The sequence below is a fragment of the Mytilus edulis genome, chromosome 13, assembly GCF_963676685.1.
Source record: "Mytilus edulis chromosome 13, xbMytEdul2.2, whole genome shotgun sequence".
Taxonomy (NCBI): domain Eukaryota; kingdom Metazoa; phylum Mollusca; class Bivalvia; order Mytilida; family Mytilidae; genus Mytilus; species Mytilus edulis.
Window position 1 is genome coordinate 10,069,067 of NC_092356.1, and position 119,709 is coordinate 10,188,775.

Here is a 119,709-nt window from a genome sequence, read left to right on the forward strand (position 1 = left end):
CATAAGTGGGGACCCACTGACTGACATAAGAGGGGACCCGCTCCAGTCACGCTTCAAATGACAATGATTCCTTATATAAGCAACCAATTTTTTTCCCAAAAAGGGGGGGGGGGCCGTGGGCCCTCTGCCCCCCCACCTAAATCCGCCTCTGATAAACAATATTTATTAGCACAAACACATTTACATAAATGGTTAATATGGCATACAAAATTAAGACAATAAACTGACAATAGTTAAATTGATTATAACTATATTGGGTGACAGTGGTATTCACAGCGAAGAAAAAGAAGACTATAAATATCAACAATATAAGAAAAGAATCAAATTAAACTAAATTCACAATGTCAAGACTTGTAGCTACTATTCTATTAACAGTATTTTGTATCAGTTTTGCTTGCCAACAAAAATACATAGAGACGTTTACTGTTTTACTGTTAACAAAAGTACGAATGAGTGACCAAACATGGAAATCGAAATAGGTCAGTTTATACAATCAAATCCCCAAAAAAGCATATAGAGTTTTAAATATTTAAAATATTGTGATAAAGCCGAACAAATTTCCTTCATAGACAAATTAGAAACAGTATGGGATTTCCTTATAACGATATGCATGTAACGGGAGTGGAAGTTTCCACTGGCTTCGTTTTCCCGTTGTCTACCCAAGTTCTGGGATATCGGACAAAGTACGTAAAACTACGTAAATATAAACAAGATGTTTATTTTAAAGACATATAAATGGTTGAACATAAGTTTACATGAATAAATATACGGTGGTGGCTAGTCTACTTGTATAAATAAAGGTTCCATCGCAAGCCAAAGTATGAGCGTCTGCTCATTTCAAATCCTTAGTGTAGACTGCCCAGAACCCGGTGAGTGACGTCATACTTATAGTTCCTATGGACAACGAGCCCGGCCGGGCACGTGCCAGAACAGGAAGTCCCGACAAGGATAATTTCATGGCCGGTCTCGGAAGAAAGAGTTACGGAACTATAAGTAATTCTAAAGTTAACCAACATCCCCAAATAAATAGAATATAGACAAGTAAACAAAGTGACCACCATTACACTCCCCCTCTCTTAAGACATAATGTGCCAACACATTAGTCCAAAGATCGGTGAGGTATACTTACCAAAATTTAGAATACAGACACATATAATTATCAACAACAATTAATTTACTGTTAATGTCAATAAATAATTTGAAAAATAGTTCAAGGTATTCAATTGTTTCATACCGACCAAGGTATATATTTATAATTGAATTAACAATTGATACTACATGTATATAAGTAGGTTTTTCAAAAAATTATTAAAATTTTTTAATTCAATTATAAAGTTCGAGCGGAGCATCCAGGCACACATCGTGTCCAAGGTTCCAGGTAGGTAAATAAGGTAAAATTGGTCTAGTAGAGTTTCCAAATCTGTAAAGTAGTCCAAGTAAGTGTTCCCCAACATTTATAATTCCATGTGGTTTAGTTACGTTAAACTTATCGTCATTAAGTACAATATAAAATCCAATATGTTTCCTCATTGTGGCCAGCTATCCACGCACTGAAACAATTTCAGTTTAATCTCCCATATTCTGTCAGACACTGGAATAAATTAAGAAGCACATTCTTCTTGTAAAATCCTGACTCACCAAGAGTCTTTAAAAGTCTATCATACACGAGCACTGCACCACTTGATCGGGTGCCCCAATATGTAATTTTATAGGTCACCGAAAGCATATAGCCCATGGTATTACTTTAACCATATAAAACACACATTTCTATACTGAAATCCATACAAACTGATTGTTTGTTTATTAAATATATTCAAAAATTAGAAAGTCATATAAAATAATTGGACTGCAATTATAAATCATTCCTTGTATTCCAGTAATCCCCAAACAATATCCTTAGCCATGTGGACAACATACCCATGGTGAACCAATTAAGGTTTACAATAAAAATGTATACGCAAAATATATACCTATTCTCGCGCATCTAGCACCTAAGGTATTTCCAAAATTGCCTCTGTATACACCACCGAAAGCAGCTTCCAACAACAACTAAAATAATGAGTGTACGTTCTTCTATTATCTTTATTCTAGTCACAACTCGTACCAGACAACCCTATTCCAGCTGTATGACAAAAATGTCATTTTAATCCAAATCCTCGCTATATCCACACTTTCTACATTTACCTAAGCCACATTGCTTAGCAACTGAAAAGATTCAGTATTATTTTCCTCAACTGACGTAACAATCCCACCAAACTGAAATAATTCAGTTTATTTCCAAAGGTCAACGTTAAAATAAATATCAAGATGATATTATATTATAAATATAACTGAGTACAAAAACTGTACTTTTAGTCCTTTTTACAATATCAAAATAAACCGGACAAATTTCCAGTATAATATCCATGATGGCACAATATAGCCTATGACTTACGGTACCACTTTTAAGTTTGAGTAGTTAATTCCCTCCTTTCCATGCAAGAAAGGTAAATAATTGTTATTACATCCACACTGACAAGACATAGATATGCAGACAATACTGCATGACAGAAATGCAAGTACAAAGTACAAAATGTACTTTTTAATCCAAAACAATTTGAACTATAATCAAAACAAATTATTTGATTTTCCAAATCCATTTATGACAATAAATATGAATACGAACCAATAAACAAAACTAACAAATTAAACAACTTTTTCATGGTTAGAACGACAATGAGTATTCCCCATTGGTACCTCCATACAAACATTCCTTAGATGGCAGGTGCTTTGACATCGAAAATATGACGTCATATTGTAAACATGGCGTAAACAATCGCCGACTTCCTGGAAATTGAAAAGCCATAATAAGCTTTCTACCACGATAAAATGCAGCTAAATATTTTATTTTGATGTGGTGTACACAAAAATGTTGTGTTTGTTTTCCTCTTATGCAAGACCAGCATATTTCCTCTGGAACGTGAACAAAATGTTCACCTTGTGCTCCAATTTGGAATTTAAAATCTGGATTTCTAATTTCATTTTCTGAAGGTAAGTCACCTTTAATTGTATTGTTGTAAAAAACGATATTACATGCAGTACTGGTCATTGTCGGACCGGCACAAACAGCGGAAATGACAAGCAGACGAACAATAAACTGTTCGATTTTGACTCCTAGGGATACAAAAATCCCTTTTATTCCGACCATATCGCCGAAATAATGTACAAACAAAATGTTTGTTTTAGTTATTGTCCTCTAATATCCCTCGGACGAGCCCCCAATGTAACGGGAGTGGAAGTTTCCACTGGCTTCGTTTTCCCGTTGTCTACCCAAGTTCTGGGATATCGGACAAAGTACGTAAAACTACGTAAATATAAACAAGATGTTTATTTTAAAGACATATAAATGGTTGAACATAAGTTTTATATTATAAATATAATTTAAAAACATGCACTCAACAATTAACAATTTAAAACTGGTAATAAATTAATGTTCATCAATAAAAGAAAATTCAATGTTATATCGATCTCTGCATACACAGTTCATCACTATCCAACGTTCTAAGTGTAATCGGTAAGTATATCAAATACAGTAATTATTGTCACATTTGAAATAAACAGTTCATCTTTAAAATAAAACCTGACTCACCAAGAGTCTTTAAAAGTCTATCATACACGAGCAAAATTTATGCAACTATTAATTTAACCTTAACAGTTAAAATTCCAATGTAACGGGAGTGAAAGTTGTGATGTTCGTAATTTCGTATATATATATATAAAACTATATAGTTTCCCGTCTTGTTTCCTGTTTCCCTGGTTCTGAGATATTATAGTCAGATAATAAGTAATTCCTTATATAAGTTCTGATGATTTATTAAGCTATTGATGTCCGTACACTTTAAATACAGTGGTCGACGTTCTTACCATCAATCTATTGTTTTCCCCCAGGGTTTTTCTAGCAGCCGTCAGTATGACGTATATATCCGGGCTATCTCGGGACTACGCGCAGCTGTTAGTGTACCCACAAAGGACCCGACCGGGCTCGGGACTAAAGAAAGTGTCCCGACCGGAAGTATAATATAATGTTAGAACGTCAACCACTACACTCCCCCCTTCTTAAGACCTAATGGGCAACAGCCAATGCACATTAGTTCCCAAGAAGGTACAAAATATAATTTAAAAACATGCACTCAACAATTAACAATTTAAAACTGGTAATAAATTAATGTTCATCAATAAAAGAAAATTCAATGTTATATCGATCTCTGCATACACAGTTCATCACTGTCCAACGTTCTAAGTGTAATCGGTAAGTATATCAAATACAGTAATTATTGTCACATTTGAAATAAACAGTTCATCTTTAAAATAAAACACATGGCACGAGTATGACGATTAACAGGATGCAGAATTCAATGTATCGTGATGGAAGTTACACAATGTTTGACGAAAAATAGATATGTAAATGGTTAATGTTCGAATTTCACAAGTTTAGAATTAGCAAAGCAGCATGGATATTGACAACTATGTTTCCATCTGGGCCGGGAATAAGTTTTCCCTCCATTTAACTTCCGACAGTTGTCTTTTGAGCTCCCTGTTTTCTGATTCCAGCTTTCTTCTCATTTCTTTCTCCTTCTGCAGGGACGGTCCTTCCTTCCGGAGTATTTCCAGCTTGCCCTTGGCTGCCTCCCTCTGTCTTCCTATCTTATCCATTAGATCGCACAAGGTGCGAATATGCTCCTGTATATCATCAATTGTCTCAGGTATAGGAGGAATATAAACTTCCTGTACATCCATGCCACAGGTCTGAGAAGAGTTGTCCATTGAAGCGGTTAGAGATTCAAAGATTGGTAGGTGGCTTTCCTTGGCAGGTCTATTACGATAATCCTCAATACTCACTCTGGTTTTGGTGGAGATAAGTGGAGCCGATGAAGGTTTAGGTGCAGATGTAGAAATATCATGAGAGGTGACTGGCAGACAGGATGGAATGTGTACGTTGAATTGGGTATCATCATCTAGGTCATAGGCTGATGTTAATACTTTGGAAATTACAATAGGAGATGGAACAACAGATGATGTCACATTGGCTTGAGATGCAGTGGCTAAAACCTTTGAAGTTACTGTGTTTACTGAAGCTGATACTGTGGTAGATGTGGTTGCAGTGGATATGTTAGGAGCAGTTACTGTGGTAGATGTGGTGGGTTTTGAAGAGTCTACACTCTTTTGCGTCCTTCCCTTAAATATGAAGAATCCAGGGTTGATGAAGTTCCTACTGTGCTCAATTATCTTTCTGGACTTTACTGTGATCTCCTCAAGCCTGGTATCATTCTTTTCTCCATGAATAAATTTAATATGAGATTTCATATCAGACCTTCTCCTCAGAACACTGCGGCAGTATTGAATAGGACATTCATATTTCTGCACAGATGATATGTGCCTCTCCTCCCAATGCCTAGAGTACTTTGTTTTTGTCAAAAATCTTCCCCCAAAGTCGCAATCTGCAATTGGACAACGCATGTCGGCTGAATAATAGAATTCTATAAATTTTTCATTATCGAAAATTTCATCCTCCGCCATTATATTCAGTGGTTCTTCTGTAGACATTATCAGCTGAAAGCAAACAAAATATAAAGCATTGTAATTATCTGTTACTCGCATTAAGATGTTTCATCCAGTACACTTAACAGCAATTATTTAAAGCAACAACATGCTTATAATAGTCCGTAAAAACCATCCCTAAGACCATTATATATAGTCTTGTCAGTACCCCACAAGTACGTGGCTACGGAACAACCTTGGTATCTCTAGGTTCAATGTTAGTAATATACACAACCGAAAGCGTGTTTGCCCATGGTTTCCAATAAAAAATAATGTAAATACATACATAACCATAATACCTATCCTAACGAGTGTACCTGAATTGCATCGCATAACGAGTTACAGCCTCTTTTTACATAAATATAATACATTGTCCAGTTGCAGATCTCACTAGGTCGATAAATGACTTCCTTAATGTTTATCAACTTAATAACCTCCCCCCTTTTTAAGCGTAAAACGCTATATAATCCTTAATACTTTTACTATGGAGAAAACAAAACTGGTGGCTTAATAAGCCTCCCGGTCCTACTAAATTTTGGAGAATTCATCTTCACCGTCTCAATTTCTTTTTGATAGCTGTGGTCATCTGCATCGTCGATGTTGTGATTAGAAAGTTCAATATCAACCGTAGATTCATTTAACTCCGTAATGTCCATTTCCTGAGCGTCGGTTTCATTTAATTCTGTCGGTAAAACGACCGGTTTTAAGTGGTCTACGTGGACAATTTTCCGTTTATTGTCGGCACACCGTTCGATTTCGTAAGTTATATCCGATATCTTGCGTATCACTTTATACGGTCCGATCCATCCGAGTCCCAGCTTTTGGTTAGCTTCTGGTGGGTACCATCGAAATACTAAACTGTCAACCTTGTAATCTCGACTTTTGAGTTTGGTGTCATAATACCGCTTTTGTCGACAAAAACTGCTTTGCAAATTTCCGTGTGCAAAGTCAAACGAACGCTGCATTGATTCTCGTATCCATTCGATGTATGTATTTGGACAATTCAGTTCGGGTGTGAAAATAGTGTTTCCGGTCATTACGTCGATTGGAAGTGAAATCTCCCTTCCTAGCATTAAGAGATTTGGACTGCATTTCGTGCTGTCATGCAGACATGCCCTATAAGCCATACACAAGTAAGGAAGATGATCATCCCAATCATCCTTGTTTTCCGAGACAAACATCGCTAGCATCATTGCCAAAGTGCGGTTGTAGCGTTCCACCATTCCGTCCGACTGAGGGTGGTATGGCGTCGTTCTTGATTTTTCTATATCGAGTAGCTTACACATTCTTGCGAAAAGGTGGGATTCAAATTCTGGTCCTTGGTCGGTATGAATCCGTGTCGGGGTACCGAAGCGACAAATAAATTCCGTGACTAGTTTGTCTGCGACTGTCTGGGCGGTGTGTTGTCGTAAGGCATACGCCTCGCTCCATTTGGAAAAGTAGTCCCCGATGACCATGATATACCGATTTCCGTCGTCCGTTATCGGTAACGGACCTAAAATGTCGATTGCTATGCACTCCATGGGTCCATACACAGTACAGTGCTGCATAGGCGATTTGCCCAGACCTGGACCAGGTTTCCTTTTCTGACACGACATGCAAGATTGGCACCATCGGGAGACGTCGTCGGTCATTCCTGGCCAGTAGAATCTGGCCTTTATCCTATTCAACGTTTTCTCGCGTCCTAAGTGCCCTGCTGTCCGGACGTTATGCAACTGGTGCATGATTTCGCGTCGCATTGTACGTGGTGTGACTAGTTGAGAATGTGGACCTGTATCCTCGTTTTCATAAATTCTGTAAAGTAGGCCATTGCTGACCTTAAGCGATTGCCATTGTCTCATTAACAATTTAAATTCCTGATTGGTACTTTTAATCTCTGGCTTTTGTGTGTGTGTTTCAAGCAATTGCTTTATCTGACGTATAGCGGCATCATTTTGCTGTTCTGTAGCAAGTTCATTCGAACTCCATTGTCCTAACCAATTGGAATTGGTCGCCCTTGTCTGTAGACAATTATCTCCTGGGTAGTCTGTTGATCGATCATTCAAGTCAGAATCCTGTGGCGCAACAGTTGTATTGGTCTTCGAAGTACCAGCATCCGATAGAGTAATGTGTGATCTGGTTATGGCGTTTATGTTAACTTCACATTCTGATCCGTTTTGACATTGTTCGCATTCATCGCGTTTACAACGGCGCCTAGGCCTTCGTGATAAGGCATCGGCATTCCCATGTAAAGTACCCTTCCGGTGTTCAATTTTGAAGTCGTACGTATCAAGCAAGGATAACCATCTCGCTACCATTCCTTCGGGTTCTTTGAAATTTTTCAACCACGTAAGACTAGAATGATCTGTGCGAAGCAAAAAGTGTCGACCCGATAAATAATAGCGGAACTGTTTAACGAAAGTTACCACAGCCAGGAGTTCTCGGTAAGTCGTACAGTATCCCCTTTGAGACCTAGAAAAGGTCTTACTTCCGTATGCAATTACTCTTTCCTCACCGTTTTGAACTTGAGAGAGAACGGCGCCCATACCGAAATTACTAGCGTCTGTATCAATTATGAATTTCTCTGTGCGCGTGGGAGAAGCAAGTACCTTTGTTGAAATCAAAGCATTTTTAAGCGTCATGAACGATTCCTGGCATTCATCAGCCCAAATGAATCTTTTATCTTTGTGCGTAAGTTGCGTAAGTGGGAACGCAATAGTCGAAAATTTGTCAATGAATTTCCTGTAATAGGAAGCTATTCCTAGGAAGCTACGTACATCGGAAACAGATTCCGGAACTGGCCAATTTTTAACCGAATTTATTTTCTCGGGATCGCACTTTATTCCGTCGGCCGACACCACGTGTCCCAAATATTTTACTTCGTCCTGGAAAAATTTACATTTTGACGGTTTCAGTTTAAGGTTTGCTTTGCGAAATCGGTCAAATACAAGTTTAAGATTGTCTATGGTGTCCTCAAACGTTTTCCCGAAGACAATAACATCGTCTATGTAGACAAGACACCGTTCCCATTGTAGTCCTGTCAAAGCTAACTCCATCAACCGCTCGAATGTTTTAGGACTATTGGCGAGCCCGAATGGCATTACCTTGAACTGGTACAAGCCCTTGTATGTGACAAACGCTGTTTTTGGCTTATCTTCTTCACGCATTTTTACCTGGAAAAATCCTTGTGCAAGGTCCAAAGTACAGAAAAATTTCGCTCCCGACAGAGAGTCTAGTGAATCGTCGATTCTCGGCAACGGGTAGCTATCTTTTAAACTCACTGAATTAAGGCGACGATAATCGACACAGAAGCGCGTCGTCGAGTCCGACTTCTTTACCAAAACTATCGGTGCCGAATACGGTGAATGACTGGGTTCGATAATGTCATTTTTCAACATTTTGTCTATTTCGGCCGCTGCTACCTCACGTTGGCTTATCGGTAGTCGTCGAGGTGGTACTTTTACAGGTCTGTCGGTTTCTGTACGAATAGAGTGTTCGACCAAGTCTGTCCTTCCTAATTTTCCGTCGGGTCCGACAAAAACGTCGGCATATTCAGATATAACTTTTCCTATGTCGGACCTTTGTGAAAATGTCAAATTGTCGGATACGTTCTCGACGAGTGCCTGTAAATGTTCTGGGATTTTAATCGACTTCTCCGTCGACGACGTCGGTCGATGGAAGTTGTCTTCCATTATCTCCTTGATTGGTTGTAATGAGGCGACCGTTAAATTTCTTTTTAGTATGACGGCATGAGGTGTCGGATTCAAAATCGAAAACACGACTTCCGTGTCGGATGTTTGAACGACGGACTTAGGTATTAACACGTGTTTTTCTCCCTGGAAACCATCGATAGGCTCCAAAATGCTGTGATAAATCCCGTGATAAATTCGTGGAAGTGATATTTTTAATGTGTCTGTATTCTAAATTTTGGTAAGTATACCTCACCGATCTTTGGACTAATGTGTTGGCACATTATGTCTTTATTACCACTGGCTTCGTTTTCCCGTTGTCTACCCAAGTTCTGGGATATTGGACAAAGTAAGTAAAAAAATAATGAATTTCCTGTAATAGGAAGCTATTCCTAGGAAGCTACGTACATCGGAAACAGATTCCGGAACTGGCCAATTTTTAACCGAATTTATTTTCTCGGGATCGCACTTTATTCCGTCGGCCGACACCACGTGTCCCAAATATTTTACTTCGTCCTGGCAAAAATTTACATTTTGACGGTTTCAGTTTAAGGTTTGCTTTTCCCGTTGTCTACCCAAGTTCTGGGATATTGGACAAAGTACGTAAAAAAATAATGAAACAATTTACTTCGAAATTTACTTCGAACACTTATGTTTAAATTTACAAATTTAAACTTTTGAACATTTAGTGAATGACAATTGAATACCTTGAACTATTTTTCTGCCCTTGTAAAGATGACCTTTTTCTTTTCGGCTTGTTTCTTTTTTGCCATTACGGCAGATTTTGCCTTCTTAGCTCGGACTTCTTCATTTCTTTTTCTTCTTTTAAGAAGAGTTTCAGGCACTTTGGGAGTCTTTTTGTCTGCCATGACTGCCAAATTGGAAAACTATATATTCTTGATTTTTCTATATCGAGTAGCTTACACATTCTTGCGAAAAGGTGGGATTCAAATTCTGGTCCTTGGTCGGTATGAATCCGTGTCGGGGTACCGAAGCGACAAATAAATTCCGTGACTAGTTTGTCTGCGACTGTCTGGGCGGTGTGTTGTCGTAAGGCATTCAATGTTAGTAATATACACAACCGAAAGCGTGTTTGCCCATGGTTTCCAATAAAAAAATAATGTAAATACATACATAACCATAATACGGATGGAATTAAATGTTGGGAAATACTTATTTATTTTGATGTGGTGTACACAAAAATGTTGTGTTTGTTTTCCTCTTATGCAAGACCAGCATATTTCCTCTGGAACGTGAACAAAATGTCAATATGTTTACAATATGACGTCATATTTTCGATGTCAAAGCACCTGCCATCTAAGGAATGTTTGTATGGAGGTACCAATGGGGAATACTCATTGTCGTTCTAACCATGAAAAAGTTGTTTAATTTGTTAGTTTTGTTTATTGGTTCGTATTCATATTTATTGTCAAAATAATATCGATTTCTGTTGTTTGTAAAGTATGACACGGATGCAGAAGCTTAAGAAAATAGTCAGTCATAGCATAAACAGGGATTACGAGAAGGAGATATAAGTTATTTTTTACTAAGCTAGGTTAACGCGCGCGCTTGACAGATTTGTTACTCTTATGGTAAGTTTTCACCAGTTTGTTACTTTGGTGTTATGAATTGTCGATCTTTGAATGGAAGTCCAAGTTAATTGCCTTCATCCCATCGGTTGATCCCCTTTTGAAAAACCTACTTATATACATGTAGTATCAATTGTTAATTTGCTCTCCTCCTGAACACACAAGACTTACTTGTCACTGGACATAAAACGTAAATTTCTATGTTCGAATCCAATGCGCGCTACACTTGTTTCCAGAATAAGATAATAGCATCAATAGTATAACTAATCAAAGGAGATACGTATTGTTGCCCCGAACACTTATGCAACTATTATGTTCTTCTTACGGGTTTAATAAGGACACTTAGCAAATATTATGTTCTTCTTACGGGTTTAATGACAAATTTTCATGTGATATTTTCAAGAACAAACTGTATGAAAAGCCAAATACGGAACGAGTGGATGATAAATACCACGCTCTATATGCATTTTAATACAGCTTGATTAATAATACTATAAACTGTCCAAATAAATCTAGGTCAAAGTTGTCATTTACTATCTGTATCATTTTAAAGTGATATCAACACTTATGAAATGTATACTTTATATTACTATTCCCATCCTAAACTTTTTATCGTCAACATATTTGTTGAGTTTGGTGAATTGATATTCTGTACACAAATGGATAGTATGTGTACACTCCATCTTGGGGACGTGTGATTGTAGTCAAATAAAACAGAGTCCAAATTTATTTTTTTTAAATTATGAAATAGTAGTAATTTCACACCAGATATATTATGGGTGTCTTGTCATTCAATAACACACATTTCACTGGGTCGATATCTCTTTTGGTGGACTATCAGACCCCGAGAGTATCATCAGCTCAGTAGTCAGTAATTCGTTTCTGACATTATAACAAACCGTTTTAAAATTGTCCGTTGTTTATTTTTGAATCTAATTAGAAACTAAAATTTCAACTCCCTCAGGCAAAGTTGATATTAGATAGATCTAGATTTGGCTATTTATACATCTTTGGCGTTCAAATATATTGAGCGTTCCTGATGAAGGTTAATCCAGAAAAGCGCTCAGAACCAGAAAATTTATGACTTGTTGTGTTCATTTTTGGCAGCACAGGGCCGATACCTCTGATGGTGGACACAACGGCAGTCCCTGAAGGTTACATCAGCTCAGTATTAAGCTACGATACTGTCATGCTTTATAAAAAACTTATTTTTTAAATTATCAGTCGTTAATAAATTTTAAAATTGTTCAGACACTAAGTTTTCAACTCCCTCAGGCAAAGTTAATTGACCTTAGATGTATTTGGTTATTTTCAGATCCCTTTTTAGTCACGTTTCTCTTTAACTGTTTCGGTTGGTATATGTCCTGGGCTTTAAAATGTTTGGCATTAAGCGTTCCTGATGAAGGTAAAACTAGCAAAGCGCGTCGAACACATGACATTTATAACGTGTTGTTTTAGTTTTTTCAGTGAGTGCTGGAATATAATCTCTTATTTATCAGTGAACTTGAAGTAAATGCTACTACCGAAACTAGAATGTCTTACTAATATTTCGATCTTTTCTATTTATATAAACATAGAGAGACGACCTCAACCAAGTATACTAACACTAGGTCGCTAGTTTTCTCGTTTGAATTGGTTCACATTTGTCATTAAATTTCGCGGACTTTTATAACTGACTATGTGGTACGGGCGTTGCTCTTTTTTGCAGGCAGTACGGTGACCTATAAATGTTAATTTCAGAGTCATTTGGTCTCTTGTGCAGAGTTGTCTCATTGGCAATCATACCACATATTCTTTTATATGACTGTACATTTATTGTTTTAGTAAACTTTTTAAATATAGTCAAAAATAGTTAAAATTAAACCAGTATTTCGATTTTTGTAGAAAATTTCCTGTTAAATAGTAAATAAATTGTTTTAGATTAAGGAATGACCTCACTCATGCATATCTCTGATTCTCTAATGATGGGGTTTGCTAATTGTTGGAGGACCTTCGGTGACCTACAGTTGTTAACTACTGTTCCATTCGGTCTCAGGCTCTGGTGGATAGTTGTCTCATTAGCAATTATATCACGTCTTGTTCTTTTTATCATCAGCGACAAACGATAATCACTGATTACAGGCTCTAGACTAAGGAAATGACAACAAACGATAATCATTGATTACAGGCTTTAGACTAAGGAAAGGACAACAAACGATAATCACTGATTACAGGCTCTAGACTAAGGAAAGGACAACAAACGATAATCACTGATTACAGGCTCTAGACTAAGGAAAGGACAACAAACGATAATCACTGATTACAGGCTCTATACTAAGGAAAGGACACACACATAATGTAGCCCATCCCTCATCTAACCTGTGACTATCACATCGGTAATGAAACATAACATAAGCTTGCATATTAAAAAAAGACTCGACTCATCATATCCGCACATAATTTATTAAAAATATTAGGAAGTATGGAACTGTTGGATCAATTTCGTTCAAACCTAGCCAGCATAATCTTTAAGGTATGTGAAATAGAATAAAGTGTCGTATTTTTATCCTTCAAAATGCTCAACAACAAAAATGTATAACAATACAAGATAACCAAAAATGATGCAATGACCAAAACAGTAGGATCCTTAAACAGTTAAAGGAGTTATTGTTTTCTTCTTCTTTTTTTTTTTTTTTTAGAAAATAACGTGTTTTATTAAACTGTTGCCGTTTTTAAGTTTCATCTTAAAATTATAATATATTGACTCAGATTTGAATTTTAATGTTATGGACATTTTTGCTATTTATAGTTTTGTTTCTCTCTATCTATTCATGCTATTATGGTTTCCACTTAAAATAAAAGAGCAAAAATCATATTTCAATGACTAAACTTCTATAAGGAGTTAATTGATGATCTCGGTCGTGTTGGTTTACTTGTAGATCTAATTGTCTCAAATGGTTTTGATTTATACATCCCATTTTTTACACGTATGCATTACTTTTCTTGAATGGCCAGGATCTCCATCTGATCATGAGCTTGTGAGCTTGTGATCGGCAGGTTCAACTTTTTTGTTTTCAAAAGAGACATATGGGCCCGCCAAACAGTAAGTGACCCGAAAGTCAATTAATCTTAGAAAGGTAGAAAAAACCTATTTCAATACATGTATATGCCATCAGTGTGTTAATGTCTGATATGTTTAGCCAGATTCTGTTAATAGTTATTTTTTCTTGTAGTAAAATTATCATGATTTGAAAAATCAAATTCCTGAACATTGATTGGAAAATTCCGAGATGTATTTTATATAGTTTTTTATCGATGAAAATATATACACTAACAAATCCAAATTATGGTTTGCTCGTCATTACACCACTGAAATTTTAACTTGACGATAACAAATTGAATCATCTTGAAAAGAACATAAATATTGCAAAAAAAAAAAAAAAAATACCATTCGTTGATATTCAATTTAAATACAATATCCTTGAAATGAAATTTTCAACCTATTTTTAGGGTATCAATCAGCTGTATTTCCTCTTTAAAAATCCTACGTTTATGTGTTTTGAACACCAATACTTATATAACTATTGGCAATGTATAAGGGGGGGTCTCAATGGGGGGAGGGAGGTTTTGATCCCGGATCCCGCTTACTGTTTTGTCAAATTCCCGTATACTGCTTACACTATGTACTTAAGCAATTCTCATTTTCTTGTCATTTACCGGGTCCCGCTAGACCTCATTTCCTGTTTTCCCGAGACAATAATTTGATTTTCACGTGTCACGCTTACAAAAAATCGGCAATCCCGCGTCACGCTTAGACCCCAATGAGACCCACTATAGGGTTGTGTTTTTAAAGAAAGGTCAACCAATATTAACCAGTATAAGTCGCTATTAATGTTGATGGTAACAAACATGCTTGAATAAAGTGGTCTAAAGATATCAAACAATTTTTACAGTTTATTTGGGCCTAAATTAAAATATTGTTTGTTAGCCCTTTTCCGACCCTATGTTTTGAAACAGGGTAGGTAGGTAGGTAAAATATTTTATTTTTTTCCCCAAAAAAATAACTTGGCTCGGTATATTATTTGTCATGGGTAGGCAGGTAGGTAAAATATTTTATTTTATAGATACAAAATCTGCATAATGTCATTTTTTTGTCCGTTTTGTTTTTGCAAATAAGTTTTCCGCTGGGACTATTAGTTTTTAAGAAAAAAAATATAACAGATAACTTTGCACTGGTAAGATAATGTCCGGGCAGACATATATTACTAGTAGAAAAAGTCCCTAGAGTGTTACAAATTTCGTGTGTGCCTTTTTTTCCAATAAAAATGCTATAAGACTTAAAACTCAATTGTCACGCTGAGTTGTCACGTATTTTGCATCACATTTATAAATGATCTGTATGGAAAACTTGGCGATTTTACTGCCAGATATTCTCCACTTTACACGGTTTTGTCACTTTTGGTTCATGTCAGATATAAATAATTTAGCGGCATCGTTAACATAATCATTCTGACATGCGGATCACAAAAGGCCATCCCTACATAGAATACAACGTCCGTTTACAAATTAGTTTATACACACGTTAATACTTTTGTATCAAACGAATTTTTTGTAAATGAACCCTGCTCTTTAAGTTTAAAGGTGCAGAGTAACGTATTTCATACTGATACTTCATATCATGATTTCAGAAAGCGTTCAACATCGATTTCAAACAAATGCTTTGAAACTTCAAATGCAAGTTTTCATGTCAAACGCTCAGGTGATACCAAACGGACTGGACCATATACGTAAAGATAAAACCCGAGGATTCCGGTAAACAAGTTTTGAGCGGGAAATACAAATATAAGATTTTTGGTAGGAACGAAAAAATAAAATAAAATAAAATCTTGCTGGTAAATACAAATAAAAGATTTTCAGGCGGAACGAATTGATAGGGTCGGTCGGTAAAGGGCAAACAAACAATATTTTAATTTAAGCCTTGTGCATATTTACATATCTATAGACAAGACAACTAATAAAAACTTTATTTCCTAATGCAAGATAGAATATATTTGTATAGGGGGTAAACACGATTACATCCTCGATGGTAAGGTTAATGACTACGGAAAACTACACTTTCAAACTAAGGCCGTGTTCACATTAAGTGAAAAAGTGTTGTGTTAGTGTAACTCACACATAAACTAAACATAATTACGTTCCCATTGATAAAACTCAATGTTTACATGTAGTTTAAATAATGTTTTGTCTACATGCAGTCGATAGTCGATGTAGGCCTTGTGTAGGTTAAGTGTACACAAAACAAGGCATTCAGAACTTTAATTTTCCCATGTATATTTAAAAAAGAAACGATTTTTATATAAAATTAATTCTTATAACACTTATTGATAAAGTTCTTTACAAAAATATTTGTTCAAACTTGATATATTTAATTGTTATAAAAACACTTTTACGTAGCCTTATTAACCCCTTATCAAGACTCATCCATCATCATTGCCGAACACATAATTCCTTTGAAAATGTCTTCCTGACTCGACTGGACGTATACTCTGACAGTATACTCTGGTGTGAACACGGCCTAAGTACACACCTAATTAATGTCAAATATTGTCAACTGTTGTACCCAATTATATAGATTGCCGGAATCAATACTATTTAAAAAGTTTTAAACGACTTTAAACATTTAAGCGACGCAACTTTTCCTTTTTCATTACATGTAAATAAGGTTCTTTTCTCTTTGTCATAGTACACTAAAGTCGGCCATTGTAGTCCATCCGATTCGGTCAGTAATGTCTTACTGTCTTTTCCGTCCGATTGTATTATTGCTAGATTATTTGATTTATAACCTACAACGTAGACGTTATTGTAGTTGTCTACTGCTACATCATAAGGATGTGCAATTACCTTACTTTTGAAATGCCATATTGCTTCTCCTTTCAAACTACAACAATGTACAATGTTCTTGCCGACATCTGTGTAAAACATCCTGTCCCTGTTAGTAGTGATATAAAAAACATCATTAGATTCCACTTTCAATTTTTCAAGTTGTGTTCCTGAAAGATCCAGGACTTGGATTGTAGAGTCTCCACTGGTTATGTAAAGTCTCCCTTCCTCTATTGATATTCAACAACAAATATTCTGTAACCTGATTTTCTTCTCAACGTTAAACGTATTGCTATTCGTAATTTCTAAGAATCCCATGTCCGTATATGCTACAACAATACGATAAGAGTCTATCACTGTGATACCAAACGGCCTTCCAGAGACTGGAATATCACGGATATGTTAACCTGTATCGCTGTACTCTATTAACTGATTTTTCCTTTGTCCAATTTGCAATCAATAAATGACCATTTGGCAGTATAACACAACCTGTAATATCTATTTTATTTTTTCTTTGAACTTGAAATGTTTTGATTAGCTGAAGTTTCACGTCGGCTATGAGTCTTGATGTCGGAACGTTGATCCCTATTTGTTCTTGATCGATTTTTTGGTCTTTGATATCTAACTTGGCGGAGCATTCCGATACCTTTATTTTCCCAAACTCTGGAACTTCTCCTGATAATTTTTCTATTAGGCTATGCATAGCTACATCTAGTGCATAGTCCTTGGTAGCACCAATTTCTCTCTTGATAGATTCCACCTCGCTTATAACCTGCTGATTAACCTGGCGCGTTCCCAGAAACACTTGTATGTCAGAAGAAAATTGTTTCATGTGTTGAGTTTGTTTCTTTATTTTGGTAAGCATTTCCCTTTTGGATTCTAGCTTTTGAAGAAAATTTGTATATTTAGATTTACAAGAAAGAGATGTTGTTCTGAGTTCAAACAACAAATTTTCCTGCATCTTATCGAGTTGGTTGTTTAATTTTGTTCTTGTTTCAAGTATCGTTGTTTTGATCGCTAATTCTTGTTTGTCAATGTCCTTTGCAGTTGATTCGCGATTCTTTATGAATTGTTTCACATTGCGCAAAGTTCCATCAATCGCTTCTTCCAGGTCTGATTGCATTGGATTGTCTAGCATCTGCTGAGTTAACGCTAATTAATATGACGTCAGAACATGCCTTGTGTTTTGATGGGACACAAACAATACAGAGGACTTGGTCGTGAGTTTTACAGAACCACTCCAGGTTTTCGCCATGCTGCTCACATACCTTGGAGATTACAATATTTTCAATCTTGCGATAATCTTCTATTGAAATCACTTGATGGTTTCTTGATATTTTGCTTTTTCTGTGAACTTTTTCGCAACCTTGACAAAATCCTTCTTCACAATTTGTACACCATCTTTTTGCGTCCCTCATGACGTCATCATATCAACACGGACCAACATTGGCTATTATACATTTCTCCTTCTTTGTGTATTGATTGGTATGAGATGTAGGAATCTTAAACAGTATCTACCTTTATTTAACTTATTTATGTACCAAACAATTGCTTGTAATTCGTGTATCTATAATGGTTTACTTTTTTAAATTGTTTTTTGGATGGAGAGTTGTCTCATTGGCACTCACACCACATCTGCCTTTGTCTATCTGAAAATGTATTATTATCTTTTTTCATATTCTACTGAAACCCGACCTCTTTTGCAGATGAAATTTCTGTATTTTCGAGTCATGCATGTCATATCATGTCATATCAGATGATTTAATTCATTTTTAATCAAACAGAATTAAAGAATCTATTTGTTTTATATAGTATCTAGATCATATTGTTTTTGTTTTTTGTGTTTGTGTTTGTTTTAAAATAATTTCATATGGTCAGTAGGGACATGGGGTACTTTGCTCGGTTGTTTCGGTGGTCATACATATACCGAGACTGAGAGGTGTTGCTAGCTATAAAACCAGGATTGAGTTACCTAGGGGCATTCGATAAGTGACAGTTCCTTGCTATCTAAGCTGAAAGATGCAACTAATATTCCACACAAGTGAAATGTCACGGATGATGAATCCCATTTCTTTTTCTTCCGTGAAAGGAATAACGATTTAAAAAGTAAAATCACAAACATACTGAACTCCGACGACAATTCAGAAAGAAAAATCCCTAATCAAATGGCAAAAATCAAACACATCAAACGAATGGATAACAACTGTCATATTCCTGATTTGGTACAGGCATTTTCGTATGTAGAAAATGGTGGACTTAACCTAGTTTACAGCTAGCGAAACCTCTCACTTGTATGACAGTCGCATTAAATTCCATTAAATTGACAATATGAACATTTTCATATGTACTTATTTATTAATAAAAAATCGAAATCAAATTTAAGGTAGGGCCAATTTGTCCGGATTTTTTTTCACAGAAGGGCCAATTTCAAAAAGTGCCAACAGAATAAAATTTAATATTTATAAAACAAAAAATAAAAAATGCTTTTTGATAAATATCTCGAATAACATATATTATGATATGTGTGATAAATAATTGATTTAACCCTAAAAAAGGATGAGAGTCCAATATGAGTATTTTATGGTGTTTTTAGGTGGGAAAACAGGGAATCCCCCAAGAAGGACATTTCAAAAAAAAAAAAAAAAAAGTTATGTTTTTCGTGACTGTGGCAATTTATACTACATTTCCCCTCAAAAATGAAATTGGTTTAGTGTGTCCTTATTATATAAAAAACAACTTTTTTTTAATGAAAACATTATAACATCTCTAAATTGTACCGATATAGCTCTTTATTAAGAACATTACGGTCAAGTATCGCGATGGCTCAATCAGTAGAGCATAGAACTACAATTGAAAGCTTGTTTTCAAGCTAGGGTTCGAATCTCGCTCAGACTTTTTGCTTTTTTTGTGTTTTTATAATAATTTTTTATGTTTCTATCATATTTTTTCTGATGTTTGCTTAATTCATAGAGTTATTCTGGTTCATTTTGACTATATAGTATAAATCATTTTATTAAAAAGAAATACTGTATCGCTTATTGTGTACATTCCTATGACTGTCCATACTCTTGACTTACTTTCTATTCATGTGTTTACATTGATAACATATATGCAAGGAACAACTGTCGTATGGTCTGGTTACCTCAGGGATCCATTTTACTACTGTGCATGGTCAGGTTACCTCAGGGAACCATTGTACTACTGTGCATTGTCAGGTTTCTTCGGGGAACCATTGCACTACTGTACATGGTCATGTTACCTCAGGGAACCACTGTACTACTGTGGATGGACAGGTTACCTCAGGGAACCACTGTACTACTGTGTATGGTCAGGTTACCTCAGGGAACCATTGTTCTTCTGTGCATGGGCAGGTTACCCCAGGGAACAATTGCACTACTGTGCCTGGTCAGATTACTTCAGGAACCACTGTACAACTGTGCATGGTAGGTTTCCTCAGGGAACTATTGTACTAATGTGCATGGTCAGGTTACCTCAGGGAACCACTGTACAACTGTGCATGGTCACGTTTCCCCAGGGAACCATTGTACTACTGTGCATGGTCAGGTTACCTCAGGGAACCATGGTACTACTGTGCATTGTCATGTTACCTCAGGTGACCATTGTACTACTGTGCATGGTCAGGTTTCCCAAGGGAATCATTGTACTACTGTACATGGTCAGGTTTCTGCAGGGAACCATTGTACTTCTGTGCATTGCAAGGTTACCTCAGGGAACCATTACACTACTGTGCATGGTCAGGTTACCTGAGGGAACCATTGTACTACTGTGCATTGTCAGGTTTCCTCAGGGAACCATTGCACTACTGTACATGGTCATGTTACCTCATGGAACCACTGTACTACTGTGCATGGCCAGGTTACCTCAGGGAACCATTGTAATACTGTGCATTGTCATGTTACCTCAGGAAACCATTGTACTACTGTGCATGGTCAGGTTTCCCCAGGGAACCTCTGTACTACTGTACATGGTCAGATTACTTCAGGGAACCATTGTACTTCTGTGCATGGTCAGGTTACCTCAGGGAACAATTGCACTACTGTGCCTGGTCAGATTACTTCAGGAACAATTGTACTACTGTGCATGGTAGGTTTCCTCAAGGAACTATTGTACTAATGTGCATGGTCAGGTTACCTCAGGGAACCACTGTACAACTGTGAATGGTCACGTTACCTCAGGGAACCATTGTACTCTTGTGCATGGTCAGGTTCCCTTAGGGAACCACTGTACAACTGTGCATGGTCAGGTTATTCATAAAGATAGACAAGAATGAGATTTACAGATAATTTAGTACACTGAATTTTTTTCTGAACTCATTTTTGTCTGTTTGTTTATAGGTTTATGGTGAATGGAAACATAAATATAGACTTTTTAAAATATCTTGCATCTTTTGGGGATATCTTTCCAGGAAAGTGGAAGGATATCATGTTTACTTGAAGTGGTGAGGTCTAGTAAAAATAGCAAACAGAAAGTAGAAAAAAATGAGTTGACTTCAGGATTGCGTAACGTTTTATTTTTCGTGGCAAGACCCCCTTTTTTCAATTAAATCACAATTTCACTTTGGTACATCCATGAAATGAACATGAATTTTTTTCTAAGATCAGCTGTTTTGCATGTGAGCCTATGGAGCAGTCAATAACAAGACTGCAACCTTATGTTAATTTGATTTGAATCGATTATATTTGTTGTTATTTTTGGGTTACCTGAGGTAATCCTGTTATGAAAGAATACTTCGTAGATACTTTGCTGGTATATGCATTTATGCTGTAATTACACAATTTCTTAATTTAAAATGTAGGACTTCATAGATTTGTATTGTTTATGCGATTATATGTAAACGTTACACGATTTCACTTGAGTTAAATGGGTTGTATTTGGTGTTATAATTGGGGTTACCTGAGGTAACCCTGTCATGAATGAATACTTCGTAGATACTTTGCTAGTCTTTACATTAATTGTAATAAACAAACTTATTTATTTTGAATGTAGGACTTCATTGAAGTTATATTGTTTATGGGGTATATATGTAAAGTTGATCTCAAATAACTTCAGTTAAGTGGGTTATATTTGCAATTATTTTTGGGGTTACCTCAGGTACCCTTGTTATGAAAGAATGCTTATTAGATAGTTTGCTAGTGTAAACATTTATGTTGTAATCAAACAATTTCTTTATTTTACATGTAGGACTTCACAGATGTAAATTGCTTACGCGATATTTAGAAAATGCGATCTGTCTTAACTCGATTTAAATGGATTATACCTGTAGCTATTTTATGGGTTACCTGAGGTAACCCTGTCATGACAGAATACTTAGTAGATACTTTGTTAGTATATGTATTTATGGTGTAAAAAAACAACTTCTTCATTTTCAATGTACGAATTCATTGAAGTTATATTGTTTATGTGATGTAAATGTAAAGGTGATTTGAATTAACTTGAGTTAAATTGGTTGTAATTGCTGTTATTGCTTGGGTTACCTCAGGTAACCCTGTTATGAAAAAAATATTAGTAGATACTATGCTTGTGTATACATTTGTATTTTAATCACACAATTTCTGAATTTAAAAATGTAGGACTTCATAGATTTGTATTTTTTATTTGATGTCATTGTTATGGTTACCCGAGGTTATCCTGTCATGTAAGATTACTTTGTAGATAGTTTTCCAGAATAGACATTTAAGTTGTAATAAACGATTTACTTTTTTTTTTATAAATTTGAACTTTATAGATGTGTATTGTTTATATGATATTTAGGAAAGGCAACTTAAGTTAACTTTATTTGAATTGGTTATATTTACTGTTAGTTTTGGGGTTACCTGAGGTAACCCTGTTATGAAAGAATACTTCGTAGATACTTTGCTGGTATATGCATTGATGTTGTAATTACACAATTTCTTAATTTAAAATGTAAAACTTCATAGATTTGTATTGTTTATGCGATGTATAGATATATGCTACCTGAGTAAACTTGAGTTAAAAGGGTTGTATTTGTTGTTATTATTAGGTTACCTGAGGTAAACCTGTCTCTCAGGTAACCCTGTAATGAATGAATTCTTTGTAGATACTTTGCTAATGTTTACATTAATTGTAATAAACAAACTTCTTTATTTCAAATGTAGGACTTCATGAAAGTTGTATTGCTTATGTGATGCACATGTAAAGGTGAACTCAGTTAACTTCAGTTAAGTGGGTTATATTTGTAATTATGTCTGGGGTTACCTCAGGTACCCATGTTATGAAGAATGCTTTTGAGATAGTTTGCTAGTGTAAACATTTATGTTGTAATCGGACAATTTCTTTATTTTAAATGCAGGACTTCATAGATGTGTATTGTTTATGTGATATTTCTGAAAGGCGACTAAAGTTAACATGATATGAAAGAATAATACTTATTTCTATTTCATGGGTTACTTGAGGTAACCCTGTCATGACAGAATATTTAGTAGATACTTTGCTAGTATATCCATTTATGGAGTAATAAACCAACTTCTTCTTTTTAAATGTAGGAATTCATTAAAGTTATATTCTTTATGTGATGTATATGTAAAGGTGATTTGAATTAACTTGAGTTAAATAGGTTGTATTGTTGTTATTGTATTGGTTACCTCAGGTAACCCTGCTATGAAAGAATTCGTAGTAGATACTTTGCTAGTGTATAGCTTTGTATTGTAACTCCACAATTTTTTTATTTGAAATGTAGGACTTCATAGATTTGTATTGTTTATGTGATGTATATATATTAAAAGGTGACCTCAGTGAACTTGAGTTAGATGGGTTATCTTTGTTGTTATTGTTATGGTTACGTGAGGTAACCCTGTAATGAATGAATCCTTCGTAGAAACTTTGCTAGTGTTTACATTAATTGTAATAAACAAACTTCTTTATTTTAACTGTAGGACTTCATGAAAGTTGTATTGTTTATGTGATGCACATGTAAAGGTGACCTCAGTTTACTTCAGTTAAGTGGGTTATATTTGTAATTATGTCTTGGGTTAGCTCAGGTACCCATGTTATGAAGAATGCTTTTGAGATAGTTTGCTAGTGTAAACATTAAAATTGTAATCGGACAATTTTTTTTATTTTAAATGTAGGACTTCATAGATCTGTATTGTTTATGCGATATTTCTGAAAGGCGACTTAAGTTTACTTGATATGAATGGATAATACTCGTTTCTATTACATGGGTTACCTGAGGTAACCTGTCATGGCAGAATATTTAGTAGATACTTTGCTAGTATATCCATTTATGGTGTAATAAATCAACTTCTCCATTTTTAATGTAGGAATTCATTAAAAAAAAATTTATATTGTTTATGTGATGTACATGTATATGTAAAGGTGATCTGAATTAACTTGAGTTAAATAGGTTGTTTTTGCTGTATTTGTTTTGGTTACCTCAGATAACCCTGCTATGAAAGAATTCTTAGTATATACCTTGTAAGTGTATACATTTATATTTTAATTACACAATTTCTTAATTTAAAAATGTAGGACTTCATAGATTTGTATGGTTTATGTGATGCATATATATTTAAAGGTGATACCTGAGTTTACTTGAGTTATATGGGTTGTATTTGTTGTTATTGTTATGGTTACCTGAGGTAACCCTGTAATGAATGAATTCTTTGTAGATACTTTGCTAATGTTTACATTAATTGTAATAAACAAACTTCTTTATTTTAAATGTAGGACTTCATGAAAGTTGTATTGCTTATGTGATGCACATGTAAAGGTGAACTCAGTTAACTTCAGTTAAGTGGGTTATATTTGTAATTATGTCTGGGGTTACCTCAGGTACCCATGTTATGAAGAATGCTTTTGAGATAGTTTGCTAGTGTAAACATTTATGTTGTAATCGGACAATTTCTTTATTTTAAATGCAGGACTTCATAGATGTGTATTGTTTATGTGATATTTCTGAAAGGCGACTAAAGTTAACATGATATGAAAGAATAATACTTATTTCTATTTCATGGGTAACTTGAGGTAACCCTGTCATGACAGAATATTTAGTAGATACTTTGCTAGTATATCCATTTATGGAGTAATAAACCAACTTCTTCTTTTTAAATGTAGGAATTCATTAAAGTTATATTCTTTATGTGATGTATATGTAAAGGTGATTTGAATTAACTTGAGTTAAATAGGTTGTATTGTTGTTATTGTATTGGTTACCTCAGGTAACCCTGCTATGAAAGAATTCTTAGTATATACCTTGTAAGTGTATACATTTATATTTTAATTACACAATTTCTTAATTTAAAAATGTAGGACTTCATAGATTTGTATGGTTTATGTGATGCATATATATTTAAAGGTGATACCTGAGTTTACTTGAGTTATATGGGTTGTATTTGTTGTTATTGTTATGGTTACCTGAGGTAACCCTGTAATGAATGAATTCTTTGTAGATACTTTGCTAATGTTTACATTAATTGTAATAAACAAACTTCTTTATTTCAAATGTAGGACTTCATGAAAGTTGTATTGTTTGTGTGATGTATATATATAAAGGTGACCTCAGTTAACTTGAGTTAGATGGGTTATCTTTGTTATTATTGTTATGGTTACCTGTGGTAACCCTGTTATGAATGAACCCTTCGTAGACACTTTGGTAGTGTTTACATTAATTGTAATAAACAATCTTCTTTATTTTAAATGTAGGACTTCATGAAAGTTGTATTGTTTATGTGATGCACATGTAAAGGTGAACTCAGTTAACTTCAGTTATGTGGGTTATATTTGTAATTATGTCTGGGGTTACCTCAGGTACCCATGTTATGAAGAATGCTTTTTAGATAGTTTGCTAATGTAAACATTTATGTTGTAATCAAACAATTTCTTTATTTTAAATATAGGACTTCATAGATGGGTATTGTTTATGTGATATATTGGAATAGCGACTTAAGTTAACTTGATATGAATGGATAATACTTGTTTCAATTTAATGAGTTACCTGAGGTAACATTGCATGACAGAATATTTAGTAGATACTTTGCTAGTATATGCATTTATGGTGAAATAAACCAACCTCTTAATTTTTAATGTAGGAATTCTTTGAAGTTATATCTTTTATGTGATGTATATGTAAAGGTGATCTGAATTAACTTGAGTTAAATAGGTTGTATTTGCTGTATTGTTTTGGTTACCTCAGGTAACCCTGCTATGAAGGAATTCTTAGTTGATACTTTGCTAGTGTTTACATTCATATTGTTATTCCACAATTTTTTAATTTGAAATGTAGGACTTCATAGATTTGTATTGTTTATGTGATGTATATATATTTAAAGGTAACCTGAGTGAACTTGAGTTAGATGGGTTATCTTTGTTGTGATTGTTTTGGTTATCTGAGGTAACCCTGTCACGTAGGAATACGTCGTAGATAGTTTTCCAGAGTATACATTTAACTTCTAATAAACCATTTACCTTTCCATTTTGGACTTCATAGATAAGTATTGTTTATATGATATTCAGGAAAGGCGACTTTAGTTAACTTCATTTGAATGGATATTTGTTGTTATTTTTGAAATAACATGAGGTATCTCTGTTATGAAAGAATATTTCGTAGATAATTTGTTGGTATATGCATTTATGCTGTAATGACACAATTTCTTAATCTAAAATGTAGGACTTCATAGATTTGTATTGTGTATGCGAGGTATATATAAATGTAACCTGAGTTAACTTGAGTTGAATGGGTTGTATTTATTGTAATTATTGGGGTTACCTCATGTAACCCTGTCATGAATGAATACTTCGTAGATACTTTGGTAGTGTTTACATTTATTGTAATAAACAAACTTCTTTATTTTAAATGTAGGACTTCGTGAAAGTTGTATTGTTTATTTGATGTACATGTAAAGGTGATCTCAGTTTACTTCAGTTAAGTTAAATGGGTTATATTTGTAATTATGTCTGGGGTTACCTCAGGTACCCATGTTATAAAGAATGCTTATTAGATAGTTTGCTAGTAAAAACATTTATGTTGTAATCAAACAATTTCTTCATTTTACATGTAGGCCTCATAGATGTGTATTGTTTATGTGATATATCGGAAAAGCGACTTTAGTTAACTTGATATCAATGGATAATACTTGTTGCTATTTTATGGGTTACCTGAGGTAACCCTGTCATAACAAAATACTTAGTAGATACTTTGCTAGTAAATGCAGTTATGCTGTAATAAACCACTTTCTTCTTTTGTTATGTAGGAATTCATTGAAATTATATTGTTTATGTGATGTATATGTAAAAGTGATCTGAATTAACTTGAGTTAGATAGGTTGTATTTACTATTATTGTTTGCGTTACCGCAGGTTACCCTGTTATGAAAGAATTTTTAGTACATACTTTGCTAGTGTATACATTTATATTTTAATTACACAATTTCTTAATTTAGAATGTAGGACTTCATAGATTTGTATTGTTTATGTGATTATATATAAAGTTACCCCAGTTGACTTGAGTTTAATGGTTGCATTTGTTGTTATAATTGGGGTTACCTCAGGTAACCCTGTCATGAATGAATACTTCAGATCATTAATTGAACTTTTATAAAAAAAAAAGAAAGAAGTTTATAATTTTACAAGCCATCCCCACCCTACACGTACATACGAAATGAACGATCGGTGAATACAAATAATAAAATCATTTGGGAAGTTTGTTGACATCTTTGGTATTTGGTCACATTAAAATTTGGTATTAAGATCTATCTAAATAAGAACTATATTTTCGTGCGTATTTAATCAATGACGCATTACCATGATTACCTCAGGGCACCGATTACCTCAGGGCATACAGCAGCGGACCTAACTGCCACCTGCTCGTCAAACTGAGGTTGGTGCCTGTACATAACCAATAACACGAGAAACGATTCTATAGCAATGAATCCCAAATGTTGCGTGTGTACTATATACACATAACATAAAATACGGCCATTGTATAAAAGTTTCAAAACAATACAAACAATTTTTCGAAACTATTTTTGAACATGGTATAATATGTAACAAATGCAGTCAACATCAATCAGTTTTGTCGTCAATTCACTAATTGTGTAGATACTAGTACTGAAATTGTCACCACCGTCCCTACACCGGTACCATCAGAAAATAATACAACACCACAGAACAACTCAATTACACTACAAATCGTGATTGTAGGTAAAACATCAGGAAGCTGATGCATCTGTATCACAACGAAGGGTCGGTTTGTTAAAATGCCAGAAAAGGACATATAACATGTGTTAGTAACACAAGGTGTTCTATGGCCAGCTGATGTAAAAAATGTTAAAATATATATTATCTTATCTTATATTATAGACGATAAAACCTTAAAAGACCAGGACAAATACAGATATACATATATTCAGAATGAGAAAAAGAACATCCCCTTTGAATTTGTTCAATATTATTTAGCTTCTTGACAAGTTACGTGGTATGGTACCTTATGCACATGAAGGGTGTTAACAATTAGATAAAATCAATAGAAAAAATCAATAGTCTTGGCCTTGTTTTTCGTAGGAGTACCTGTTCGAGGTGTGAAAATAGATGATGTGACGTATTTTAATGTACTATAATAAGCGTCTATCGGGCTATTTAAAACATGATTTACCTATCTTATCGAATGAAAAGAATTGAGGGGAAATTGGCCTTACCTCTTTATATAACAACATAATAAACATATTATCAATCCAACTACTAGCCAACTATAGTGAAAAATGTATTTATGCTCCTTTATAAACAGTCTATGGAAGTGAGGGCATCTGAGGTCATTTGTTGTTACGTATGTTCAGTATTTTATTTTTTTTATTTTTTTATTTCAATGTCATGAAGATGTTTTTTTCTGGTTCATTTAAATTAAGACTAATCCACTATTGTCTACATTAGGAAATGATCATACCAAGTCAGGACAAAGACAGTTGTTTTTTTTATTATTTTTTTTGTAATTGAGCTTTTAATCTTGCCATGTGATAAAGATCCTTCTTTTTTGAAGTTTTCTTGGAAATCGGTATATGTGCTATTTTACTTCTTTTTGGTATAATTTATGCTTAATAGACAGATTATAATAAATAGATATCACAGGTACCAGGATTATAATTTTATACGCATGACGCGCGTTTCGTCTACATAAGACTCATCAGTCACGTTCAGATCAAAATAGTTGTTAAGCCAAACAAGTACAAAGTTGCAGAGCATTTGGGACCCAAAATTCCCAAAAGTTGTGCCAAATACCACTAAGGTAATTTATTCCTGGGATAAGGAAATCCTTAGTTTTTCGAAATAAAATAAATTTTTGAAAACAGAAAATTTATTTAAATGGCCATATAATTGATATTCATGTCAACACCATAGTGCTGACTACTAGGCTGGTGATACCATCGGGTACGAAACGTCCACCAGCAGTGGCATCGACCCAGTGGTGTAAATAGTAAACAAAGGTACCAGGATTATAATTTAATACGTCAGACGCGCGTTTCGTCTATATAAGACTCATCAGTGACACTCAGATCAAAATAGTTGTCAAGCCAAACAAGTACAAAGTTGCACAGCATTTCGGACCCAAAATACTTGTAAAGCCAAACAAGTACACAGTTGTGCCAAATACGATTAAGGGCATCTATTCCTGCGATAAGAAAATCCGTAGTTTTTCGACAAAAATTAAGTTTTGACAACAGGTAATTTATCAAAATGACCATATAATTGATATTCATGTCAACACCAAAGTGCTGACTATACAAATATAAAGAGCATATTACATGAATTAAGGTGCACCATAGACGTATTACATCTACGGGTTCACAGAACCACGACATATTATAAGCAAATCTACCCAAATTTCCCGATCAAACATCGGTGAAACATATATCAGTATACTTACAATGTATAAGGAATTTGAGAAAAGAAATCATTGTGACTTATTGTGAAAAACGAGATCTGTCGAAACAAGGAAGTTGATAACATCACACACTTTTACTCTTTCTCTTTTTCGGTGTTTATTAAAATTTTTGTTTGTTACCATCTATAAGAACGTTGAAAAGGGAATAATTATACAATTGCATGTCTGCACAATACTAGTTTACCTGTAATTTGTTACGAGCTATTTTGCGTATCAGATCCAGACACACCTTCTTCATTTTGTTTGTTGTTTTTATTGTCACAGATAAGTTATCTCGATATGAATAAGATTAAAACGCGTGATATGTCAAACCGGTTAAATATTGTTGATAGAAAAAATGTAATTATACAATTACAAATACCTTTTTATATAAATGAAAGCTCCACAGAGGGTATTTCGCGATGAATATGAATGACAAAGAAGATCACAGCAATAATAACAATAATAATAATAATAATAATGTAAAACACACGCCTCAAACATTCTGACATACCATTTTCACTGTATATGCCATGAATTTCTGATGTAGAATGACAAATAAACAGACGAAAATGTAAGATTCCGTAATAAAATAATAAATAAGAAATCAAATGGATTGTTTTGATACGCTTGTGATATAAGACCATGCATATAGGTTAGAGATACAGAAGGGTTTATATCGCACAAACACCGATCAAGGTGTGAAATAAATACTAGAATAGGCAAATATTTGAATTGAATAGGCTTGATTTGCAGAAAACTGTACCTTTTAACATAATTGATAATGTTTTTAGCTTAAAAATCAATTTTTTTTTCAGCTTGTTGATAATATATTTAATACCATTATGCTGTCTTCGTTACACAATTCACGTTCACTGTCGAAAAATGATATTAGACTTTCAATTTTACTGTAAGGCGATTCATTTCTATTTTACATGTGATGTATTTTCACAGATTGAAATTATTAATTTTCCTCATATAAAGTCTTAGTTAACTGCTAGGAGTCTGAAGTTATTTATGTATTATTGTCATTTTGTTTATTTTCTTTGGTTACATCTTCTGACATCAGACTCGGACTTCTATTGAACTGAATTTTAACGTGCGTATTGTTATGCGTTTACTTTTCTGTATTGGCTAGAGGTATAGGGGGAGGGTTGAGATCTCACAAACATGTTTAACCCCGCCGCATTTTTGCGCCTGTCCCAAGTCAGTAGCCTGTGGCCTTTGTTTGTCTTGTATTATTTTAACTTTTAGTTCCTTGTGTACAATTTGGAGTTTAGTATGGCGTTCATTATCATTGAACTGGAATATATATTTGTTTAGGGGCCAGCTGAAGGATGCCTCCGGTTGCCGGAATTTCCGCTGCATTGAAGACCTGTCGGTGACCTCCTACTGTTGTATGCTCTATGGTCGGGTTGTTGTCTCTTTGACACATTCCCCATTTCCATTCTTAATTTTATTAATTCAGCAGACTTACTTAAAATATTGATGAAGTCAGAATGCATATATTGATTATTTATACCAACTTTATGAGTTTAAGTCTGAGATACACTACACGAAATCCCGGATTTGAAGAGGTATGCAAATGTTATGTAAATGTATTCAGAGACCGACATTTACATATGTTTATAAACCACTGCATTTAGTTTATATAGTCTTTGCATGAAGTAAATATCAACATTTCTTGTGCTATACCCTCCTATAGGCGGTTATGAGAGACCGCGGTTTATAAAATATATTAACACCTAATCAAACCATTTTAAAGTTTAGAATTTGCATATATTTATAACCATCTCAAAACTTTCGCAAACTTATGTATTTGTATACCTCTGCAAATGGAAATCTTTGTCATGTATTTTTCTATGATGTAAATTTATTCGCAAATGTGTTTCTTTGTCTAGGTAGCAAAGCATCATCATTCAAATAATATTATAGGGGTTATAAAGTGTAAGGTGCATCTACATTTGCCTGGTATGTAAACCAATTGAAAACGAGAACTTTATAGAGGGGTGTAAAGCATCATTTCCTTTAATCTGCAGAGACCTGTCTAATGTATTGTAAAGGAATATTTTTGTTAGTCTTTATAGTCGGCTGAAATGTATGTCAAATCAGAACATATCAAAAGCCTTTGAGCATATTCCTAAATGTATGGTAAATACATAGATTTGCAGACAATTTGTTTAATTAAGAAATGTGGCCAAATGATAATATCAATGACATGTGTAAATATATTGGGCATATGTAACTTTAAATACATATGCAAAGAAATGATAAAGAAAGATATTTCAGACAGCTAGAAATGTATGTGTAAATATATAGGGCATATGAAACTTTGAATATGTATGCAAAGATATTATAAAGAAAGATATTTAAGACAGCTAGAAATGTATGGTAAATAGTTATATTTGCTTTTAGTTTGCTGATATATTTGAAAGGTGCAGATTATATGGACAAATATTGCCATAGCTATAACACATATAGCTACTTTGGGATTAGTTTTGGCATATTGGTAATATCATTTATTATGCATGTATTTCAATAATTTCGTTTTAATAAAAAAAAAAAATGGGTCTACATAAACGGTTCTTGATCTCTTGATGTACTGCGTGAATTTCTTTATCCATCAAAATCTTCTACTCTCGGGAAGTTATGATGGTTCATTCGCGTAGCATAACACGATCGTTTCCTTCGAGTATCTCTTTGAAACTTCTGGAATTGCACGAGTCATAATTCACTCTGTTTATAAAACATAGAAAATTTACTTTTTTTAAAAGAGACATATACTACAATATGTATTATATATTACTGCAGAGACATTTATACTATTTATATATGTCTCTTGTTACTGGTAGAAATCATACACATATACAAATTAAGCCAAAACAATACTAGATAATAACAAATTTAAAATCGGTAGCGTTCGGAAGGTTATCGAGCGATTTATCAAGTTTTTATAAAAAGTCCAAGTTTCTGAAATAGTCTAGAAATATTCCTTCATCTGTAGTAAAGTTGCCACATAATATTTGACACAAAACACATCTTGAGAGAATGCACACATAATTATATAAACGTTAAATCTATTGAAGAATATTTTCCTTATCCGTTAAGTCCTTTCACGAGATGTTGAACTCCGTGTGCTTCATGAAGCGTTCTCTGCAAAAACTTTCTTGTTAAAGTTAAAAATTACAAACAAAGAACCAGCGAGTCACGTGTCATAATTGACACACAATTTACCAATGAAATCAAACAAAATCGATAGATAATATCATTCCATCGACGAGAGGTAGCCCTTTCTCCGATCGACGGGGTTTATCAGGAGTTAAGTGTGACAATTATCACCTTTTACAGAAAGATCTGGTCCGAAAAGATCAATAGAAGACAACCGCTAGTATCAATATCCATCAATATAATAAGGCACAAATAATTATCATTTCTTTATGATTTATAAATTGTCTTAAAACAATGCTCCCGTTGTCATTTGATTGTGTTGTTTTAAATACGCTAAACTTAAAACAAGTTATCGAACTATCAGTCATTCGAAATCTCACTTACCGCCTATTTTATACTAAAATTTTACAGCGTTCATTTGTACTTTGACAGGAATCTTTTTTTTATACGCCCGTTTATGGGACGTATTATGGTATATAATACCTTTGTCCGTCCGTCGTCAGCATGTCGGGAAATAACTCAAAAACGCTTGACCCAATTCGCATGAAACTTTGGTGAATTGTTAATATCTATTGACGTTGGCTCCTTTCGTTTTTTATAAATTTTAGATTTTAAGTTTCTAAAATTTAAATATATTTAATTTTTATACTTGAACATTGATGTAAAATTTGTACTAAAAAGGAAACTTATTTTATATTGTTCTGTTAATGTAAAGTTTACCGAGAGCTGTCTCATTGACACTCATACCAAATCTTCTTGCATTTATATCGTACATGTATTTGCAGAATTTTTATTTTTTTATTTATCGACTGAATGAGATAATTTGAATCGTTAAAATGTATAATATACATGAAAACAGATGCCTGCGACCCCTGTTGTTTCGATTAGCATGTTTTCTAAAGATATCCGCGTGAAGTTCACAAATTTCATCGTGTATTTGATCACCTGTTGTGAATTTCAGATAACACTGTCAAGTTCAGTCAAACTCGTGGTTAAAACTTTCCTTTACATATCAGTAATATTATTTTCCGGGCAGGGTACTTCCCCCTTTTTTATATCATACTCGGAACATTTTTGTATACACTTTTTCTGTGGTACTTTCTTTATATTTTTAGGCGGCATGCAATGAAATTTTTGGAAAATTTGCTGATTAGTTTGAGAATATCAGGGACATAAATTCATTAGTATGTGCTTCGATTGGCTTATATCTATAACAAAAACAAGTACTCAAGACTATATCATTATTAGTAGTGAGAGACCTATCCTTCCATCAACGAACATGTAAAGCGTGTATAAAAATTGTTGAAACTGAGGAACATGTATTGATAGAGTGTCCATTGTAAGATGACCTGCAAACTGATCTTTTTTTAGAAAAACTTTGTCAGAACATCCTAACTTTAAAAAAACAATCTAATTTGAAAAATGGTCTATTGTTCTATAGGTAACCATGGTAACCAGTGAATGTGATAGAAGTGCCAAAATCTGCAAATTTATTTTACATATAGAAGACGCTGCTTTTCACGCCGTTAAACTGTTTGTCTTAACTGAAGACATTTTTTTAATAAATTTGAAAATTTAGCTGTACATTTATACTTATTCATTATTAATACGACATTTCTGTTTTTTTTCACATAGCAAAATTAAACCTATTTAAAGGACAATATGTGTATGTACTGTAGCGTGTTTTCCATTGTAATTTATAAACAAACTGCATCGTCGTGGGCAAACTACTGATATTTGTTTATGATTCAATATTTTGAATAAAAAGAGGGGGTCCAGGAGTTGGAACCCCCTTTTTTTTGACGATCAATGCATTTGAATGGGAGCATATAGTTGGAACCCCCCCCCCCCCTTTTGTTAGAATGGCTGGATCTGCCCCTGCATGCTGGCTATATAGATTTGCAGAAAGAAAGAGCAAATAATGTCAGTTTAGATTGATGTGGTAGAACTGTTCTAGAAGTAGAACTGACCAAAGATTTGGTCAGTTCTAGCTAGAACTGTCTAAAACTGTTCTAGGGTAGAACTGTCAGGATCAGTTCTAGGTAGAACTGTTCAAATCAGTTCTAGGTAGAACTGACCAAATCAGTTCTAGCTAGAACAGTTCTAACCTAGAACTGACTAAAATTAAGGTGTCAGGCTGACAGTTCTACATACTGTTCTAGAACAGTTCTCCTGACAGATTCTGACAGAATTTATAAGAGGTTAGAACTGATCTCCACTGTACTATAGAAGCATTTAGTGTTGAAGGCCAATTTTGAAATGTCTCTCAGACATCATGGCTGAAAAGTTAGAGAAAATATAAATAAACATACAATTCTGGGAGGTAAAACAAGAGTAAAAGCAGAGACTGAATTTATTCTTTTAATAAAAAATCAAAATGTTGCAATGCGTTTGTGTATGTTTATTCAAATTCTACGTTGTCTCATATTCGGGTTTATAAAGTGCCTAGAAAATCAACCTACCGATGTTAGAGTAGATTTGATTCGTAACTTCCTCCCCGGCGCCGGGGCTGGAACCTGTACTTTTTTTTTAACTTCTACGACAACACCGTCTAGTATTGTATATATATATATATATGTTTGTTAACAGTCATAGGATAAAAGAGGGTCTGGAAAAGGAGAGAGGTGGGTGTTCTTCAATTCTTAATATTATTTACGCCATTTTTTCTCTATTCTATATAAATTTTGCCCATTATTCTCTTTTTTTATATTCAAGAAGCCCACTATTCTCTATTCTTAAATTTTTGGCCTATCCTTTTCTTTTCTATTCTTTATTTTTTTAGCCCATTATTCTCTATTCTGTAAAACTCCATCCACACCCTCATAGAAGATGCCAATCTAGTTATCTACGTCTTTTTTTATTTCACTTAATTATTATGATTGTATCTCTTAATGTTAGTTTTTTTTTCTTTTTTAAAAGTAGTGTCTTTTTCTAATACCCCAGTCCCACTAGGCCACGTTGTGTGCGTAGTTAGTCTGACCATAGAAGTGGAAGTATTATATACTTCCATGGTCGGACAAACCTTGCAAACTGTATGCAAAAGTTCACTCAAATACACCAAGTTCAACATTCTGTCGTTCGTGAAAAATTATTAAAGAAAAAATGATCCTGAGAATATATATGCACCCTCAAAATAGGTAAAAAAAATATATCGGTGCAATATATTTAAAAATGCCAAATTTTGCAACCTGTCATAAAAAAAAAGAAAAAAATGACAAGATGCGAATCGTTAGTGTATGTATACTAACACCAGGTACATCATTTAAAAGTTTAAGCTTAAAAACTGTACATAATCCTACGAAATCAGCCGTATAATCCTATACTAGCTAGTATACCAAGTGCGGGACTGTCGAAAGGACACTGGTAAAACAATATGATCCCAGTATATAGCCAAGGGCACACAATTTATATTAGCATATATAATGATGTTCTATTTTATAAATTATTATAAATCACTTGGTGACAAAATATCTTTTTGTATAAGCAGTTCATAGTGGGATGGTACATGTACTTGGGAGATATCAAATATAGCAAGCTAACATGTACGTCATTTTGACTTTGATGGAAAGTTGTTTAATTAGCAATCATATCACATCTCCTTATGTCATAATGGTTTGAGTTTTTTTCAAGACTAACAAATACGTACTAGGAGAATAAACTATGTTGCTGTTATAGCTTAAATCTTACTATTGTTGTGAACATGTGATGTTATAATTTGATAGATTTAGTACTTGCTATACTTGCTATACTTATTTCGGGGCTTTTTATAGACGACTATGCGGTATGGGCTTTGCTCATTGTTGAAGACCGTACGGTGACCTATAGTTGTTAATTTCTGTGTCATTTTGGTATCTTGTGGAGAGTTCTATCATTGGCAATCATACCTTATCTTCTTTTTTTTATGATTATTAACTTTCATATTCAAGAAACCAACAAATCTTTACTAAAACTACCGTAACAGATTAGCAGTAGAAAAATACTTGTCCATTCTGCATTAGTCATGTGTTATCTATATGTCTTTGGTTTTGATTGTCGTTAATTGGCCGGTTGCTGTGTATATCCCACATTTCCATTTTTGCAAATAAAGAAATAGCAACCCTTTTAATTTACATAAACACTTGTATACTTGTTAGAAAAACTCCTTATAAGACTGTGAATACTCTTGGGCTTTTCCCGACGCCCATGTGACCAATATGCCCCCCCACAAAAAGACACCTTTGCTAATCGCATGTGAGTCGTTTTGTCTCCCCGCTTTGTGAAAAGGTGCGTTTTTTACCAGCTGTACCATGCCTGTGTATCATATCTAACTCAAAACACAAAAAACACACCCATCTCCGAAGACCAAAGTGCAAATTAATATGAATCTAAATTCAAAATGATTTTAAGATTTGTCCCCCGAGCGACGCGTTGATGGGAACATTGAAATATCTGGCGTCCGTCCTTCCGTCCGGTCTTGTAAGGTCTCTAACGGGTAAAATTCTTGCCAGATTTTTATAAAATTTATATATCAGGTATATATCAGCATTGTTGCTGACAAGTTTCAAAAATCAGTGCCGACAAACTGCTTATTGCATTGAGTAAACACAAAAAGCGACTCAAAGACAAACACCAGTTTACAAATATACGACATAAACATGAGGATGTCAGAATGTGACAGTAAACCGGATTTATTTTACATTTATTAATGACTAAAAAAAGACTTGTTATTTTTATTACCGGATTTCCAGTCCCGTTATTGATTTATTGTTGTACTGCGGACGAGCAGGCGGACTGCTCCAGTCGTTTCCGTGCGATGACTTATGAACCTTTCATCTAAAGGTTTTCAAATTTTAATATGTTGTAACGGTAAATGGACAGAAAGTCACAGGACAAAAAGTCACAGGACATAAAGTCACAAATTTGGTAGGACAAAAAGTCACAGGACAAAAAGTCACAAATAATTTATTGACAATTGTTTTAATATATAAGAATATATCTTGAAATATTTACTTTTAAATTCATATATTCATATTAAAGTTTAGGAAATGTGTCATTATACTTGAAAAATGAAGATTTATTTAATTTTAATCATGCAAAAGATGTTTTTCTTGGCACCATGAAGCCATTTAAGTGCCAAGTCACTTTGACATTTAGTTTTTTTAACAATTATTTGATAATCTTTGATATTTTTTTGATATATTTTGTTTAAAAAGTTGGTTTATATACAATAGTTTAAGATAGATACAAAAATATTTGTGTAGAAATAAGCGTTTTTTATTCAAAGAAAATAATCAGAAAAAATGAATTGTGACTTTTTGTCCTGTGACTTTTTGTCCGTGACTTTTTGTCTGTGACTTTTTGTCCTGTGACTTTCTGTCCTACATTCGTTGTAACTGGTTGGAAAATGGAGGTAGAGTTCGATATTGACGATTAACTTTACATCATTCAGCAACAAAATTATTTTGTTTGAAATGAAATGCTATTGCTAAGAAATGTTTTTAAAATTTTGAGCCTTCGATTAGAACAAATACATGTACTGGGATTTTTTTTTCATATCATTATACCTTTAAATAGGATAAAGTCAAGATTGGGAAACCAAAGGGCACCAAGATATTTTATTAAAATTTTGAATTGATTGAACACTACCATATATATCTTTAGAATAAAACTGATACAGGAGCAGGAAGGTTATTGAAATTGTTGTAGTTTTTTTTCCCATTAATGTTGGTTATTTGTATTCTTGTTAAAACACGAAATACAGAGATTATACCTTATTCAAAAATTAAATTACTTGCTTTGCATCGAATCTATTATATCTGCTACATGTATGAGAAGCGGGGAAACTAGAATGTTTTTTTTTATATACAAAAGATAATTGTTTAAAAACAGTTTTACTGTATATAATTTCAACATATTTTTTAGATACAATGTAACAGTAACTGTCCTTATTTCTCTTTTAATTTTCTAGCATATAAACTTTTAAATTATCTGCGTTTTTCAAAGTATTAACACGTGTTCACGAATACAAACTGCATGTTTAATGATGTCTTTATCTGGCAACTCTTGGCCTGCGTAATTGGTATAATCTGTTTACAACATCTGGATGTTATTATACACAATTAGCGTTACATTGTATTTGATCAATTTTGGTAATTAACACATACGGTTTTCCCTTTAAAGTACCCTGTAGTGTTAAAAGATGAAGCATTTCACAGTCAGGAAAATCCCTTCATTTACATACAAGTGACACATTTACCACCTATTAAGGGATCGTTAATTCATGCTCTTTCTTCGCAGTATAGCCAGTCGAGGTTGTTAAAAACTCCCATCATCATCATCCCTTTTTTCATTGTATTATTAGACATTTTCAATTGTAAACATAAACATTCTGACAACATTCTGATAAAATACATGTATGTGCATACTCGTGTATTTTCAAATCATAGGATCATGCAAAACCCACGCCTTGGCTGTTCAAAGTTATATTGAAATAATTATTTTGTATTCTCTTGTTTAAAATGAAAAAAAAAAACAGAAATAAGCAGAAGCGAAACTAACTTTTTTCCAAGTCCACATCAAGGTTGGTAGACTTCAGCTTGATGTGGACAAAACATACCGTGTTTATCAATTTAATCTTATTTATTCTAGTTTAAAGTTCATTCTTAATGACATCGTTGTTTTCATATTTTGAAGTACAAAAGGGAAAGCTGCTTACAATTTAGTACAGTGTTATTATAATAGTGCATTTCTCCCTACACCTGAGATTCATGTAGTATTTGCAACTAGATGTTTACACAAATCAATCCATCTACCCATTTATTATGTGGCTATAAGATGTAAAAAAAAATATCAGCTTACTGTTACAATTCATCGTCTTAGTTAAAGTTTCCGTTATGATTCAAGCATATCGAATTGTAAAATCTGCTGTAAGGAAAGTTATGAACATTTTAAAGCCGTGTTTTGTTATGCAAGCAAGATCTTAAAAAAAGCTGTGAATTTTTCCTTATTTATTCAAATAGAAAAAAAAATATCATCGGTCCGACATATAAAAAGCACCTTGCCATTTTTTAATATCATTAATTATATCTTAAAGCAGTTCTGTTTTGAATCGGTTTGAACAATATCTACTTCAATTCAAATATTCGCTCGGTGTGACTCTCAACAATCAATACGTGAACTTTGCTGCAAAACGTACTATACAATATATGGATTTATTTTTTTTCCGTAAATGCATGTGAAATAATCGACACATCTTACAGCATTTACTAGGGTCTGAATGGGGTCTTTCATATCTGTATTCTATGATAATTTAGATCATATTCCTCTATTTCTTTTATATTTTATGCCCATTGTCATGATTATTTTCTATTCTGTATATATTAGACCCTTTTTATCTATTTTTTTGGGAGTAAATTATTTTCTTTTTTTCTTCTTTTAACTCTAATCACGACCCTCATTTACGTTTGTTGTGCATGCGATATATAAACTGCAGTCTCGCAAAGCTATACCTGTGTGAAGACAACTTTACAGTATCAATGTTTCATATACTAACTATGAAGTAAATAAAATGCATTTCTTTACGTACATAAATACATCCGACAAATGTTTGCAAAATTAAGCAAATATTTGTGAGCATTTACTTTGGTTGTAAATGTTTTATAAACCGCGGTCTCTCAAAACTTTGCATACGTCTATAAAGATGTGTTGCAAATATTGATATTTATCAAAATAACTATGATAGTGGAAAGTATTAGTAAATAAAATACATGTCTTTACATACATAAACGATATTGACAAACATTTTCAAATATAACACAAACAGTTGACAGCATTTACATTGGTTGTAAATGTTTTATAAACCGCGGTCTCTCAAAACTTTGCATAATTCTGTAAAGATATGTTGCAAATATCGATATTTATCAAAATAACTATAATACTGGAAAGTATTAGTAAATAAAATACATTTCTTTACATGCATGAACGATATCGAAAAACGTTTGCAAATATAACATAAACATTTGACAGCATTTACATTGGTTGTAAATGTTTTATAAACCGCGGTCTCTCAAAACTTTGCATACGTCTGTAAAGATATGTTGCAAATATCAATATTTAGCAAAATAACTATAATACTGGAAAGTATTAGTAAATAAAATACATTTCTTTACATGCATGAACGATATCGAAACACGTTTGCAAATATAACATAAACATTTGACAGCATTTACATTGGTTGTAAATGTTTTATAAACCGCGGTCTCTCAAAACTGCCCACACCTCTGTAAAACAAATATGTAAATTTTAAACTTTGCATACATCTCCTATCCTGGAAAGTGCATGCAAATCTAAGGCCTATCTTTACATATCTTTAGAATATGAATAAAGATATGGAAATAAAATAATTATCTTTAGCATATCTTTGAAACGTCCTAAATAATGCCAAAGGAATAATGCATTTACATATACATTAGTAGGTCCGCAAATATATCTGGCAGAAAAGTAGTTACATTTGTCAAACATTTACATGATTGCCCAAATTGTTGTAAATCTGCCTTTTTGTGTAGTGATAATGTATCGATAAAGTCTGTTAGAATAGCATTTATTATAATTGCTAATATATTCAATTCTATTTCTTTAATAATTCTGTAATCAAATGGCTAAAATCAAATGATAAAAAACATTCAACGAATGGACAACAACTGTCATATTCCTAACTTTTTACAGACATTTTTAAATATAGAACCTGTTGGATTGAACCTGGTTTTATAGCGCTAAACCACTCACTTGTATTTCATAATATGTACAACGATGCGTGAACAAAAAATAGACATAATAGGTAAAATAGTCAAAATATAGTCAAGTCAAAATATGGGCAAAGCAGTCAGCACTGTGTCACAATCAATATTCTAATGTTTTAATTGATCATGATCATGTGATCTGTTGTTTACATATGACGTTTAACCTTGAAACTTTAAAATGGCGAAGAAAAAGAATAACGTAGTTGTTTATTGTATGTAAGTATTAGATTCTCTATAAAATTGAAGGAAATCACACCAAAACGGAAGAATACCTCAGACAGTAAGTTTATTTATTAATAAATATTAAATATGCTACGTGTATGTCAAAGTCTCTTTGAGTGGAAATAATTTAGAATATTCGTTTGTTATTATGCAATTTAATTATCATGTCAATTTGTCTTTTAAGCATGAACTTTTCTTTTTAAAACCCTTAAATTTGGTATTTTAAATTCATGAAGTAAAAATACCCTACAAAACTTTTAAAATAACGAATATAAGGAAGCACCTTTCCACTCCCATACTTTCTTTTCGTTAATAAGGTACACTACGAGGCAGTCTTCAGAAAATGAAATATAAATAGAATCACTTAGATAATGTTTTTGAAAAAAATGACCATATGCATAAAGCCAGACCTGTTATTCTGCCTAAATGTATGATCAAAGTATGCCCCGAGGTTAGAATATGACTTATTTCTATTTTGCCTTATTGATGTAAATAGGTCTCATTATTGTTATGAAGATCTTTAAAAAATACCTTAGATAATTTCTATATATCATTCATGTGCCAACAACCCGTTGAAATATGATATCTGAATACATTTAAACTAAATCAATGTAAACGGATCAGTAGTTTTCTATTGAAATTTGTTTGCAATGTAAAAAAAATTACTTTGTGGGGTTGTTTAAGTATACAGTTAAAACTAATATAAAATATTGTTTTGTTTTTTTACTTTAAAAAATGAAACATCTTTACTATAGTTTTACTATTTTGCCACAGTATTGTAACCTGTTAATTTGATGAAAGTTACAAGAATGGGAGACAGTTCCAAAGCTTATCGTATTACAGAAATAACTAAAATTTCTATTCTTTTAAATCTACCTTGTGATCTTATGCTTTACGGATGACTTGAATAACCGTTTCGTCTTTTAAATCAAAACGACAAGTAAACGAACAATTTAGTGGAATATTTTGTTAAAATATTAGATTTATATAAAAGAGAAGAGTATATCAGACGGCATGTTTACTTTTAATTAATCTGATGAAAAGTTTATATTAATACGGTAGCCATGGTAATCGGCGGTTCAGTTAACCGGCGGTTCATAGTTATCCAGATGCATGTTTATCCACTGGTTAACTCTGAACTGGCGTTTACAATGGCTACCGTATCTATAAATAGGATGCAAACATTAATCCATCATTCTGCATATGAATAAGTTATTTTTTGACCGAAACTGGTCTGACTATGAAACATCACCAGGAGCTGTTAATTATGTCATATCTACTATGTTTTATGCTCTACAATTTCGTACTTTATTTGGCCTTTCTAAATATTTTTATTCTAGCGTCACCCTAAGTTAAAATTAAGAATATACACCCGATTTGAAAACCTAACTTACAAAATAGTTCATGCAAAGCTTTTAATATTTACAGTACCCTATATAAGCTCAAAACCCGAATAAACACGAAATTAACACATAACATAAGAAACATTTCATGCAAAACTATTATTACCATTAACCTATATAAGCTCAAAAACCCGAACAAATAGTTATCGTTATCGAGAGAGATCTCATCAAAACCAAACAAAGACATTGCACTAAGCAATGTTTTAGGCCAATATAATAAAAACAGATTTGGTATGATGTCCAATGAGACAACACTATTATAGGCTTGAATAGACTATCACTGAATGATGGGCCATAACAAATTTCCATATAATTACAAGATGACATACATGTTGAAATATGCTGTGAAAATGCGATTTGAAGTCACGTGCTTTTGTCGCTATGTCATGAAATTCTGATATTTGGCCGTTTATATCTTTTTTTATATTTTCTCTTGATTCTTTCATCAGCATATTTGAAAGAGAATCAAATATTCGGGAACCTCCTATGGAAATATATATGTGAGTATATCGACATCAAAATGACAAGGAGGAGGTGAAAAACTCTATGATGATTATTATCCCAACAAGGGAATCAACATTGTTATCATATCTGCTAATTGATAATATAACTGTTCCACCTATTGTATTTTCTTTGCAGATATCTTTTAATGGTTTGTAAGAACATGTAAGAAAGTGGTGGCTAAAAAAAAAGTATAGGATAATGTCCGACAAATTTAAAGAACGACATGCAAAGTTAGGATGCATGGTCCTGAGATTGTTTCCCAAAATTATGCAAATGATTTTAAAGTATTACATAACTCCAGAGGGGTTACACACGCGATTTTCGAAGAACGATTTCCGCTTGGTTTTTACAAACAATGAAGTCAATTTAATGGAAAAGCTTCCAAACATAGATGATTTCACAGTTGAAATTAGCTACAAAATACTTAGATTTGAATTCAATATGTTACATGAACCGAGGTGCAAATGGGGAAATCTTCCCCATGATACAGAAGTAGAAATCGCTGATGATATACAAAGGCTTATTCATGCTACTAATTCAATTATTAAGACCAACACTAACAATGTTACTGAGAATTATTCTGAGAATTTGTTAGCAGAAATCAAAATGATGGTCACAAGAATTGATTCTTATTTAAAACAAGACGATTTGGGAAGTTTGTATAACAGCTTATGTAGATCTGAAATAGATTCAAATTCCATCCTACTAGATCTTACAAGAGTGAACGCAATTGAGGGTAAGTTTCAATATTATTAAAGTTAAAGTTCCACTGTAACTAATAAAGTTTATTAAAACTATAACGGAAAACAATTTTAATGTCATAGATTGTATCATTTACATGTTTTCCTCTACACATCATAAACTTCTTTTTTTAAGTATATATCGCCTCTAAGAAATCCAAGCAGGTTATTCGAATAAAAGAGGGACGAAAGGGACAGTAAAACTAAAAAATCTAAAACAAACTGACAACGGCATGGCTAAAAATGAAAAAGACAAACAAAAAACAGCACACATGACACAACATAGAAAACTAAAGAATAAACAACACGAACCCCCAAAAAACTAGGGGTGATCTCAGGTGCTCCGGAAGGGTAAGCAGATCCTGCTCCACATGTGGCACCCGTCGTGTTGCTTATGTGATAACAATTCCGGTAAATAGTCTAGTTCGGTAGGTCACATTCATGAAAGGGAAGGGGATTGTAGTTACGACGTAAGGAACATATCCGATATCATCATCAGGTGCGCAACAACAATTGGTATCATATTTATTTAATTATATACATAGAATGTGATGAGGAAAGCTCTGTGGTATAATCTGTCCCATGAAAATAAACTCATACCAGGATTAAAATTTTATATTTACGCCAGACGCGCGTTTCGTCTACAAAAGACTCATCAGTGACGCTCGAATAAAAAAATGTTTAAAAGGCCAAATAAAGTACGAAGTTGAAGAGCATTGCGGACCAAAAAATCCTAAAAGGTTTGACAAATACAGCTAAAGTAATCTATTCCTGAGATAGAAAAGCCTTAGTATTTCAGAAATTCCAAGCTTTGTCAACAGTTAATTTATTATTATGAACATATCAATGATAACTCAAGTATTCATTGAAATATTAAAAAGAAAAAAGAAGAAGAAAAAAAAAACAAATACAAAAAAAGAATGTAACACAAACTTAATTATTAAATGTATGATTTACTGGTATGATTGATTTATTTAAATATCAGATAAAATTGACAATTTCTAATATGTTTAATTTTGTAATTCCAGAATCTCTACGTGATACTGTGAGAGATAAGAGAGAAAGGTATTCTAGGCTGTCAATCCCTGTCATCGAAACTTTTCCCAAAATTCTACGAGATGTAGTACGAAAATGTGAGCCTGTCGCAAAACTTCTGTATCAAAAGTGTGTCCCTTTTCTAAAAACATTCTTTCCCGAACAACAAAGAATCATTAACGATCTACAATATGCAAATACATACGATTCGTTAGATGTTACATTAATTTACCAACTATTAAGACAGTTGTCATTAATACCATTACCGACAAAAGGCTGGGGAAAACTTCCAGACAAAGTAGATATAAATTTAGGAGATGATGTTGAACGTATTCGATGCTTCAGAAATAATCTTGCTCATCGAAGCGACACCAAAATTGAAACAAATGAGTTTAATGAATATTTCAACGAGTTTCGAAGCATTGGTCATAGAATGGATCTTAATTTCTCCCAAACGACGAATTATGAACAAGAGATAGTTGGTTACAGAACATGTGTGATGGATAGAGTAATGCAGGCAAAATATGAAAATGCAATGATGGAGATTGAAAATATGAAATGTAAGTCTGCACCTAATATTACTTTGCTAAATTTTAGAATATAACGTATAAGATTTAATTATAGAGCATATAACAAACAGGCTTTGATTATAGAATATATAAAAAGTTGTCAAAGGTACCAGACTTATTTTTGAGTACGCCAGACGCGCGTTTCGTCTACATAAGACTCATCAGTGACGCTCATATCAAAATATTTATAAAGCCAAACAAGCACAAAGTTGAAGAGCATTGAGGATCCAAAATTCCAAAAAATTTGTGCCAAATACGGCTACGGTTATCTATGCCTGGGATAAGAAAATCCTTAGTTTCTCGAAAAATTCTAAGTTTTGTAAACAGGAAATTTATAAAAATGACCACATTATTGATATGCATCATGTCAACACCGAAGTGTTGACTACTGGGCTGGTGATACCCTCGGGGAGGAAACGTCCACCAGCAGTGTTATCGACCCAGTGATGTAAAAAGTTATCAAGGGTACCATACATACTTTAATTATATTGTATATAACACATAAAATTGAAAAAGGAAATGGAGAATGTGTTTAAGCGACAACAACCCGACCATAGGGTAGACAACAGCCGAAGGCCACCAATGGGTCTTCAATGTAACGAGAAACTCCCGCACCTGGAGGCGTCCTTCAGCTGGCATATTAAAAAAATATGTGTACTAGTACAGTGATAGTGGACGTCATACTAAACTCCGAATTATACACAAGAAACTAAAATTAAAAATCATACAAGATCAACAAAGGCCAGAGGCTCCTGACTTGGGACAGGCGCTAAATTGCGGCGGGGTTAAACATGTTTATGAGATCTCAACCCTGCTCCTATACCTCTAGCCAATGTAGAAAAGTAAACGCATAACAATACGAACATTAAAATACAGTTCAAGAGAAGTCAGAGTCCGATGTCAGAAGATGTAATAAAAGAAAATAAATAAAATGACAATAATACATAAATAACAACAGACTACTAGCAGTTAACTGACCTGCCAGCTCTAGGCTTCAGACCTCAATTAAACTGATTGAAAGATTATGTATTCATCAAATAAATATCAGGCACAATCCCTCCAAGAACATAACCCGTGTCATGCCAACAACTGTTTTTAAGAAATAAATGTGTTTAGTTCCAATGCAAAGACCCTATAAGTGAATCAATATTAAAGCCAAAATATACAATCTTTAATGATCTTACAACAGAATCGTAACTATATCCCTTCTTAATAAGTCTGTTTAACGGTTTTGTAAGCTTTTGAGGTGAATACTGACACTTTTTGTGCATTGTATGTTCTTTTTCATTGTCCATTTACATCGTGATTAACTACATCAATTTCATTTCGATATTTTATAACTAAGTTATATTGTTCCTTCTTTAGTGAGATTTGAGAAGAGGCCAATTAAGTTTTATTGGGGAGACGACTTTGACACATGGTTGACGAATCTGAGATCTTTGCTTAAAGACGAAAAGTTAGAAGGTAATTGGCATTTTACATGTTTTATGTAATGAATATTTAGGCAATTTAGACATTTTGATGTTAAAAACAAAATTATCTAGTGTTATAAATACCATATAAATTAAATTTATTTTTACAATTAGTGATGCAAATTTTTAAACACATACATGTAGACCAACAAATAGAGAAGTCACATACTGTAAAGGCAGACATTTTCGTTGGGGATTCAATTTCGTTTATTACGTTATAAGAATTTATTTATCCACGAAATGAAAACCCCAACGAAAATTTAACTGTCGATTTACTAAATCTGACTTTCAAAATACGTAAATATTGATATGATTTAATAGACGTGTTAGGAAATACGACACTTTTGTTGTGTTCGTTTTGGATGGAAGATGAATACAATATGAAGTGTGGACCATCTAAATGAGTACAAAAACTAAATATCTTTTTTGTTACCTGTTAAGGCATGTTTTATACTGCTGAGATAAATTGTATTTAGGATGCAAGACGCAGGACAAAATCAAATTATTTTGTTACGAACCAAAAAAAGGTTCATTAAATAAATTTTAGATAAATAAGAATGCTTTGTGACAAATTTATCTTGTTTCAACATCTTGTAAAAAAACAAAGTAAAATGGTGAAGTCGTGTGTATAAGAAAACCGTTAGGGGGACACACACTCAAAAATCAGCGATATCGAATTGATTATCCGTGATATCGATTTGACAATCCATGATCTCGAAATGCTAATCTATGATATCGGTTTGATTATCCGTGATCTCGGATTTTTTTATCTATGATTTCCGTTATCTCAGATTGGTAATCAATTAATTTTGTAATTCAATGTCCCCTTATACTTTCGTAAGCCGTTGTTATTTACTTTTAGCTTTCAGTAACTTCAAGTACTCTGGTATTGGTACCTTATGTTGGGTGTTTTTAAAACGCTTCCATCCGATATAATGAGTCATGCCATTTTCAACCGATTTTTATAGTATGTACTTATGATCTACAGTTACAACTTACAGCACTTTCGGAGGTTAAGAGATGGGTTGATCGCTTACGGACATATTTAACCCCGCAATATTAAACCTGTCACACACCAGCAGTTTAGTTATTGACGTTAAATTTAATTTGAATACACACAGCAAATAAATACATAAAAATAAGTAAAAGAAAACAAATAAACACAAAAATAACACCTCCCAAGCTCAGCTGTTATAAGATGTTTTGATTCTATATATCTCTGTTATAAGATTTTTGATTCTATGTATCATAAGCATACGTCTTTGGAAAGATCGTATAAGCTTGAACAACATTGAAAGAAAGATAAAAACAAACTTTGGTTCATTTGAAATTTGACGATTTTAGCTTCGCCATCGTGTAAAATAACATATGTCTGCATTTCCGATTTCAATGGGTTGTATCCTCTCGCCAACCAAGTTCGAGGGGTTCTTGTAACTATACCATCGGTCCGTTAATCCGTTCGTAACACACTTGTTGACACTTAAAAATATTCAAAATCGTTCCAGGAATTTGGCCATACTTGGTTCATACTTAGTCCTTATGAAAACCTATAATCTTATTAATTTGCAAGACAAAGGTCAGGGTATCATAGTTGGAGTTTATTTGATATCCTTGTTAACAATTTAGACTCGTCATAGTTTCATAAATGTTGACTTACTTTGACATATAAATAACCAATGTAAAAATCTAAAGCCCAATTCAAATTTATAGGTCAAAGTTTAATTGTTTACCAATTGTTACACCATATAAGAGACACGAATTAAGACGGTAAACGCCTAGGTAAAAAAGAATTGTAAAAATTATAAATAAAAATAAGTGTAAGTGTCGACGCAGTAACACGTTTAGGGACTTTTTGTGAGACATTAAACAATGCAAATGCTACCCAATCATACAATGCTAAGTTATTATGCAAGTGTATTAACACAAAAATAAATCATCGAGTTCATATTGTGAAAAAAGAGAATTTTTGATCATTTGTGTGTGTTTTCCAAAATATTTTTTTTTTTTTTTTTTTTTTTTAAATATACCAGAATGAAAGCAAAACGTTAGTTTGTTTCAGTAAAGAGATCAAGCGGTCAAAAACCCTTATTTCATTACTTTTGGAAGGAATTTGATGATCCAAAGAATAAAATAAAAACATCCCCCCTTTTGCATGGTTATAATTATCTTTAATTTACAAATGTACCACGTATTACTAATTGAATTTAAGAATTCACATTTGATAATTAATTTTGGTTCTGTAACAACGTTCGGTTGATCTTGTCTTGCACACTACAAATAACGTATTTCAGTGGCTATTCAAGTAGTAAAAAACGATAGAGTAGTTCTTATTTTGAGAGGACCCCCACATCATATTGTAATCATCTTCCATCCAACACAAGCCCCAACGGTGGTATCGACTTTCTTAACACGTCTCTTGACATTATATAAATGGTGAACGTAAATGCATACCTTGACAATAACAAGTTAACTGACTAGACAAAAGTATTTAAACGTTTTCTTTCAGTCAGTTAATGATATTGTGTTTTACAGTAATAAATCGCGATCAAGAACTGTCAAGTAATGTCACAACCATTATAATGTGTCTGTAATGTCCGCAAGCCGAACTCCATTTATAACAAAATCATTAAAAAATAACACCAAAGACGTGTTAAATCCTTGACGTGTGCCGGTTTAATTCCACTAATCCAGAGATCGACAGTTACTTTTTTTTACAAGGTATATCCCTGTGATTGGAATACCAATTGACAAATATCTGCTTGATAATTTACTTTTACCTCCCATTTACGGTACGGTTACATGGGTGGACTTCTTCTGTTATACATGGAGAAACAAAAAACTGTACAAAAACGATGTTAATGTAGCAGTGCAAGACTTTTCTTTCTTGTTTTACATTAAAGACACCGAATATGGCTAGTGCATGTGCCTTGTTCCTCCAAGAACGTGTAATTTCTTTACAAACTTTGTCAAAGTATGGTATCAATATTGATTTCGCGTATTATATCATTGTAAGACGTGTTGTCCAGGAATTATCAGAATGCGTTACATTCTAGTCTTTAGAAAATGTGTATTAAGGATAGCATGTCTCAGTTGTAACCTTATAAGTTAAATGATATGAAAGTAATGAACCTGTTGGTGACACTCCAACCAAACCCATTATTTCTATTTTTCATCTAACGCAGTGATACTACAATCTGTTAATCCCTTTTCTTCTGCTGGTTGACGTTTCGTCCCCGAGGGTATAACCAGCCCAGTAGTCAACATTTCGGTGTTGACATGAATATCAATAATGTGGTAATTTTTATAAATTTCCTGTTTATAAACTTTGAATTTGTCAAAAAACGAAGAATTTTCTTATCCCAGGCATGGATAGATTACCTTCGCCGTATTTGACACACCTTTTTAGAATTTTTGACCCTCAATGCTCTTCAACTTTGTACTTGTTTGGCTTTATACATATTTTGATATGACCGTCACTGATGAGTCTTATGTAGACGAAACGCGCGTCTGGCGTACTAAATTATAATCGTGGTACCTTTGATAACTATGTACAACACTGGGTAGATGCCACTGCTGGTGGGCGTTTTTTCCCCGAGCGTATCACCAGCCTACTATTTAACACTTCGGTGCTGACATGAATATCAATAATGTGGTCATTTTTATAAATTTCCTGTTTACAAAGCTTTGCATTTGTCGAAAAACTAAGGATTTTCTTATCCCATTCATATATACCTTAGCCGTATTGAGCACATCTTTTTGGAATTTTTGATCCTCAATCTTCAACTTTGTACTAGTTTGGCTTTATTAATATTTTAATATGAGCGTCACTGATCCTGGTGCCTTTGATAACTACTTTTAAAGTCCACCCACTTGTAGGAACCATTTTAAGACTTTTTTCAGATATTCCGCATTTAAAGGAGTATGGACATTAAGGCCTGGATTTGGCAAAAAAAAATGTTCGATATCTATTTCAAATTAGCACATAAGGTTTTGAAATGAATAGGTTCAAGAAATATAAAAGAAAGCATAAAGATTTTTTACTGATGACGTCACAATTACGTCATAATATGTACTTTTAAAAAAACCATGAAAAATACAGATTTTGTGCAGTTTTCCATCTTTTTTCTGTTATTGAAACATCGTACACAGGCAAGAAACAACAAACTAATTTAACAGAAGCTTTATTATTACTATTGACATGATACCACCAAATATTAAGTTGTTTCTTGCGTGCACACTTACTTTTTAAATCTAAAAATATACAGAAAATTTGATAAAAAACAAGGAAAATCACGAAATTTTGCAAAATATGCAAAATAAATCATGATTTGTTGCCATGGAAACTTGTTCAATGTGAAATTTGTTTTGTTTCTCTGAGTACCTTGTACTGTAGTACGTATTTCAGTTATTTAAGATACATGTGATAACTTTTAAATTTGCAGTAATTTTTGGGCCAAATACATGTAAGGGCCTTATTGCCTCCTTCTCAAAATCTTCCAGTTAATTTCTTGCAATTTTTGTCCCTTCCGTTTAAAGGTTTCTTTCGCTTCATAAGTAATATTGCATAATCTCGACTATTATCTAAATGTCCTCCGTTTCCAACAAGTAGAGCTTGATCTTAAGCTCCAAGTATGCCACGTGCGGGAGCAACAACCTTATTCGTATTTGTAACGCCACCAGCAGCACGTAAATTTTACAAACATGCGTACTCTGTCAAGTTTACATGTATCTCCCAAATATCAACTTTGGTTGGCATTTTTTAATTTGAGATATTAGTACAATTCTCTGTTCAAGGTGTATCCAAATCGTCTTACGAATTTTGTATATTCGGTATATTATTCATGTTCTCCTCGCTCACAAAAATACTAAACTCCGAGGAAAATTTAAAACCGAAAGTCCCTAATCAAACAGCAAAATAAAAGGATAGAACACATCAAACGAATGGACAACAAATGTCATATTCCTGACTAAGAACAGGCATTTTCAAATGTAGAAATTGGTGGATTGAGTCTGGTTTAAAGCGCTAAATCTCTCACTTTTATGACAGTCGCATCAAAAGTGAAGGTGAAGATTTTAGAATTTTTAATCCACTTTAAGAGATACATGTTTACACTTCGTGTTACAATTAATCATAATGCATTATAAAATGTACGTTCACAAAACTTAATTACTGCTCCCTGTCACTATTACATGCACTATTGATTTTTCCAAACTGCGAAAAGTGAGATTAGTTTTATTGTGTATTGTCAGTTATAAAGTGACAATTACATAGAGTGTTCTCAATTTAAAGGACCTCGAAAAAGAATCCCCAACGACTTACTTTATGATACAAATCATTATATTCTAACACAACGAAAATCAATGTTCATACAATATGTACAATATAAAGTAGCGAGGACTTTTGTGTCCTAGTTAAATGTACTCCGGTTTCTAGGAATACGCATTGTAACTATACTTTTCGTACAAGAAGATGAATTAAAACATAACAATTTCTTTAGATTGAACAGTTATTATTTATTAATTAATATACCCAAGACAATACCTGTACCAAGTCTGGCATATGACAGTTGTAATCAATTCGTTTGATGTGTTTGATCTTTTGATTTTGCCATATGATTAGGAACTTTCCGTTTTGAATTTTCCTCGGAGTTCAGTTTAGAGAGTTATATCGTGTTTCATCCCATCCACAAAGTAATAGGGAAATGGTGAAACTTAACATTCCAAAAATAGTTAACTGCCTTATATTCAACGAATGTGCTTTTATTTCTAATTCATTCTGTTTGTTTCAAATTTTTGCAAATATGTAGAGTCATTAAACTACCAACGCATTTATAAGGAAGCTTTTAAACCAAGAGTTCCAAATGGTGAAGTTGAAATCATCCCTTCGTCAATTTTACGGACGTCATCACGAGTTTGTTGACCGTTATGGAATAACCGTATCACAAATGATATCGAATATGTTCCTTACGTCGTAACTACAATCCCCTTCCCTTTCCTGAATGTGACCTACCGAATTAGACTATTTACCACGATCTGCTTACCCTTCCGGAGCACCTGATATCACCCTTAGTTTTTTGGTGGGGTTCGTGTTGTTTATTCTTTAGTTTTCTATGTTGTGTCGTGTGTGCTGTTGTTTGTTTGTCTTTTTCATTTTTAGCCATGGCGTTGTCGGTTTGTTTTAGATTTATGAGTTTGACTGTCCCTTTGGTATCTTTCGTCCCTCTTTTATAGTACACTTTATACAGCATTATAATATTTATTTTGTATTTGTGTAGCATGTGTAGGAAGACAACAAATTCGTGTACAGTAATTTTATACTTTATACAGCGTCATAAGATTTATTTTGTATTTGTGTAGGAAGACAACAAGTTCGTGTACAGATCATCTTTCAGAACGAAGAGGAAGTCGAGAGAAATATTGTAGTTCTCAATTCACTTACAGAAGAAATTAACGAGGGCTTAAGTGGAATTGAGTTCATTGTTGCCACTAAAGGGAGTGTTGTTCTGAATGTATATATACTGTTGAAAATGTTAGAAACAGATGAGAAATTACTAACAACCCTGGCTTTATTTCTAGAAAAGATTTTGGCACGCATTACTACCGTCACTTCTGAGACCATCGATATAGTTGTGCTACCTGTAGAAGGTTAGTAATATTGAATTAATATCTGAGCCGCGATCTAAAAAAAATGTACATTGTGTATAATAGAAATCATTAGAACGAGAACACATATGCATTTAAAACGTTGGTTATGTTTGCAAGAAACATCGACCGGAATTAATTGCTGAAGTATAGTATATAGAAAAAATGGAAAAAAAATCAACTAATTTTTTGCAAGTTTTGTAATCAAAACATTAGGTAATATTCTTGAAAAGTCGTATTTATAAACATATATTTAAGCAACAGTTGTTAACCCATGTTTAAATCGCATTCAATTAAGAAGAGAAAAATATAGGTAACAAACAAAAACTGAGGGCATTCCAATGGAACGTAACCGTTTGTACCGATAGGTCAAGCGTCTTCCTCTTTGCATGTTTCACCTGTCATGCGAATCCACATTCAGTTAAAATATCACAATCGGGAAAAAGGACATCATCGGCAAATTTAAACACTCTGCAGGTATCTAAAATATATAACGGCAAAACTTGGTGCTAGTGAACTGAGTTTTAGAATAAAAAAAATTAAATAATGAATATTTATCACATAAATAGTTTCAAATACAATTGACTGCATAAGTCAAATTCATTTTTTTTTATCTTTACAGAGAGCACACAATGGAATAAACCACAATCCATAGGGGGACAGGTATGTCTAGAATTTGACATAGAAGCCCAGTTGCTTGAAACTGATGATAAAATGGAATCGCAATTAATACAAATAGCTGACGCCATCCTTAAGCATTCAAACGGAAGCGGAACAAATCAGAATATTACTGCAACTCTCCTGCCTATTAATCTTGGTAACTAGTTTATAAGTTTATTTTTATTATTTGTAAGTATACAATGTACTGTTAATATTTATAAAATCGGACCAGTAATTTTTCTCCAGATTGGTATTATTATAGACATTTTACTGTACAAATTAGATTTTGAATAAAACGGCCTTTTCAAAAGACAGCATATATACCAAGTCTCCCCAAAATATGACCGGAGAAAAGAAATATAGTCAATAAAGGTATTTTTAGATACCGGTATTACATCCCTTATTAAAGTAGGGCGTCCGTTTGGTGTTTTGGAATGTACAAATACGCAGCCGTGTCCGGTCAAAATGGTTACATTCGATGCTGTCGTGTAGAGAGAATGCAACGCTCTTGTTCAGATTAGAACTGTTGCAACAACTCTCGGAGGATCCTGCTGAAAGGATACTTTATATTCAAATGTATCATCATTTATCAATGTCTGTCTAAATCGCAACATTCTCTAGCAAGGAGGGCGAATTTTACTAGACCTACCTTTTATTTTTATTGCTAATTTGATCTGTCCTTCACATGCATAAATAATTAGCATCCAACAATCAATCTTACACAAATAATGGGTATTTTTATAACGAATTAAACATTAATATCAGAATATATAGCTAACATAATTGATTCTCAAATATGTTCGTTGTGCGTATGTTTTATTTCTATTCGTTTCTAATAGTTATTTGTTCCTTGTTTCAAAATAAATCCACAAAATAAACAAAGGTTTAAATAGCACCCCACACGCCACACTAATGCGATACAATGAAATAGTCAATATGAAACAATGACTTTGCGTATTCATACATTTATTTGAAAGATGTAGCTAACCATTGCTCAATACGCTCGATAAGTAACTGCTTTGATGATGGTATCCCACTTTAAATTATTGATATTAGTAAAATGTTCTGCTCTTTTTTAAAAGTTTATTCAAGGTGTTCACAAGTCTTTGAGCCGTTATTTTGTTTCCTGTTCCATTGTCCTACGGGAAGTCCATGTATCACGAAAATGACCAGTTCTACAACAGCTATATTGATTATGTTTATTTCATTTGGAAACCACGGTTTTTTTTTAAATTCACAAAAATTCAAATTGTTCAAAGAAAACACGAGTTATTGTACAATGTCTATAGGAAACAGTGATGACCAGTCACCCACAGTTATTTTATTAGGTCAGATATCAAACAGACCTTTCAAACACCGTGATTGTCGTCCAGTATTTGTCGACTGCGTAGGTCCAAAGTGTTGTATTGTTAAATTGCACTTCTCTTTTTAAAGTATCTATGTCTAAGTTGCAATGTATTCATACTACCTTTTGTTAAAAATATCATATTCAAAATGGCGCCTTTAAAATGTAAACATTTGGCATTTTTTGTAATAATGTGGTATAAAATGATACAAAATAATGGCATATGTATTTAAATATAAATGCAAACTAAAACATAGGTGGCATACACTATGAAATATAAATGACCGTTACATTCAAAATGGCGTCTCTGACATGGTAAACATTTACAGTAAATGTTAACATGACTGCAAAACATCTTTTAATGTACCTGCAATGAACACTATGTATGAAAACCTACAGAGACAAGTATTTCTTTTTCAAAATAAGATCCATACGCAGGATAATCAAAATATAGTACAGCCTTAGTTTCTCACAGTCCGGTGAGTATAAAATAATAAATGCCATGCATTTCAATGCAGCTTTCGTGCTTAACCATTGATATGCTCCTCTATTCCTTTCATATATCCACAAAGGATGAGCTCTTGACACGATGCATTGCAGCTTCATCAAACCCTAACAAAAATGGTACTCATGTATTATCAAGGTTGTGCATACAAAATAGATCTGTGCATAGTATACCAGTCTTTGCTACTAAAACCAATTGTCTGCTCTATGGTCGGGTTGTTGTCTCTTTGAGTCAAATATAACTACTTTGGTTAAAGCTACATGTTTCGCATGTTGTAGTAGTGCATCTCGTGTTAGAGGATTATTGTCAATTCTTCTTGTCTTCTGTGTGAATAGATATTTTCTTAATTCATTCGCTATATTATATTAATTAGTTCAAAGATACAGAAGCGCAACATACTGCACATTTATTTCGATTTTCAATAATTTGAACAAATGCATCTGGCAGTTTTCTCATATACGAACCATGTGTACTAAGCTGATTTTTGTTACCCCGATTTTGTTTTTTGTCCATGGATTTATGAGTTTGAACAGCGGTATACTACTGTTGCCTTTATTTATCCTTCCCAGAAATAAGCTGATACTGTGTCATATCTGGCAATTGCATGGATTTCTATGATTTAAATGAAATATATCGGAAGTTCTTTCCAGTGCAACTGCCTATCCATACCTGTTTAATCTTCAGTCTGTAACAAGAGTTAGACACCGACAACATCTGTATCAACTATTCTGATAACAAAAATTGCTGTGACTTTTTTTGTGAAGAATCTATGCATGGCAAGCACAACATTCTTGTATATATGTCTCCTTATGTGAATATAAGCTCAATAGTGAATGTGTGTTATGCAGTATTCCAATGGCGTTGTCCTTAACTACGATCTCATTTCGATGCCAGCTTTGATTATTTTATCAGTGAGAAAATGAACAAATCACAATTGTATTATCGTCTAAAATTCTTGTTGGTTTCCTTAAAATATTCGATTCATCTTGTACTCGGCCTCTTATTTCTTTACCACGTTTTCCACGAGTAAACGTTTTTAAGCTATTATCAACGAAATATGTGTCATTGTTTGTGAAATTTTAACCAATCAAGCAATAAATCAATAATCGAAGTGTGTGGACTGTTACGGAGGGCGTTGAGATCTTGACGGCATGTAATATGTGGTCAAAGGTTTCGCTTTCCAATAGGCCAACAACGGCTTTCGTTAAGCGGTATTATAAGATATTAACCACAGGAACAGTGACATAGCCATACAAGAATCTTCTTATTCAACCTCCCTATTTTGTTTTGATGTGGATGTTTATTGACACATCTTGCAACCTTGTGACAAAGCCTAACCTCTGTGAAAAAGATTTTTAAACAATTTGCCCATGCTGGGTAGGGTAGCTACGTTGTAAAATCTGCTCCCTACCATATAACTGAAAAAGCGAAAGACCTCATGGTATGGTGTCAGTTTTTGTAATATTACATCTCCCCTTAACTACAAAATGCAATTGCCCTTAGTTCACAAACCAGAGAAAAAATGTTCCAAATGACAAACATCTCATAAGTCATAGATTAATTGATTGGTGTCTGCTTAACAGCCGTTGGCAAATATTCCATCCATTTTGAAGACCCTTGATTGATTGTTTACGGCAAGTGACAAATATGTATACCCATTAAGGACAAAAGCAAATTAACAATAAATACAAAAGGAACGCCCAAGATGATGGTTGGGATAATTTTGGCATTCACTTAAAAAAGAGGGTAAACTGGAAAGGACAGAACTGTTCAATGTAACAGGCCACCTTGTGGCACTTTCTCCATTTGTTCTCTGTACGAGGGTTTGAATTTAACGGTCCGATTCAAACATGACTGTGTACTTGTACATCCTGTACAACCAAGGAGGCGTCCAACTTTGGCAAGGATGTTCTTTAGTGACCTAATTTCTATTCCCCAATGACCATAGGGTTGTTTTACATTCCTTTGCAAGACGAGAAAAAAATAAAGTATAAGTAATGTGCAAGGACTGTGAAATGGTGGATTTTAAAATTATAAAAAAAACTCTGAAGCTTTTTAATTGAACTAAAGTTTTGTTGAAATGATATAATAAAAGCTTTTTGTTATTTATCTATTTCAGAAATAGAAGAAGCATACGCACACACTCTTACATCTGAGGGTAAGTTTGATAGCCGACAGAAAATCATGTGACATCTAACTGTTGTCCACTCAAACATTTATTTAGTCTTTGTTGGCTGCTATCTTGGATGATGGATCGGTTTCAAAGTAACAACAATAGGTCAGCACCTCATAAGGAACATTCATGCAATGTTTGGTTTTAATTCCATTCAGTGGTTCTTCAACTTTGTACTTTTATGTGACTTTTTCAACCATTTTTGATTCGAGCGTCACTGATGAGTCTTTTGTAGACGAAACGCGCGTTTGACGTAAACAAAATTTCAGTCCTGGTATCTATGAGTGTATTTACAACCACTGAGTCTATGCCACTGCTGTTGGAGATTTATTTCCCCGAGGGTATTACCAGCCCAGTAGTCAGCACTTTTGTGTTGACTTGAGTTATCATTGATATGTTAGTAATTATAAATTCACTGTTGACGAAATTTTGATTTTTTGAAATACTAAGGCCTTTCTACCTCAGGAATAGATTAATAAGCTGTATTTGGCATAACTTTAAGGACTTTTTGGCCCTCAATGCTCTTCAACTTTTACTTTATTTGGCTTTTCAACCATTTTTGATTCGAGCGTCACTGATGAGTCTTTTGTAGACGAAACGCGCGTTTCGCGTAAACGACATTTCAGTCCTGGTATCTATGATGAGTGTATCTCTAAATGAAGACATTTGTATGTATTTACCATAGGGTACTTTGTTAAGCTAAGTCCGCCGCTGGCGGCCATCTTGAATATTGGATCGGCTTCAAAATAAAAACACTAAGTCAGCACAACATACGAAACATTCATGCCATGTTTGGTTCTATTCCATAAAGTGATTCTCTAGAAGAAGTTCAAAATGAAAAAAAGTTAACGACGACGATGACGGACGCCAAGCGATGACAATAGCTCAACTGACCCTTCGGCCAAGCTAAAATTGGGTACATCAGTCAACATTGTGTTAAAATTTTGATCACTATAATCTAAAACAATTATGGCAACAAGGAAAATCCAAATGACATAAAGACAAAGCACATAAGCAAAAAAACAAGAGTTCAAAAAGTTGAAACTCCAATCATCAAGGCTCATTATATACCAGTGGTGTTGCACTTAATCGATAAGTTATCAAATAACATACGATTTGTGAAGATATATCTTTTGCCGTAGAAACCATATTTCTTATGATTTCACATTCTGAAAGAGCACAAATAAGACCACATTTAATAGTCAGCTCTGAAGGATACCCGACTTGGAAAAGACTATGAAATATTGACAGCTACACCATGAGGGTATTGTGCATTTAGACTTTAATCTTTCTTCAAAAAAGGCAACATGAGGATCCTCAAAACAAAAGAAAGTCGTATAAGAGTCATCTAATACATTTACCCAGTTCTAATGTTGGTGTGTACCTATACATCCCGCAGATCCACCGGATACCACTTGCAACCCCCCCCCCTTTTCCCCCCTCAGATCGAGATATTAATATCTGTGCCGATTTCTTCTTTAGTATGGGTTTGGATGCTCCCTTGTAAAGCGTGCTCCCTACCAGATCTGAGCTAAACCGAATGTTTCCTGTGCTAAGGTGTATAATACTGTATTTTTAAATAAAAATTCTTATATTAATAAAACAAATAATTTGTATTCATAATGACAAGTTTTCGTCAGTGCCAATACAACTTTTGTCAACGTGGGCATCTGTTTGACTGTGCGGGATGTTCAGGCAAGTGGTCAGGATGGGGGTGTTAAATCCGATGCCTCGTGTAGAAAGAGTGTCACGCTGTCTATAAGTTACAAAACCTTGTTACAACTGTTTGTTGGCCCGTAGGTGGCCTGTTTCAAGGCAAATTACTTGCATCTAACCATTCTATATCTATATCCTATATCCACTCTTTATCCCCATTTCCAAGTAGCAATCTACAGTTTTCCCGACATTTATTCCGGTTGACCTTTTTGCGGGACCTACTTATTGTGTTCATTCTCTAATGATTTCGTCATCAACATGCATGAAATATTTGTCACTTAACGTTAAGCAACCAAATATCAATAAATCAATCTATCCCATATATATTGTGTGTTTATACTTTATTCATTGTGACTAAGTTTTACCATTACCTAATGTTTTTTTTTTATCAGTTAGTTCTATGATTTCCGAGAAAAAGAAACGGAAAAGACAATAAATTCATAAGTAACCTTAAAAAACGAACACTTTGCTGAATAAAGTTTAGGGCGAGAAGGACAAAATAAGCCTATACATCATTGACAACATGACATAGATAAATAGCACCAAACAAATAACTTCTGCGTAGGTCTGTCCAGTACATGAATATACTCAACACAATTCTCTTTTGTGTTCAACCTCTTTCATTAACACACTCCTTGATCTAGGTACAGATTCGGTAGGGTGGGGCAAGAATATTTTAAAAATGAAAATCTAAGTCTGGTAAGAGCTGAAAATAAATAACTGTTCCTTAAACCGGATGAAAGGAATATTCTGTAACAAAAAGTCCAGGATAATGTACAAAAGTGAAAATAAAGCAGAAAAATAGTAAGTAACCGATGAAAATGAAATCAATCCGCAAAAAAATTATACCCTGCCCCTTCCCAGTTAACATTTTCATACTGTACTTAACGAAGAGATATGTTGCAAAAAAGGTAAAATTACAAAAATACTGAACTCCGAGGAAAATTCAAAATCAAAAGCTCAAACACAGCAAACGAATGGATAACAACTGTCATACTGAAAGAAAAAAAAGTTCAAATTGTTGAATACTTGAATTGAATCACTTTACTTGTTTACAGTGCAGGCGATTTGGTGTCACGATATCACAGTAGCATGGGTTCGAATCCCGGCGAGGGAAGAACCAAAAATTTGCGAAAGCCAATTTACAGATCTAACATTGTTGGGTTGATGTTTAGACGAGTTGTATATATATATATATATATATACAACTCGTCTAAACATCAACCCAATATATATATATATATATATATATACAACTCGTCTAAACATCAACCCAACAATGTTAGATCTGTAAATTTGCTTTCGCAAATTTTTGGTTCTTCCCTCGCCGGGATTCGAACCCATGCTACTGTGATATCGTGACACCAAATCGCCTGCACTGCAGCCGTCCCGCTAGACCACACGACCACCTGGGCTCTCTAAAAAAGAGCTTTCGGTGGGCATGTGTTACCTTTCCACGTCAGTTTTAATCTAGCGGCGTACTACAGTACATGATATATAAGGCATGAAGATGTTATTGTTACAGATCAGCTAAATTATCTATAGTAAAGGATCCTACAAATTAATGTAATATACAGTCACAGAAAATAATTATATTCATAAGTACGTCTGAGTCAGTGACAACTCTACAACAGATGTATCCATCGGATCGCCATCAATGATGGTGATACATGGCTGTGTACATAATGTATATACATCTCGTCTAAACATCAACCCAACAATGTTAGATCTGTAAATTTGCTTTCGCAAATTTTTGGTTCTTCCCTCGCCGGGATTCGAACCCATGCTACTGTGATATCGTGACACCAAATCGCCTGCACTGCAGCCGTCCCGCTAGACCACACGACCACCTGGGCTCTCAAAAAAAGAGCTTTCGCTGGCCGTGTGTTACCTTTCCTCGTCAGTTTTAATCTAGCGGCGTACTACAGTACATGATATATAAGGCATGAAGATGTTATTGTTACAGATCAGCTAAATTATCTATAGTAAAGGATCCTACAAATTAATGTAATATACAGTCACAGAAAATAATTATATTTATAAGTACGTCTGAGTCAGTGACAACTCTACAACAGATGTATCCATCGGATCGCCATCAATGATGGTGATACATGGCTGTGTACATAATGTATATACAACTCGTCTAAACATCAACCCAACAATGTTAGATCTGTAAATTTGCTTTCGCAATTTTTTGGTTCTTCCCTCGCCGGGATTCGAACCCATGCTACTGTGATATCGTGACACCAAATCGCCTGCACTGCAGCCGTCCCGCTAGACCACACGACCACCTGGGCTCTCAAAAAAAAGAGCTTTCGCTGGCCGTGTGTTACCTTTCCTCGTCAGTTTTAATCTAGCGGCGTACTACAGTACATGATATATAATGCATGAAGATGTTATTGTTACAGATCAGCTAAATTATCTATAGTAAAGGATCCTACAAATTAATGTAATATACAGTCACAGAAAATAATTATATTTATAAGTACGTCTGAGTCAGTGACAATTCTACAACAGATGTATCCATCGGATCGCCATCAATGATGATGATACATGGCTGTGTACATAATGTATATACAACTCGTCTAAACATCAACCCAACAATGTTAGATATATATATATATAAATATATATACAACTCGTCTAAACATCAACCCAACAATGTTAGATCTGTAAATTTGCTTTCGCAAATTTTTGGTTCTTCCCTCGCCGGGATTCGAACCCATGCTACTGTGATATCGTGACACCAAATCGCCTGCACTGCAGCCGTCCCGCTAGACCACACGACCACCTGGGCTCTATATATATATTTCATTGTTATGTGCACCTGTTTGGATGTTCCATTTCCTATGCTATTTTATATCAATATTGATAACTTTATCATTATTGTACTAATCCATATTGAATTTAAATTTGTGTTTGTATGATTTGTGCTTGTATTGGAACTCATATTTCTGCTCCTTTTGGGTTAATTGCAAATTAAAATTATTTGTATTTGTACTTGTATTTGTCATATTCTTGACTTGGTACAGGCACTTTCTTATGGAGATAATGGTGGATTAAACCTGGCTTTAAAGCTAGCTAAACCTCCCACTTGTATGACAGTCGCATCAAATTCCATATTACAACATTCAATCCATTTTTTCAGATATTAATGCTTTTATTTTCTCTTTTAGAAAACACAACCATAGAAGAAACATTTACTCAAGCTCAAACACCTGTCAAATACAACCTTCCAGTTTCTGTCAATTTGCGTCAACAGCTAAATATAAAAATGTCATATATTATTACTAGCTGTATCAAAACAGGCCATACATTAGTGTTTACCGACGTGAAGAATGACCGACTTATTATTTGTAATGTAGACGGTACTGATATACATCATATTCCGCTGTCCTATGAACCATATTATATGACAGAGATAGATAGTAATACCGTGGCAGTCTCCTGTAAAAATGAAAGAACCATACTGATAATAAATATATTTACACGTTCTGTCACCAGTACAATCAACACCAGTGGTCCCTGCTACGGAATATCATATAATGATAATAACCTGTACGTTGTTATTGATCGCAGAATAATACATGAAATACATGTGATGGACCTGGCAGGTAATGAAATACGTACTATACCTTTACCTTCAAACGATATCTGCTACATTGCAATAGCCAGAGACAGGTTTGTTTATATGAACTGGTCATCAATATACTGCTGCTCGTTAGATGGAAAACTAATTTGGAAATTTAAAAAGGATGATGAAAATGAAGATTTAAAAAGAGTGACAACAGATAACGGAGGGAATGTATATGCGATTAATGGTGGTACCAACACTGTAATAGTCATATATGACGAAGGTCAACATCATGGAAAACTTCTTACTGAATCATACGGAATCGATAGTGCCAGTGATTTTTTTTTTGACAAAAAAGAAAATATTCTGCTTGTTTGGAATAATGAAAACGGAAAGGTGTTTCTTTTTGACGTAAAACATAAATAAACATGAATATTTCTCTCAAACAATGAGTTAATTCGGACTGTGATCTGTTTGTAAAATTATTGTTACATAACCCATATGCACGAGTACCCAAATTGAATCTTTTTAACAAAATGAGCATCATTATTCGTGCAAGTTTTCTTCTTTTTGCTGTTAACAATTTACTCAATCTACAGCTTCAATTAAATATCCCTTAAATTAGTTATTACATATCTTGGGGAAAATACTCAATAACGTTTATCTATAAAGTTAGTTATATATATTAAATACATTAGAGCAGTTCTATAGAATACAAATTTGTACCGGAATACGGCACGTTTCTTTACCTAAACTGTATTTGATTTATTGATTCAAGCTTCACTTTACTGTGAAATTGATGATGATCTTTGAAATTGACAGCATGACTTTTCAGTCGACAGTAGAATTTATAAATATTTGTTAGTTTACTCCGTTGAATTGTTAAACAAAAGAGTCTTAAATGATGAGGTAAGACGGTTTTTTTCACACAATATAAGTACAACATAATTTGTAACAATAAATGGAGCAAACCAACGATCAAAAAGTGATAGAAAGTACGCGTGGTTTAATTCTACATGGATGCAGTGTCGAAGCATTGTTTTGTGTAAACTAATAACAATTATACTAATTCAGTGTAGCTATAATAGACATGATGAAATATATAAACAAGTTACATGACAAAAGAGAAAAATTACAAATCTCATTTGATGCATACCACCTGTGCAGTCATGAATTAAAGAGATTGCAGGTTGAACATGCTTTACATTTATAGAAATTCAAAATATCCCCAATTTTTTAGTATAATTCTCTGGGTTTTTGCTTCTAATCTTATTCATGTTAATTATGTCCCTAATTTCATTTTTGAAGATTTTAAATATATCAATGACCTTGTCTTTCTTGTCCGACATGTAATATGCTTTAAAGATGGAAAAGAAAATTATAGGTAATAGATAGTTCATATCAAAATAAGCTTCATCTTCAATTTTATAGCCAGTTACTAAACTTTCAAGACTGAGTATATGCTTATCAACTTTTAATATTGTTAATAGCTGGTCAACTTTATGCCAATAATGAACATTATATGAACAGGAAATAAAGAAGTGATTATAATCACCATGTTGCTAACAATGGAAGCACAAACTGCTTGGTACTCTTTTCCATTTATAAAGTGATTCATTACAAGCTAATATATAATGCAGTATTTTCTATTTAAACATTGTAAATTTGTTGTTTTCAAGGTAGTTAAAAATAATATTGAAATTGGATTTCAATTTTGTTGACATTTTTTTATGCAGAATTCTTTCCCATATTAAAATTCCAGTTGGTTTATTATTTGTATATTGACTTTGTTAGAAATTATATATAATCTCTTTGTTGCTCATGTCTGGTAAAATTTCATGTTTTAGAAGGATATTTAAATTCACCGATTTTTTTTATGTTGACAACAGTTTTGTTAGAGCTTTCTTGTTTTAAAATATTTTGCCTGTGCTTTTGTATAGCACTTTTAACTAAAGCAAATTCTCTAATCCAGTCTGGTTTTAAGTACAGTTTCTGATGAGATGTGACCGTTTTAATCTATTATATTATTGATGTACAAAATATTACTACTAATCCAATTTTGAAAAAACAGACATTTCCCAATATCTTTGATAAGATGATTTCCCCATATAAGTTGTTTTCTAACCTCAAGAAAGTTTTTTGGTGTGATAGTTTTACCTCCTTTTCTTTGTAACCAAGTTTTAATTAATTGTTTATAGAATTAAGGTGAAATCTTGGAATAATTATCCAGTTATCGTGTTCCTGTTTTTTTAGTTTTAAACCTATCTGATATGCAAGGATTTTATATAGGAATCTAAATCGATCATCTGTAATCCTTCAACAAGATACGGTTTACATAATATAGAGCGTTTCATGTGTTATTGTCATACATGATGCAGTGTATGTTAGGTTTGCTAAAATTAAGTACTTTACTACAGTAATTGTTGTCGAGCCGGCGGCGGTTGTTGCGTTAGCCAACTTCTTAAAAGTTTCATATTTAAGAAGGTGGAAGACCTGGATGCTTCATACTTTGTATATAGATGCCTCATGTTGCGAAGTTTCCGTTAGTCACATGTCCAATGTCCTTGACCTCATTTTTATGGTTCAGTGACTACTTTTTTTTAGATTTTTTGAAATGTTAATTTCTTTCTTATTATAAGTAATAGTATAACTATATGTGCGTACCTTGCAAGGTCCTCCTGCCTGTCAGACAGTTTTCACTTGACCTCGACCTCATTTCATGGATCAGTGAACAAGGTTAAGTTTTTGAGGTCAAGTCCATATCTTAGATACTATAAGCAATAGGTCTTGTATATTCGGTGTATGGAATCAGTGTAAGGTGTACATCATTTTCATGGTTCAGTGGTTATAGTTAAGTGTTTGTGTGTTGGTCTGTTTTTCTTGTACTGTATGCAACAATATACTAGACCTACAATCTAATACACCTTACGCGCGCTACGTCTACATAAGAACTACCAGCAACCATGTGCAATAGGTCTACTATATTTGGTGTATGGAATGATTGTAAGGTGTACATGTCTAGCTGGCAGGTGTCATCTGACCTTGACCTCAATTTCATGGTTCAGTGTTCAAAGTTAAGTTTTGAGTTTCAGTCTTTTTTTCTAATACTATATGCAATCGGTCAACTATATTTGGTGTATGGAAATATTTTATGATCTGTGTGTCAGTCATGGAGGTTTTATTTGACCTTGACCTCGTTTTCATTGTTCATTGCTCAGTATTATGTGTTTGTGTTTTGGTCTGTTTTTCTTAAACTATAAGCAATAGGTCAACTATATGTGTTGTATAGAAGAATTGTTAGCTGTACATGCCTGCCTGACGTGGTTCATCTGACCTTGACCTCATTTCATGGATCAAAGGTCAATATTTAGTTTTTTCTTGGTTTATGTTAAGTTTATGTGACAGTTGTAATAAAGCTTTATATTTAAGACTATCAACATAATATCAATGATTAGTAAAGAAGGCGAGACATTTCACTCTTGTGACTGAATTAAATGCCGAAGATTTTGAAAATATTGATACAATAAAATTAAATAATCCTTAAGGGTGAAATTTAATAAGATATCACACGAAGGGAGTATTAATGTTCTTTACCGTCAGGTGCAAACGGTCATTTTCGGCTACCGTTATGGTAAAATTGGTAAAATTTTTACCGTGGTTCGTAAAAATATCCTAAGAGTTATTCGTGAGATGACTCAATCAATTATTGTCACCGTCATTTTTGGAAAATATTTAATGCGATTCGTCAAAACCAGTCATTGTTTTTTTATCGTCATGCACCACAGCATTACCTGTAACGTCATTTTCCAGGAATTATTACTGTTATTTGTCATGAAGGTACCCCCATTACAACCCTCAAGATTTTTCTACAAAAAAAGCTTGAATAGACTTTCTTCAGTAACAGCGAGTTCAAAATTATTTCAATATAGTCACATAAAATCTGAGATAGAATTGAAAATTATTAGTCCATACCAATTTATTCCTTTTTCGACGGACCCGCCCGCATGCATTTGTGTTTCTAAATATAAAAATATTTTTTGATTATTCCCGCATCCGGAAAATGTCTTCTTCCCGTGTAATTTAAAAACATTAAAAAGATGAAAAGCAATCGCAAGAGCGTAACGTCAAATGCGGATCTTTAAACTCTTTCAGGCATTAAACCCAAATTTATTATCAAAGTCAACAAATTATGTAACCCGACTTTCGTTTATATTATAATAAAGTATGCAGTAAAAGAAGTGTTGCCTTCAACTGCATATTGTAGGCGGTGGAACAAAACTATTTGTACCTGCCGCATGTTTATGCACACGTACCTAAGAAACACAAAAGGTAGCACGTACAAAGCCCACCAGCAAAAATGAAAGATATTACAAACAACACATATTAATTTATATTACTTTTGGTGCATTAAAATTAGTAGCACAATTACCAATTAGTCGATTCATCTCCTACCTTTTATAACTACATATAATCATGATAATCCGATTGTTTGAATGAATGTCTCTCATGTTTCTTGCACTAATAATTAATAATAGTAATAATTATATTTGAATAATATCTTCGGTCTAAAAATAATTTCATTTGTATAAATCCCTACAGCACGCTTATCGCGAAAACAAAAGTCATGAAGGAAAGTTTACCAATATATGTTTTTTCTCCTGAAGATGCATCTGAATAACAAAATCTCAAGAAAACCTAAGAATGTCAGACAATACAAATTTTCAGGATCATAAAGAACATGAAGAAATTATTCAGAAAAACTGCATTCTGCAATACCTAGTTCTGAACAGTTATCATATGCTACTGTTACATATATTCAGAAACACATGGTATAGAGGTCAGAAGGGTTCCACAAACTGAGGTTATAATGGCCACATTGAAGAAGCACAACATCGACCCCTATCATAACCGATAGGTCAGTAAATTTTGGAAACAGGGGTATTAAAGAAAAGGATGGATGAGGTTCCACAAGCCATTTGCATCCACTGTATAGCTCACAAATAAGAACTTCCAGTCCTTGATGCCAATAAAACCCTTCCGCATGTCTTCATTTAAATCTACACTAAAGGGATTTTCAAGATCTTCCCCTACTCTCCTACACGAAGGAGAGAAATAACAGGTAACAAGGAAATTATTGATAATATTTTACTTCATTTTGGAGATGTAAACAAGTTTGATGGTTGTCCAATAAAGAGGGGGCTGCCAGGGCCATGAATGGTTATTGTGAAGTTGTTGGAACCTATTTGAAGCATGACATCGTAGCTGGGTCTAAGACAGACGATGCAAACAGAGCCAAAGGATAACACACTGATATCACTTCCCACAAATTTCTTAATTTTTTTTATTGAATCTGCAGTAATAAAATTGTCTCGGATGAATCAAATAACTGGTAAATACACCATTGACATAGAAGTTATACTTGCCATTAAGACTAAAACTTACGGTAAGGTCAATATAAAATGTTAGAAATGTGCCAGAAATGTGCCATGAAATTTCGATGTATCAGTATCTCCAATCATTAATTAACTGGACAATCTAGATGTTGAATCTCGGTTAAAAGCAGTGAAAGAGAAACCCTTTTCACTACTGCAGGTATCCAATAAGCTTAAATTTGTAAATGACGAATTATTGGAATTGACCAACTTGCCTGAATTGTCTGAAATTTTCTCAGAAATGGAAAGACCAGATAAAAAGTCAATAAATAGAGCTGAATCTGTATCTACATGATTTATTAAAGAATTTATAAAAATAAAACTATTCAATAAGCTATAATATAGAATTGACTTTCAAACAAATCATAGATCCAAATCAATAAATAAACATGTTCAATGAGAATGATCTAGAAATATGACAAAAGATACAAGACAATTTATTAAATTATAATCCTGGTACTTTTGATAACTATTTACTTTACATCGCCAATAACAAGTAATAAAATCCATATTCTAAACAACATATCTACATAAATATCAGAACCCCGACTTGTTACACATCACCCTTCTTCACCAACTCGCTTATCACCAGTAAACCATCTCGTATAATAAGACCAGAAACAATACAACCTCAATTACTCGTTAACTTATTCCTAAAACAACAAATACAAGTTCAATTACTCGTAAATTTTGTCCTAAAACAACAAATACAAGCTCAATTTCTCGTGAACTTAGTCCTAAAACAACAAATACAAGCTCATTTACTCGTGAGCTTAGTCCTAAAACAACAAATACAAGTTCAATTACTCGTAAATTTTGTCCTAAAACAACAAATACAAGCTCAATTTCTCGTGAACTTAGTCCTAAAACAACCAATACAAGCTCAATTACTCGTGTACTTAGTCCTAAAACTCCTGAGCTAACGATCGAATCAGGAGAATACACGAGATTTTACAGCCCTTCGACAGAAATTTATGACAGTGTACCTGTCGAATGTCGTGCTTCCACAAAGAAACTCAGACTCATCGGCTCGACTGAACAGAATATACATCTTCCAGACAATAATGACACAAGAGAAGAATGAACCCGTAGAATGGACAGAGATGGTTGTAGCTATGGCTAGAAACAATGGTCGTCCAGCAAGACTAACTACCAGCGAACTTGTCAGAAAGACGTAGTATAAACAACCCAAACGTTCCGCTATATCTATAAGTACAATACCAAAATCTTCATTGTTTTCTCAAACACAGAATCTGACATGTCTGAGTATGAACTATTATTTGTTTTTTAATTCTTTTAGTAAGTAAGTACTACGAAATTTCGATGTATCAGTATCTTTTGACATTTAAGATACTAGCACTTTAATACTCTATATCAAGTATTCATTTTCGAGTTTAAACATAAATTAGCATTAAACTCCACTATTGCCTAGTGTCGTACGCTCAACGATAAGTTATTTAAATAAAATTAAACTACGTTCAGAACCTGAGTTTACATGTTCACATGTGCTGCATATATTTATTGAGCGTGTATGAAGTCATATAGTCTGTTGAAACCATTAACTGTTTTGTAATCATGTAGAGGCTCAGATACAAAATGTACTCGTTCGTGTTATTTCAACTGGAAATAAGCATGAAGGAGAGTGTACAGTAGTAACTGTCATGCAGCAAGGTTTTATGCACTCACTCAAAGTTTTTGATACACGATCTAAAGGAGTTTGCTGGAAAGCTAGAAATAATTTTTTACATTAGTTAGATTATTGATCCAGATAACAGAAAGCTCTGTTCAAATGACACCAGAGGAAACTCATAAATTCGTTCTGCTTTAAGATAAGCATGTAGCAAGCTTACTGTTAAATGGAATATCTCATACCGGTGATGTTGCCTTTTAAACACTGAAATTTAAAAAGTGGAAGAGACTTACCTAGTCAAGAATTGTTTACGACTTGTGGTTTGTTATTGACAGGAAGATGGTTTAGTAGTAAATTGTCACTGTTGATGTTAAACTGATACATACTTGATTGGGAAAACTCATTTTATGTTATTTATGAAACAAACATTTAAATGCTCCGTGGAATACTATAGAGGAGCAGCGGAGAGGACAATTTTAGAAATTTAAATGTCTTAAAACAAATACCTCACTGCTGATTCGGTAGACAAATCTCATAACTTACCCCTTCTAAAAAAAAATTGTGAACAAAATTGGCAAATACAGTTACTCATGACCTTCATAATCTATCATTTTAAAAGTTTTCTATATGTGGAGTAGTATGCATCTGACAATAGTTGAAAATAACTCGGAAAAATCATCGCTTTTGACCTGGCATTATTTGCACGTACTATATAGATGTGTTTTAAAGGTAAAAAAAGGAAAGCCGCAGTATTATACTTCAATCGACCCGATTTACTTTTTGAAGTTCATGTGTAAGAAGATAAATATTTGGCTAAATATCTGCTTTTAATCCAGAATTCAAGTCCGAATATTTGTCACACATTAACCGAAGCTAGCGTGGTTTCAAATTGTATGCCCTTATTATGCCATTGAGCGAAGATCGTTTGTAGTCATAATCAAGCTTATTTCTTGTTCATTTTAGAATTTCCGAAGTCACCAGAAAAACTCCACAAAATACAACCAATTAATCTCCAATAAAATCAGTTTACCTTACAAAATACATCACATAAACAATACAATGTTTATGAAGTTCTACATTTTAAATGAAGAATTTAGTTTTTTACAGGATAATTATATACCCATTAGTATATAGCATTGTTTCTATTTTGCTCTTTGGTATTAAGTCACATTAAAATTTGGTATTAAGATTGATCAAATATTAAACTATATTCTTGTGCGAACTAATCGATGAAAATTCCCCAGGATACATAAGGGCACCTGCTTACCGCAGGGCCTACACCATTTGACCCTTCTTCCGCTTCTGGCTGAACATTAAAGTTAACTCCCTTTGACCAATCTATAAGACTGAAATACTTAAAACTTACAAAATAAATAAAAAAGTTTCTTAACTTAAAAAAAAAGAGAATTTAAACACAATGTTTGAATAAACTAAACATGACAGCAAATGAAAGCAATTATTTGTGAAAACTATTAAGAACAACAAAAAAAAGGACAAGAATGATAATAGTATGCTAGATTTAAATCGGTTTGCAGATCATTTTTTAAATAAGGGTAATCCTGAAAGGATTCATAGTTATTTTGAGAAAAGTATTTTTGAAGAATTATGTAAAACAGAGAAGTTGCTAACTACAAAAGAAAGTGATACACAAATAACTTTATCTGGAATAAAAAACACAAATTCAAAGATTAAAACGTGGAAAAAGTTGTGGATCAGATAAAATTTGATATGACTTTATAAAACATAGTAGTTATGTAATGTTAACAGCAGTAGCTAAACTTTTTTTTCTGATTTCAACCTCATATTATCCACCTCTCTATATCCTGAAAATTGGAATAATTCTTGTCCATTCGTTTTTGATGCGTTTTGTTATTTGATTTTGCCATGTGATTATGGACTTTCCGAATTGATTTTCCTCTGAGTTCAGTATTTTTGTGATTTTACTTTTTTCATCAATAGTCAAAGTGGGAATCATCTTAATCCTTCAAACTGCATAGGAATTTTTCTAATGAGCTGTCTGAGTAAATTATTTAATATGGTTATAAATTGTAGGTAACTTACTTTATTTGAAAATAATATATTTCACCACCAACGAGGCTTTTAGAAAAACAGTAATATTTCAGATGGTGCCTTTATTGTAAAGACTGCTTAATAATATATAAATCATTAAACAAAAGATTTATGGATGTTTTGTAGACCTACAAAGGGCATTTGATTAAGAATGGAGGTAAGGTCTAATCTGATAAACAAAAATATATTGGAATGCTGAAGCTTAAGAGAAATCAAAGGAAAATATATCTGAATATGTCTCTATTGATAGAGGAGTGAAACAACGGGATATGAGTCCAAACTTTTTTAATGTTTACATAAATGATCTACCAAAAATTCCAAAAAGTTGTGCCAAATACGGCTAAGGTAATCTATGCCTGGGATAAGAAAATCCTAAAGTGTCATCTGCAGACCAATTCACATATAAGATTTTTCAAAAGAATGTTCTTCAGAACATGGTTAACACTGAAATGAAAGTTCACATGTTGTATAAACAGAACTGTAAGGGTGATTAAAATTTGACACAGAAAACTGAATACAGCTTCGTCTGTCCACCCATTTGACTTAGAAAACACCCGTAAACCCCCATTTCAAGGCAATTTTACCTCAGACGTGCTTTCTGTATCTCAATCCATTCCGAATAGTCCATGTCAGAATTGTACAATGTATGAACTTGTTTAGTAATATTTTTTTTAAATAAAAATACAATAGGGTCTCGAGTTCACATGTAGTTTCCCTAAATAGGTGTAAAACCACCATTGACCTTCCCTTATTAGTCCTTGTTAAATTAGCATTTAAAAAAAAAATGTACAGTATTTACCTTTATTTCAACCAAAGAAATACTTTGCATGGAAAAAGTTTAATCCTTTCCAGTGCTACAGTGAAAATTTCACACTACAATTCATTGCATATAAGAAAGTAACCATCACCGGAAGGAAACAACCTAATTTTACACTGTTATTTACTGGTTACCTGCTTTGGTAACTATGTAACGTTAACTTTCCAAAATATTTTATAAGACCATCAAATAAAAAAGGAATGATGCTTTCAGACACCCAACATACATGTTATGTGTATTGAAATGCAGGGTTAATTTTCTACAACTGTAAAATTCAAGGGAATATTTTGTTAGAATTAATTTCGTATACAACCGGATGTGACGTACCATGATTTGGTGGTATTACACCTATAACATAGATACATTAAGTTTGTATCTATGTTATATATTGTTATTTTATTTATAAACCGACTTTAAGTTAGTTTTTGAATGATGTGTATTTCATAATACGTTAATTCTGACCAAAATCATGTAAACCTCTGTAAAAACAAAATAAACTATATTTCGTTATTTAAATACTGAAAATATATTTACCTTTAAACATCACGCAAGTAAAACCCATACCGAAACACTGATTTATACTGCATATCGGTTTACGTTACAATATTTCTGTCTATTGTCATACAAAATGTGTTGGACCATTTAAATGATGATCACTTAAGTTAACAGATACGGACGTTGGCTGCATTTCAATAAAAGGCTTGTAGAGAAACGGTGCTGATCTAACACGTTCAATGTCAGTATTATTCATCTTATTTTTACAAAGCTTCCAAAGTATCAAGATCACAAAACAACTTTTAGATGTAAAGTAAAATGTAAGTACTCACCATTATTTAAGATAAAACTAAAATCCACTTTGAAACGCGCGTCTGGCATACAAAATTATAATCCTGGTGCATTTCATAACTATTATGATAAATGACTAAATTAATGTAATTGCATGATAATTCTTGTTGAAAGTAATGTCAAGTTACTTTAAGAACCTTTTATGAGTTTTGGTAAGGGATAATCAAAGTTGCACAATTGATTACTAATATTTCAATCCAAATATATATTTGAACATTTCAAATCTGAGAATAATCAAGTCTTACTATCGTTTTTTAAAATGATTAACATAGACAGGTTAAGGTTAGCAATTGTTTACATACATTTTTATATCCCTCGCCAGCAAAGTATTTGTTGTGGTATATACGAGTCCGCCATCTGTCTGTCTGTCTAGCTACCTTGGTAGCGCAACTACTAAACGATTATTACGTTTAACACATCATCAAAAATATACATTGATAAATGGATTGCTTTTGAAAATCTTGATGAAAATATTAATAAGTTTGCCTTAATAATCGATGATAATGTGTGTATAATTCGGAGTTTAGTATGACGTCTATTATCACTGAACTAGTACACATATTCGTTTAGGAGTCGGATGAAGGACGCCTCTGGGAACGGGCGTTTCTCGCTGTATTGAAGACCTAATGTCGGGGCTCGGCTTTTGTCTGCTCTATGGTCGGGTTATTGTCTCTTTGACACATTTTCATTCTCATTCTCAATTTTATGTTTGAATGGTTTTACACTTGTAACTTTTTGGGCCCTTTAAAGCGTGCTGTTCGGTGTGAGACAAGGCTACGTGTCGAAGTTCGTACCTTGACCTTTAATGGTTTACTTTTATAAATTGTAACTTGGATTGAGAGTTGTCTCTTGCGCACTCATACCACATCTTCCTATATCTATATACAGTATACGAATGTTTAATGATTGTCTTTTAAACCTTTTTTCAAAATATGTAAGTAACACTACCTTATTAATTTTTACAAGGAAACATATTTTTTTCTTGTTTTTTTTTTTAATTTACAACTAGTCTGTCATGTATGTAAGAGAATGTGATGTAAAGTCGTGTTTTTTTTGTTTTTTTTTATATCAAAATCACAAACCTCAAGTTTATCTATCCATCCATACATTTCCGACGTTTTTTATGCATATACAACGTCTATATTGAAAATTATAAGACACCTAGCCCAACAGCTCAAGACTATTTTTAAACAATACATCATTATCCATCATTCCGTTTATAAAACAAACAAAAATATGATATTGTTATATATATTTAGATAAACATTGTTTTGTTTCTTTCGAAATAATGTTTTGACTGTTGATTGATGGTTGCGTCAAAGAAAAACGGTTGAAGGCCGTACATGGTTTACTTTTTTAAATTGTTATTTGGATGGAGAGTTGTCTCATTGGCACTCACACCACATCTTCCTTTATCTATACACAAAGAGCAGCTAACACCTTTAAAAACTTGATTTCTTATTATTCTCAAAATCTACATTTTTGAATTGAAGCATAAGTAGACCACAATCATGTTAGTGAAGTAGGCATTGTCCGATACTTTTATGTAATACATGTTATCTTTGAACTTGGTATTGTATATTGCCTCTATTTTATGATTATGATTGACATCAACTTACTCAAAGGCTTAAACAATCTGGAATTAATATCTACGTGTTTTACGTTTTCCTTTATAAGTTGTTTCAAATAATTAAAAACAGCGCTTCGGTTTTTATCCTTTTGATAACCTCTTTTATATAAAAAGTGTATGCAATGTACAGGTTTCAGATTATAAATTGGTCAGATGAAATTATATGACTAAATGTTTAGTGGAACCTAAGCATTTGCATTAGGCCGAAACTTGAATTCGTTCATATTGGGTTTCTGCTAAATGTGTTGGTTCAACCGACATTTTAAATATTAAAATTATTTCTATGTGCATATCTCACAAACCATAAATGTGTTTTATTATGTCTCGTAATTGTACAAAACAGGTTTTGCAAATGAAACTCCGTCGTATCTTAACAATAACACGAGGAAACATTTGAATAAAACATTTTAAAATGTCAATGTTTTGTTAAAATGTGGTTACTGTACCGTATCTCAATTCGTATATCGATGCTGATGATCTGTAATTTAAAACGAAGAAACAGAAACAAAATAGCTCTTTTCTTCGGAGAAATATTCTCTTTAAAATAAACTAGGCATGCGTTAATAACAAATGACTTTGACAAAAACAGTTTTTCCTTACGATTTATTAAAAACAAACATACCGTCTGATATACTCTTCTCTTTCATATGAATCTAATATTGTAACAAAATATTCAAATAAATTGTTCGTTTAATTGTCGTTTTGAACTAAAAGACGAAACGGTTATTCAAGTCATCCGTAAATATACTTAAATATACTTAAGCAACCCCACAAAGTAAAAAGACATATCCAAATTCTAAATTGTCGTTAAAAAAAGTTACTATTTTAAGAGTGGACGTTTCTTTCTAAAACCCTAAAATTTGGTTTGAATTTATGAAGTAAATATATACTATAAAACTTTAAAAATAACGAATATAAGGAAGCACCTTTCCACTCCCATAATTTCTTTTTGTTTACTAAGGTACACCAAGGGCAAGTCTTCAGAAAATGAAAAATAAATAAAATCACTAAGATGACATTTTTGAAAAGAATGACCATATGCATGAAGCCAGAACTGTTATTTTGCCTAAATGTTCAATCAATGTATGACCCGAGGTGAGAATTTGAGTTATTTCTATTTTCTCATTTTGATGTAAATACATGTAGGTCTCTTAATTGTTATGGAGATCTTTAAAAAATACCCTAGATAATTTCTATACATCATGTGTCATACCGATGAAATATTATATATGAATACATTTAAACCAAATTAATGTAAACGGGTCAGTAGTTTTCTATTGAAATTCTTTAGCAATGTAAAAATGATACACTATTCGGTATTGTGTTATGAGACCAATAGACACGGTAAAACCAGCAAAATGTAATTTTTTAAAGCATGTTTTTTATAGAAATGAAATGTTGATTTTAAACGACAATTTAGAATTTGTATATGTCTTTTTACTTTATGGGGTTGCTTAAGTATATTTAAGTATATTTACGGATGACTTGAATAACCGTTTCGTCTTTTACTTCAAAACGACAATTAAACGAACAATTTATTTGAATATTTTGTTACAATATTAGATTGATATGAAAGAGAAGAGTACATCAGACGGTATGTTTGTTTTTAATAAATCGTAAGGAAAAACTGTTTTTTGTCAAAGTCATAATGAGTAGATGCACAGTTGGTTTCTTATGATGCACTTGTACCTATCATGTCAATGTTTATTTTTTATCATGCTTGTATCCTTTCTTCAAAAATGTTCTTGTACCTTTAATTTGTTGCTAAAGTTATGAAGAAGATATTAATCCTTTAAAATCTTTAAAATTCATTATGAATAAACTCATTATAGATATCAGGATTAAGATTTTAGATTTACGCCAGCCGGGCGTTTTGTCTACACAAGATGCACCAGTGACGCTCGAATCAAGGCCAAATAAAGTACGACGTTGAAGAGCTTTGAGGACCAAACATTCCTACAAGTTTTGCCAAATACAGCTAAGATGATATATTCCTGATGTAGAAAAGCCTTCACATTTAAAATTCAAAGTTTTTATTTAATGTATGTCTCCGCTTTCCGTCATTAAAATTTATAAAAATATAATACTTATTTTCTTGTAATTATACAAAACGTCAGTGCATAGAGCTCCCAGAAAAGATAATGACAAAATAAAGCCAGTACCCTTGTACGGTAGACATTAAAAGTCCGATAATCTTTAATATTTTGGTTTAGTACATCTCAATGAAGCTGTAGAAATGAATATACACCCATTCATTTTTTAGAAAAAACTTTTTGTATTCCTCAACGCTCTTCAACTTCATATAGGCAATATATGAAAGGTGTACTGACATAAGAGGTCTCAAAGCACATCAGCTACAAATATAGCTTTCGTGAGTAGAAACCATATTTATTATGCCTACCAAGAGGGGGATTGTAAAAGCAAAATAATATAGTAGATATGCCATACCAGCATTGGAATTTGGTATTTGCATCAGACGTGTATTTCGTCTACAGTGACGCTAGAATAAAAATAGCAAGAATAAAGTACGAACCTGAAGAGCATAAAACATGGTAGATATGCCACAATTAACTGCGCCTGGGTATTATTCATAGTCTGATAGGTTTCGGTCCAAAACTGAACCTAATCAGAGGCAGGATGGTTGATTAATGTGTGCACCCTATTTTTATAGATACTGTAGCCATGGTAACTGGCGGTTCAGAGTTATCCAAAAACATATTTATCCACTGCAAAACTCTGAATCGCCGGTTTACTCTGAACAAACAAAAACGTGATCAAAAAAAATAGATCGATCGATCGATCGAGAGAGAAATCTCGAAAAGACTGAGTGCGTCCGGAAAGTTATCACAAGAGAGAGAGAGAGAGAGAGAGAGAGAATTATCATTTTTTTAAACCTTCTTTGGAAATGAGTGTATCGACACACAATGACAAGGGGGAGCTGAAAAACGCATATTTTTTTAATCAATATTGTTTGCTGATTGTTATTCCAAAAAAGGAATCAACATTGTTATCATATCTGCTAATTGATGATCTAAGTCTTGCGTTCACCTATTGTATTTTCTTTGCAGAAATCTTTCGAAGATTTGTATGTAAGAAAGTGGTGGCCAAACAAAAATAATATTGCATAATGTCCGACATATTTAAAGAACGACATGCAAAGTTAGGATGCATGGTCCTGAGACTGTTTCCCAAAGTTATGCAAATGATTTTAAAAGATTACATAACTCCAAAGGGATTACAAACACGATTTTTGAAGAACGATTTCCGCTTGGTTTTTACAAACAGTGAAGTTGTTTTAATGGAAAAGCTTCCAAACATAGATGATTTCACAGTTGAAATTAGCTACAAAATACTTAGATTTGAATTCAATATGTTACATGAACCTAAATGCAAATGGGGAAATGTCCCCCATTACACAGACGTAGAAATCGCCGATGATATACAAAGGATTATTAATGCTACAAATTCAATAATTAAGATCAACACTAACACTGTTACTGAGAATTATTCTGAGAATTTGTTAGAAGAAATCAAAATGATGGTCACAAGAATTGATTCGTATTTAAAACAAGACGATTTGACAAGTTTGTATACCAGCTTATGTAGATCTGAAACAGATTCCAATGCCACCCTACAAGATCTTACAAGCGTAAAAACAATTGAGGGTAAGCTTTAATATTATTAAGGTTAAAATACGACTGTAACTAATTCAGTGTATTTAAACTATAACGGCGACCATTTTAAGGTAATAGATTGTATCATTAATTTGTTTTCTTCTTCACATTATAGACTTGTTTTTTAAGTATAATTCGTCTCTAAGAAATCCCACGCAGGTTATTCAAATGACATATGAGAGACGAAAGATACCAAAGGGACGGTCAAACTCATAAATCAAAAATAAACTGACAACGCCATGGCTAAAAATGAAAAAGACAAACAGACAAACAATAGTACACATGACACAACATAGAAAGCTAAAGAATAAACAACACGAACCCCATCAAAAACTAGGGTTGATCTCATGTGCTCCGGAAGGGTAAGCAGATCCTGCTCCACATTTGGCATCCGTCGTGTTGCTTATGTGATAAAATATCCGGTAAATATTCTAATTCGGTAGGTCAAATTCATGAAAGGGAAGAGGGTTGTAGTTACGACGTAAGGAACATATCCGATATCATTTGTGAAACGGTTATTCCATAACGGTCAACCAACTTAAAATTTTGAAGAGATGATTTCAACTTCACCATTTGAAACTTTTGGTTTAATAGCTTCCTTGTGAGCAGCAACCCTCTATCAACAAAATCATGATAGGTAATGTAAGCACGGGAATATAGTATCAATTGGGAGATATATATATCCCATAAGGTGCGCAACAACAATTGGTATCATATCTATATAATTATATACAAAGTACGTGGTGTAACTAGTGCTGTGGTACAATTTGTCCCATGAATTCTTTGATATATTTAACAAACAAAAAAACAGTACAAAAAAGAATGTCACACAAACTTAATTATCAAGTGTATGTTTTACTGGTATGTTTGATTTTTTTGAAAATCAGATAAAATTGACAATTTCTTGTATGTTTAATTTTGTAATGCCAGAATCTCTACCGGATACTGAGAGTGATAAGAGAGAAAGGTATTCCAGACTGTCAATCCCTATCATCGAAACTTTTCCCAAAATTCTACGAGATGTTATTCGAAAAATCATGCCCGTCGCCAAACCTCTGTATAAAAAGTGTGTCCCTGTTCTAAGAACCTTCTATCCTGAACAGCAAACAATCATTAAAGAGCTACAATATTCAAATACATACGATTCGTTAGATGTTACATTAATTTACCAACTTTTGAGAAAGTTGTCATTAATACCATCACCTACAAAAGGCTGGGGAAGCTTTCCAGACAAAGTCGATATAAATTTAGGAGACGATGTTGAACGTATTCGATGCTTCAGAAATAATCTTGCTCATCGAAGCGACACAAAAATTGACAAAAATGAGTTTAGTGAATATTTCAACGAGTTTCGAAGCATTGGTCATCGAATGGATCAGAATTTCTCCCAAACGACAAATTATGAACAGGAGATTGTTGGTTATAAAACATGTGTGATGGATACAGCAATGCAGGCAAAATATGAAAATGCAATGATGGAGATTGAAAATATTAAATGTAAGTCTGTACCTAAGATAACTGTGATACAATTCAGAATATAACGTACATGCTTTAATTATAGAGCATATACTATATCGGTTTAATTATAGAGCATATACGACACCACTGGGTCGATGCCACTGCTGGTGGACGTTTCGTCCCCGAGGGTATCACCAGCCCAGTAGTCAACATTTCGGTGTTGACATGAATATCAATAATGTGGTCATTTTTATAAATTTCTTGTTTACAAAACTTTGAATTTTACGAAAAACTTAAGGATTTTCTTATCCCAGGCAAAGATTACCTTAGCCGTATTTGGCACCACTTTTTGGAATTTTGGATCCTCAATGCTCTTCAACTTTGTACTTGTTTGGCTTTATAAATATTTGGATATGAGCGTCACTGATGAGTCTTATGTAGACGAAACGCGCGTCTGGCGTACAAAATTATAATCCTGGTACCTTTGATAACTATTTATTAAAGAGCATATAACTTACATGTTTTAATAATAGAGAATGTAACATACAGGCTTTAATTATAGACAATAACAATCAAAACCAAGGAGTAAACAAAGACTCACAAAACCAAAGGACATTTACATCAACAGTTATAAATAATAATTAAGTAACAACATGAACTCCACTATAAACTGGGAGTGAAATCAGGTGCTCCAGAAGGGTAAGCATTTAGAGTATATAACATATTTTGTGTTTTTTCATTGTCCATTTACATCGTTATTATCTTCGTCATAGTTATTTCGATATTTTATAACTGTGTTATATCATTCCTTCTATAGTGAGGTTAGAAAAGAGGCCAATTAAGTTTTATTGGGGAGACGACTTTGATACATGGTTGACGAATCTTCGTTCTTTGCTAAAAGAAGAAAAAATAGAAGGTAATTTTATATATAATGAATATTTAGGCAATTTATTAGACATTTTACAGTAAACATAAAACTAGTGTAATGAATACCCTATAAAACAAATTTGTTTATACAAGTAGTGATGCAGATTTTAAAACACATAGTTTATACAAATAAAGCAGTCACATACTGTAAAAGCAGAAATTTTCGTTGGGGATTCAATTTAGTAATTTTGCATAATCTCGACTATTATCTAAATGTCCTCCGTTTTCAACAAGCAGAGCTCGATTTTCAGCTCCAACTGTGCCACGTGCGGGAACCTTAATCGTACTATAACGAAAACCGAGCGGCAAGGCTTTGGTGTTACCCTATAAATGTGTAACCCTTAGTGTGTTGCTATAATTATGTGTTTTATAACAATATATAAGTATATATATGAACTAAAGTTATAACTGGCGACCCATCAAACAGACTTGTTAAAAAAAATCAACTGGTATTAACTTGCGTTAAATATCTACAATTCATACAAATAGTATATAACTTAATAGTATTCTATTCTAACAAATAAATACCTTACTTTATTAGAATATCGTAAATAAAATAGACACAGCGGGAGTATAAATACCCCGAAATTTAAGTTTGGTTATCGGCAAATGGTAAATCAAATTCAATGTCAAAAGATAACGTTTCTCTCGAGAAGTTATTCTCTAAATGCAACTTGTTAAGGAATTATTTTATATTATACGGAAGTAGTCTGGTTACTACTTAGTCTGGTAAATGGTTTCGGTACATGTATATATTTAAATCGCTTGGAATTAGCGTGTGTTACTTGCCCAGGGTAAAGTCGTACTGAAGTCTTATCCGTTTTCTCCGCCGTATTTATACTTAGGTTAACCATTTACTGAAAAGGTTTGCCATTTACCATTTTGGCTTACCATTTACCTAAATTACCAAATCCAAAGCCGACGTCATAACAAAAATAGGTTATGACGTCATTGTGTTGTCGGTCATTTGAAGAAAACAATTTACAGGTGTTTTGATTGTAAAAACATAGACAAAAATAATAAAAAGTTAACAAACATGGTTATACAAGAAATATATAATAAGAACAGTCAATTAACGGTAAGGTTTAAACAACATCATCACACAATTTTAGAGAAAACAAGTTCCATTTCAAGGGACCCCCATTTCGTTACAGTACTTACAACGCAACCAGCAGCACGTAATTTTTACAAACATTCTTACTCTGTCATCAAGTTACAATGTAGCAATATCTCCCGATATCAACTTTAGTAGGCAATTCTTTAATTTGAGATACAATTCTCTGTTCAAAGTGTATCTAAATCTTCTTACATATTTCGTATATTCGGTATGTGATTCATATTCTGCTGTTTCCTTTACCCCGTTCTAGAAGGTGAAGCTTATTGTGAATCAATTAAACTTTCAATTGTGATTGCTATCACATCATCCTCGAAAGTTGCACGACCCGATGAAGGTTATCCTGGAGAGGATAGTTCACGTATTTTAGGACTTTAAATCCACTTTAAGAGAGACTTCGTGCTACAGTTAATCATAATGCATAAAAAATGTACGTTCAAAAAACTTAATTACTGCTCACTGTCACTATTACATGCACTATTGATTTTTCTAATCGGTGAAAGTTAAGATTAGTTTTATTGAGTATTGTCAATTATAAAGTGACACTTACATAGAATTTTCTCAATTTAAAAACGACGAAAATGAATTTCCAACAACTTACTTTTTGATAAAAAAAAAACATGATATTTTAACCCAACAAAAATCAATATTCATACAATATAAAGGAACCAAGGAAAGTAATGATGACTCATGTTTCCTAGTTAAATGTACTTATGTTTCGAGGAATACGCATTGTAATTATCCTTTTTGTGCAAGAAGATGAATTAAAACATTGCAATTTCTTTAGATTGAACAGTTAGGATTTAATAATTTGATATACATAACAAATAACCTGTACTAAGTCAGGAATATGTAAGTCATTCGTTTGATGTGTTTGAGCTTTTGATTTTGCCATATGATTAAGGACTTTCCGTTTTAAATTTCAAATTGAGTTCAGTATTTTTATGATTTTACTTTTTATATATAGAGAGTTATATCATGTTTCATCCAACCTAAAAAGAAATAGGGAAATGGTGAAACTAAACAATTCAAAAATAGTGTACTGCCTTATATTCAATGAAAGTGCTTTTATTTCTAGTTCATTCTGTTTGTTTCCAATGTTTGCAAATATGCAGAGTCATTAAACTGCAAACACAGTTATGTCACACTTTATACAGCATCATGAGATTTATTTTGTATTTGTGTAGGAAGACAACAAGTTCGTGTACAGATCATCTTTCAGAACGAAGAGGAAGTCGAGAGAAATATTGTAGTACTCAATTCACTAACAGAAGAAATTAACGAGGGCTTAAGCGGTATTGAATTCATTGTTGCCACTAAAGGGAGCTTAGTTCTGAATGTATTTATACTGGTGGAAATGTTAGAAACAGATGAAAAATTACTAACTACCCTGGCTGTATTTCTGGAAAGGATTTTGGCACGCATTACAACCGTCACTTCTGAGACCATCGATATAGTTGTGTTACCTATAGAAGGTTTGTTAGTTATATTGAATTAATGTCTGAGCCTCGATTTAAAAGAAATGGAAATTGTGTATAATAGAAATCATTAGGACGAGAACATATATGCATTTTAAACATTGGGTATGTTTGCTAGATACATCTACCGGAATTAAATGCTGAAGTATAATATATAAAAAAAAAATTTAAAAATCAACTAATGTTTTCAAGCTTTGTAATCAAAACATTAGTTAATAATCTTGAAAAGTCATATTTATATACATACATTTAAGCAACAGTATTTAACCCATGTTCAAATCGCATTCAATTAAGAAGAGAAAAATATAGGTAACAAACAAAAACTGAGGGCATTCTAATGGAACGGAACCGTTTGTGCCGATATGTCAAGCGTCTGCCTCTTTGCATGTATCACCTGCCATGCGAATCCACATTCGGTTAAAATATCACAATCGGGAAAAAGGACACCATCGATAAATTTAAACACTCTGCAGGTATCTAAAATATATCAGGGTAGAACTTGGTGCTAGTGAACTCAGTTTTAGAATAAAAACAAACTAAACAATGAATAGCTGACGTCACATAAAATTGAGAATGGAAATGGAGAATGTGCCAAAGAGACAACAACCCTACCATAGAGCAGACAACAGCAGAAGGTCACCAACAAGTCTTCAATGCAACGAGAAATTCTCGCACCCGGGGGCGTCCTTCAGCTGGCCCCTAAACAAATATGTACTGGTTCAGTGATAATGAACACCATACTAAACTCCAAATTGTACACAGTAAACTAAAAGTTGAAATAATACAAGACTAACAAGTCCAGAGGCTCCTGACTTTGGACAGGCAAAATTCTGTTCAAGAGAAGTCCGAGTGTGATGTCAGAAGATGTAAACGTTTCAAATACAATTGACTGCATAAGTCAAATTCATTTTTTCTTTATCTTTACAGAGAGAACACAATGGAATAAACCAAAATCCGTAGGGGGACAGGTTTGTATAGAATTTGACATAGAAGCCCAGTTGCTTGAAACTGATGATAAAATGAAAGCGCAATTGATAAAAATATCTGACGCCATCCTAAAGCATTCAACCGGAAGCGGAACAAATCAGAATATTACTGCAACACTCCTGCCTATTAATCTTGGTAACTAGTCTATCAGTATATTTTTATTATTTGTAAGTACACAATGTACTGTTAATATTTTTACAATCGGACCAGTAATTTTCTTCTATATTGTTATTATTTTAGAACATTTTACTATACAATTTAGATTTTGAATAAAATGACCTATCCCAAGACATCATATATACAAAGTCTCCCCAAAATATGACTAGGGGAAGAAATATAGTCACGAGAGGTAATCTTAGATACCGGCAGTACATCCCTTATCAAAGTTGGGCGTTCGTTCGGTGGTTTGGGATGAACAAATATGCAGCCGTGTCTGGTCTGAATGGTTAAACTCGATGTTGCCGTGGTGCAGAGAGAATGCAATGTTCTTGTTCAGATTAGAACTGTCGCAACAACTCTTAGAGGGGTTATAAGTGCCCTGATGAAATTTAGGATAATTAATGTTCTTATCGATTTTATCCTCATTTATCAATGTCAGTCTAAATTGCTCCATCCTCTAGCAAAAACGGCCAATTTTACTAGACCTACCTTTTATTTTTATTGTTAATTTGTTCTGTCCTTCAGCATGCTTAAAATAATCAGCAACCAACAATCAATCATGCACTAAAAATTGGTGTTATTAAAACGAATTAGAATATGTAGCTATCATAATTGATCAACAAATATGAAAGTTGTTCGTATGTTTCTTTTTATTCGTTTCTAATAGTTATTTGTGCCTTGTTTCGTGATAAATCCTAGAAATAAACGCCCACACTAATGAGATACAATAAAAAAGTCAATATGAAACAGCGACTTTGCGTATTCCCACATTTGTTTAAAAGATGCTTAATACGTTCCATAAGTCACTGCTTTGTTGATGGTATCCTGGTTTTTCATTATTGATATTGGTAAAATGTTCTGCTCGTTTTTGAAAGTTATCCTTGCTTTTTACAAGTTTTTTGAGTCGTTGTTTTGTTTCTTGTTATGTCTTATATTTGGGTATATATTAAAGAGATACACCAACGATTAACACATGTTGTGGTTATAATTATGGGAATAAAGACTAATGTTTACGGTTAGTATATTAAGCCATTTACACTTTCCTGTCAACAGATTTGAGAATTTGTTCAAGATACAATATATGTATTTCCTTTCATTGATGAAGTTCTTTAAACAACATCAATATAGATGATAGGATGAACATACACTTTTCTATTATTATTAGAGAATCGTTGTTAATACAGCATAGATAAGGAACAGAGTTCCATTATCCCTCCGATGCACACATTTTATATGTAAAAGGCAGATTTTCTGTTTGTTAAGTCGATCGTCCACCATTATAAAAAATGTCCGAGATATGGCTAATATAAACATATATTATAAGTTGGATAAATAAAAATTGGCAAGAATTGTATCCTTGAGAGCGCGCATGAAACCATTTTCAGTGATTTTGATATTTCAAAGACGCATTGCACTTTTTGTTTTAAACTGATCGTTCAAAATCACTGAATATGTCCGAAATATTGCTGTCCGTGTAAAGTATCAGTTGTATTAAAACTGGCAAGACTTGTACATGTGAGAGTGCCTAAAAGACCGGACGGTCACACGGACAGCCGCCCTGTATTTCCATGTCTTTCATAACGCGTTACGCGGGAGACAAACATACAGTCTTCTTTTTAATTATACGACAAACATGGTTACTACAGACAATATAACGATACCAACTAGTACGGTTTCCGTCTTTAACAGTATTCATTAGTAATGGCAACCCTTAAATGCACATTACTATCAATTTATCCCGTATCAATAATTAATATCCTTATAAACCTTTCATTTAATTGTTCGGAAGACGCAAGTTTGACAAGTTCAATGAAAATATTCATTCGTCGTATATTAACCCCTTGCCATGTGGGGCCGTTATATTACGGCCGTACCCAGGCTATAGTTAATTGGCACCAATGGCGTATCATACATTTGAGGTCATCGTAATGCCATTCAATTCGAAGTGTATGTATGTTTCCTCAATCTGACACTATTGATTGTCGTGTTTCTCACTTTTGATATTCATTTTGAGCTCAAATACGAACTTCAAAAATTGAAATCGGACAAAATTGGGTTTTTGAAGGGATGAGCTTACCGTCGAGGTCTGAAACACGGAGTTCTAAGGATTGAAACCTTGACAAATACTGGTAACCCGCTGACTATCTTTAGACTGATGAACCCAGATCAGTTTCACTCCGACCAAACAACTTATGTGATAAATCCTTCACTGGCGTCCACTCTACATGTAAACTAAAATTGGATGCATCTAGGTCGACAAAAAGGACGAAAAAACGTCAAAACTGACACTTTTTTCACAAGAGGACAAACTTTGGGGTAACTTCCCTAATACCCACCCCAGCCCGTGATCCCTTATCTTAGATTTAATACAATCAGTATGCATCAATATCAGGGTACAGCTTATTTGCATATAATTTACATATTTTGGCAAATACTCGAAATTGAGACAATTTCTTTAAAAAAACATCCAGCATACCAAGGGTTAATATCCTTCAGGTTATAAACCATTTTTTTTCAGTTTGCTCTCCAATTTTGATGTTTTTCGTCTTATTCAAGGCCTACAGAGCTTATCAAGGCCTTGATATACGCTGGTCTGCTCAAAACGCTAGAAACAATTGAAATATTTTGTTGATACTTAACCCTTGCCATACGGGGGCCGTAATATTACGGCCGTACCCAGACCACCGTTATTTGGCACAAATGGTGCTCCATACATTTAGAGATCATCGTAATGACATTTTATTCGAAGTGTATGCATGTTTACTCAATCTGACACTACTGACTATCATTTTTCTCACTTTTGATATTAATTTTGAGCTCAAATACGAACTTAAAATATTGAAATCGGACAAGATTGTTTTTTTTAAGGGGCCGGCTTACCTTAAAGTTCTGAAACACGACGTTGTGAAGACTGACACCTTGACAAATACTGTTTACCCGAAGGCATGCAACAACTGATCGTGTTTATAACCAAAATACGCTAAGGAAATAATCACTTCCGGTTGCAAGTCCAGTTAAAGTTCAAAATCCGAAAAAAAATCGGATTTTCTTTTTTAATTTTGGTGCAAATGACCTTCTTTACACTGATGAACTCAGATGAGTTTCACTCCGACCTAACCACTGTTGTGATGAATGTGTTTACTAGGGTCCACTCTTCATGTAAACTACAGTTGTAGGCATCTATTAGCATCCTGCGGACTTCCAGTTCGAGAAAAAGAACGAAAAATGGCAAAATTGACGCTTTTTGCACATGAGGACCAGTTTTTGGGCAAATTTTATCGACAGTTTTGGTCTTAATTTTTGTATTGTTATATTGCACCTTTTTTTAAAGTACCTATGAGATATCTCGTACGCTGTATCTCATTTCAGTTGGCGGAAGATTCGCTCAACTCTTTGGAAAAAAAACATTTTAAAATAGCTTTAGATTGGTCAAGTGTTTGCAAAAAAAGCCTCCTTGAACATCCTATGACGTATGTTGGCATACATATATATAGTTACCATGAACATGATGAAATGAATCTGTTGATGATATTCTACTTGCATTGTGGTCAATGTTGTCTTCAGCAGATGTAACGAAAACATTCTGCAGTAGAAATGTTATGTACACAATACCTTCCTCTGGAAATAACACGACGACAAGCATCATTTATTTTTTTAAGTAGAAATTTCCAACACTGTCGTGAAACAGGTACTTGTTTAAGAATGTGTGTACTAGATCACGTTTTTTAGTCTTACAGTGGATCATGATTCCCGAACAAGCACACACTGGGGATTCATGGTCTTTCGTGTGACGGTTGGAGTGTTTCTTTGTACAACTAAGCATTAGAAGCTGACCTATTATTAATTTCGACTGATAAATTGAAATCTCGAAAGATGCTTTCAGACTAAATCATGCTGACCAAAGACAGCAATGGATTTGGTACAGACGCTTCTTATGGATTTAAGGTAGCACAATACAAAGATTTTTCATCCCCAATCAGACATCTTTAAACTGATGTAATTCCATCAATCTTTCTTTAAATTTTATAAATGAGGTACCAAAAGAAAGAAGAAGGATTAATCTTTCAAATTATGATAATTTCATTATGACATAATTATTCATCATTAATTGTTATGTAATTAGTTGCCATATTGTGATGTCTATACATGAATGAATTTAATTAGCTTCTTTGTTATTCATAGCATCCCAAAATATTTTATAGATTCTTGCACAATACAGTTTGACCTCCAAAACTGTTTCTCAGATTTTTCCTATTGTATTTCATTCTCTCATAAATCTTCAATGAAGTTTGCAACATCAATTCATAAGAGACCACTAAATTCAATTGGGTATAACATTTGTTCTATTGATGTTTTTGGAAATCTGAGACACAGTTTTGGAGGTCAAGCTGTGTTGTACAAGAATATATAAAATATTTTGGGATGCTATGAAGAACAAAGAAGCTAAATTCATTCAAGTGTGGACATCACAATATAGCAACTAATTACATAATAATCAATTATATAATAATTATGTCATAATGAAATTATCACAATTTGAAAGATTAATCTTTCTTCGTTCTTTTGGTACCTCATTTACAAAATATAAAGAAGGATGAAATGAATTACATCAGTTTAAAGCTGTCTGATTGAGAGTGACAAAATCTTTGTATTGTGCTACCTTAATAAATAACTTCATATTCGAGATGTTAATAAGCATTATAACTAACACTATGCAAAGTTTCATGCTATTATTAAGTGGTCACTTGTACAAATATATTGAAATTAGCCTTTGCATATTGGTAGCTGATTTTGCGGCCATTTCGTTTTTGTTTTTTGTTTTTTTGTATAAAGGGCTCCATGCTCAAATGTTTCTAAAAACCTTATAACTAACACTGCAAAGTTTCAGGCTATAAAGAGACCAATTACACCAATACATTTGACCTAGCCTCTTGATTATTGGCGACCATTTTGAATGTGGCGGCCATAAGAGAAGTTTTTCAGATGTCTTCATATCCAAATTTATGTGTTAGCATCATAACAAGGACTGTGCAATATTTTATGCTGTAACTCTAAGGTGATGAAAGACAATAATATTTTTCTGGTGGCCATTTTGAATTTGGCGTCCATTATGGATTTCTTTTTAGATGGTTTCTTATCTAAAAATGTATCTTAGTGTCATTAATAGCACTGTGCAAATTTTCGTGCGTTTACCATTAAAGGATAAATCAATATATAGGACTTAGTCTATTGCCTTTTGGTGGCCATTTTGGATTTGGCGGTCATTATTGAATTACTAGTATTTAAGGATGTACACCTCTGAGGAGCCAAAAATTTCTAGAATTAAACTTTTTTTCTTAACCTGATTTTTGGGTTTATAAGACTGTAACAAAATAATTGGCGAAGAAAAAATCATATTGTGGTGCACTACTTTATTTGCTACGGCCCTTTGAAAATGCCCAATTTTGATGACTTTCCCATTTTTCATCGATTTTTACCTATTTTTTCGCTATTATCGTGAAAACAATCACAGTTCCACAATAAAACTTTTTTTTCATACTTTCTATAAAGATGGAGTGGACCAATCTGAATAAATTTTACTTAAAAAAACTATAGGTAGGTGTTAATATAAGAAAGTTTTATCATATTTTGACGCTTTTTTGTGTAAAATGATTTCAATTTTGTATTTTTGTCATTTTTCACAGCTTTAAGAACAAAATGCATATTATTTCAACTTTTTTGTTATAAATGATTGAAAAAATACATATCTAAGAAATTTGAAAAGACCAAAATGATTTGGGATGAACATGATTCTTGTAAAATCATTGTTTGTATCCCTCACCCATTTTCTCAAAATTTTGGCTAAAAATATAGACTTGATTGGTCGTAAAATTTGAAAACTGGATTACTCAAAAACCATTCATTATAAATACACAATGTTTTCAAAGAGTTATGTTTGATTATAATATTTTTAAAATTCATTGATATTTTCCACTTGTATCACATGTTTTGGGAATAATTCAAGAACGAGATTTCAACGAGACTGAACGAGACTGAAAAGTCGGAAGAATACATCCTTAAGGTGGCTTTGTGCGTCGATCTCTGCGGCTAGCTCGGCTGTGCCTCTTCATGTGCTGATTTTGTTTGTTTTATGCATTCGTTTTTATTCTGTAGTTATTCACCTATTCGATGTTATCTTGTATTTCTATTATATAGCCATTTTTTATGAATTTACTGTTTGCAAAAGTATGAAATATTCTAAATACTAAACAAATTCTTATCCTAGGCAGAAAATCATGGTCGTATTGGGCATCATTTTTTGGAAGTTTTGGTTCTCAATGCTTTTCAACTTTGTACTTGTTTTGGCTTTCGATAGTTTTTAACTAAGCGTTACTGATTTATAGTCTTGTGTAGAAAAAACGCGCGTCTGGCGTATTGAATTATGAACCTGGTACCTTTTGAAAGCTATTATTTGTATGATTCTCTTTCCTTAATGTTCTCCCATAAGGTACCAGGATTATAATTTAGTACGCCAGACGCGCGTTTCGTCTACATAAGACTCATCAGTGACGCTCATATCAAAATATTTATAAAGCCAAACAAGTACAAAGTTGAAGACAATTGAGGATCCAAAATTCAAAAAAGTTGTGCCAAATACGGCTAACTATAGGTAATCTATGCCTGGGATAAGAAAATCCTTAGTTTTTCGAAAAAGTCAAAGTTTGGTAAACAGAACATTTATAAAAATGACCACATTATTGATATTCATGTCAACACTACTAGTATTGACTACTGGGCTGGTGATATCAAATCTTTCTTTACAAGCTACATTGTTAGAAGAAATTACCTTAGACTTATTTGGCACAACTGTTTTGAATTTTAGGTTCTCAATGCTCTTCAACTTGGTACTTGTTCGACTTTACAACTATTTTGATCTGAGCGTCACTGATGAGTCTAGTGTAGACGAAACGTGTGTCAATATCAATAAAGCATAAAGCATCTTACGCTGGTCTAGCCAATTGATGCTGATCAAATCGTTCTTAACAATCCAATCATGGTTGTTTGGCGATGGAACAGTGTTGTGTTGAAAAGCAGATTTCCAAATCTTTGCCTGAAAGTTGGCTCGTTTGATGTGCTTGAACATTGCATCTTTTGTTGGGGGCAGTAGATGACAATAAATGTTGCATTGCAAAAAATTCTGAATAATAATTCATTGATGTTATTATTATCGTATCCATATATAGCACACAAAAACCTCTCCAGTGTTTTTGATAGTTCTCCGCCTACCTCTTCAAAATTTCAATCAAGACGGGATAGACTTCTGAAAACTCCACAGAACGTGTCAAAACGCCGAATGCTTTGCTTTTTCACTTACCAGACAAAACACTAACTGAATCGCAACCAGTAAAAGCGTGAAATCCAGGCAGTGCTCTACTAACATTCTCCCCTGATTTTACGCACATTGATTGCATATTTAGTAATCTGCATTTGGAAGACGTACCTATCAGAAGAATAATATTTGAACTGATACAATTTTGAAAATAGCAGACCAATACTCCCACATCAGATTGATTTTATTACAATGGAATCGTAACCTTTGTCAGCTGCGTGTTTTGCATGAAGAAACATTTTTTTTGTCGGCTTCTTCCTGTTTGCTTAGAAGCTCAGTGCATTTTACACTTGTCACTATTTCATTTTCAACAGTGATACAAACAAATCAATTCCTTCAAGTGTATAAAATTTATAGGATTGTTTACCCCATTCCGTCACAAGGATTTAACAAGAGCAACTTTGTTTCTACCAGCTAACAAAAATTTCTTCCATTGCCGAGGACACGATTGTGATGATCTCGAAATTATTGTAATGATTTGCCCTCCCAAGGACCTGCGATCCCGTTCTAATTTTTCTATGGATATTGTGGGATACTGATCAGTGACAAAATCAATACAGGGAGCTATTTTTGAAACTGAAAGGACTAAGGTTTTAAAAACAATATTTGCCAAATCAGAAAAAGTACTAAGTATCCTTGTGATGGATTGAATGACTGCCATGCCATGAAATATCCACATGCCTTTTCAGGAATAGTTTTCATTTGTTCAACGCCCTTTTTTCTAAAAGAACAGCAAGGACAGATTTATTTGCCTTTACAGGTGTACCATCAACGTTTGCAAGAGACCACGGAAGTGGACCTAATTCAAACTTGAGGACCTCTCCCATATCCAGCTGTCTTGTCTGGGCTATTACAAGCAGGCGACCAAAAAGATTTATATCTACTTTCAATGTGTTGTTCTTATCAGTTATTAACTGCTTACCTTGTATTTCCTTTGTTGGAAATGTAAGCAATGATTGTATTTTTAATTGGTCTGAAAATGCCGATTGACTTTTGAACAAGCCGTTCACTGATGAAATTGTCTGATGCCAACTTTCCCTTTTCATACGCGTCGCACATTAATTCAGAAGAAGAAACAGTACCCGAGGACAAGCCTGGTAGCTGCTTAGATGTCTCAGATGGATTTGTCCAGCTTTGCAGTGTTTGAACCAATTTACAAAACGTCGGTTTCAACTCACTTCATTCGAGTTTTGTCAAGTTTGGTTTGTGTGGATGTTTCAGGATTAACTATTCATGCTAAATCTCGACATTTTGATGATATTGAAGCTCTTTCATGTGCATTTAGCAACCAACGTTTAAAAGAACCTTTATTCAAACTGAAACCAACAATGCCACCTCTTGTTTTGGTATCTCTGTTCAACGTTTGCTCGATTGTTTCGTCAATTGGAGATCTAGAAAATCCATTAGAGCTTCTCTGAACACAAAAACCACCAGATGAAAGATATACATGGGCATCAGGATATGTATTTAGCAGATTTTGCATATGAAGCAAATAGACTGACATGTATCGGGAATAGTTTTGACGGTCATATGCGAAAAACCATGGTAACATTTTTTCCACACATGCCAAATGAAGTTCCAAATTACCTTCCCTTGTTGCTCTTATAAATACTAATAATAGTTCGACCATTTCTATGTAAGAATTCCAGAACTTTTTCATTAGTCCCTCACTTAGATTGCAATATACACTAAATGCCTCAAATAGTTTACCAACATAAAGTGACATTAGCAAGGTTTTTAAGTTGTCTTCTGTTAAATTTTGTCTGATTTCAGCTAAGATTGACAGAACAGATGCTGAAAATTAGGATCGAGAAATTTATTCTCATCATTTGAATAAAGCCAAGAACCAAATGGTTCCCAACGTAATCGTCCAAAAGCTTCAAATACAATGTTTAGCAATCGCAGCGTTCGATTATAATGTTTACCTTCAAACACACCAGTCAAGGAACCTGGCCTAATAAACCTTTTCTATCGGTTTTAGTTTGTTACCCCGATTTTGTTTTTTGTCCATGGATCCCTCGGTTTTAGTTTGTTACCCCGATTTTGTTTTTTGTCCATGGATCCCTCGGTTTTAGTTTGTTACCCCGATTTTGTTTTTTGTCCATGGATTTATGAGTTTTGAACAGCGGTATACTACTGTTGCCTTTATTTACTAATAAATCCAGACTCGAACAGGAGATCACCAAGCCGTTTCCCAATGACTGCTATAAAAGCACATGTAGTGTGACAATATGTACAAAATTTATAAAACAATAGTGAAGCAATATATCTGAGTAAGAAGGAAAGAAAAAGGATAAAAAGCACTATCAAATGAGGAACAATGTACATATTACGAAAAGCAAATAAATAGTAACCAAATGGTATGTCGAATCAACATAATTTTGTGCCAAAGAAAGTAAAAAGTCTAAAAAAATTCCCCAACTGACTATTTGACCTACGTTCAAAGCAATGTTTGTCGATTGAATATGTTGAATGACTTAACTATCTTAACTCAATCACCACATAGCTAAAACACAAAATTTAAACAAACACACCTTTATTGAGTTCGATAGAGTGCACCTTTTCAAAACGCAAAAAAATAACTTTAATTTGTAATTTTTTCATAAATATGATAGTTTTATATCTCTTTCAGTTGTGTTAACCTATACATTATTTTTTAATCGCTTTATATTAAAAAGAGGTAGAGCCAATTTGTTGGGATTTTTTTTTCATTCCATAAAATAGGTAAATCATGTTTTAAATAGCCCGATAGTACATGAACAGACGTCATATCATCTATTTTCCCTACAAAATTAAGGCCAAGACTATTGATTTTTAATATTGATTTTATTTTATCAGTAACATCCTTTATGCAAGGTACCATACTACGTAAATTGCCAAGGAGCCAAATAATATCGAACAAATTCAAATCGCGTTTTTATCATTCTGAATATATGTATATCTGTATTTGTCCTGGTTTTTTAAGGTTTTATCATCTATAAGATAAGATAATTTAATACATGTATATATTTTAACCGGAGACCATCTTAAATCAGTTGGTCATAGATCACCTGTTTTACTAACACATGTTATATTGCCTTTTCTGGCATTTTAACAAATCGGCCGTTCGTTGTGATACAGATGCAACAGCTTCTTGATGATTTACCTACAATCACGATTTGTAGTGTAATTGATTTGTTCTGTTCTGTTGTTTAATTTTCTGATGACTTAGATACCGGTGAAGGGACAGTGGTAAAAATTTCAGTGCTAGTATCTACACAGTTTATGAGTTGGCGACATAATTTCTGTTGACTACATTTGTTACATATAATACCATGTTCAAAAAAGATTTCGAAAAATTGTTTGTGTTGTTTTGAAACTTGTATACAATGGCCTTATATTTCAAGCCTTTCTTGTAAAGCAACTCCAAAAACTAAGAAGAGGAAAAAGAAAAGGAAATTTAAACAAGTTTGGTCAGAGAATGTTATATATGAAACAAAGCAACAAATAAATAAAATAGGAAACAAAATAAGGAATAATCCAAATAATAATAGTTTAAAGCAAAAGATTTTTTGAGTAAAAAAAACTTAAAGAAAATGGTTAAACAGAAAAAGTATGAATATAAACAAAAAATTTATAATTGTTTAAGTGATTATATCAATCAAAATCCAAAGGAATATTGGAAAATCTCTTAAGAATAAAACAGAAAAAGATGAAATACCAGAGGTATTAAAAGATGAAGAAGTTTTCATAAAACATTTTCAAGATCAAGGTAAACCTTCATCTATAAATAATGCTTTTATGATAGACATTGAATCACAATTAAAGCTATTAGAAAATAATATAGACTTCAAAGCTGAAACAGAATCTCTAATATCTTGATCAGAAGTAAATAAGGTAATCAGAGGACTAAAACTTCAAAAGTCTGCTGGACCAGATAGAATTATAAATGAAATAATTAAAACCACAAATCAAGTAATAATTAAGTCAATTGTTAAAAAAATTAATTTAATTCTAAAAACGGGTATATACCCAAAATCATGGAAGGACTCATATATAATAGCACTGCATAAGAAGGGAGACAAATCTGATCCCAATAATTACAGAGGTATATCTTTAATCAGTAATCTTCCTAAAATATTCAATGCTGTACTCAATGATAGCCTAATCACAGTTGTGGATAAACAGCTGAATAACTGTCAATTTGGCTTCAGAGAAAACCACAGAACTGCTGACAGTATTTCATATTCAAATCTTTAATCAATAAATATATACACAAAAATAACAAAAAAATATATGCATGCTTCATTGACTTAAGAAATGCATTTGACTCTGTATGGAGGACAGTCCTTCTATATAAATTATGCAAAATGGGAGTAGGAAAGTCTTTTTACAGGGTAATAAAACAACAATATTTAAATACAAAATCCTCTTTAAAATATAAAGATCACATTTTTGATTATTTTGACATTACTAGAGGTGTGAAACAAGGGGACTCATTAAGTCCTACTTTGTTCAATAATTTTATAAATGATATCACTAAAAGTTTGGAAGATGACAACTCTAGTCCATTGGAGCTCATAAATAGTAAACTAGGCTCCCTCCTATTTGCTGATGATTTGCTTTTACTATCAGAATCTAAGGAGGGTCTTCAAAATAGTCTAAATAAAGTTTCGATGTTTTGTGAAAACTTACAGCTTTCTCTTAACATAAATAAAACAACAAGTATGGTCTTTTCAACAACAAAGCAAAAGCCTGAAACATCTATACTTGTATATAAAAACAAAAAAATAGAGAATGTTGTGGAATATCCTTACTTGGGTCTGCTGATTAAATCAAATGGTAATCTCATTCATAGTACAGCTGAATTAACAAAAAAGGCAAAAAAGGATTTGTTTTCTATTAAAACATATACTAATTCTCTTGGCAGCCTTCCTATCAGAGTGTCAAATAAGTTCAAATAACTTATTTGACAATTAGTGAGACCTATATTAACTTATAATTCTGAAATAACATATTTGGACTCATATATAACATATTTCAAAGCTAAAAAAAGAGCTTTGGTTTCTGGAAAAATTGTGGACCCATTTAATTTTATTGACAAGCCTCCAATAGAAAACTTGCATCTTGGTTATTGCAAGTTTACCCTTGGCACTAACAAGAGTGCCTCAAATTTTGGTACCAGGAACGAATTGGGAAGACTGCCTATTTAATGTCATATAAAAACCCAAACTATTTAGCAAGGCTTTTCACCTCAAATTTGAATCCTTTATTTCATGAATCTTTTCAATTAACTAAAACTTTGGATTCTAGTGGCTCCTATTCATGGTTCACTTTTGCAAAAGATATTCTTTCTGAATCTAACATTGATATAGATAGACTAAAAACCTGTAATAATTTAAAACAATTAAAAAATATTAAAAGATATATTAAACCCCAAATAAACTCATATTACAACAACCTGTTGATGGATAAGTTGAAATCTATTGATGATAAAAGTAAATTAAATTTTTATAAAGGACTTGAGCCAAATCTATTGATCAAACCCTACCTCTCTAACCCAAACTTTGAATTTAGAAAAATAATTACAAAACTTAGAATCAGTGACCATTCATTATTAATTGAAAATGGAAGGCATTATAAAATTCCTCGCGAAGAGAGACTTTGCAAAAAATGCAAAGTGTTCTGGAACTTATTCATCATTTATTCTTCATGTGATCATCATTTTATATTGTTAACGTTTCATTCCGTACATCTCTTTATGTGCGCCAGTTTTAGGAGTTTTATAAAGGACAGTGTAGGAATCCGCGTTACTCTCCCCTCTCTTCTAATGAGAAAAACTGCTCAGCAGGCCGTGTGCACAACTGCAAAGAACATTCAGCGGACACGTTGTCCAAAAGAACAATTCGTGGCTAACCACAGCGTGAGTTACACTTAAACATTAAAAATCATGTCTTTACATTAGCGATGAACTGTTTTAATATATTTTCCTATGATATAAAGAAATTATGAACATTTTACCGTTCAAACTGTTCGGATCTGCGATAAAACAACTTTATTTAAGACAGAATCCGACGTGTGCAAGAGTATTTATCTATTTGTCATTATAAAGAACATTAACACCTTTATACATCTACGAACTGTTTTATATCCGTATTTTAATGGACTTTAATTATCATTGAACACATTGTAAAATTGTATTTATATTTGTATTTTCAGTTTTTCACCATTTGGATTGGTAGTGAAATAAAAGTCAGCTCCTGATTGTTTTATCTTTACTTAAGCCCAGTCGTCTTGGTTACACTCACTGGTCAGGCCAGTACAGTGAAAAAGCTCCAACTTGCCTGTTGTTTTTCTTGGATAACGGACGCCACTCCACGACAGTCAAGAGACCAACAACGTAGTTTCAACGACAACGTAGCAACGTACATACGTACATACCTTTACACTGACAATGGACTACATATCTTGTGTGTACTCGGCAGCAAACCAACAACATTGAACAAACATTGCCGATTGACATCATGGATCCCAGTCACGCGGAACAACAAGAAGAGGTTCAGCCCCGGAGGTAAATGTCACTGAAGAACCAGAAGAAAATCCGTCTAAAACAACAAATTTAGATGAAAACGCCGAGACTAGGCGAGTGCGCGACCTCACAGAAAGAGGTAAAGGCGTTTACACAGAAAAACGTAACAAGTTCTATCACGACTTAGAGGCCCTATGGTCAAACCTAGATTCTCAGTTATTAGAAACGGCCAAGCCTCCTAACGACCTCCAGCAATTGTTAACAGCACAAGATAAAATTGTACAAGCCTGTACTAAGTATCGCAAGCTCACAGACGAGTACTTGACATATCTGAAAAATAAAGACAGCCTTTAAGACATTGATTCGTGCAAATTCTCAACGGATATTCGAATGTCTAAAGTCGAACTGGCAATTGAAACTTTGCACGAGCATCGCCTTACCTTGACAAAGGCTAAATCTACAAAAACGAGGACATCTAAGGGCAAGACCACCTCGCACAGTGGGGGCTCACACGCCTCCGACATGTCGAGCCTAGCACGGAAAAAGCGTGCCAAGGCAGAGTCCGCTAGATCGAAGATAGCCTTTGCCGAGCAAGAAGCTGCCCTCCTAAAGCAGGAGGCCGTTTTACAGGAACAGACCCTATATAGACAAACAGAAATCAAGGCCGAAATCGAACAAGAAGCTGTCCGTGCAAAACAAGAGGCCGCACATAGAAAAGCTGAAGCGGAAAAGGAGGAAGAGCACATCAAAGCTAAAAAAGAACATGAGGCCGTTCGCAGGAAAACTCAAATGGAACAGGAAGCCGCACGTGCGGTCCGAGAAAAAGCCGAACTTAAGGCTGCTAGGAACATTCTCGAAGCAAAAAGAGAAGCTGCAGCCGCAGAAGCCGAGGCTCGTGTCCTGGAATACGACGGCAGCCAAGCCTTTAGCGAACTACCTGACGGAAAGGAAGACCCGCCCCAGCGTGTGCAAGATTTCGTCAATAAACTTCCTGTATCAACTGTTGTAAAGGAAGTAACAGGACCTCAAAAGAAAAAAACAAATTCCTGTTAAGATCGAGCTGAGTCACGAAGCACCAGCGTTCGTGCCATCCGTGGCACTGAACTTGCTGTCACATACATCTACTGTCTTGCCTGCCGATACTAAGTAACCGGAAGTTACCTTAATCCAAGATCTGGGATTAGTAACCGGCTTACAAAAACTAGACCTTTCAGATGAGATCCCTGCTGAACACCAAAAACAGGGTGTTAAGGAAGCGATCCCTGTCTTACGAACAAAACAAGACGTTATAGAAGAGATCCCTGCTTCAAACCAAAAACATGGTGTAATAGAAGAGACCCCTGTTGCATACCAGCAACAAATCAATCCCACGTCGGAGATAACTAGATTTCTTCTTCGCAAAGACCTATCATTCTCCAGGCTAACAAATTTTAATGACCAGGCAGAATCCTTCCATACATGGAAAATCTAGCTTCAAAAACGTCATAGACGAGTTACAAGTTTCTGACGCGGAACAAATAGACTTACTAATTAAGTGGCTAGGGCCAGAGTCTGGTAAACATGCCATAAGTATTAGGGCATCAAATGCCAACAACCCTACTAGAGGCCTACAGAGGATATGGCAAAGACTAGATGAGCGATATGGTGCTCCAGAAATGTTGGAAGCCTCTCTCAGGAGTAAACTTGACAAATTCCCAACCTTGACAAATAAAGACAACGCAAGTCTCTACGATCTGTCTGACATTCTATCAGAAATAGAATACCACAAGGAAAATCCCAAGCTGGGATGTCTGCTAGCTTATTTTGATTCACCGACCGGAATAAACCCGGTCATTGAAAAACTACCATATGGACTTCAGGAAAAGTTGATTACAAGGGCGTCTAGATACAAATCTAACCACGACGTTGCCTTTCCTCCTTTTACAGAGTTATCTGCATTCATCAGTGAAATCAGTAGAATTAAAAGCGATCCTGGATTTATTTTTGGGTCAAGAGTCACACCAAGTACAAAAGGTGCTGCGCCAAGGTTCACACCTCAGCCTGGAACAAAAATCAACGTTCACAAGACACTGACAGCGGTCGAACAAAGATCTGGAGAGACTGCACAGCAACAAAATCTGTGCATAATACACAATACCGAACATTCGCTAAATGAATGTCGTGGGTTCAGAGCTAAAACTATAGAGGAACACAAGGAACTGTTGAGGCAAAACAATCTTTGTTACAAATGCTGTGATTCGACTATGCACAGAAGTCGTGAATGCAACGCGAGTATCATTTGCAATGAATGCGGAAGTAAACAACACACCACCGCATTACACACTAATCGAGTGTACCAAACCAAAGGTGCACCGCCTTCACCGCCTAGATCAGTCGACGGCGGGGAGCAACTTGAGTTAGCTGAAACCAAGCTAACCTCTGTTAGTTCAACTTGCACAGATATCTCCAAAGACGGCAACGGCAGTAAATCTTGTGCAAAGATACTTCCTGTTAATGTCTTTCACAAAGATAATCAGGACAAAGTAATTCGCACGTATGCAATTATTGATGACCAAAGCAACCGGTCTCTCGTGGCTCCTGAATTCTTCAGCCTATTCAACGTACAGGCAGAAACAAAAGACTATTTGTTATCCACATGCTCCGGCAGCAAGGTTACTTCCGGTAAACGAGGAAACGGCTTTGTCGTGAAGTCTGTACAAGACAATACTAGATTCAATCTGCCTGAACTGATTGAATGCGATAACATTCCCAATAATCGGAACGAAATTGCTACACCCGAGGATATATTGCAATATCAACACTTGCAAGAACTGCAAAAACATAATCTCCCGATTGATGGAAAATGCAAAATCCTATTGCTCATTGGAAGAGACCTTATAGAGGCACATCATGTCCTTGATCAACGTCTAGGACCACCAAAGGCTCCATTTGCGCAAAAGTTAAACCTTGGTTGGATTATCGTTGGAGAAATACGCTCCGAAAGCAGAATGGACAATTCCAACTTAAGTCACAGAGAAAAGGAACATGGTACCGCATGGTCTACTGTACGCCGTAAACGTAAAGGAAAGCATCCGTCTCGCAAGACGTCCTCGTTAGATCGCATAACGGTGTCGAAAGGAGATTCTTCCATCAGAACTACAGCCATGGAGTTGGATCTTAGATCGCCGCGATCTCGTCGGAAACACCGCCTTATCTAGGATAGAAGCTGTGAAATACCCAGCCTCCCGTTGGACTACTTCTAAGTGAATATTTGTACTGTTGATATATAATTAACATTTTATTTGTTTTTGATAATGGAATAGTGATATCAGATAGACCTCAGACGGGGAGTGTTCTGGAACTTATTCATCATTTATTCTTCATGTGATCATCATTTTATATTGTTAACGTTTCATTCCGTACATCTCTTTATGTGCGCCAGTTTTAGGAGGTTTATAAAGGACAGTGTAGGAATCCGCGTTACTCTCCCCTCTCTTCTAATGAGAAAAACTGCTCAGCAGGCCGTGTGCACAACTACAAAGAACATTCAGCGGACACGTTGTCCAAAAGAACAATTCGTGGCTAACCACAGCGTGAGTTACATTTAAAACATTACAAATCATGTCTTTACGTTAGCGATGAACTGTTTTAATATATTTTCCTATGTTTTAAAGAAATTATGAACTTTTTACCGTTCAAACTGTTCGTATCTGCGATAAAACAACTTTATTCAAGACAGAATCCGACGTGTGCATGAGTATTTATCTATTTGTCATTATAAAGAACATTAACACCTTTATACATCTACGAACTGTTTTATATTCGTATTTTAATGGACTTTAATTATCATTGAACACATTGTAAAATTGTATTTATATTTGTATTTTCAGTTTTTCACCATTTGGATTGGTAGTGAAATAAAAGTCAGCTCCTGATTGTTTTATCTTTACTTAAACCCAGTCGTCTTGGTTACACTCACTGGTCAGGCCAGTACACAAAGTACTAGATGATGAGAATCATTTCTTAATAAATTGTTCTCATAATTCAAATATTAGATTAACATTTTTACTTGCATTAACAGAGAAAGTAATTCATTTGCTAATCTCGCCGCGATATAGTCTTTTTGTGCTAATGCGGCGTAAAGCAACCAACAATCAATCAATCATTTGCTAATCTCACTGACAATGACAAAGTTATATATATACTTAACCCATCAACACCTGAATTTGTGTATATATATTGAGTTACTTAGTTATTGTCTTTATTTGTTTTTGTTGTGTTATATGTCACACACTGTATAGTTTATATGGCAATAAAACTTTGAATTGAATTGAATTGAATTGAATATATTAAGTTATGTGAATATTACAGCCGCAAAATTTTCTTCATTGCTATAAAACCAATTCTCGTGTTATTGGTTATGTACAGGCACCTAAATCAGTATGACGGCAGTTGTTTCTTGAATATATGTAATAAATGTAAACACATGAATAGAACGTGAGTCAAAAGTATGGAGAGTCATAGGAATGGACACAATAATCGATACATTTTTTTTTCTTTAAAATACATGAAAAATGATATACTAGTAAATTGTATAGTCAAAATAAACCAGAATGACTCTATGAATTAAGCAAACATGCGAAAAAAAAATATTATAGAAACATTGAAATTTAATATAACAACACAAAAATGCAATGTTTCTGAGCGAGATTCGAACCCTTTCTTCAAATACATCGTTTTTTATATCAGTAGTCCAGTGCTCTACTGATTGAGCCACGGCGTTCCGCATCCATATATTGCTTATTAAGGAGCTATATCGCTACAATTTACCGATGTTACAATTTTTATTTAAAAAGTTGTTTTTTTATGTAATAAGGACACAACAAACCAATTTCATTTTTGAGGGGAAAAGTAGTATGAATTACAACAGTCATAAAAAACATAACTTTTTTTTTATTTGAAATGTCCTTCTGGAGGGATTCCCTGTTTCCCACCTAAAAATACCCGAAATTCCGCATATATATTGGACTTTCATCCCTTTTTAGGATTAAATTTACTATTGATCAAACATGTCATAATATATGTAAATCAAGATAATGATCAAAACGCATTTTTATGTTTTGTTTTTATAGTAAATTTTATTCTGTCGGCACATTTTGAAATTGGCCCTTATGTAAAAAAATTCCGACAAATTGGCCCTACCTCTTTTAATTAAAATTTACTTAGTCGTGATAGCTAAATAAGGGGACCATTGTAAAGGACGTTTTTAAATCTCTTTTGGACACTTTTTTTGTCTATCACCTTGTATTTTATTAATAAGATAATGAAGTTCAATTCTATCAAAAAAAATCGCGGTACCCTGGGGTGTAACACAAACTCCTTAACTAGAACGCTTTTGAAAACTAGCTGATGGACTATTGATCAAAAACAGAAATTCCTTTAATTACTGATACCCTGTCCTACCTTAAAAATTTCATTTAAACTTAAAAGATTATAATGCAAGTATTCTGAATGAAAATTCTTCATTATTTGAAATAAAAGGAAATTAGTGTGCAATCCTTTTATAAACAAACTAACGTTAAATATATAACAATAAATGTTGTCTCATTAATTCCATGCAAGTTCTAATGAATGGACACACATTATGAAAAATCCCCATTAAACCAATAAATAAATGGTTCTAATCATGACTTGAAAATAAATAAGAACAAAAAGACTCGGTCGTATATTTTCCTTCTTCTATTTGATAAAAAATTAACTATGCATTTTTATATTTATATAAAAGTATTTCAGAGCAGTTTCTGAGTGCTAAGTCAACAATTATGTTTTAGATCACAAGTCATGAATAAGTCACACTTCATGTCAGTATGAACATACTATCAATGGAAGTCTGAAAGAGATTGTTTTAAGTTCAAATTTAGGACAGGACTTTTTTTTTGCAGGATTGTTCAGGATTCCTTCATCACAAAAACATATTATCATAAACAATGCATTAGTTTTGTGTTAGTCATCTAGACTAAAGCAGTTAAGGTTGTGCACAGACAGTATAAGATTTCCTTATCTTGTTTTAGTTAAGTCAAACATTTCACTGACTTTAAGAGAATAATTGATCCAGTCAAATATGAACAAATGAACTCGCCATTCCTTTTTCAAACAAACACACTGAATGTGTGTACATGGTGTTCAGATGCCAGTTGACATCAACGTGTAAGACCAAAAAAACTACAATGTCAAAAATGTCTTTCTTTGGAATTTAGTTCAAACGGGGTTTCCTAAGGGGTGATAGAACGTTATACTTCATTTTTTTAAAACTTTGAGATACGTATTAAATTTTTGTATAGTATATACAAACTTTGTTAATCTGGGAAAAAAAAAGAAAGAATAACAGACAATTTCGCATAATTTATGAACGACGATCAACGGCATTACGTAATTGTTAAAAGACGGCCAATTTGACATGTTTAAGTATTATTTTCTTCTAACAATAAAATCCATGCTTAAAAAATCGAAAAACCCTAATGGCAAGTAAGAAACAGAAATAATAAAACTTGGCGCCAATTTTCTTTTGCCGCGAAATTAACGCAATTTCAGAATGGCGGGTTATAATATCAGTCCCATTGTTGTCTAAAGAAAGTAGCAACACTGGTCGTTTCCAAGGGCTTGCTTTCCGACTATGTGCATTTAGACTCTTCAAAATAGGCAACATAAGGATCTTCAAAACAAAACAAAACAAAACAAAATCGTATAAGAGTCATCTAATACATTCACCCATTTCTAATCTAATGGTGGTGCGTACCTATTGTAAAGAATTGCAGTACGGCCACTATCTTTGTGACGTTGCGTTAATCAGTTGGAAAGCAAGTCCTTGGAAACGTCCGTTGTCGTCAAGCTTTATCAGCAACAATAGCAGGGGGAATTAATTAGTGGCGCTACAGTCGTCCGTAACGTCAAAAAGTCCGCCAAATCAATCGCCTAAAAGATTGCCGTTTAAAGAATTTTGCAACTTGTCATACTTTTATTACAATTAAATTTTAAAATTTGTAGGTTTTGTGACCAATATAATTTCTTTACAACATACAAACATTACAAAAAAAAAGCTTGTTATTGCTATTACTTTATCCTGTTCGTTCTAAAAAAAATAGCCATCTTTTTTGTTCGCCAAAAATATCGATTTTTCTGATTTGACGTTAGCGTATCCAAATACAGAAAAGAACGGTTATAATCTTAAATGAAACCGGGAAACCTATTTCAAATTTATACACTGTTTTGAAGCCATCATTTTTTACTTTTATACATCAATTTTAGTGACCAGCAGCCATGTCAATTTTTATCTGGTTTTAGCTACGTTTCTACTTAAAACAGTAAAGTTTAGCTTCTTTTCATTGTACCTGTTTCAAAGTGCTCTAAAATACTGATTTTATTCAAGACATGAATGAAATTTGATTAAAAATTGTGGATTTTCACAATTCCATACGATACTTGTATTTTAAAGTAACTAAAACCCCTTTTGATCCCCTACACAAATTGACGGTGACATTGTTTTCTTTTTTCAACATACGTCATGTAACGTTTATAACAAAATATGTGTCAGGGTCATGTGCATAGTACAAATTTACACATTGGAAAAGTGAAACAACAAACAAAGATCTTCTTTATTGCGTTTAAAGCTAAACGTCTTGGAAAATTATGACAGATCTGACAAATAATTGATAGCCTACTGTATGGATGGACAAAAGCACAAAAATAGCAATAGAAAATGCATTGCAAAGAAAATTCTGTAGGAAAAAAACATATGAAAAAAAGAAAATGAAGGTCAGTTAATAAAATCTTGCTTATATTATAATCTCTTTACTTAGTAAGCTATATTTCCATTCTCAATTTTATAGTAATAAGATCAAAAACTAGCTTATCAAGCCAAGTCATCTAAACAAGAAGTTTATTCATAGAGATGTGTTCTTACAAAATTGAATTTATTCAAATGGCAAATTCTTGTCAAATTTAAGCTTCTTTGATCATTATTGAAGTAAAATGCACAAAATTTGTCCCACCAGTTTCATTTCATTTCCTATTACTAGTATTCAGGTAAAGTATATATACAATACTTTGTTTATAAATATGTAATTATTTAAAGAAGCTGATACAGCAACCTGTTCAATAAAAGATTAAGCCCCATTGTTACCAAAAAGTTTACTTTCATAATCTATAAAATACGCTGAGAATTAAGACAAAGGGCTACTGTGCAAGCTTATCTTATAGTTTAATTTTACAATAATAATGATTCTGATATTCAAAATTGTGTCACTTTCACTTATAATTTAAAGCATATTTTTTTACAGAATTTCTGTCAATATTTTTGGTATAAAACTTATAAATCCCTTTTTTGTATTTTACTGTTCAACTAAGAAACATAGGCTTGAGTTTAAAGGCTCTCTTAATTTGAAGAAATTTGTTGTGACTCTTGGTCACACTTTATATAATATAAAATATATATGATCAGTAGGGCCTATTTATTTAATAATTATATCAATTTTCAGAAAGATTATTGAAATTGTATAAACTATGTTTTATTGCATTAAATATAATCAGAAGTGTTTAAAAACATTCTGCTAGGAATGATCCCACATATAAAAATTACATGTAGTATATTTCATCCGCCAGATCTAATTTCTTTCAATATAGCTAGGTTTTTAATTTTACATGTAGGTGTCATTATCCACATTTCTGAATTGGTTTTTTTTTACTGCATTAATATTTTGTCTTTTAATATTTACATTTAGTCCTTCTCTGGACAATAGGGGGAATATCTCTCCTTTATATTATCATAACATAGTTATAAATCGAGTTTCGTTTATTTTCTTTCTAATATTTGTAAAGTAAACTCCTTTTTTAATTTTTATGCATTTTGCTTGGTTTTTATTTTTGACTAGTGATATTAAGGGGAGATAACCACTTGCACAAATCGGCATAAAAACCACCGCTTCGGTTTGAAATCAATTTGACGTTTGAGTATCCAACATTCTATTGCCGAGATATTCATATCGAGTGTTTGTCTAAATGAGATGCTTTATTAAATTTAAATTCAGCCCATCATTTTTAGTTTCCTCGTAAATATTTAGATTTTTCGTTCAGGAGACTTGACAATGTTCACCCAAACTCCAAGTTTGCAGATAAAATAAAGAATAAAGGACTTTGATTTGATGTGTGAACTTTGACGAGAATAAACTATGGATACTCAAGATTAGTTAGGTCAATAAGTTTTTATTACGACAATAGTATTCAGTGAGTTAAAATGAGGTTTGTCTCATCCGTTTTTTTACTGAGTTTTCACGGTCACGTGACTCTATTGTTGCTGATAAACTTGGGGTCAAACCGTGACCTGCTTTCCAACTGTAATGTGACACTTTATGTTGTATTGAATAGAAACGTGTAACAATTTTGAGTTCATTAGTACAATGAAAATTTCGGGAAAATTTTCCCGATTTGTTTTTTTTTTTATTGATTTGTTTCCTTCTATATGGTTTTTATAAGTCATACAATCATGTGAAAAAACGGAAGCATTCACATATAAGCACACGAATAAAAAAGTGTTATTAAAGTAATTTCCTTTGTTTAGGGGGGAGGGGCTCAGTTGACAACTATTAACTATTATATATTTTAGAAATCATTATAGAGGACGAGGCTTGTTTGAGTTTTTTTTTATAAAGAATGTACGAATCTATCATAAATGTTTGTAAAAAAATAAACAATAAATTTCTTCCACATTTTGACGGTTTTCCTTTCATATTTGTAGAAGGCGGTGAATATATCATTCCGATGGACTCCTCTCATATTTTTGCAAGCAGTTTTTAATGCTACTGATGCTAAAAAAAACTATTGCAAAACACGTGATACCCTAACTTTATCAAATAAACAACTAGCAGTCAGTAGACTTTTCACTACATGTACCATACTACTTTGAGGTTCCCCATCTGACACAGGACCAACACGACGGCCTCTGTAAACAGTTCTATGTATAAGATAACCGGAAATAGATTCAACCAGCATCCAAACTTTTATGCCAAAATTGAGGTATATATTGTGTCATTACAGAGCGTGCACGTGTTCCAACCAAAGACTGGTCAATCTTAGTGTGTATACAGATATTTAAATCGCTTGTTCAACGTATCAATATTCGGCTTAAACGTTGCCGATGGGTCATAAGTGGGATCGTTTCTGCCTGAAACTTTACGTTTTGTAATACCGTGCTGTAGATACTTCAATATACAATAAGAAATCAATCAATAGTCGAGTTAATCGATAAGTTCGCGAAAAAAATGTCTTAGATATTCAGAGGCAATATATTTTTCAATTGTCTGTTAACATTCAGATTCTTTAATCTTATGTACAATTTGCCAATATGTTTGAAGATTTTTTGGTAAATGTTTTTTTAATTTTTTTTTATTCTACCTAATTGGAGCGAGATTCGTGGTTATCTATCAATATGTTTTGAAATATAAAGGGGGTTCCTCATGCATGCACTTATCCAATTAGAAAATTAAAAAGAAATGCGAATATATGTTGGCATTTAAATAAATGATTTATGTGAATTCAAAAAGAAATATTTAATTTCTGAGATGTTTATAGTATGACCTTTTTTCGGCAGAAAAATAAGAATTGGACTTCAACGAACCTTTATTGTGTTCAGTCGGAAACAAAAAGTAGCAACACACGATTATTATCATATATTTACAGTTAACATTCACGATACGCGCACCCTCACCCGACTCCCCCCCCAAAAAAAAAAAAAACCACACACACAAAATAAAAAATAAAAAAGCAAACCCGCTTCATTATAACTTGACATTATATTGACATACCGAAAAACTTTTCAATAATGCCTTTGGTTATATTTACTATGATACTTCCTATAGAATTATCACTTCTTTTTTCTAACGGTTGTACATTGTCTACATTATCTTTTGAACATCGGGATATTGTGCTTATTTTTTAGATGGGGATTGGTTATAGGGGGAGGTGAAATAATTATTAGATAAGATTTTAAGAAATTCACGTGCTGACGGAAAGTGCTTCTGTTAAATCTATACTCTACAGATATGTATAGGATAGCCAAAGATATGATTTAACTCCATGTTAAAGTATGACAAAATCAATATACTCTATCAATAATATGTGATCAGTTTCATGAAGACAGAAATGCCAGAATAGCGAACATTTCGAAGTTTACCGGATTGTGGCATTGATTAAAATTAAACATAGCACGTGTAGCATATGAAACAAAAATGAATTGATAGAGCTATGATATTATATTTTTTTTTATTTTCCATGCGTTTCCATGTGTTAAATCAAACTCTTTTCCTCAACATATTGTTAAATGATTTGATGTATTTAATTCATTCCTTCAAAATTTTGTATTCACTTTTTTCATTGCAGTGTACGTTTGTTTACATTGGTTCATCTCGGATTTCCCCATGCACAGTTTGCAATATGCATTGACCACAGTTCTAACGAGATGCAGTTTGTTACTCTCGTTTTTTTTCAATTTTGGCCCGATAATCCCTAATTTTCTTTTCATGATTTTATAACATATAGATAATAATTTGATAGAACACATATGAGGATTTCGATAGTATAAAGGATTTTCCAACACATATAAGAAATAACCATTTTTTCTTTAAAATTTGAAGTTTCATATATGACTACAATTGTCAAGATTTGGCAGTATTCTAATACCGCAATCCCACTAGGCCACGATCGCACTACGATCTGTGTAAAAAATGCAAAGTTTGATGATCGTAGTACGATCGTGTCATGTAGATCGCAGTAAGGTCGTATCACGGTCGTAGTGAGGTCTTTGAGATCGTGATGAGCGTGGCCAACTTTGAACATGTTGAAAATAATCGTGGTGCGGTCGTGGGTAAATCAGGTCGTAGTAGAAGCGTAATGAGAGCTCACTACGGTCGTAGTAAGATCGCTGTACCATCGTAGCGAGAGCGTAGCGAAAGCGTGATTCTATTCGGAGAGACTGCACTACGATCTCACAGCGACGTTATTACGACCTCACAACGACCATCACGTTCTCACAGCGACCCAAGAACTACGCTTCCACTACGACTATACCACGTTTGTACCACGCTGTTCAAGACCATAGTACGATTACAGCACGCCCTTGCCTTCCTCATCACGCCCTACTTACGACCTGACTACGTTTATACTACGACCATCATTCTCATTATCATTTTCACATAAAATATATTATATATCTCCAGGTTTTGTTTGTCTGTATGTAGTTCTTGCCCATTTTCTCTTACAGTTCAACCATGCTTCTCGTTTATATATAGATTAGACCGTTGGTTTTCCCGTTTGAATGTTTTTACACTAGTAATTTTTGGGGCCCTTTATATCTTATTATCGCACCGCGAGTAAAATATCACGTTGTGGTTGGTTTAACGCCGTCACGTGGTGACCCCCTATGACAGTTGGAAAGCAGTTCACGGTTTGACCCCAAGTTTATCAGCAACAATAGAGTCACGTGACCGTGAAAATTCAGTAAAAAAACGGATGAGACAAACCTCATTTTAACTCACTGAATACTATTGTCGTAATAAAAACTTATTGACCTAACTAATCTTGAGTATCCATAGTTTATTCTCGTCAAAGCTCACACATCAAATCAAAGTCCTTTATTCTTTATTTTATCTGCAAAAAATTAAAAAAGGAATTTACTTTACAAAAATTAGAAAGAAAATAAACGAAACTCGATTTATAACTATGTTATGATAATATAAAGAAGATATACTTCCCCCTATTTTTCAGAGAAGGACTAAATGTAAATATTAAAAGACAAAATATTACTGCAGTAAAAAAAAAAACAATTCAGAAATGTGGATAATGACACCTACATGTAAAATTAAAAACCTAGCTATATTGAAAGAAATTAGATCTGGCGGATGAAATATACTACATGTAATTTTTATATGTGGGATCATTCCTAGCAGAATTTTTTTAAACACTTCTGATTATATTTAATGCAATAAAACATAGTTTATACAATTTCAATAATCTTTCTGAAAATTGATATAATTATTTAATAAATAGTACTGATCATATATAAGAGTCACAACAAATTTCTTCAAATTAAGAGAGCCTTTAAACTCAAGCCTATGTTTCTTAGTTGAACAGTAAAATACAAAAAAGGGATTTATAAGTTTTATACCAAAAATATTGACAGAAATTCTGTAAAAAATATGCTTTAAATTATAAGTGAAAGTGACACAATTTTGAATTTCAGAATCATTATTATTGTAAAATTAAACTATTAGATTAGCTTGCACAGTAGCCCTTTGTCTTATTTCTCAGGGTATTTTATAGGTTATGAAAGTAAACTTTTTGGAAAAAATGGGGCTTAATCTTCTCTTGAACAGGTTGCTGTATCAGCTTCTTTAAATAATTACATATTTATAAACAAAGTATTGTATATATACTTTACCTGAATACTAGTAATAGGAAATGAAATGAAACTGGTGGGACAAATTTTGTGCATTTTACTTCAATAATGATCAAAGATGCTTAAATTTGACAAGAATTTGCCATTTGAATAAATTCAATTTTGTAAGAACACATCTCTATGAATAAACTTCTTGTTTGGCTGACTTGGCTTGGTAAGCTAGTTTTTGCTCTTATTACTATAAAATTGAGAATGGAAATATAGCTTACTAAGTAAAGAGATAATAATATAAGCAAGATTTTATTAACTGACCTTCATTTTCTTTTTTCATATGTTTTTTTCCTACAGAATTTTCTTTGCAATGCATTTTCTATTGCTATTTTTGTGCTTTTGTCCATCCATACTGTAGGCTATCAATAATTTGTCAGATCTGTCAGAATTTTCAAAGACGTTTAGCTTTAAACGCTTTAAAGAAGATCTTTGTTTGTTGTTTCACTTTTCCAATGTGTAAATTTTTACTATGCACATGACCCTGACACATATTTTGTTATAAACGTTACATGACGTATGTTGAAAAAAGAAAACAATGTCACCGTCAATTTGTGTAGGGGATCAAAAGGGATTTTAGTTACTTTGAATTACAAGTATCGTATGGAATTGTGAAAATCCACAACTTTTAATCAAAATTTCATTCATGTCTTTAATAAAATCAGTATTTTAGAGCACATTGAAACAGGTACAATGAAAAGAAGCTAAACTTCACTGTTGAAGTAGAAACGTAGCTAAAACCAGATAAAAAATAACATGGCTGGTGGTCACTAAAATTGATGTATAAAAGTAAAAAATGATGGCTTTAAAACAGTGTATAAATTTGAAATAGGTTTCCCGGTTTCATTTAAGATTATAACCGTTCTTTTCTGTATTTGGATACGCAAACGTCAAATTAGAAAAATCGATTTTTTTGGCGAACAAAAAAGATGGCTATTTTTTTTTTAGAACGGACAGGATAAAGGAATAGCAATAACAAGCTATTTTTGGTAATGTTTGTATGTCGTAAAGAAATTATATTGGTCACGAAACCTACAAATTTAAAAAGTTAATTGTAATAAAAGCATGACAAGTTGCAAAAAATACTTTAAAAGTCAATCATTTAGCCGATTGATTTGGCGGACTTTTTGACGTTACGGACGACTGTAGCGCCACCTAATTAATTCCCCCTGCTATTGTTGCTGATAGAGCTTGACGACAACGGACGTTTCCAAGAACTTGCTTTCCAACTGATGAGACCGTGTGGGGTTAGTAGATTTCATAGGGGGTTCATGACGCGTTAATGGTGACGTCATCTATCGATGTTGTTGTGTTCCATTGTTTATTTTTCAACATAACGCAGCAGAAAAAGTCCAGCGTGCGATAAATTCGTTATACGTTTAACTACTGACCCCCTACGGACCATAGAGGGTGAATACAATTTATAGGGGATTCGGCCTCCGGCCTCACTCTTATGAATTTTACTAACCCTCTATGGATCCGTATGGGGTCAGTAGCGAACCATATAACTTATACTGTTTGGTGTGAGCCAAGGCTCCGTGTTGAAGGCCGTTCCTTGGCCTATAATGGTTAACATTTATAAATTGTTACTTGGATGGAGAGTTGTCTCATTGGCACTCATACCACATCTTCATATATAATATCTATTGACACATCTGTGTCATCTCTGCTATCGTTCACTTACATATCGTCATTTGAGCTTAATAGACCAGCAAAAGGTTGTAATTTAGGTTTGGATTGGTCGGTCCGAAATCTCTGCTTGATCAGAATTCGTTACTATCAGAGCTCCCTCTGCCTCTACATCAACCCCTACCACCACATTCGCGTGTTTTAGAAGATTTTAGCGGCATGACTGTATTGTTTCTGAGAAATCTATTTATTTTAAATCAGACATAGAATGAATGGAATTGTATTGATATAGAACACGATGTTAACGTTATTACTTATAACGTAGTAAGATCGCGGTATGAACGTAGTATAATCGTGGTAAGAACGTGTTGCAATCGGATAACTCGTGGTATGGTCGCAGTGAAAGTGTTGTTGTTGTGAAAGTGACGAAAAAAACGTCAACGTCAAACTATATTGTTTACAGTATATGAAATAAAACCGTTAAATTATTTGAATTTAAATGTCGTAGTTATCAAACCAACTTATTTTCAACATTTTTAAGAGACATAAAGCCGTATTTAAAGATATGATTAATATTGATGGCCAAACTATTGGCCTTGTGGCATTTTTCAGATATTGCATAGGTCCATTTATTGGCCCTATGGCACATTAAGCTTACGATCAAAGTACAGTACACAATGCAATGCAATAATATACACCTATACATCCCGCATATCTACCGTATACTACTTGCAACAATCCCCCCCTTTTCAGACCTAGATATTGATATCTGTGCCGATTTTTTTCTTTATCCTGTGATTGGATGCTCCCTTGATTGGATTGCGTGCTCAGTGCCATAACTGAGCGTAACCGATTTTTTTCTGTGCTAAGGTGTATAGTAATGTAATTTTTGCCAGTTCCAATACAACTTGTGTTAACGTTGGCGTCTGTTTGACTGTGCGAAATGTTCAGGCAAGTCTGGTCAGGACGGGGATGCTAAATCCGATGCCACGTGTAGAAAGGTGCCACGTTGTCTGTAAGTTAAAAATCCTTGTAACAACCATTGAACCCGTAAGTTGCCTGTTTCAAGGCAAATTACATGCCCACTTCCCAATATACCCTACAGTTTTTCCGACCTTTATCCGGCCGGTTGACCTCTTTCACAGGATCTTCTTATTTTGTTCATTGTCTAATGATTTCGTCCTAAACATGCATGACATATTTGTCACTGGACGTTAAGCAACCAACAATCAATAACTCAATCTATTCAATATATATTGTTTGTTTCTACTTTTCATTGAGACAAAGTTTTTCCATTATCTAATGTTTTTTTTATTAGTTAGTTCTATGATTTCCGAGAAAAAGAAGCGGAAAAGACGATAAATTTATAAGTAACCCTAAAACCAAACACTTTAGGACAAGAAGAACAAAATAAGCCTATACATCATTGACAACATGACATAGAAAGATAGCACCAAACAAATAACGTGTGCATAAGTCTGTCCTATACATGAATATTCTCCTTTGTTTTCAAACTCTTTCATCAACACACTCTTTGAATTCGGTACAGATTTTAAAAATGACAATCTTAGTCTGGTAAGAGCTGAAAATAAATAACTATCCCTTAAACCGAATGTAACACAAAGTCCAGGATAATGTGCAAAAGCAAAAATAAAACTGAAAAATAATAAGTAATCGATGAAAATGAAATCAATCCGCAAAAAATCATACTAATGCTCCTTTCCAGTTAGCATTTTCATACAGTACTTAATGAAGAGATACGTTACAAAAAGGTAAACTTAGAAAAATACTGAACTCTGAGGAAAATTCAAAATTAAAAACTCAAATACAGCAAACGAATGGATAACAACTGTCATACTCAAAGAAAAAATAAGTTCAAATTGTTGAATACTTGAATTGAATCACTTTACTTGTTATATATAAATTTCATTGTTATATGCACCTGTTTGGATTTTTTCCTTCCCTATGATATTTTATATCAGTATTAATAACTTTATCAATATTGTACCAATCCATATTGAAATTTGTGTTTGTATGATTTGTGCTTGTATTGGAATTTATATTTCTGCTCCTTTATATTACAACATTCAATCCATTGTTTTCAGGTATTTTTTTATGTTTTTTTTTTCTCTTTTAGAAAACACAAGCACAGAAGAATCATTCACCCAGGCTCAAACACCTGTCAAATACAACCTTCCTGTTTCTGTCAGTTTACGTCAACAGTTAAATATAAAAAAGTCAGATTATGAAAGTCTGGTAATTTTTAACTGTATCAAAACAGGCAATACATTAGTGTTTACCAATTTTAATAACCGACTTATTATTTGTAATTCAGACGGTACTGATATCCGTGACATACCTCTGTCCTATGGACCATTTTATATGACAGTGATAGATAGTAGCACTGTAGCAGTATCCTGTAGTGAGGACGAAACCATACTGATAATAAATATATCTACACGTTCTATCACCAGTACACTCAAAACCAGTGGTTACTGCTGGGGAATATCATATAATGATAATAACCTGTACGTTGTTATTGATTATAGTATAATACATGTGATGAACCTGACAGGTGAAGTAATACGTACTATACCGGTACCTACACGCCGTATTTACGACATTACAGTTGACAGAGACAGGTTGGTTTGTATAGACACTACATCAATATACTGCTGCTCGTTAGATGGAAAAGTAATGTGGAAGTTTAAAATTGATGAATTTCAGGATTTACGTCGTGTGACAACAGATAATGAGGGGAATGTATATGTGAATATTTATAAGACCAACACTGTAGTAGTTGTATCCGATGATGGTAAACATTATAGAGAACTTCTTACTGAATCAGATGGGTTGAATAGTCCCGTCGGAATTTATTTTGACAAAAAAGAAAATATTCTTCTTGTTTGTAATTATACAGACGACAAAGTGTTTCTTTTTGACGTGAAACATAAATTAACATAAATATTTCTTTCAGACAATGAGTTAATTTGGAATCTGATATGTTTTTGAAATTAATGTTACATAACCCAATTTGCACGGAGTACCTAACCTAAATTGTATCTTTTTAACATAAAGAGCATCGTTATTCTTTCAAGTTTTCTTCTTGACTAAAACGTTTGTATGTTTTTTTTTCTTTGACATGTACATCTTTCAAATAGGTAAATTTATTTAAATATTCTCAAAACGAACACAGTTTATATCAACAGATGACGCATTTACTGGAAAAAAGTATATCTACGGAAACGTCATCGTTAAAAAGGAGTAAGTAAAATATGTTACGATCATCCATTTCTTGAAATATGAATAAACAGCATCTTCAATATGTTCTAAATATATGAAGAACAAAAATGTGAATTTAAGCATGAATGCACTTTTTGGGACTCCTTATTACAGAGTCATTGATCGACTGGAGGTCGGTTCAGGCTAATTTTTCTAGGATTGAATATGGATTAAAAACTAAATTGGTGACACTTAATGTATATAACATGATCTGTTTGTGATACATTGTCTTTAGAAGACAAACCTTGCTATTAAATGATTCATAATAAATATTTTAAATCTGTCCTAGGGCTTAGGAAAACTGTATGTTCTATTTCAGCGAAAGCAGAACTGAGCAAATTTCGATGGCTTTATTTATTAAAGCACAAGTCAATTTATATTTTTGCAGATTTTATACTAATGATATAATCCTCTGTTAAAAGTAGCCTTTAAATCAAATAAGTCACTGCATAATGATGGTTTTCATAGTGGGTAAACATTTCCTCCAAATATATTTAAAGAGACCCAATTGCTGAAGATTTTGCAAATTATGATAACTCATACAATACAATTAAATATAGATATACGAAGATGTGGTGTGACTGCCAATAAGACAACTCTCCATCCAAATAGCAATTTATAAAAGTTAACCATTATAGGTCAATGTACGGCCTTCAACACGGAGCCTTGGCCCACACCGAACAACTTGCTATAAAGGGCCCCTAAATTACTAGGTGTAAACCATTCAAACGGAAAAAACAACGGTCTAATCTATATAAAAGAACCAGAAACGAGAAACACGTATAAATTACATAAACAAACGACAACTACTGTACATCAGATTCCTGACTTAGGACAGGTACATTCCTTTAAGATGAAGTTAAAACAAGTATCACATGAAGGAGAGTAGTAATGTCAAATATCTTTATCGTGAATCGTCAGATGTCTCAAATAATTATCGTCACCGTCGTTTTTGGAAAATATTCAACGTGATTCGTCAAAACCAGTCATTTTTTATCGTCTAAAACATGTAAAAGACTTTTTATCGTCATACACCAAAAATTACCGTAAACATCATTTGGCAGGAATTTTATCCGTTATTCGTCATGGAGGTATCCTAATTACGACCCTCATGAAGTTTATACAAAATAAAAAAAAAG

The 119,709-nt window shown here is 33.4% G+C and overlaps 1 protein-coding gene and 1 long non-coding RNA gene across 3 annotated transcripts; both read left to right on the forward strand.

The window, feature by feature from the left end:
- Positions 1 to 41,752: 41,752 nt before the first annotated feature.
- Positions 41,753 to 118,385, forward strand: LOC139501222 (uncharacterized). 2 transcript variants are annotated; one of them, XM_071290222.1, is made up of 7 exons: positions 41,753 to 41,809; positions 79,583 to 80,179; positions 81,119 to 81,685; positions 82,464 to 82,562; positions 84,875 to 85,162; positions 86,093 to 86,287; positions 117,426 to 118,385. In XM_071290222.1, the coding sequence occupies exons 2-7, from the start codon at positions 79,642 to 79,644 to the stop codon at positions 118,250 to 118,252; spliced, it is 2,514 nt and encodes an 837-aa protein (XP_071146323.1). In that variant the 5' UTR covers positions 41,753 to 41,809; positions 79,583 to 79,641; the 3' UTR covers positions 118,253 to 118,385. The 2 variants fall into 2 exon arrangements, with proteins under 2 accessions (XP_071146323.1, XP_071146322.1); XM_071290221.1 differs by lacking the exon at positions 41,753 to 41,809 and adding an exon at positions 77,476 to 77,609.
- Positions 103,704 to 104,102, forward strand: LOC139501223 (uncharacterized). The gene is made up of 2 exons (XR_011658490.1): positions 103,704 to 103,760; positions 104,058 to 104,102. It is a non-coding gene; the product is annotated as an uncharacterized lncRNA (long non-coding RNA).
- Positions 118,386 to 119,709: the final 1,324 nt, after the last annotated feature.

Bases quoted from the DNA above. Each gene is read 5' to 3' on its own strand.
- LOC139501222 (XM_071290222.1), top strand. From the start codon at position 79,642: ATGTCCGACATATTTAAAGAACGACATGCAAAGTTAGGATGCATGGTC. The intron at 82,563-84,874 runs GTAATTTTATAT...GTATTTGTGTAG, and splicing joins AAAAGAAGAAAAAATAGAAG to GAAGACAACAAGTTCGTGTA. The intron at 85,163-86,092 runs GTTTGTTAGTTA...TTATCTTTACAG, and splicing joins AGTTGTGTTACCTATAGAAG to AGAGAACACAATGGAATAAA.